Source organism: Chiroxiphia lanceolata, chromosome Z (assembly GCF_009829145.1).
Source record: "Chiroxiphia lanceolata isolate bChiLan1 chromosome Z, bChiLan1.pri, whole genome shotgun sequence".
NCBI classification, from domain to species: domain Eukaryota; kingdom Metazoa; phylum Chordata; class Aves; order Passeriformes; family Pipridae; genus Chiroxiphia; species Chiroxiphia lanceolata.
This window is the reverse complement of record NC_045671.1, coordinates 61,569,807-61,713,985: the sequence shown is the minus strand read 5'-3', so window position 1 is coordinate 61,713,985 and position 144,179 is coordinate 61,569,807. Positions and strand designations below refer to the sequence as shown.

Here is a 144,179-nt window from a genome sequence, read left to right as displayed (position 1 = left end):
TGGCATTTATTTTTAAACCTAGAAATGATCATGAGAGATGGAAGTGCTTGGGGAGGAATTAGTCATGGTTCACAATGATAATCTTTGTTAATGAAGGTCCAAGCAGACTTCTATCCAGAAGCAGCAAATAATGAGGTGCAGAAATGTTTACAAGTCCTTAGAGAATTCATTAACAAAGATCCTCTAGTAAAAGATCGGAAGGAGTCTGCAGGATTTGAAAGGTGATATTTATACAGGGAAAATGTTAAAATGCCTGGCTGGCTGTACACACGTGGGCAGGAGCCCAACTCATTAGCGGATTGCTGCCTATCCTTGTAAAAGTCTTTCAATCAGGTGTCTTCCTTTTCTGCCTGTTGAGGGAGCAGAAGGAAGACAGTCAAGCTTGTGTTTAAAGTTAACTGTGATTCGGAAATCTCTGCACTTTCCTCAATGGCAATATTGCAGTTGCATACTCATAGTGTGAAGTTTCTCCATAAGAGCTGCCTCCTCCCACCCTCATTTCTCAGTGATGCAGAAATCAAGCCCCCTGTGACACCTCAGTAGCTGGTTATGGAAAAGGACCATTGACAATTGGATCATCACTTGTACATGCATGAGTAGTCATTTCTGAACAGCAGATGGGTGCTTGCCTTACATAGACATCAGGGAAACTAAGTTGATGTTCACACCTGGAAGGCTAAAGCTATGAAAAGTTACTTGATAGATGGGAGACCTTCCTGGGGAGGTCATGGCATGTGAGGGACAGCATCTGGCTAGGCTTCGTGAATGAAGATTTGGGGAAAGGGACAACATATTGCAGAAGAAAAACATCCAAGACCTTGGACACATAGCTACTGACTCCTAAGCCTGCCACAATTGTGAAGGATCGTGAAGACAGAGAGGCCTAGATATTGCCACTGTTTGAGACTTTGAGGGAACCTCGAACGCCATGTGAGTTGCAAGGGAATGTGTGAATTTCCGTACTTCCTGCTACTCAAAAATTGGAGTTACTGAGCCTCATTTGGCTGACACAGACATACAGCAGTAACAAATGCCATGTGCTATCTTCCTTCCCCAGGAGCAAACCCTTTCTGAAGTCTAAAGAGGTTTTGTCCAAGGGCTGACTGTACAACTAAACCTCATCTTCCAGTAATTTCAAAGTGCCATAGTCAGTTCCCAAACCCGCTTCATCAGGAACACAGATTTAAGAAGGCAGGCACAACTCTGCGGTATTGGATCCTGGTTTGTATCTCTGCAGATGTTGGATCCTGGGCAGGAGCGGCAGGGGAGGCAGTGACAAACTGGATCCTCTGCAGCTCCTGGCCAAGGCAATGCCTTGCAAGCAATATATTTCTCTCCTCTCTCATCATTGCAAAGGAGCTACCAGCACATGAGTGGAGATGGGAATGCCAAGGATTTGAGCTTTTTCCTTCCCATTCTCTGTGAAGCTCTCCCATTTTCTGGGCAGGAATGATTGCTGTACACCTGTGACTGCTTGGTCTTGCAGCACAGTTACAGGGCAAGCAGTGATGCACCCTGCTGTGCCCAGGCTCCCAGATCTCCCAGTTCACAGGGCTGCTTGCTCTGGATCAAGGAGGTGTGATGTGTCCTTACTCACAGCAAGGAACAGCATTGCTTCAACATATGGGCACTTGATCCCTCTGAAGGTAGGGTGCTAAACAGGAGCGTAGATAGGTACTTCTAGCCAAGGTTGCATGTTGCTATCTAGACTTTGAGCTTTTTCCCTTGAATATCTTCAAGTTTTATGGTTGCATGAGGGCTGTACAGGCAGGAATAGAGCCAGAGGATCAGGGGCAGTGACTACCATCTTCTCTGCTAAGCCTAAAGGAGCATTATCAAGAAGACAGAACCATACAGTTTTCAGCAGTGTACAGCAAAAACAACTGTAAAAAGTTGCAGTGATGCAAATTTTGGCTACACACAAAGGCAAAATAATTTGCCTTGAAGATGGTGAAGCAGTGGAGCACAGTGCTGAAAGAGGAAGTGGAATTTCCCTTAGGAGCTTTCAAAACTAGCCTGAATAAAGCCCTGATCAACGTGACCTGGTGCTGAAGGCAACACAGCCTTGTGCAGGAAACTGGATGTGGGGTTTCTAGTGATCCCTTTCTGCCCATACCTCTCTATGTGTCTGCCTTTTTACCCTCCTGAAATTCTGAATAGTTGCTATAATTCTTCTCATGAGATCTCTCAGACTGGAAGACAGGTTTGCTAAGAATGTTGTTTTTAAACTAGAAACACCACCTTCCAGGAGATTTGCTTGTTCAGGAGAAGGAAGAAAATTTTCAAAATTTCACAGTTTTTGTGGCCATTTCTGCAGCATGTGAAAATTCAACATGGCTCAGCTGTCTTTAGTTTATATGTGTGAATTTACATGATAGAGATCTGGCCCCTGGGTTTTTCTGGCAAGATTGCTTGCCTAGATTCTGTTCAAAACACACAAGGTTTCAGATGTCTACTACGACAGCTGGCAATAGGCAATTGGTTATGAATGACATATTTAAGGAAGTGATTTGCTTTTGCCTTCGTATCTCTTATTTATTTATTTCTTTTCTTTCGTTTCCTTTCAGGTTTCCGAAGAAGTTTCTTAAGATTGATTTGACATACTTAAAAAAAAGAAAATCACTCATTGCAAATATTGGTTAACTGCAGATAACCCCAAATGGAAACAGACCAGTCAATATGCAACAGGGCAGGGCTGCCCTATGGAGAGGCTGGGACAGAGTGAGAAAGGGGCCAATTCGCCCCCGAGCAGAGGGCAGCCCTTCCTCAGGCAGGCAGAGTAGACAGTGATGCCACTGGGATCAGGGGCAGTTCTGTGCTCTGGAACACAGTTAGCCAAGCCAGGCCAGAGCCTGGAGGTAAGCAAAAGCTTTTTTCCACAGCATGGACAGCACAGGGAGGTGAAACCAAGGGAGATATTCAAACCTTGCCTGGATAAAGCCCCGAGCAACCACATCTGATCTCATGCATGACCCTGCTCAGAGCAGGAGGATGATCTTACAGGCCTCTCAAGGTCTCTTTCCCTCCTGTTTTATTTTGTTTTGTTTCCTTGCAAGTCTCTGAAGAGGATCATTACAGAGGACATGTAAGCCTTATCTTCAGGATGGGATGGATGTTTATTTTTCAAAGACCTTGTCCTTCCTGTGCTTTGCCAGATGCTCACAAAGAACATAAAATTGAGGAGAGAAAAAAAAAAAAGCACCTTCAAACTTTGGTGTCCTTTCCCATTCCAGAAGAATCAGCTGGGAATTAGCTGAGTTAGCCAACATTACGCAACATAATACTAAGAAAGGAAGGTTAAACAGCAGGTCTGCTGACTCTCCCCATTAGCCAGTTCAGTGAAATAGGAAACCAGGATGTTTTTCAGCTATTTACAGAGCTGAAAGCTCACAGACTTTATTAGTGCTCCACAAGGTAAATTAGATACTTCACATATTTTATGCTAATGCTTGGTCTGCTGACAGCTATCAGGTGATAATTTGTTAGCCTTTTAATATAAACAATGCTGAAAAGCCATCACAAGGAGCGTTGCAGCTGACTCAGTGATATTTGTGCTTTAAACCTCCATTATTTCTGTGGAGGAGGAATATTTTGTTTTACTCTGATTCTCAGTGGATACCTTAATTTTGCCTGATTTCCTTATTAATCCCAGTTCTTAGGATAGTGGATGTAGATTTTTGTTTCTAAATCAAATATAAGGAGAGAGCAGCTCTGAAGGTTGGAACAGACTTTGATTTTTGTTGGGGGTTTTGATTCTCTGCATCAGACAACATGTGCATTTGGCCACTAACGCACTGGTTTAAGGTGAAAATTTTTATGGGACTTTTAACAGCATAACATAAGGAGTTACATTCTGCTTAGAAGCTGCAAGCTGACCTGAACGTGAGCAACTTTCTCTTTTTTTCAGTGTACTTCTCTTTTATCCTCACAAGACATGTGATTGGATCACTTGACTGTTGATTCATGAAAGGCAGGAAAGGCTGTCCAAAATGCAGTGTGTTGAATTGTAGGGATGTCTTTTTTGGCAGCAAACTGCTGATCCTTAGACTATTCTATGCTGGATGTTTTTTGGGAACCTGTTAGCAAAGGCAGGCTACTTTTGGAGCAGGGGCTGCTGCCTCCTACATGACCAGTGGATTGTATAGTTCATAAAATTATAAGCACTGCTGTGCCCAGCTTGAGCCTGAGCTCAAGCTAGTCTGTGAGCCAGAGCTGCCTGGAATCTGCTGGGTTTTGACTGGGGCTGCTCTGTAGACTGACATTGAATAAATTTTGCCCAATGTTTTCTAAATTAACCACCACAGAGAGTGTAAATCAAGTAATTAATTTGTTTAGTGTTGATTATTGTTAAATTATTTAGCAAAGGGTTGGATATGAAATAGAGAAAAAATTTTCTTGGACTACTATTTGTATTCCTAAAGTATTGAGATTTGCTATTTCATTAATATCTCCTTGTTGATGCTTTTCAATTTTACATGATAAGACATTCTCGAGCTGCACCACCAGCAAGAATTCCAGTTCTGCATTGGGCTGTTCCCAGTGTGCTCTTCACTTGTATTTCATTTCTGCATTTTCTGTCAAAAGACAGTATTTGAGCAACCTAGGGACTGAAAGAAACAAATCCACCTTGACATCCTTACAGTAAGTAAAAACAGCCATGATCTAGTGAATATGAATTTAGAATCATAGAAAAATTTTAACTCTATCTGTTAAAACACTAGAAAAAAAAAAGGAGTGAAATTCAAAGCTGGTTGGTTTGTTTGTTTATTGTAAACATTTATTTGTAGGCTTAGGTGCCATATGCCTTCATTTGGAAAATTTTGTGTATAACTCAAGGCCTTGATACAGATTTTAAGAAGTGGAAATGGGATTTGCTGCAGGTTTCATATCTCTCTCCACTTAGTAATCAAAAGTTAAAATTGTAAGTAAACACTATCTAATGTATGACAGATTTTTTTTTTTTGCATAATTGTCTGGTTTTTGCATAATTATCTGGTTTTTTTCCATGAATTCTGTATCTTTCTGTTCACAGAATAACAGAGGCAGTGTTTGGTACTTTGTAACATAACATTTTAATAACTAATATGTAGTTTAAGTTAGAAGCAATGCAAAATAATGTTTTCTATTACAATTCCAGGAACTAGTCAAGGCTGTGCTTGGCCTACATGTATTTCCTTATGGTCAAGACTTTTTCACTTTTAGTAGGAATATGTTTAGCAAAAAATATAGGCACATTACAAGGCTGATCTTCCAAGAAACAGTAATTCACAGTTACTATTTGCCTGGTGGATACAGTAAAATTATTTCTCTTTTAAAATCTATAGTAAACATCCCTTATAAATCTATCTGGAAAGTGTAGTAGCCATAGCATCAGATCAGCAAATAATTGATATTCCACCTATAGACTTTCTACCCTTCTGCTAAAATTAGTCCATCATAAGGTTGATGTACTTTTGGAATACTTATTCCTACTCATGAAAAATATTCTAAGTGAGCTTTTAACTTCAATGTTTTTGGAATCTTCACCAGAATGTAGAATACTTGACTAGTGAAATCGCACTCAGTACAGGTTTGGACTTCATAAATTGTCTCATGTTGGATGAGAAAATCTAAAAGATGATTTCCACAGGACCAAAATTCCTTTAGATATTCTTCTCATTTCTCATTAGTAAAGGCAGCAGTTACAACATTCTGTTAAATAGAAGCATTCTTCCAGGTATCGCTGTGAACAATTTGTGCAATAAACTTAATTTTTTTTCTTCAAATGGGCATATCAATTTTATTGTCAACATTACACAGTTTAACCATAGTATTATAGAGGAAGGTAGCCCAGACTGGAAAGTGGCTTTATCAAGTAAACAGTTTCCCAAGTCTTGTCCCTTTCAATACTTTTCAATAAAGATTTAGCTTTTTGAATGCCTTTCTTTGGTCTTTCAGACTTTTTAGAGGTGAATAATCACCACAGAAAGATTTTGACTATTTCCAGATTGCTGCTGCTTGAAATACTCCAGATCTGAATAAACAACACAGTCCAGAAACAGCAGCTGAGGTCCAGGAAGGATCTCAAAAGTAATCTACCCTGGAACTCAGCCTGCAAACAGGATATCCCAGTTTTTGCCACTGTTTCTTAAAATCTTTTTTAAGGATGCAATTTGTTCTTTTTTTACTGTAACAGACACTTAAAGTCAGTGAAGAATGACTTTTCTTTGGTGTTCAGCAACTGTATGTGAGCTGCACAGGCTTCTTTGGCAGAACTTCTTTCACAGAACTAATTTTAAGGTAAAGAGCCCCTTCACTATAGGATAACCCTAGCAATGACTTCTGCAGAAACACTTTTTGTGAGTAAAAGCTTCAGTCAATTTTCAAAACTTATGTGGAAACGACTACTGCTGTAACGAGAACTACTGCTTCCCTCAGCTGTTTTTGGAAGTGGCTGCAGAGGTTTGGTCAGGTTCAGGTGTTGCATGAACCCCGTGTGGGGCAGTTCTGGTGTGAGTGAATGTCAGTGACACGGGGGTATGTTTAAGGTTTCCTTGGCAGAGTCATCCTCTTTAATCTCTCAGTGACTGTTTACATTCCTTTGTGTGAGACACAAACCATTGATTTCTTTAGGCTTTTAACAAGCATGGCAGGAGTATTGGAATTCCTAAGAGACACTAAAAATGTATTCCACAAACATCTATATCTGTTCGCTCCCTCCTGACTCTGACACAAGCCCATGCATCCTATTGTGTGTTTATTTATAAACTCACCCAGGACAGATTAAAATAAGAGTTTGCTGTTTGTCTAGAAGTAAGATTGAAAATATTGCTGTTATTTTTTGCAAGAACAAAACATTTTTGTACAGTTTATTGCAATTTTTTTTTTTATCAGCCAGGCAGAGAGGGACCTGGGAGTTTGGATTGACAGGAAGCTGAACATGAGCCAGCAGTGTGCCCAGGTGGCCAAGAAGGCCAATGGCATCCTGGCCTGATCAGGAACAATGTGGCCAGCAGGTCCAGGGAAGTGATTCTTCCCCTGTACTCAGCACTGGTGAGGCCACACCTTGAGTACTGTGTCCAGTTCTGGGCTCCTCAGTTCAGGAAGGACATTGAGATCCTGGAGCAGGTCCAGAGAAGAGCAACAAGGCTGGTGAAGGGACTCGAGCACAAGTCCTATGAGGAGAGGCTGAGGGAGCTGGGGTTGTTCAGCCTGGAGAAGAGGAGGCTCAGGGGAGACCTCATCACTCTCTACAACTCCTTGACATGGTCTTAAGCTCTGCCAGGGGAGGTTTAGGTTGGATGTTAGGAAGAAATTCTTCAGAGAGAGGGTAATCAGGCGTTGGAATGGGCTACCCAGAGAAGTGGTGGATTCTCCGTCTCTGGAGGTTTTTAAGATGAGATTGGATGTGGCATCAGTGCCATGGTCTGGTAACCGCAGCGGTGTTGGATCAAGGGTTGGACTTGATGATCTTGGAGGTCCCTTCCAACCTGGCTGATTCTATGATTCTATGATTCTATGATCAGGACTTCACCATGAAAGTGGAAATGCTTGAAGTTTCAAAGTGGCATTACATGAGGTTACTGCAGCATTATTTTATACACAGATCACTGATGACACCATTTTACATTTAATTTTGTAATAAGTAACTATCCTGCTATTTTCAGTAACATTTAAATTTGGGATTCACACTGTTGGTATATTCCTGCTGTTTATTGCTTATTAGAGGTTTTTCTATGACCTTTCTGCTTTTTTTCATCTAAGTTCTGCTTCAGTGTCTCCTTTTCCCTAGGCATTTTCAAGACTTTTGGTATAACAAGCTCTCAGTTCTGTAGTTTAATGAGAGTGACAAGAAGCAGGTTAAATTTTGGTATGGTTTGATTGTGATCTGTATAAAAACTCTCTGGTTTTTATATGAATATGAAAGACCATATTTTGTCCAGTGGTTTACCAGTTCATCTGAAGTTCAGTAGGATTTTTTTCCTCACTTAGAATTAAAAATTAATCTAATTTACTGTTATCTTCTCTCATTTTTTAAAAAGAACTTAAGACAATTTTTAGTCAGCCATGGTATTTGCACGTTATCATTATAAAACTAGAAAAGGTGAAGCCCATATATTACTGCTTAGGCAGAAATGCAGTGAGTGCTTTGCAAAGCAAATTAAAATGTGAAAGTGATACTTCTGTGACTACACTGTTATGGTATCTGTGGATCAACTCAACATATGGACATGACTGCACCTTAAATAATTTAAAACAGCAGTGGGTGCTCAGCTACCTAATTATCTAACTATATTTAATGTGCATACAATCCCTTAAATATTTCATTTCAGCACTGTAAAAACTCACAGAAAACATTTTATCATGGGTGAAGATTTGCAAGTGTGGGTGAGATAAAAATAGCGATTTTATTTTGGTAGATTAATAGAACCAGTGCCATGCTGGAGACTGATACCACTGTATAAAAGTGCCCTTGGTAGCAAAGATGGTTTGTTTTAGGCTGACTTCATTTGTCTGTATGTTAAAGATTTCATCCAGGAACACAACATTCTGTTGGACACCAATCTATCTTTAACGTTGTTCGAAAGTACTGATTTGATCGGACAACATTGAGTGTACATGTTAAATTAAACTTAAAGACATTAGAGAAAACTATTGTGAATGACCCATGAAAAAAAGCAACCGTAATACCATTGCATGTTACCTATGCACCAAATCAGAGCTGGAGGGTTAAGATATCTCTGAAGGATCTTTCTATTTCCATAGCACAGCAGGCAGGAGACCAAATCCTGGAGTCCAGGAGCACTGAGTAAATTTATAATTAGATTGCTACTTCTGAAAGCATTTTCTAGACCTAAGGTGCTGCACAAACTTTGGACTCTAATGACTTATAGAAATTTGGAATGGCAGCTGCAGTCCAATCAAGGACCTCATCACTGGGACAAGTGACACCAACATGATTATTCCAGATAAGAAAAGAAAAGGCAGCCTTCACTCTGCTAGCAATATCCATGGTACAGGTTTCCTAGCACCAAGGAAAATCTTATTAGCAGAAAGAGGCTTCCTGACTCTACAGGTGACCATGTACTGGAACAGGCTGCCCAGAGACGTTGTGCAGTCTCATCACTGGAGATATTCTAGAACTGCCTGGATGCAATCCTGTGCCATGTGCTCTAGGCTGATCCTGTTTGAGCAAGGAGGTTGGACCAGATGATTTCACCAGTGATGCCTTCCAATCTGACCTATTCTGTGATTCTGTGAAGAAAATTGCTATCAGAGTTCTAAGACTTTGAATTTTAGTTGGAACTTCCTGCTTTCAGAAATATTCTATTATCTCCATATATTCAAAATCTGATTTCAGTGCATACTAGGTCTTTTTATTTCAGAAGACATAAGGGTCTTCTAGAACTGTTTAAATGGGAATTCAATTTGTCTATAACTACTTCTAAACTTTTGCTGTACTTTCTGTGCACAGCTTAAAGTTTCTGTACACAGCTCACCTGGAAAATAACACAGCAACACTTCTGTATTGTTTTATAGCAAGGATATGATGTCACAGCTTTCCAATTTAATGCATTTTTTCTAATGCATACAGGTGCTTGCATAAAATTGCAATGGTTACAAAACTTAGCATTTAGTATGAGCCACAAGGACCCAATAAGAAATTTTTCTTCTGTCTGTGCTGGGTTGGGTACTGAGCTACATGCTGGTGAATGCTGTTAGATGAAATCCATGAAAACTGACATGTCCATCTCATCTCTTAATTCTGATTTCTGATAAAATTTCAGTTGTCATAGAATCATGGAATGTTTGTATTGGAAGGAATCTTTAAAGGTATCTAGTTCAATCCCTTTCTGCAATTAGTAGGGATATCTTCAACTGGATCAGGTTGCTCAGAGCCTGGTACAACCTCACTGTGAATGTTTCCAGGTATAGGTCATTGACCACCTGGCTGAGCAATCTGTGCTAGTGTTTAACCACCCTACATGTAAAAAAATGTCTTCCTTTGTGTTTACACTCTGCCCTGCTTTAAAATCTGATATTCACTCAGGAAGCTTTGAATTTCGTTGTTTCTAAGAACAGAGGAGCAGAGCCAGATTTTGAATCCTCAGTAGGGAAGGAATAGCTGGGCAATTGTTGCACTTCCCACATCACTAGATTTTACCAGCACGTTTGCCTTTGTGTCCAGCTTACTGCCAGGTGTACCCCTTGCTCCTCGTCCCCGCGTCGCTGTGCTAGGAGCTCCAGGTCTTGTGGCTTTTGCTGCATGAAAGTGCTGGTGCTGGTGAGTGCCCCTCCATCAGGAAAGCTGCACCCTCTTCCACAACCTGGCATTACAAGGAATTAAGTTGATTTCCATATTGATTGCTTTGGGTGGATGGCTCGCAGAAGAGAAAAAAAAAAATGAAAAATGTGGTGTTCTCCCTCTGGCCTCTTAGCCAAAAAAGCACCTTGCTGAGTTTTCCTTGACCTAATTTTCCTCCTCTCCTATGCCAGTGCTTTCATCCTGGTTCATATGAGCAGCTGCTAGTGCCTTGTACCATACATCCCATCATGGCAGCTCCAGGTCGTGCAAAGGGCTCCTGTGCTCGGCCCAGGTCAGGGTGGGAGGCAGTGCTGCAGAGCGCTGAACACAGGCAGGGGATGTGGGGAGGGACTGCCGTTGCAAGTCTGGGTGCTCACCTTGCGACTCCAGCATCCAGCATGGTGCTGCACCCCTGTGCATACCCAGGCCAGGTACTCACATCACAATAGCTTAGGAAGTGGGGTGAGAGCAGTGGGAGCTGTTTGTGGGATCCCAGCACAGACCTCTCTCGCTGAGGTGAGGAGGTTGTCACACCAGATCCACATGTGGAAGCTCCAAGCATACCCCTAACACAAACATCCTGAGCCAACAGTACACAGCTCCTACTCTGCAGCCACAGCCTCCCCCTGGGTCTGCAGAACTATTCCAGGAGGGAACACTCAAGTGTTTCCTACACTGTGTTTTCTATGTTAGAGTTTTGCTCCTAGAAATCACAAGGGAAAGGTGCCACAGGAAGAACCAGAGCAGATGACAGCAGATGACGAGCCATAAGAAATATTCAGGTAGAGATGAGCCAGGAGATACGGGACAGACTGGGTCAGCTGCACACATGGAGCAAAGGCAGATGACTGTAATGCAACCTGGAAGTGGTCTGTACAAGTAACAGTGAGATGTAGGTGAATTTACCTACAGAGCACCTGGTCCAGGGGTGCTCTGCAGCCCAAAGCAGGGCCCCTTCAGGCCCTTGGCTCTAACACAGAAACACCTGAGGAGGCACAAGCTGGTTCCTTGTCTGTTGTGTGGCTGTGAATTACACTCAGTTGTGGGTGTGGGGGCAGGTCATTTGCTGATATGTTCAAGACTGAGAGGTACCAGCCAGGGTCCCCTAAACCACGTCTCCTTGCTTTTTCATCTTTCCTTCCTTGCCTAGGATCGTTTTACTTCAGAGACATCCTGTCCCCTTGGCAGTATTTTGCCTAAGAGGAAGGACTATTTGTGCAGCAGAGCTCAGGCTCTCCCAGTGCAGGAGCCAAACTCACAGGAGGCCAAGCACAGCACTGCAAGCAGAGCTGGCCTGGCTGGTGACGCGTCACTGGGCACTAGTTCCTTTTTTACTGTCTGCCTCATTGAACTCATACCTTTCTGATGATGAACAGGATGGTGTGACATTCAGTCACAGATCAGGAAAACAAAGGCCTCAGTCAGTAAAGGGAATCACATGAGCAGGATTTCCAGAAATGACCAGTTCTGTTGCCAGATAGAACTGAATGTGGGCTGAGTTGTAAAGAAATTAAACAAAAAGGCCCCAAAAAATGAAATCCATACTGCATTTTCTTTTCAGATTACTGGAAAACAGTCAAGAGCTTTATGTGATACCAGATGAACTGATGAAGATACAGTAAATGTGCTCTCAGCTTCAATGCTGTAGGAAGATTGGCAGCAGTTTAAAGAGGACCAAGCTTTTCCTTTCCTGACGGTTTTAGCTGAAACAGGGTTAAGCAGCCTGTCACTCTGTGGATTTGCTGGATATGTTCACTTGGTGGTATTTCAAATTAGAATTATCATATATATATATATATATATATATACACACACATATATATACACACATATATATATATACACACACACACATATATATACACACATATATATATATACATATGTACATACATATATATATATGAAAGCAGATTAAGGATCTCAAAGATAAAGATTTATAAGTTAATAAATTTATGGAATATTTGAGGGTGCTGTGGTGCTGGAATAAAGGTAATATAACCCTAAGGTAGAATGGGAATTCAGCTAAATATGGATTCAAATCAGTTTGGAACATGTGTGCACCTTTGTCAGAAAAAGGTGCCTCTGTCAGAAAAATCATAAAGATATTCTTGGTCCCTGAGAGTTCTGGAGGAGCAGATGGAAGCGGAAGGAAGACCTAGTTTGAAGTGTGAGAGTGGTGTGGAAGAACTGACCTTCTTAAGCAGAACTGCTTTGCAGCAAAATTGTTGGAGGTGATCAGGCTCTACTGGCCTTCACAATTATTTCCAGGCATTCTTACCACTGAGGCTGCAGGGATGCATTTTTTACATCTGAGCTTTCACCAAGGCAGTGCCTCTCAAGAGAAAATATATCATTCCTGGCCAAAGGGCCTAGACAAGGGTCTATGTTAAAAGAAATGCTTCAAAATTATTAATATCTGCACATGACAGCTTGTGGCTAAAAATGGGGTTTTCCTAAAAAATGTTCTCTTTTCCGGTTGAAGAAAATCAATAATCTCTTTGTGTTTCTAAATGGCAGAACAAATATGTGCCTGTGTGATGAGCCCACATATCTTAAACCAGAGAGTTTGCAGTGCTGCTTTTGACATTTTCATGCCACACACCCTACCTCAAGTCTGCTTTCTGTTTGAGTTTGTCTGTTGCAGCCAGTGGGCTCATCAGTCTGCTTATTGTTGCCAGACTTGCAACACTGAAACAATAAAGATGATGCTAGTGTCCCCATCATCATCATGGCTAGGCTTTGCAAACAAAGATTTGGGAAGGACTCTACCCACATTTGCTACAAGCACTCTGATTGCTAAAAAGGCCAATGCAAGACATACAAGTCCGGTTGCAAAAGGCACAGCAGAAGGGCTCCTTAAGTGGTATCTGCAAGATGCAATTCTTTCTGCATTGTCTTTTCTAAAAAGTCTGCTTGGTCATTCAGGATGCTGCTGAAAAAGACTGTCATCTCCGGGGTCAGTCTCAGGCAATCAATGTCCTGAACCGCCTGCATGCAGCGTTGGGTCTGCAGCTTCCAGTGCACCTTTTACCTGCTGTTTCGACACTCACCTGTCGCCACAGGGCTTTACAAATGTGAATAGTGTCCCCAAAGTGCATGATAAATACTGGAATATGATTTGCTGGGTGGATGTGGATGTGCTTTCTACTGTTACCGTAGAATTGTCTACGATTATGGTATTCAGGGCCTTCTGCAAGAGGAGAAATTCAAATTGAAGCTCCTGCTCTCAATGACAAAGACAAGATCGCCCTTTTGATATATGCCTGAATGACCAGGTTAGAAGCGCCTGCTTCCTCCTAAGCTTTACAAAATTTAAGTCAGATGGAAAATTTCTGTATTTCAGGAAGAGAAAAGAATCTCCCAATGTTTACAGGGGAAACTATGATTTCAGCTTTAACCTCAGCTGCTTCAGCTGTTCCCACTCTTTCCACTGCACCATTTTTTCTCTGTCAGTAAGCATTTTTTCCTGCTGCCCCCACCAGCACACCAGAGTGACCAGGATGTTACAATCATTATGCCCATGCTACTGACTTGCAAATAATCTGTCGGGCCAGCCCCTCAAATTGACAACTAAACATGGCTGGCTATGATGAACTAGAACGAAGATGGACATTGAAAAGAAAAAAGCACAAAAAGTAGAAGTAGTGCATTCATCTCTTCGCAAATTCTGTCTGCTTTCTTTTCCTTATCTCTTGCTCAAGTCATTTCCCTCCTTAATCATGTTCTTGTGATAGAGTTTCTTTTCAGTGACCTCTCTCTAAAGCTTCTCTCAGTGATAATTGTACTTTCCCTAGAAAATGTCTGTATTTTCCACCAGTGACTTCTCTGTGGACCAAAAATATGACTGTCAGCCACAGCTTAGCACAGTTTTTCAGTTTCAGAGAGGTGTTTTTCACAAATCAGGAAGAAGGAAAAATTATAATTTCACTAAATTTGGCTGCTTTTTATTTTTCTTACTGCTCCTCAGGCCCAAAGGATTTTCAGCTATTTGTTACGCAGTAGCCACAATATTCAGATCGCAACCCTATACTTGAGGCCTAAGACCCCACAAGTCAATGATTCTGATATTTCTAAACTCTCAATCTGTTACCTTATACCACCCACTAACAGACAAAGAGTATGAGAGTGACCAGATGACTCCACTGAAATCCCATAGGGAGTACTGTCCTCTTCTGCCTCTCAATACTGTTTTGGAGCTGTGGAAAACAGGGTATTGTGCGTTTAGCTGGTGGCCATTTTAAAGCAACAGAAACTGCAAAGCTCACACCAAGGCTGAGGGGATCTGCACAGGTAATGCTGCCTGCTGTTGACACTACATTTGCAGAATGCAGACAGGTTGCTCTACTCCTAGTTTCCTTTCCTTACATAGGCAAGCTCATAGGTCTAGTTGAGACCTATGATCTGCTCTTGCTGAGAACCACTATCAGACACACAGCTACAGAGTACACAGTATTTTAGTATTTTTTTTCATAGATATAATACCCTTCAGTATAACATTCACACAGACAATTCTCACCAAAGAGTTAAAAAGTAAATAACACGTGAATTCGTACAGAATGGAATATTGCTATTTTCCACCTACTCTCAAAATACATCACTCTAATCACAAGCACAAAAGGGGCTAAAAATCCATGAGAAATACCCCTATTCTAGCAAGCACCTTATGTAGCCTTCTCATTCCCCAAAGTAATATAAAATCAATCTGTAACGTGCTACTGAAAACCAGGTCTTGATCACAGACAGGTACCTGTGGCAGAACCAGCTTTTAAACCATAAAAAGATGGTTATCAGAAAAGAAAGGAATAGTATTCTCTAAACCAGTCCTCACAATACAAAACTGACAGTCAAACCATAGCACTTCTAGTTGTATGTTCTCACCAATTCACTCTGTGGCAGTCAGTACAACACCTAACCTCTCTGTTCCTCACGCTTTCTTACGGTAAAGTGCTATGGGTTTATTGGGAAAAAACACTGGATAAAGCACATGTAATGATTGACAGGAGTGGGAGTAAGATGATCATCTATATTCAGAGCCAGAGGCAAGGTTCTCCATTCAGTGAGGTGCATTTGAAGATAATTAACCCTAGTTAAGCAGCAGAGGAAATATCATAAAAGTTTTGTTGCACAAAGGGAAGAAAGAGTGTTGAGTACTAATACATCTTTTCCCCAGCACAAAGGAGAAGCAGAAGCTGAAAACAAACAAGGAATTGAATACAGCAATGCCTAAAAATGCAGATTGCCCTTAACATCTACATATCTTTTTCTGAAAAGTAAAATTGGGTGGTTTCATACTTTTTTTAAAAATCAAACCTCCATATTTATTTTTGAGAACCTCTGACAATACATGTTTTTTATCTGTATTTTTCAAAAGGATGAATTCATAAATGATTTAAAGGGGTACCAGTGCCTCAGTGGCACAGAGTAGCATAAGCAAGTACACATACCCTGACCACAGACATGCATCCAAGTCCCACATGAAAAACACTAGGGCTCCTTTCACTAAAGGTACATGCCCCAGAATTACCTTCCAAGCAAAACTTACCAGCACTGCCTTGGTGCAAACCCTAATTTATTTCTACAGCATTTTGGGATCTTGTCTACCTTATTCTTTTCTGTCTTATTCGAATTTTCTATGTTTTTTTAAAGAGAAGTGTACAGTCTCCTAAAAAGACATCCAAAGAAGTTAGGAGGCACTGTCTCTCTCTGTGCCTGATACAGCACTTTTAGGAACTGCAGCTTCAAAACAACAGCATGCCTTCAGTCTTCTTTCAGAAGGAGACCTATTTGGACAGTCTTGACATGAATACTACTTTTTTAAAAAACAAAAACCTTAACAATTACACAAATGGATGCTTCTAATGGGTGTCAGGCCAGCTCCTCATTATTTAGTTGGATCTCTAATTGTAACTGTGGTAATGCTTCCCTCACTTTCTGAGCCCTGTCTAATAACCAATGGTGTGAAAGAAGGCTACGTTCTTGCACCAACCCTATTCACAATCTTCTTCAGCATGATGCTCCTAAGGGCCACAGCAGACCTTGATGAAGAAGATGGTATCTACATTTGATACTGTACTGACGGAAGCCTTTTCAACCTAAGGCAACTGAAGGCCCGTACTAAACCCTTAAATTATCTTGTCCGGGAGCTGCTTTATGCTGACCACGACGTCCTCGTTGCACACACAGAAGTAGCTCTGCAGCGTTTAACATCCTGCTTTGCTGAAGCTGCTGAGCTTTTTGGGCTGGAAGTCAGCTTGAAGAAGACAGAAGTCTTCTATCAGCCTGCACCTCAGGAAGTCTTCCATCATCCCCATATCACCATTGGCAAATCAGAGCTCAAATCAGTCCAGCAGTTTAATTACCTAGGTAGCCTCATCTCCTTGGATGGTAAGATTGACGGGGAGGTAGACAACAGGTTAGCAAAGGCATACAGTGCTTTCAGAAAACTCCATAAAAGATTTTGGCGAAATAAACACCTGAAGAAAAGTACAAAGATCAGTGTTTACAGAGCCCTTGTGCTGTCCACTCTTTTATATGGGTCCGAATCATGGGTCATCTACTGCCACCACCTGCGTCTCCTAGAATGCTTCCATCAACGCTGTCTCTGTACAATCCTAAACATTCGCTGGTCAGATTGGTGGGGAAAGGGATCCAGACAGATTATGTGACCAAGACATCTGTTCTAGAACAAGCAGCAGTCACAAGTATTGAGAACACAGCTGCACTGGGCAGGACACATCTCAAGGATGAAGGACCAACCACCATCTCCCTAAGATCTTGCTTTACGGTGAACTTACCACTGGCTGCCGCATGAGAGGAGCCCCGAAGAGCAGATACAAGGACTCCCTGAAACAACATCTCAACCTTGGCCATGTTGATCAACATAACTGGTCTACTCTGGCCTCCAATTGGGAGGTCTGGAGACACACCATCTATAATGCTGCTGCTTCCTTTGAGAAAGCACACAGGATCGCTCTCAAGGAGAAAAGACAATGCAAAAAGAATTGTGTCTTGTCGATACCATCTAAGGAGTCTTCCTGCTGTGCCTTTTGCAACTGGACATGCCTATCTCGCATTGGCCTTTTTAGCCACCAGCGCGCTTGCAGCAAATGTGGGTAAAGTCCTTCCCAAATCTCTGTTCATGAAGCCTAGCCATGAATGCTTCCCTACTGAGAAATATAAAAGTTGCTGTCTGCAATGCAGCCTTTGATAGCCTGATATTGCAGTGGTCCTGTCACTTGCTTTCATTTGCTGATCCCTTGATTAAAAATCTATTGGCAAAGACTGTCACACAAGCAAGTATCTGACAACTCTTCCTGCCAAACACACTAGAAAGATTAACCATGAATCCTGGTCTTGAGTCACAGATGGTTTGTTAAGAGTGCCATGGAGAAATGTAAAGGCTACAAAAGCAGTGGATTCTGTAATTCTGAAAAATACATTCTTAAATGTGATGGCAAGTGTCCTAAGAGCCTGTAGGGAACTCTGACAAAGACAGATTGAACAACTGGCAGCAGAGGAAGATGTTTCTGCACAAAATTCCAACAGCAAAACAGATAATCCCAATTGGGATGCTGTTCTGAAGCATTTTGGGACAGTTTGCCTCTTCACTGCAATTTTTTAAATATGAACTCTCACTATAATCTTTTCTTAGATCCATCATTTATTGTGAAGAATCAACAAGGTTTTGTTCATGTCAGATTACAAGATAAGGATTGAATTATATTAACAGGCACTTCTTTATCTCTCCCTGGTTTTCCTGCTCCTGGACAGAAAGTTCCAAATTTAAAATACATTCATGCACCTTTTCTGCCTTGATTTGAAGTAAGAGAGGAATAGTGCAAAACAGCAAGTGTCACAGCAAACCATTTGGAATCCTCAGGCTGGAAAATCTTTTAATTAGAATATATTTCCTAGAAGTTTAAATAATTTTACTTTTTTCACCCCACAGAAAAGAGCCATTCCTCCCCCTCTGCCTACAAAGAGGAAAAAAAAATGCAATCATATATTTCCATGCTGACTCCATTGGGAAAAAGACAAAGGGAAATAAATGTAATTTATAATATAGGAGAAAATTAGCACAAGATAAAAAAGGTAATAAAGTGAAAGTCAAAGAATGGTATCTTTGCTCAGGGATGTCAAAGGCAGAAAGGAGAATAATTCATATTAGTTTTGAAAGCTGCTTTTTTAGTTTTAAAAACAAGAACTGATTAGACAAACTGATCCTAAGCTTACAAATGAGGGCAGTGGGGTCAGTACAGGGGGAAGTACTGGTCTCCTCTCTCTGATGGCCAGCAGTAGGACATAAGGAAGTGAAATGAAGCTCCATCAGGGGAAGTTCAGAGTGGACATTAGGCAAACAGTCCTTCATCGAGAGGGTGGTCTATCCAGGAACAGACTCCTAGGAAAGCAGTCACAATACCAAGCCTGTTCAAGTTCAAGAAGCATTTGAACAATGCTCTTAGTCATATGGTTTAGTTTTAGGTGAGGAGGAACTCCTGTGATGGGCAGGGAGTTGGACTTGATGAGAGATATTCTATGATTCTAAATCTTGACTCACATACCACTCACAGTAAAGCATCCCTTAACAATGGAAAGGCATATAGAAGTGAAGTTCAGGGTAAGTGCTTCAGGTTCTTAATGATTGCTAAGATTTTCAAAAGGGACTGGAAGTCTTAAAAAAACAAAATAATAAAAAAAAGCAACTGATATCCAGAGTGGAGAGCCAGTGTTGAGAAATAGTGTCTCTTTTAAGCATTGCAGTTTCCACACACTGCACCAAAGCACTTCAGGTGATTTTCACCATGCCTTTATTCCTATAATGAAGCATGTCCTGACTACAGCCACTTTACCCACAAAGACAGAGCATTTTAGGATATGACACAGGAAGCAATTACTCAATACCCAAAGCATACTTATACTTGCCAAGAAAATATCTGGGAAGGGAAATTCCAAGTAAGCCAGATAAAACACCTGGAGGCAAAAGTATTTCACTATCATCCTGCTTACTATTGTCTGCTGGGATACGTTTGTACAAAATCAAGTGACATCTAAATGGCATTAAACTGGATTGCTTCCCATATTAACTTATTCTTGCTTGCTGATACTCTACCAAATGTTTGGGGTTCATCACTCCTGTGATTACAAACTCATTGTCATTTAACTCTTACTTTGTCACACTAAATGCAATCCCCTTTCCATGCACCAACTCTGCCTTTTGCTTTGGAGGGTAAACCTGGGCGAACCTAGAAATGATGTTTGCATTAAATCATATAATTAGATAAAGAAATGCTTGCGACCCCTTATCAAAGATGTCATGGCTCTTCATTGCAAAATGCCCAAAGCCCAAAGCCAATACATGAAACCAGCCTGGATTCTTTGAAAAATATTAATCAGTCCTACTGTGGTAGTTATCAGGTTGTGCAATGGAAAAATACAAACTCCCAGGAGTCCCAGCAGAAAGCAGAAGAGATCAACAGGATCCTAAACTAACTCCAACAATCCTATTTAACCTCAAATGCTATTAGACACATTAAAAGAAAAATCTTTCAAGAAGGAATAATAAAAAAAAATGGAATCACACAAAGGCAATATGCAGCTGGAAATTCCCATCTACCTTTCTTCACACTGACCTCCTGCGTAGACAAACATAAGATAAATAATAGTAGTGCTGAAGAGTCTTTGGTTTGGATACTGTTGTGGCCATTCCAGGAAACATTCTTACCACTACTGTTTCAATCTTCTTGCAAAAATGCAAAATGTATTCTTCTCCTCTTTCTGTCTTGAGTTAAAACATAATAGCAGGTTGTAGGCTAATGTGAGTATAGGCATCATTGTACAAAATTTAGAAATAACAATGTTAAATGGCACAAAGTGGGAACCTGGAAGATTCCATACTTTCAAGGAAATTTCGTGAAAATCTGGGGCAGAAAGTTGAAATTCTCAGAATATCTGGACCTAGGCCCAATGTTGAGCCTGTTTTATTTTAATAAAAATGAACATCTGGCAGATTAAAGCCATGAAGAGTAACATGATTAAGGTAGTATTTAGAAGAACCGGAAAAAGCCAGATTTCATTAAGCCACAAAACACTCAAATCACCATTCTGAAACATGCCTCATAATCACATAATAATAATAATATTATTCACTTGCCAGTAAGAGACTGTATGAAATATATACTGTATACTGTATAAAATATATACTGTATACTGTATAAATATATACAGTATGCTGTAAAAATGCAGAACTGCTGTTGAAGCATTATTTCCCCACCTCTCAGCAGATATTTACAATTGCAACTAATTTGTCATTCCACATTCACCTGACTCTGTTCTTCTGTGCCTGAGTGATTACTCCAGGTTAGAGGAAAGGAATGGCCAGTTGTAGACATAAAAATAAAATAGCCAGAACAAGTCAGAATTCACAGAAGTGCAAAACAAAATGGAACTTCCTAACATCTTCCTTAGCCAAGAGAGAAACTGAGAAGGTCCTTTAAAGCACTTAAAAGGGGAACCTGAGAACTGGCTTTTACCAAACCTACACTCTTGTTATGTTAGTCTTTATCCAATGTATCAGCACAGCTGATTTGTGACCATTAGCTTGAAACATCTTCACCAGACTGCTCTCATTTTGCTTCTCCTCGGATGCCTACAGTCTCCTCAGTGTGTGATCCAAGGGCACCAGCTCCTTCCTTGAAAGCATTGCAACAGTTAGATTTTTCAGTGACTTTCATAACCTCCTAGCAATTCTGTCACTAGGAACATAAATAAATTCATCTGAGCTGGAGGCCTGAGAGCTCACATGGGACTCCGGCCAAACTGTGCTGAATATGAAATGGCCCTTCAAAATAATGCAAGACCTCTTGCACTAACAGGAATGGTGACTGAGAATAGTCAAATCTGAGAACATACATAGACACATGGAGCATACTGGCTTGCCTATGCATGTACAATTGATCGATAATATAAATACTGAAACAAACAAGTCTGGCTGGCATCTGGCTGTCTTTATCATAACTAAATGAAAGAAATCTCTCCAGAAGAGTGACGTGTAGTAAAAAGAATATTTTACAATAAAGTTGTCATTTCACATATCATCACTATTACATGCATAAATACCCACATCAAGACCTCCTCTGTTAAAAGGAAAAGAAAGTTAGTTGTAATAGGAGACACTTTTCTAAGGGTAACAGAGGGCCTGCTACACAGGCTGGACCCAACTCACCAGGAAGTCTGCTGTCTTCCAGGGGCTCGAATAAAGGACATCACTGGAAAACTCTCCAGTCTAATAAGGCCCCCTGATTACCATCCACTATTGGTTTTTCAAAGTGGCAGTGACAAAATAACAAAGAGAATACCAAGGGCAGTCAAAAGAGACTTTAGGGCCCTGAGATGATTGGCAGGGGGATCAGGAGCATCAAGGTAGTGATTTCCTTGATTCTTCTGGTAATGACGAATAGTACTGACAGGAATAGGTAGATCTATCAGGTCAATGCATGGTTCTGAGGCTGGTGTACTGGGAAAAATTCTGGATTTTTTGACCATGGGATGATCTATTCAACACCTGACCTACTGACACCTGATGGGATGCACCTATCTCAGAGGGGAAAAAGAGGAAACCCAAGAGTTCTTGCACAGGAGCTAGTGGGGCTCATTGATAGAGGTTTAAACTAGCTGGGAAGGGGGAAACACCAGACTTGCCAGTGATGAGCAATGGGATGGTGTGCCAGACTTCAGGAAATGGGCATTAATGGGATCTGTCAATCTGCTTCATGAGCTGTTGGCTACAATATTCCACACCTGAAATGTTTCTACACCAATGCATGCAGCATGAGGAACGAACCAGAGGAGCTCGAAGCTTTGGCCCAATCCCAGAGATTTGACATCACTGACGTAAGAGAAACCTGGTGGGATGAGACCTGTGACTGGAATGCCCTGTAGGACGTTTGCAGGCTCTTCAGGAGGGATAGGCAGAGCAGAAGAGGCAGAGGGGTGGCACTGTGTGTAACAGAAGGGTTAGGATGTGTGGAGTTCACAGCTGGCAATGGCACAGTGAAGAGTCTCTGGGTAAGAATCCAGGGACAAACAAATAATGCAGATGTCACTGTGAGAATCTGCTATAGACCTCCCAGCACATCGGTGAATTATTCTTTGAGGAACTAAGGAACACTTCCAAGTCAACTGCCCTTGTTCCTACAGGGGACTTCAGCTTGCCAGAAACAACTGGAAGCATCACACAGCTGGTGCAGTCTGGGCCAGAAGGTTCCTGAAAAACCTGGATGACAACTTTATGGAACAGGTTCTGAGGGACCCACCTTGGGAAGATGCCCTCCTTGATCTGCTGCTTGTCCACAGAGCGGATCTCGTGAACAAAGTGGAGACTGGGGCCGTCTTGGCCACAGCGACCATGAAGTGATTGAGCTTAAAAGATCTGCTGACAGGAGGAGAAGTGCCAGCAAAACCTCAACTGTGGACATGAGGAGAGCAGACTTCAGGCTGCTCAGGAAATTACAGAGTAAAGTCTCCTGGGAAAATGTTTTTTGCAGGTGCTGGGGTTCATCAGTGCTGGTCTCTTTTTAAACATCCCTCCTTAAGAGCACAGGAGCAGCAATTCCCAAATGTCAATTCCCAAATGTCAGAAGTCAAGCAGGTGAGGCAGAAGGCCAGCTTGGCTGAGACAGGATCTTCTCTCAGAAATAAGGCAAAAAAAGAAGGTGTATGTCCAGTGGAAGCAAGGTCAGGGGACATTGGAAGAATGCAGAGGTGCTGTTTGCCACTGTAGGTAGAAAATTCATGCAGCCAAAGCTAAACTGGAGTTGAAGCCGCCAGAAATGTGGGAGACAATAGAAAGAGATTTTTCCAAGTATGTTAATTGCAAAAGGGAGTATAGAAATATCATCACTGTTACAGGATGAGGATGGTCCCCCCACAAACAGGGACAGAGACAAGGTAGAGGTGTTTAATACTTTCTTTGCCTCTGTCTTCAGATTGGATGATGGACCAAGAGGGTCTCAGTGCCCTGAGCTGGAGGACCATGATTGCGATGATGATCAACTCCTTGAAATTGTGTGGGATCTGCTGCTCCAGCTGGATCCCTACAAATCTATAGGGCCTGATAGGGCCTCAAAGACCTGTTGATGTCATCACAAACCTCTCTCAGTGATTTTTGAGCTGTCTTGGCAATCTGGAGAGGTCTTAGATGACTAGAAGCTGGTGAACATTTTCCTGATTTTCAAGAAGGGCAAGAAGGAGGACCTGTCAGTCTCACTTCAGTGCCTGGTAAAGTTATGGAGAAGATTATCCTAGAAGCTCAGAATCTAGAGGACAACACAGTCATTGGTCACAGCCAGCACGGTTTCATGAGAGGAAAGTCCTGCTTGTCAAACCTGATTTCCTTTTATGACACGGAAACCCACCCAGTTGATCAAGGGAAGCCAGTTGATATAATCTTTTTGGATTTCAGTAAAGCTTTTGGTATTGTCTCTCATAGGATCCTTCTGGACAAACTGTCCAGCCCACAGCTGGATAAACACAACATGGGCTGGGTGAGTAATTGGCTCACGGGTCGAGCACAGAGGGTGATAGTAAATGGGCTAACATCAGACTGGTGACCTGTCACTACTGGGGTTCCACAGGGCTCCATGTGGGGCCCTGTGCTCTTCAACATCTTCATAAATGACTTGGACTGGAGGGAATACTAAGCAAGTTTGCAGACAACATGAAACTATGAGGAGCTGTTGACTCCCTCGAAGGCAGGGAGGCCCTGCAGAGAGACAAATTGGAGGACTGGGCAATCACCAACCATATGAAGTTCAAAAAAGGCAAATGCCAGATTTGGCACCTGGGATGGGCCAACCTCAGATATACAGTCAGTGTGGGGAATGAGATGCTGGAAAGCAGTGCCATGGAAGGGATTTATGGGTCCTGGCTGATGGCAAGTTGAATCTGAGTCAGCAGTGCCCTGGTAACTAGGAGGGCTAACTGTGTCCTGGGGGGCATCAGGCAAAGCATCCCCAGCTGGTCAAGGGAGGAGATTGTCCTGCTCTGCTCTGCACTAGGGCAGCCTCACCTTGAATACCGTGTGCAGTTTTGGGTGCCATAATATAAGAAAGACACTAAGCTGTTGGAGAGTGTCCAAAGGAGGGCAATGAAGATGGTGAAGGGCCTTGAGGGGAAGTCATGTGAGAAGCGGCTGAGGGCACTTGGTCTGTTCAGCCTGGAGGAGACTGAGGGGAGACCTCACTGCAGTCTAAAACTTCCTCATGAGGGTAAGAGGAGGTGCAGGCACTGATCTCTTCTCTGTGGTGACCAGTGACAGGACCCAAAGGAATGGCCTGAAGTTGCATTAGGGGAGGTTTAGGTCAGATATTAGAAAGAGGTTCTTCCCCCAGAGGGTGGTTGGGCACTGGAACAGGCTCCCCACAGAAGTGGTCACAGCACCAAGACTGGTAGAGTTCAAGGAGTGTTTGGACAATAATCACAGACACCTGGTATGACTCCTGAGGATGGTCCTCTGCATGGTTAAGAGTTGGACTCAACGATTCTTGTGGGTGCCTTCCAACTCAGGATATTCTGTGATTCTGTGAAAATAGGCTCACAGCCAGAGGTAGGTCTGCAAAGAGTGATACAGGAGGCAGAGAGAACAAGGGAAACTTGCAGTGCTGTAGCTGTATTGGAGAACTTAAGACAGCAGAGAATCCTGCCTTGTATCTTCTCCCTTACCAGATCATTCCTGAGCTACACTGCGTGATGTCCAAATGAGTCATTAAATACATTGTCTAAGTCCCAGCAGAAGTATAGATGTTTCTGTATATACAAGAGAAAACCCTGCTCTGAAAACTTTACATTACGAAAAAACAAGGTAGGTAAAGAAGAGGCACACAGAAAACAAATTACTTATTGAAAGTTACAGGAAGACCTCCAATTTTCCAACTATACCCACTGACAAGATGCATATTCCTGATTCTGCTTAACATACTGGCATACTGTGGATCTTAGTAAAGTGTAAAAGAAGTTTGGGTTTTTTCACAGAGGATGGAACATCTGTACCTTTAAATAGTTTCCTGCCTCTCTAGCTCTCCCTTATACAGGAATACCTGCTCATGAACTCTCTCACAGGACCAGAGCTGCAGGAGATTGAATTAGAACAAAGTCGTGCAGTTTGTACTGCTATACCAAACCCTGCAATCTATTCAACTGAGAAAGGAAATTGGGTGCGGAATTTGTGTGAATGAATTCCACAGGAAAAACTGAAAAATTAAGACATGGTTGTCCACTACGAACAGTTAAATCGTCCTTTCTCAATTAGCAACAGAAAATGCCATCAGCTCTTAATCCGTAATCCAAATCAAGGTGTGCTTACTCATGTACTAACTAACTTGAAGGGCAGATTTAGTAAGCAGTGGAAATACTGGATAACAGAAATGTGCCCAGATCTGAAAAAGCACTCACAGTCAGATGCTGCAATTGAAAACTCTTTGGCTATCATTCGTCTCTGCTACTAAGTATGAAATCTGCCGTTACACTTTCAATACCAAAAAATTGATTACAAAGCCTAGAGAGACACGACATCTAAAATTATAAAACCAGTAGGAATCTGAATAACCTACAATTCCAAAAATGGGTAGCATATATTTGAAGTGGTAAAACACAAAACATAACTTGAAAAAAATCACAAAACTGAGTAAAAAGCAAAACTCTTCCTTCTTTATTTCATCAGTTAACAGAACTATTTTGCTAAAATATATCAAAGCAACTTCTGAACAGTAGTGGAGATAATCAACGCCACTTGATTCTTTCTTACAGGAGAAAAAAATATATCAACTGGGAGTATGACATAGGAAATTGGTTAATTGTCTTTATTGATTCTAACCAGATGTTACACACCAGCCCATTAACCAGACAACAATTTAATGGCTTTACTCAGCAGTAATTATAGAACAGAGACTAACAAACTGCACTTAACGCAGGTAGGTCCTTCCTTTAATTAGTTTCACATGCCATTAAAGCTACTCAGCTTTTTGGCAAACTGCAGTTTTATAGATTGGTATATTATTTGCAATTATTGTTAATTGCTATGAGCAATGATTGCAATATGTCTGAAACACATCTGTTGGTGACACTATTTGAATGTGACAATTTCATGGCTAGCAAGTGTACATGTTACTGATGTACCACTACTCCTAAGTGACTGATAAAAGTGTTCTACCCTTATACTTCGAAATACAACAGGTACTTTATCTCATATAAAGGTAGAGCTGTATTTTCTCTCATAATGGGTTAGTTTATGTGTCCAAAGGTATCTAAAGTATCAGTTAATCCTCAGACAGTCTCAACTGGATCAGAGGATTATTCATGTAATCGAGTACAATACAAGCACTCATTATTAGGCACTCATGCAGCTGGCATAGCTGAAAGCCTGTGGCCAACACACAGAATGCATGATAATGTCTCAGACACAAATCTGTTTGTGAGGGAAGGTTCTCCTTTACACACCACACCATCTGGAATAAGGGAAGACAACAAACATCTCAATTCCCATGACAGATAAATTTCAACTGCTATAGTACATATGTGACATGCAGATATGTCCATACTTGACAGACGCTGGCAGTGATAAGAGTACATTTTCTCTATGCTGACTTCAGGGGATAACCCATCAGAGAAGAGAGACATTTTCAGTCTCTAGGAATGATGATGTAATCCTTGCTTGTGCCACATCTATTGTAGCAGATAAATGTACAGCCTCACAGGCTACAGCAGCAGGTGGGGGATGCGCTGTGCTGTGGAGATAAGAGCTGGAGAAAGAGAAAAAATTCCAGTTAGAAAAAATACTTACAAATCATTCAACATGCAAGCATGGACTTGACAAAGAACTTGTGTCTCTCATATTGATGGGATACATGACAATGTTTCTAAAGTTTTTTGAGGACCCATGGTGCTGATATAAATTCTGAACATAACAGCCAGTGTGAGACAGGTCGGAAGCATTCCCATAGGTTACCTGATGATCACCTGGCCAAGGTTAACCTTGCCATCAACAGCATTCATGCCCAGTGCAGATCCACAGAAATCTAAAGTTCTGGCACTGTTCTTATGCATATGAATGGGTATCACATATAAAAGAAAGCAAAGAACTGAGAGGAATGGAGCAAGCTGTGTAAGTAACTAGCCACTTTAATAACAATAACTATACACTAACATATTTTTTAAATGAAAAAAAATAAATATCTAAGGACATCAGTCAGACTTCACTGTGTGAATCCAGTTTCAGACTTTTACTCACTGAGGAACAGCTGAAACTGTTGTCAGCAACCACACTGGTAGGAATTCACAATCTAACCCACTGCAGTAATATAATCCCTGAGGCTGCAGACATGTGGCAAGCTGGTGAGCACTTGAATATAGCAGCTCTTTGTGACAGAAGCTTACAGGGACCCCAAGAAATAATCTGAGACCATTCACCTGACACCATGGCAGGATCAACTGTAGCTGTGTCATTACTGACAAGTTTGTTTAACACGCCTTTGCAGACCACCCAGAAGCTGCATTCACAGCACTGTGTTCCCATGCCTCCCTCTCCTACAGTTCAGAAGCACATGGGTACACTGTCCATGGATGGTACATGTACCACTGGCACTACAAACAGGAGGAAGTAGGCCTTTCTGTAATGGCATTTTGTGTATTTGTATATCACGCTTCTTGGCAGCATCTTCTCTGCCAGGTTAAGCATCCTGCCATTAGATTGCCCTGCTTGAAGTTGGATCAAACAGATCTCAGGTCTCTCCTGTCAAATTCCTCTCTCTCTTTCTCCTACTAGGCCACATCTGTCTTGGAGTACAGTGCATAAAACAGGAGCATGATTCTGCAACTGAACAGAGCAGAAGGCTGACTTCACATGCTTTTTTTTTTTCCAAGTCATATTCTTACTCAGAAATGCATTAAACTGATGTCTAATTACAACTAAAGAGTATCTGTTATATATAGATATTACAGATACTTCTTGTGAGCACTCTGAAGAGTCTTATCACAACTGTCATCTGGGTTTTCCCTTCTCTGCCTCCTACTGAGATGGGGCAGTTTTAATTTCTGCCAAGGACTCTCTTCTCTCTGCATGATGTTCCCTAGAACAGGAGAATGGATTCAAGAATTTCTCTGTACGTGGGATCAAGGACCTAAAAGATACTTGTTGAATTGTTAAATTCTCTTCCGCAAAAATACACCATGCTACGGCCTGACCCCTGACAAATGTACTCAATATACTCAGTTCCCTAAGGATTTCATCTGCTCTCACTCCTTTTAAAAGGAGACTGAAATGTGTCTATCTTCTTTACACTCACTCACAAGTGGTCCATACTCATCCATGATTTTTCCCATGCTGTCTGTGTTCTTAAATTGCTATCCTATCACTATGATCCTAATTGATATGACATAGTTTTTAAAGGTACTAATATCCCTCTGTCATGTTTTCACCAGAGAAAGTGAAATAACTGAGAAGCTTTTCGCATCATGACAGGCTAGGGGAGCCCTTCCTCCTGCAATAAGTCCCCTGCTAGGAAGACTAGTTTAGAAACCAAGACAGTTATAGCCTCTTCTTCCTCAAATATCAAACCTGACTCTGGCATTGTTTTCAAAACCCCCCAAAAAATCAAGACTACAAGCTCAAGTTTACCACTGCATGCTACTTCCAAGGGAAGTACTTAAAGAAAAAAAAGGACACCAGAGAACATTTAATTTGGAACTCTGATTGCAAGAACTGATTTTAAATTTAGACAACCACAAACAATCAGAATAATCCTACTTTCTCCAGCCCTGTATAAGACTTAACTCCTTCTGTTTCCGAATGCAAAATAAGCAGCTTAATCAATCAATGCTGTACTTCACAGCCCCCAAGCTGGAGCCTCCTGACCTTTCAAGGGACATAAGTAAGAAGACTATTCTTAGAGATAAGCACATTAAAACAACAACAAAGACGTATTTTTTAGTTAAGAGATTTTACATGTACACAGACATCCACAATCACATAACTCGCATATTTGTTTTACCTATGAAAGAAAGACCGTTATAAAGTTACCAACCCAGCTTAAAGGATCATGAAACATAAATAAATTTCTTAAAAATTTCTAACATGCTTTTATCGTGGCCTTTAGCTAAAGACCAATTGCTCCTGAAAAACAATACTTTTAGGCCTTTTGAATAAAGCTGGGAGGACTAAAAATTGGTTTTGTACATAAGCAAAGTACATCAACATTTCAACAGCACATAAACATCATTTATTTAGTTCCTATTAAATCAAGTAGTTCAGTAGTTCTGAACTACTGTCCTGGTGCTACTCACTGCCTTGAATTTTTCCTTTATTAAGACAAGCCCCATGATTTTCAGATGTTTTGCCAGTGATTGCAAAGATACAGACGACATCAGTTCAAGCAATGGAATAAATTATTGGCCACCAAAACTACTCCTGAAAACAATTTCTAACAACCCAAGATGCCTAAACCAAGCAGGCTGGCAAGAAAAATCATCTGAAAAGAAAAACACGTCAGCCTTGCAGAGGAGGATCACAGAACTGGAATTAGTAACAATACGTACCGTGCTGCTGAGAATGACAGGAACAGTATAAGGCAGATGGCAGCCACTGACCCTAATCCAACAGCAATCATGTACTGAGGAGGGGGTGACAAACCTGAAAGAAAATATCAAGCCATTCAAACAAACAAACAAAATACCAAAGCTTGACCGCTAGCGGATTTCGAACTCCTCTGAGGTACACTCATTAATTGGAAACATTTTATAATTAAAAGTAAATTGGAATAAAACCATGCTAAGAAATTCACTTTTTGGGGTGTTTTTTAAAGTCATACCACTATATATTTAAGAAACTGTCCTTACAAGCACAAAAATTAGCCATATTTTTCATTTTTGCATGGAATCTTTTATTTTTTTAAGATGATAAAAAGACTTAATTCTCTGAGGGCCACCTGAACATTACAAAATAAATAAAGTGGCCTCCAAAAGCTAGAATGTTGTGGGGTTTTTGGCTGGTTGGTTAGTTGGTTTTGCTTTGGTTTTTTTTTTTTTTATTGTTGTTGCTTGGTTTTGGGGATTTTTTTGGGGGGGTTTGTTTTTGTGTGTGTGGTTTTGCTGTTGTTGCTTTTTGGTTTGGTTTTTTTTTTTCACTCTTTAAGCCAATATAGAGCTATCTAAAAATAGACTTCTAAAATTCGCATTTTCTCTGCTTCAAATCCTTTGTGCACAAAAATTGCTGTAAAGATTTGGATGTGATGTACAGAAATAGCAACATTGAAAACTATGGACAAATAAGAGAATCCATTTTTGAAATGGATTGCTGAATCCATTAGAAGGGAATATTGAAGAGGAAGGCAAATTTTCCGTCTCTAACCTTTTCAATCCTCATAATCAACAGATCATTAATAGCAAATGAAGAAACAGCCACAACAATTATTAGTTTATGCCACCAAGCAAAGCTATGACAAATTATACTTCCTTACTGAAGGAAAAATTGACTTACTTTTAATTTGCGCCCAAACAGCACAGGACTGTGTTCTTACCTGAAAGTGAAAACATAAAAATCGCTGTACCTCATGAGAGAGATTTATTATTACTAACACCCTCTGAAAGATCAGCCATTCACAACATACTGTATTTTACTACTATTGGGAACACAGTTTGTTATTCCCCTAACAGCAACCTCTAGCTTGTCTTAAAAGATTATAAATTATAAAGATAAGATTAGAGATAGAATTTTGATGAAAGGCTCACTGTTGTCTTTTAGCTCATTACTCTTCCTTTCTTTCTACAACCTAGGCACGTTAGTAACATGGAAGGATCTTTGAAGTTTCTTCGATAGGGATTCAGAATTCATGAAATGCAAAGATAAGGTTGAATACGCTGTATTAACTCTGTCCCCATGCAGAACATATATGTTAAAATACAGTACCTAATGATGTGCTTTACAGATACTGGATATAGCATTTTCTTCAGTTAAGACAACTTGTTTGGTAATTTCTAACAATTTGTATAGAATACTTATAATGGTTCATGTTCACACTAGTTAAATAAATGTAACCAGGGGTCTGCTTTTGTAGACTTGTTAAACAATTTTGGTTTTTTTACAGTAAGCTTTGGTCCATTTAAAGCTTTTTCCCCCAGCACTTCACAGTCATAAATACAAAAGAAGTTCTGTTCTAAGTTCTTGTCTATTGTGTAAGTACTGTGAAGTCTATTTTTGTAGTGCTTCTACACACACGCTTTCCTGTTAAATTACTTTCACAGACTTTCCCATAATGCATACAGAATTCGTATATTTTTCATGTAGCAAAATGTCTATTTAGGTACAGAATCACAGTACATTTCTAAGAAATAGAAGGCTACATTTTTAAGTATTTGCATAAAAGGATGAAGACACTTCTGTATGTTTAATCTCGTGTATTTGCATTCTTTATCTCATGTGTCTGAATGCTGAACTGTGGAATCTCAGTGATTCTTCAAGCCATTTTTTATAAGGAATTTTCTGGTCAATTAAAAAGACAAAAGACTGACAAAGAAAATCCTCTTAGAAGAGGAAGAATAAAGAACAAGTTGTGGGTTTAAAAGCTTACCCAAATGTCAGATTTTGGAGGCACTGGCATGAGTGCCACCATTTTGAAATAGCTACAGTTATGACACCCTGTAGCATGCAGAAAATTAGTTACCTCCTGCCTATCAGGGAAGTTACAGAGGTCCCATGAATCACAGCAGAAAAGCTCACATTTCTGCACTTTATACTAAATCAAACTATAAATCACTTTCTCTGATACAACTAACACCTTTCCTGAAAAGTTAAATTACTCCTCTACATACTTGAGTATCCATTGATCTCAATGTCCATATTACAACTTGGATGAACACAGGTAGCTAAACTGCAGACAGAAACCACTTCCACAGCTGCAGACTTGAAAGAGTTCTGGAGGAAAAGCATTCTGTCATGCATATACACTTTCCTCAGATAATTCATATTAGGCTAATTTTAACAATTTTTTCTCACAGTAGGGATTGTTTTGATTCCAATTAAAAAAAAAGAAAAAACAAACAAACCCACAGCTTTATTCTTGAAAAGACTATGTCACCTTCACCTTTCACAGTCGTGCTCTTACTTCTGTTGGATGCACAAACCATTTGATTCAAAAAAAGCTGATGCTCACACAGAACAAAAGCTATGCTAAAGACATTACTCTCAAATGAGTTTAAATTCCAAACACTTTTTTTTAGTTCTTGCCCTTCACTGTGAGCCTTGGCTTTCTGCACAGCATGGAATTCATAAAATAATCACAGGGGATTAAAATAGGTACCAGGTGCATTTGAGCTATTTAATTAGGATCATCCCTCCTGGAGATGGACCTTTCCAACACTGGACAATTTTTTCCACTTAAGTAAGGTTAACTTCCTGACTGCTTTCCATGTGTATCCCCAATGATCTCCTTGGATCATTTGACCAGCCTTTTAACACATCTGGATATCCTGCATGAAATGCATAAACGAAATACGCATTTTAAATAGTCCACGTTGAAAAATAAATGGAAAGTAAAAACCTCACAGCAGACACCCTTCTCAAGGCCTCCAAATCTGAACAATGGATAAATTAACATGATAATATGTCAGGTACATTAGGAATAATGACAATGAAGTTTACAATCAAGTCATGATTGTGCAGCGTGATGACACAAATTGTACCATTCTCAGTATGAGGGGCTCTGGAGACAGAGGGGACCCTGAAGCATGCCAGAACATAAAAGTCAATAATGAGAACATTAGTTAGAAGTCTATGGCATCTATTTCTAGTTTGTCTGTATTCAAATGGAAATGTGTTAACAAATTAAAGACACTATAGAAATGCTGATTTCACAGGTACTAATAATTGAGGGCCAAGCAAATAAAAAAAACCCCAACAAGCAACTTTTAAATATTAACTCCTGAATCCAGTTAGTTAAGTAATCAGATTTTCAGAAATTCTCAAAACTGAACAACCCTCAATTCATAATTTTGATTTTTTTTAACCTTTTAATACCAATAATTGCACAGAATACAAGGGCATGAGAACTGAAGATAAGCCAGTACTTTTGCAACATTGGTCTAAGTCCCATTTCAAAGAAGCAGAGCTGAGAAACAAAGCTGTTTAGTATTTGTGATCCTAAAAATGATTCAAAAGTGTTGTATGTAACTTCATGTACTTCATCAACTAACAAAAGCCATACAGTATGCTAGATGTATACTAAGAAGCTGGTGTATTCTAAATGGAAGGAAGCAAGAGTGACTTTGACAAATGACAGCAATAATAATCCATTAAATCAGCACCCTAGAAAATACATCTGCAAATGTTAGCAATTAAAGATCAGGAAATAATCTATAAGAAAGAGAAAGAATAATGTAGCTTACAAGCCACTTAATAAACAAGCTGGCAGAGATGTACAAGCAATCAGCTCTGTTCTGTGCAAGAAAGGCCTCCACACAAGTAACAAAAGGAAAAATACCCCACTATCAGAAAATACTGAAGGGAAAGAGCGAGGAAAACCAAAGCATAAAACCCAAGGATAAATGAACTAAGTTCAAGGATGTATTTAGCAGTGCTTATAGAGGCCAAACTTTTATACATTTGACTGATAAACAGTTCTGCTCCACAGAGTAAATTTCTCTAAAAAATACAGTTCATTGTCCAAATTCCAGGATATTTTGGGCTAACTTATTTGTGAACTGAAATGCCTTCTTTTGTCATTTCCCTACTTTTTCCTCTCACACAATCAATTAAAAGTTTATGACAAACAGACTTATATCATGATCAGAAACCACTTCACCTGTGCTATAAGAAAACTTCTCAGTCTATTCTTAAAGTAGATACTATACAAAACATGTGCTGCACAGGTCAGCAGATACCAGAAACATCTTACTACATGCTCTTGTTTTATTTCACTCAGTTTGGACTGAGGCCATTACATCTCTTAACAAAAGCTGTCTTAACTTACTGAGATTCATGTGTAGGCTTCCAAATAAGTGACTCACAGATCAATTTTTGCACACTTCCTTGCTTTTTGCTGTATAAACAAAGCCCTAAAAACTCAATTTTAATTTTCTTCAGATAGCAAGGTGAGGCAGTGTTTAGGTGGTTTTTTTCTTTATTAGGGATTGGTTAGTTCAGTTTTCATATTTGACATTCAGGAACTGTATTGCTCATAAAGAGTTATCACCTGTGCCACATGAGAAGAACTTCCTACTGTTGGAATTTATATTATAAAAGAATTAAAAACTGCTGACCCCTGAGACAGATACAACTAGAAAACTAGATCAGGTGTACATGTTAGAAACTTTTTGTTTCTAATTGAAAATGCATATTTACTTTAAAATTATAAAAATTTTAATGCTAGTAATATACTTTTTTTCCACAAAGCTTTCCCAGTGGAGCTGGAGTTTGTCCGCATCTGGAATATTTTGTTATAAAACACTGGATTAAAAATTAAAATGGGTGAAGGAGTAGTTTTTAAATTCTCATACTAATCTGTTTCACTAAATTCTGGCCCAGTAAAGACACCCTCAATTACTGAGGGCAGTGATGGCCCTTCATTTTTACTAATTTTCTGTTGTTTGTCTTTTGACATCCAGAGTTGCTTCAGATTTAATCTAATTAAGTCAACTAACAGATCCTTGGAGCATCATAAAAAATCGAACATATTAAAATTTTCCTCTTTTTCCCCAGCAACATTTCATTCAACAGGTGTAAAGAAGAGGTTTTAAAATATCCATTACCTTATTCCACTCACTTATTATTCTCAAAAAAACACAATACTCTTCTCCCAGCTTTAAAGGAGCATTATAAAACTTCCCGTAGTAATGTCTGTCTCCAAGGGCAATTGACATGTTATCAGCAACATCTTTCGCCCGAAATTCAGCTGCCACATATCCTTTAACATCAGTGGTGTTACTAAAGAAAGTTGCAGTAGCAAAGGAGTCGCAAATAAAAGTGCTTTGCAAACCCAGAGGAAGCACAATCACTTGATACAGACTAGAGTGAAAAAAAAAAAAAGTAAATATTAGCCCCTACTTCAATGAACAAAGCATCAGACATTCATTAATTCATATTGTCTTTTCTATTTGTAGCCTCTTAACTGTTCTTTATTATCAACATCCAATATGAACACTTCTTATACTAAAATATTTCTCTGTGTGTTCCACAGCATTTTAAACCAAAAGCACTGACTGCACAGCTTAGAGCTCCTCATGACGTGCACATCAATGTTACATGTTTATTCATGTTCAGAAGAACATCAGACTGAGATATTTCAGGCTATCTCCCCCTCCTCCTCTCATCAAAGTCCACTATAAGACACAGTTTGCCTCTGAAAATGATTTGTAAGTTCCCAGAAACAAGACTTTTTCTATTGAGAGGACAGATACCATTTGTAAAAAAATAAATAAAATGTCTTCAGACCTCTCAGAACAATGTTTAGTCTGTGGTATCCAATGACAGCAGGGCTATTTATTAGGGTTTTTAAACTAGACATTTCCTGAAACTTTATTAACTTTCAAACATCTTCTAATTCATTGTAATATTGCATTATGATTACCATTCCCTTCTATCACCAACAGCACTTAGTAACGTGTCATAGTTTGAAATTGGCCCCCCTTGAGAGTTTGGGGGCTCAGAAGTGATTGGGTGCCAGGACAGTGTTCCCTGGAGAGCCAGTCACCACCCATGTTGTTCTCTTCTGCTAAAAATCATATATCACAGCACCGGAAGCTGTCGGCAGTTCTGTCTTGGTTGTTGTGCTGTTGGTGTCTGCTGTGTGTAGGTGGACAAGGCCAGGGGGTGGCTGGGCTCCCTCTCTTCCCCCCCGGGGAGGAGAGGGGAGCCCTGCGGCCCCCCAACTCAGCCTTTGGCTAGAGTTAGAGTCAGCATTTGGAGTGTGTGCTGTGAAAGAAGAATTTCACAGCACCTGAGGTAAGAGGAGAGAGGCAGGCTTTGCAGCCAGGCCCTCTTCCCCCTCCTTTTTCTGCAGTGAAGCTGTAGAGGGGGGTTTTTTCTTTCCCTCCACTGCAAGTGGAGGAGACGATCAACATTGAGCCAAGAGATGGGCCATGGAAGTAGGCCCGGCGCTCGGGAGAAGAATCCCAGGCGAAATTGGAGGTGAGCCAGGAGCTCGGGAGCTGCCTGCCGAAGCTGACCGGGGGCAGCTGAGAACTAACGTGGAAGAATGGAGATTCCAGAACACAGACACTTGATAAGCTGCACTACAGCACCCTACAAACCGAGGTGAGACACCGAGAGGGAGAAATCAGCAGCAGCAGAAGAGCAAGGACTCAAAGCTATCTTCTGGGACTTCGTGAGGAGACAAACTGCAACAAACAACTAGAACTTGGTGAAGGGGGAGCATTCAGGAGCCCAGAACACTCCCACAGCAAACGACTGTGTTACATATCAGCCTTAAAGGCTGCTCCTGGACTCAAAGGAGGGGCTTGAAAGGACTGACTGAGAGAAATGTAATATATATATATAGTTGCCTTTAGTTTGTATAGTATTTATTTGTGTAAATAAATGTATATACTTCCCCCTTCCCCTACAGAAGCCTCTGGCCTGAAAGTTTCTCTCCGGAGTCAGGATAAATTGTGGGAAGGGGTGGGGGGAAGCCTAAAAATTGGATTTTAGATTTCTACTGTGGCTCAAACTGCCACATAAGGGGTAAATCCTTTTTCTCTAGAAATATATTTTGCTTGTAATAAACTAACATGAAAACACTACTTCAGAATATGCATAAATTCTGAAATTGTTATTCACTATTTACTCTGGCTCTTAGGGAAAAAAAAGGGAATCGGCTGAATGAGTTTGTTAGAAAAGGAAAATCACATGAGTAGAGGTGTGTTTGGTGCCATCAATAAAGGTTTACTGCAACCTCACTGTGGATAAAGGGAAAAGAAAAACAAAACAGAACAAAACCACAAAGCCAACTGTGGAAACTCACAATTATCACAAGCAGATTTTGTTCCAGAAAACAGAGAGGAGTCTAAAGCAAATACTACTTTGCTAAGAGAGGAGAAACTGTGAGTTACAGCGTAAATTTTCTCCCATTGCTAACAAAAATAATCCAGCCCTCAGAAACAGTTCCAATCTGTTAGTAATATAAATCTGCAGAATGTTTTTTGAAAGGGTGAAGAGCACACAGACAAACCTGATCGGTCCATTCTGATCTTCTGCTTTCCGGAGTCTAAGCAAAGGTGCAGAACCTTTTACTGCAACAAATTCTACATCTGGGAAAGGGGGATCTAAAAAAGTAAACAAATACCAGTACTTCAGAGAGGTTTTAGAAATATTTCGGGCATCAGGGTTCTCAGCTATTCTTTCCCGCAGAAGTTCCTTGTTCATTGAGTCTTAAACCCCTGACAGACAAAGCCTGCAGGCAAATTAAAACTGGTCAAGTAAAATACAGTGCAAATACGAGCATGACGGTCTGGCAGCCCCAGCTCAGAACCCTGCACTGAAGTATATCTGCTGCTATCTAGGGAAAACAGAGGTGCCCAAAAATGACGGTAGACTTGGAAGAAGCAGTATTATTTATTAGACTATCTGAAACGGCCAAGGAGAAGAAAAATACGAAACTCTGGGCACAGAACCCACTGCAAGAAATAAAATGGTATGAAAAAAGGAGAATTTAGTAGCACCGAAAGCACTGGCTAGAAGGCAACTTCCTTAGTAACTTCCTCACAGTCAGCTAGCAATATCCAGCCCCCTAAATTGGAATTCAATATTGGTACAGATCTCTAATCTGTTTCAGTGGGAATTTGAATCAAGGCCAACACTGAAAAAACTATTTCTCCCTCTAATTTCAATGGCAATGATGACAGCTGCACACTGATATGGAAATTACCACTACTAGCCTGAAAGCAAAAAAGAAAACCAGCTTCAGTGTGCACAACCAAGGGCGCAGAGTGTGAAGCATGGATATTATCGACCCCAGAAGTCTGAAAGAACTTGTACAGATATCTACAGATATGGCTAGGCTTTCTGAACACCAGCATATCAGGCTGCTGATGTGATATCTAACTAAAGAGTAACAAATGCAGTGTTTATGCACAGAAAACCAGGATTTTAGAGCTAGAGAGAATAATCAATGTCATGGAGAGAATCAAAAGAAAAGCAATGCAGATCTGCCAGAGTTACATCAGGCAAAATCTCTCTGAAATGCATGGATTTTTCAAACAGCTGGAATACAGATAGGTGCACGTATGTTTGAAGCATAGAAAATCATTCGTTTTGCAGGAGAAAATGGTTTGTTAAAAGAACCGCCAAGAGGGCAAATAACTGCTAAATAGGGAGCTAGAAACAAACATCATGTTGAAAGCGGCAGTACTGGGGTGCAGAAAGGTTATTAAAGGAGTTCTTTCAAGGCTAAAAGGAAGTGCTAAGTCTGGCATTTTGTTAACAATCACCGTGCAAAATCCCAGTGCATATAGATTAATTTTGCTGCTCAATGCTAGAAATAGAGAGACATTACATAAGAAGAATTGCATCACCTTCACAACTATTGTTTTGCAAAAATAGGATTAAATTTTTGAGTAGTAGGAAGGGCATATTATTACATCTCAGAATGAGTGTTAGTCACCAAAATGACAACAGAAAGAAAAGAAAGGCTGCTCTAAAAAGCATAAGAAACAGGTTTATGTAACACTAGAATAGTGCCACGAAATGTACTCAAGGCTCAGGTGTGACCACTTTAGTGTCTGAAGTTCCAATCATTAGTGCTACAGAGCTCTGAGAAACCAGTGCACAGGATACAAGGAAGACATGGACAAAGAAGAAGTTGTCTTACATGAGGTAACCAAAATCTCAGGTTCATACATTTTGCAACCTATGAAGAGGAAATTTGAAAGCTTATGTGATGTCTGCTTTATTCAGAAATGAATGAAACAGGGGAAGGGATACAACTCAAGCACAGTATGCCCAAAATAAAGTTAACAGGCCAGAAAAGCATCCCTAGCTAGAAAAAGACCTACCTTACCCTTGACAAAAATCACCCCCAAGAGAACCTTCTGAAAGCTTACCTAGCCAAACAGACTGCTTCAGTAATTCTCTTTACCATTTTCTTTTCAAAACCAGGCTACAGGTGAACTACCAGTGAAGAAACCAGCTACAAATGTTTAGGATTGAAATGAGAATAAGATTTATATAGTGGTCTACAGCTTCCTCATGAGAGAAAGCAGAGAGGCAGGCACTGAAATCTTCTCTCCAGCGACCAGCAACAGGATCAGAGGGAATGGCATGAAGATGTGTCAGGGGAGGTTTAGGTTGGATATTAGGAAGATGTTCTTCACCAGAGGGTGGCTGGGCACTGGAACAGGCTCCCCGGGGAAGTGGTCACAGCACCAAGCCTGACAGAGTTCACAAAATGTTTGGACAATGCTCTCAGGCACATGGTGTGATTCTAAGGGCTGTTCTGTGCAGGGCCAGGAGTTGGACTTTGATGACCCTTATGGGTCCGTTCCAACTCTGTGATTCTACGAAAACTGAGAGTTTTCTGAGTTAATGAGGTGTACTGCATGGCTGCTTGCAGGAACAGGAAATGGTCTTTGCTTCAGGTCTTTTCAATACATCTGCAACTGCAGATATTGCAATATGTACAGAGAGAATTTCTATCTGAACAAAATAAATGAACAAGTGACATTTGACAGCCAATCTTTTTGTCCTTTGTCCATTGCAAACTTAAGAAAACATAATTTAAGAGCCATAAATTCTCTGTTAATTTCAGTGGTTCCTCAGCACAGACATTGTCAACAGACAGAGTGACAGGAAGTTATATATGTCAGGGTAGATTCATCTGGTATATTTCTCGTATCTTCCTTTCCTTTGGCATTCAGGATCACCAGGAGACACTATTATTAATTTCTCTGAAGAATTTTTCAATTTCCAAGAAAAACTTGGGAATTTCTTATTTAATGCCAGATAGAATGTGCATTGCATGCAGCAGTTTTGCATCATTTTTCCAGATAAGCAGTACAAGGGGAAACGGGACAAAAAGATGCTGACTAAGGTCACAACAATTACTTTTTAAATTTTCTATAATTTGACAGGAAAATGCAAATCATGAAAATAAACAGTCATCCAGCACTGACAGTCCTAGCAAGTGGGTAAAAGAGAGCAAAATCTGGAAAAACACATAGTGCTTTTAAAGGTTGGAGTCTTTTGCCATATTTAGTTTCTAGTAAGAAATACTAATTATTACATATACAGAAGACAAAGTGCCTGTTTTAATAAGAAAAGTCAGCATGCAACAATGTAAAGGAGTAATAATAATAATAATAATAATAATAATAATAATAATAATTGAAAGCAATAGATTTCATTTTTGCTTCACTGACCAGAAAGTAAACTCTGAAGGAGTTATTCCATCTTCAGTATTTGTCCGGTATGACTTTTTTAATAAAAAAAGAACCTTTCCAAAAATTTAACATTTAGAAATAAAATTAAAAAAAAAAAAAAAGTCTGCTGGGAGGTCATCATAACAACAGGTTTAAAAATCCACACAGAAAAAATACTGACTTAACACCACCTAGGGTGGGTAAGGGAAGGGGTGAGCACTACAGAGGTGAGGATTTGCAGTAGGTGGGCTGAGAGAAGAAAGCAAGACCCTCCAGTCTGTTCAGGTGCTGTTAGCACCTTGCCTTTCTTGAAGTTGTTTTTTTTTTAACTCTTTACCAGCAAAACAGACTAAAATATCTCTAGCAGCACCAGGAAAAGAGAGAAGAACATAGCAAAAAATGCAAGTTTATCCAGAGATAGTCCCACTCTAAGCACTTCCTTGTCATAGCAGTGCTATGCTGATAACACTTGCACATTCCATATACAGGCTAATTTTCTATAATAAGAATCCATCCGGCAATACTCCCTCTGAACCTGAAGGCAAGCTACAGGAAAGAAGGCATAGGACAGGAAGTGCCTACGAGTGCAGCAGCACAGAGAAACACTGCAGGCCTGGACCAAAAGCCTACTTGGTGTTATACTGTAATCATGCTTTTCAGAAAAAGCACGTTGGAAGCAGTTCACTATTAGTTATGATGAAACCACTTCACATTAGAAGAGCTAAATTTTTTCTTTAATCCTAGAAATGAGCTGTTTACTTCTTGTTTAATGCCTATACTGCTTACTGCCGAGGACTGCACAAGCAAACCACTGCAACAAAAGGAATATGTGAACTTTCGGGACATTCTCCAGGAGTGGTAACAGGAACATTTAATGCCTTTCCTGTCACATGATCTTTTGTACAGCTCTGAAGCAGTAACTCTGGGACAACACTGTGCTACTAACCTTTGGATATATAATACAGTCAAGAAAGGCTGTAAGTTGCCCATACAGTCACATAAAAAATCCATTTCTATCCCACACTATATATGGATATGCATAATACCAGTTAAACTGAATATAACTTGCTGAAAGACCTTTTCTTGGTGCCAGTATAGCCCTCTTTACAGCTTCCCTGTATCATTTTACGGTATTGACAAAGCTTTAAAAATAATAATGGAATTGAACCACAAAGTCCAAAACCACATGGCAACTCTTCACTGAAACTGACAGTCCAGAGAAGTCAAATCAAAGACTCCTCTTAAAGCCAGGTTTTAACTAAAACAACCCTTTGCTGAAATAAGACCATTTTCATGACTCTAATTTCTTGTAAACAAGGGATTTTTTTCATGGTTATTTGAGGGCTTTACGTCCAAAAGGTTTTTACTGAATTTTAAAACAAGGAAGTAAAAAACACGGCTATTAAAATAAAATAAAAAAATATGGTTGAGATATTGGTACAATAGAAAAAGTTGTTTATCATTTGTATAAGTGTCTGAAGAGTAAATAAGTTTAATGTACATATTGAATATCATTTTTTAAATAGAGAGTGAAAAGAGATTTTTGACTTAAGAGAAAAACATTATTTGAAGAAGGGAAGGAAAGAACGTGGATGAATAAATCCAGACCACATCTACAGAAAAAGATCATTTAAATCTTCCTTAAGGACTGGTCACTTCTGGAAATCCTGCTCATGTGATTCCCTTTAATGACTGAGGCCTTTGTTTTCCTGATCTGTGACTGAATGTCACACCATCCTGTTCATCACCAGAAAGGTATGAGTTCAATGAGGCAGATAGTAAAAAAGGAACTAGTGCCCAGTGACGCGTCACCAGCCAGGCCAGCTCTGCTTGCAGTGCTGTGCTTGGCCTCCTGTGAGTTTGGCTCCTGCACTGGGAGAGCCTGAGCTCTGCTGTACAAATAGTCCTTTCTCTTAGGCAAAATACTGCCAAGGGGACAGGATGTCTCTGAAGTAAAATGGTCCTAGGCAAGGAAGGAAAGACGAAAGCAAGGAGACGTGGTTTAGGGGACCCTGGCTGGTACCTCTCAGTCTTGAACATATCAGCAAGTGACCTGCCCCCACACCCACAACTGAGTGTAATTCGCAGCCACACAACAGACAAGGAACCAGCTTGTGCCTCCTCAGGTGTTTCTGTGTCAGAGACCTGAGGCCCCCCTGAAGGGGCCCTGCTTTGGGCTGCAGAGCACCCCTGGACCAGGTGCTCTGTAGGTAAATTCACCTACATCTCACTGTTATTTGTACAGACCACTTCCAGGTTGCATTACAGTCATCTGCCTTTGCTCCATGTGTGCAGCTGATCCAGTCTGTCCCATATCTCCTGGCTCATCTCTACCTGAATATTTCTTATGGCTCGTCATCTGCTGTCATCTGCTCTGGTTCTTCCTGTGGCACCTTTCCCTTGTGATTTCTAGGAGCAAAACTCTAACAGAGAAAACACAGTGTAGGAAACACTTGAGTGTTCCCTCCTGGAATAGTTCTGCAGACCCAGGGGGAGGTGTTCAGGCTGTGGCTGCAGAATGGGGGACAAGCAGCAAGGGGTACACCTGGCAGTAAGCTAGACACAAAGGCAAATGTGCTGGCAAGATCTAGAGACATGGGAAGTGCAACAATTGTCCAGCTATTCCTTTCCTGCTGAGGATTCAAAACCTAGATCTGATCCTCTGTCCTGAGAAACAACAAAGTTCAAAGCTTCCTGTGTGAATATCAGATTTTAGAATGAGGCAAAGTGTAAACAGAAAGTGTTTCCTTGCTTCCTCACAAAAGAGGAGAGGTGTATGTTTTATAGATGTATTATTATTCTTAACTGCTTCAACTAGCCTTGTTGTATTCCACATTTAATGTTTAAAACAACACAAGGCAGCACTATCAGCAGCCTAGCCAAACAGAAAGTGTAACTTCAAGTAGCTTAGCTTTAGTAAACTAGTGGAATACATACAGCTGGATGGAGTAGTTGACATGCCTGAGAGATGGGATACCATCCAGAGAGACCTGGACAAGCTCAAGAAATGGGCCCATGGGAACTTCGTGAGGTTTAACAAGACCAAGTGCAAGTTGCTGCACCTGGGCAGGGATACAGGCTGGGTAGAGGACAGACTGAGAGGAGCCCTGAGGAGAAGGACTTCGGAGTGCTGGTAGATGAGAACTACAACATGACCTGCACTCACAGTCCAGAAAGCCAGCTGTGTCCTGTGCTACCTCCAACAAAGTGGGGCCAACAGGATAAGGGGATTTTTTCCTTCTATTCTGCTCTTGTGAGACTTCACCTGAACTGCTGCATCCAGTTCTGGGCTCCTCAGCACAGGAAAGAAGTGGACCTGTTGGAGGAGGTTCAGAGAAGGGCCACAAAAATGATCAGAGAGACAAACATCTCTCCTTTGAGGAAAGGCTGAAACAGCTGGGATTGTGCAGCCTGGAGAAGAGAAGGCTCCAGATGGACCTTACTGTGGCCTTTCAGTACTTGAGGCAGCTGCCTAGAAAGACAGGGACAGACTTTTTAGGGTCTCTATTGAAAACACAAGGCGTAATAGTTTTAATTTAAGAGGGTAGATTCAGACTAGATAGTAAGGGAGAAATTTTTTACACTGAGGGTGGTAAAATACTGGAAGAGGTGTCCCAGAGGGGTAGTCAATGTGCCACGCCTTGAACCATTTAAGATTAGGTTGGACAGGGCTCTGAAGAACCTGATCTGATTGTAAGGGGGTTGGAGTAGATGACCTTTATAGGTCCCTTCCAACCCAACCTGTCCTATGATTCTGTGATTATATCTTAAAATGGAAATACTAACAGTGTGTATGTATGACCTTTTCTCATATAAATTCATAGCTGAACAGGATTTACAATCTATATTCCTCCCACACACAGCCTATTCTTGTATTGGTTTGTTTCCATTTTGCATTTCATTCATTTCATTTTCACTATAAATTTGTAATGTACCAGGCCTTTACTAAAGAGGCCCCAGTTCATACAGATGGAAAAGACTAAAAAGGCAGAGTTTGATTCCACTTGTAAAGCACTGGCTTTAAAGCACAGGCCATATCACTGATATCAATTGCTTTGTAAATGGAATGAGTGAACTGTTCAGAATTATTATGACTTCACAGATACTTATGAAAAATTCTTGATATGAAGGAATTCAGAAAAATGGTAGAGAAGTGTAGTTCATATGAACTTAAATACCATGCATTTGAATAGTCTGTGCATAAAAATACAAAGTGCATACATATGTATAAAAGTGTTTACATGATTGGCATCTCCTCCCTACTTTAAAAACAGAAGAAATCACGCTCAGGTTTTCATCACTCCCCTTTCCCCATTACATAAATCAGAAACTCCCTTTGCAATTCTTGTGCTCTGAAGGTGCACATTTTAATTCTTCCAGATTCTCCAGATCTCCAGATTTTTCTCTCTGGAGGACATGACGGGCTATCACAGTAAGAGCTGTCAGATTACCACAGCTCCAACAGTCTTTCACTTCCTCACTGGAAAGTAGGTTTTGGGTTTTCCCTCCTTTTCCAGACCTTGAAGAATTTCCCTTATGAAAGAATAAGTTTGTCTTTTCCATCATACAGTAGAGCAGAACAATAGTCTATCTTTTGTGTGTGCGTGGGTAGGTGAACAAATCACATCACAATCTGATTGCTAATGCAATATATTTTCCATATACAAACACAAAAGTGCAGAGCTCTAGAAGATTATACTTCATTTCTGATGAAATACCTTCTTCTAATTCAAGTCACTTTCTAGGCTCTCTGCTTGTGTGTCTACATTCTGACTGAAGTTTTCATAGACAGGGATGATACACAAGCAAGAGTATGTGGCCTGCAGGAATATTCTGGGCTTAAACAAAAAGAATATCAGCTGAGAAACACAGGAAGTACTAAAACCGCCTGAGGAATAGACTCAAGGTCAAGCCTACTCAAACACACTGAAAAGAGCACATACAAACATGCAAGAAATTGTGTGAATAGTATGCACTGAACAAACTCAAAATACACCTTGATTCTAAGCAGAAAACTGAGAGGAGGAAGAGCAAACTCAACTTTGTGTTCAGTACAGAACTATTTTTTTAGAGGTTGCTACTTGCCAGGGAGAAAAGCGGGATTTTAAGTCCTGAGTTCTTGCTTTTTTTTTATTTAGAAATACTATGGACATAATATATCCTCATTCATGAGGTACACATATATAGATATTCAGGACACAGAAGCAACTTTCGTAACATGCATTTACAAATCTTATTTTTTTGAAAAAACACCCAAACTTATTGCTAGCATACATAATACTTACTGTATTCTGCAACAGTCTAAAAGTTTACAGAGATTACTATCCTTGTCAGGAAATCTAGTCTGTAAGGCAGTGATCATCCAGTTATCTGGGACATGTCTCTTCATACCAGTTGGAACACCACAGTTAAGATTTCCCAAACTCTCAAAATGTAGGAGGTGTGTGAAAGTCAAGGAGACACAACATCTGGATTTGCCCCTAGCTGTGGAAACAGGCCAACTAACCATGCACTTGCTAAAGGATGGCATATGAAACCTTAAACAACTAATGAGGCCATAAACAGTAAAATACTTCTGTAAATTTCTGTTTCCTTAGAGCCTCTGCGCTTAAGACGTATCTTGCATTTTCATGGTACCATCTGGTCTTACTGCATACAGGACTACAAAATAACTGGACAAATGAAGAAGAAAATTATACACCTACCTCTAAAATTATAAATAGCTTTTATACAAATTAAGTTGCTTTTATAGACAATGCAATTCCAAAGGTCAAAGGTACACTGCCAGAAGAATAACTTAAAATGCATCTTTTTCATCTCAGATGAGACAGCAACACATTTAACATCTTATTTAAATTCTCATTATTCGGTGGGGTTTGCAGCATGATTGCTGTTTGCTTTTTAATTTTCACTCAATTTCAACTGCAAAAAAGACATACCTTTACTTTTTGGTTTCTGCTGAAAAAAAGCATAATAAGTGTTTGCATGGCATGTTTTAGGTAAAGACTCCTAATGTGACAGAGCAACACTACTTTTTACTGCTTACTGAAAAAAGTAACTACCAGATATAAAAAGACTTGTGTAGTGGAATCTTCTTTCAAAATGGGAATGACCTAAATTTCATGCAAGGACCTTTCCTGGGGCTATGCATGTGCATTTGTGAAGCACTAACTCAGCAGAGAAGAAAATATGCCAGCTGCCAAGACACAAATACCACTTCACACAGCACCTGCTGCAAAGTGTTCTCCAGAGCACTGCTGAGTAAGCGACCTGATGCAATCTGCAGAATTTAAGAAATATCACAGGATGAAAGAGTAAAGAGCTAACGACCGAGCTCATACTCTGAGCATGCATTCAAAAATTACCTAAGTCAACAAAATTCTGAAACAACATACTAGTTTTCTTACAAAGATGCATGAACTCACAGGCACTACTCATGGCCACAACAGGAAACTTGTGAAAATTAATTATCCGATCATTAGTGTAAATTCATTAAAAAAAAAAAAATCCAGGTCACTGTGTATCTAAACAGTAGCTTTAGAAAGCAAGAGATGTTTTACCTTTCATGAAGCTTAAAATCGTCAGATTTATTATTAAAAATACAGTAACACTATCAATTTCAAAAATCCCCACAAATCCCCAGCTCTTCCTAAGCAATCAGAAGAGAATTGCTTCCATCTAGTGGCTGAACAAAGTTACAGACACCAGGGAGCTCCCATGCTTCTTTCTTCCAACTCATGTTCCTGATGGGAAAGGTGATACCATCATCAAACGCTGCACTTCACACTGCAGCAGTAATAGCCTATCGGAGAGAGTCTGGCAGTACAAGGAGGGTGCAAAATCATCCTAAACAAAAAAATTAGCTATGTTTGTTATTGCAGCATTTAGTGTCATACATCTCGCTGAATTGTGAAGCCGAGGCTCTCCCCACAGAACCATATTTGCTCAAATGGCTTTTATGTTTTGTACTCTGCCAATCAGAGGCAAAGGTGTCTGTCTGAGGTACTGGCAGGGCTCTCCACGCCTTAAAATCCTTGCATATTTAAGTGTTATCTGTTGTCACAAATACCCATACAAAGTGCAGTTGTGCTATTAACTCTTACTGAAAATGTTACTTAGGCTCCAACAGGGAAGGAGATTTAACCCAACTCTCCTAGATACCAATCTTGTGTCTAACTCACCAAACTATCTTTTCCCTGCTGTGCCAAAATGATATTTCAACACTCTGAACCCTCATTTCTCTCCCCCTTCTGCCACTAGACTGTAAGACCCTATGAAACCTGTGAAAACAAAGAATGAACAATTTTGAGCATGGAAAGAGTATTTTGGCAACCCACCATGTAACACTGAGATCAACAATGCTGAGCTTCTTGCACCCGCTAGGTGTTACTGGAAATATATAAAATAAATGACAGGACCTACCTGTAATTTGTGTTGTCATGGAAACGAGCAGTGAAAAATTCAAAGCTACCATGGAAATATTAACAGAGTAATTGGTGCCTGGTTGTAAATCAAAACAAACTTCAGGAGCTTTCTTGTGTGTGGTAAGTTCAAAGGTCATTTCATGAATGAAATCCTTCTGATACCAACGCTGGCCTCGCACACGAAACTGCAACGAAACAGTCACAGCGTGGAAATTGCAGTATTTTAATATATTACTTGCATTCAGTAACCTCATGCTCTTAATAAGAAGAAATAGCAGAACACATCAACAGAGAGTACCAAACCTTTTTGCACTGATAGTTACTCAAATTCCAAAGCTTCCCAAATTTGACAGGAATTGCATTCCCTCTTGATCGGATCTGACATTGTCCTCGTTCTTACACTTCACCTCCAGTCTATCACCTTTTTTATTAATACTGTAACTTCTCCCAATCTGTATTTCCTGCTAACATACAGGTTTCCAGGAAGAGTTCACTTTCATTGCAGTATACTCTCACAGTGAGTTATAAAAGTAATCTCACATAACCACCTCTCAGGTTGCAACCTGAGGATCAAGACAAAATCAAGCTATTTTGACCCATGCCAAAATGCCAGCTACATCTCAGGATCTGTCTCAGACACCTATGTTTCCAGGCAAATTTACAGACCTATGGGGTCGTTTTTGTTTCAGTAGTTTGTTTTGTTTGTTTGTTTTGTTGTTGATTAATTAAATGATCATGAAATCATTAACTTTAGACCTCTGCTGATCAAATGATTTCTCTGTTAATGAAAACTAAAATGCTTGCTGTACTTTAATCAAGTGATAATTTTCCTTTAAATAGATTCCGTGCCTTTAGATAATTTCTTAGTGCCTCCCAGCACAAGGAGACTTGAGACAACAGCAGGTGGCCAAGAGTCCTGGCAGAGATAGTTCATTTAGAAATTCCATGCTGGGATAAGAGGAGACTAAAGGCATATCACAAGGCAGAGGGAACTGGCTCAGTGGAACTGGAATAGAGCTGTCTGAGGCCTGAACATGATAAACTTGAAAGTACAGATAAGGAATGCAAAATAAGAGTATAACATGGGAAAAATTAAGCAAGAATCAGGGGACTACAACAGAACATGGCGGTTTCTTTCTTTTTTGAAGACTGCCATGCAAGCTTACTCTCTGGGTTTTCACAAGACACGTTATTATAATGAGGAACACTGCCAGCAATGACTGTTTGAAAAATTAGGTTTTTTCACATAGGTGATTGATAAAAATTGTTTTCTAGATTCAAAACATAGAATGTCACTTACTGAGTATCTGTCTTCCACATCAGTTTCCCTGACATTTCTCCGCCATTTCAAGCAGGTATCATTAAAAATTAATACATTATTGAAAGCTTCTTTTACTGCAGAGACAATTAAAAAAGAAATCAACTTATTATGAAAATGTTACCTTCTTCAACTTAATTGAATGTGAGTAGCTGAAAACAAATTTTTTTAGAAAAGGTTTTTAATTTCATTATCTTCTGAGAAAAAGGTACAATCTCATTTCTATGTGAATGAACAAACACAGTAAATAAAGCATGATTTCCAGAGAAAATGGCTTTTGGAAAAACCCAAGCACGCTATTCAGGAAATTTGTCCAGGCCTAGGAGGTTATAATTACAGAAAGATCCAAGGGTTCAGACCTTCTGACGTAAATAAAATTATCGTAGTGTTGCCCTTTAGGAAACAGGAAGTGAGAAAAAGCATATTTTTGGATTCTAAAGGCAATTATTTCTCAAGGTCTGTCACACCAGAATTAGCATGTCAGAAAGCAAGCTTAAAGTTTCCATGACCAAAACACTACAGAAACCCTCTCAAGAACATTCCTTGCCTGAAAACTGTTAATCACTGGTAAACATAGGAGCATTGTCTATAATGCTGATATCACTTAGATTAGCATCACACAGCTAAACAACACGGAATTCTCCCACAGGCAGAGAATAATTTTTCAAGGCAAGAAATGGAAACCAGTAGGCAGTGTTCCATGGATTAAATTCTGGCATGTAGCCAGAAATGCCACAGAACCAATCCTGCCTCAGCCAGAAGGCAAATCCTGAAAAAGCAGGTTTGCCAAATCTTTCCGAAGGGCACTTATACTGCCACTGCTCTGTTTGTAATGGCAGAAAGTGAGCAGAAAGAAAAACGTTTTGCAGAAAAAGAGCATGCTGACAGTGGCTACATGTTTGTAGTCAGCATAAAGAATTACAAAGTCTAGGAAACAGTCCATTTTCCTGTCTGCTAGACTCAAATCAGTGAACTCTGCAGCACAGTAAGTTCTTTTACAAGCACAGAGAATACAAAACACAACCTACCCTTTGTCTGAACTGATACTGTAACTGAGACAGTGATGTTTTTGGAAGAGATGGTAGTAATATTCACCATGTAGTTACGGCCAGAGTTCAGCTCTAAACACACCTGTGGATTATCTTCACTTGTACTGATGTTAAACATCACATCTTCTGAGAACATCATCTCATCCCATCTTTGGCCTAGTATATGAAACTATTGGAACAAAAATGATAGTGCAATTGGTTGTGGTTATCCGAAATTCAAAATACTAGTTCACTTAATCCTACTAGTTCTTAAAGAGAATGTGGGGTTACATCTGTTTTAGAAGATCATTTCAAGCAAAAAAATAGGCTTCTGACTAAATGTTTTGGTGCTACAAGATGGATCTTTAGTGTCTTCTGGCTGTTAGAATTATCCCTATTTTTCCCTATATTTCTGCAACAAATAGAAGAATCTATTATGGAATCTAATCCAATCTATTAGCAATCTTTGGTGGACCCTGCAAATAACTCCGACACAAATAATAAGATGTAAACAATACTGTTTCTTATTTATAGCACACAGATAGAAAGTACATCTATTTGTTACTTTCTTTCTTTTTTTCCAGTTTTCCCTCTTGCCCTACAGAAGCAGTAGAAAGACTGAATGCCAAACATGGATAAAAGACATTGTTTGTCAAGATTGTCCCAGTGCAGTGGAAAATAAATCTGTTGTTTGTATGACATGAAGGGACAGAAAAAACTTACCTACTTTGACTATTCTGAAGTGTCTTGCAGACAGCTGATTTCAGGTAAGAGCATGTGCATAGAGCACATTACATCAGAGATTGACAGCTTGCCCATTACCACTGGGTACATAAAAACCAGTTTTGAACTGTTAGGGGAACTGGGAAGCTGTTTTTTCCATCTCAGCAGTCCTCAATAAAAGTATAGAAACTAAAAATATTTTGGTTTATAACACAGGAGGAGAGAGATGGGTTGTTTTCCAAAATTATTACCCAGTCTTTAAATGTATTTTCCACATTAAAGTACCTACCCTGGAGACCCTAAAAAATCCCCTTTTTATTTTTTTCCTTATTTGTACATACTTAAAAAAACCCCTCAAACCCCCAAACCTTTCTTGGGATGTTATTGTCAAAACATGGAAATTCTTATTACTTTTTTATTCTTATGCTTATAGCTGTGTGTGGGGGGGGGAAAGTTGAACCTTTTGAGCAAGGTACATTATTTCAATATACTCTGCATTTCTAAAACAAGTTACATCCAATATCTCTAAGTGATACACTTTTCACTTGAAATGCTTGGGTCACAGGTAGGGACAGAGCCCAAGTTTTACAATGTTTTCTGTGGCAATTTGAGCTTAAGCTCTGCAACAGAATTCACTGAAACTTCTTACAGATTCAAGCAAGTGTTTAGGTGACTTACTGGAATGGGACTCCCAAGATTTTGAGTTTTGCACCTAACTTTAAGATCTAATTTTTTTTCTTTCCTAACCCAGCCATCTGGGTTAGGTTTTTAGGTGCTTCACTGGGAAGATCCAGACAAATTACCATACAAACAAAACCCACAAAACAAATCTCCACTGCTAGTTTAGCAGAATTAACCAGAACAAAGTTACTTCCAATCTCAAATACTTCAAATACTGCCCTACTTACTGTGTACATTTTCTGCATTCCCAGTCTTCCAGTTTTCCTTTGCCACTTCACACATGTTTCATTGAATATGGACAAATTACTGAATAATTCCTCTTCTGTGAGCAAAAACATGAACACAGAAGGAAAATCATTATTTCTCATGCAAATCTTAAGTTTGGAACAACTTTATTTTTCATTTTTTCTATGGTTTTTGTTTGTTTGTTTTTTTCCTAAACAGAAAAAACCAAACAAGGTAGGCACATGTCAGGAAGAAAATCTTCTCTTAATTGTGTTGGCTCCTAAACTTAAAGTGACAGGCTAAAGGAAGAAGCATGTTGTAAAATAATGACTGTGAAGTCTTTAAACACACAGCAAGGAGTACATAAACTGAACCACGACTTTTAAGAAAGCTTCTGTGGTAGATTGGAAAAGATCCTACTTGCAGCTGAATCAATGTTTTGGTTCATTATTTATTTTGGTTGCTTTTTAAAAGCTATTGAATTTTTTTCTTGTTTTTTAATAAATAAAATTAAATCACACCATCACAATAAAACACTTCTCAAAACAAACACTAGATTAAAAGAATGAAGCCCACAGAATAAAGCATGTAGGAAGTACAGTTGCAGCAAGCAGAGATACATCCCTCAGAATACCTGTGTTAACTCATACACTTTTAAGAGTAGGCTTATGCCTCAGAGAAAGAGCACAGCCAGGAAGCTCAACTCATCCACTCTTTTTTAAGGCAGTTCTCTCACTGCTGTCTTCAGACACAGCGCAGTTGCTCTCACATGACAAGCATCCTCACAGAGCCAAGGACAAAGCTCCTTCTGATCACAGCTCAGATTGACAGTGAATGTATTTGCTCCTCTTCTTTCACTCACCAGCCTTCAAATAGTCATTCCTTTGTCCTACTACCACATTTTATTATTGCATTTAATACACGACCAAGGTCTCACAAATCCAACCTCATCTAGATTCTAAGCTGAAAAGCCCTTACAGGCTGCTGAAAAATTGAAGGGAATTTATAGGACAGCAGTGGTAGATATTTTGAAATACTCATAAACCAGTTTGCGTAATGTCCGGCTGCGAAGGCAAGCACAGACCAAGGCACTCTTCCTCTGTATGTAAACTTCATTACCATCTCACAAGACCCCCTTGTAGCACATGGGAATCAAGTTGTCATAAAATAAATTAATACATCAATAGTTTCTAACATACCTATTTGTAGGCAGTTATTTAGAACTAAAGTGCAACTGTTTATGTACTTTGTAGCACTTTTTCTTTCCTTTTTTTGATTATTAATACTGCCATAAAACTGTTTTCTAATATTATATCCCTCTCTATATATTCAAAAAATAGATGCCTCACTAACTAGACCCCACTAACTATCTCCCAACTAATTTTAACTCCTCTATTCCACACTCATTAAATATGAAAACGCTGTTGAAAGCTTCCATGTCTCCAGAAGAGAAATGATTAATCTGCGTGTCCTCTAAAACAAATTTCCTTACAAAAGGTTCTGTGATTAATTGCATCTAAGTGCTGCTTATAACTATTGTTATCTGTTTCACAGTACTGTCCAAAAACTGTAGTATAAGACTTCTGTACCAACACAGAGCAAAAGATTATGTTCTGTTGTTGTACCCTTTAAATGAGACATGTTTTTTAGAAGACTGGATGACAAAAATCACTCACAGACAGAGGGAAAACATTTGCACATCCATGAGATCTGAATTAAAATGCATAACGGAGGGGTTGGAGGGGGGGCAGGGAGCAAGGAGGAATAATTTCCAAGACCATTGAACAAGAGAATCTGGAACTTGACTAATGAGTTTATAAAGCAAAATAAAGCAGCAAACAACAAAAGTGATCATGCTGGGTATTCAAGCAAGGAAAGAAATCTTATGTTGCCTCCTTGGAAGGAAGAAAGCAGAACTAGTAGGGTTTTTTTTTCCTGTAACTACATCAATTTTTTGTCATGCTTTCTGAATTTTCAGGAGGACAAGAAGAAGGACAAGACCACCACATAATTACCATATGTTTACCATGCCTTCACAGAATAGCTGGCAAACTTTTTTTCAAAAGTTTTCATTTCACATAGGTGTGAGTGAAAGAGCATGAAAAGCTGTACAGACCAAATACAACAAAATCCTGGGCTCCTGAAGAGACCAGTTTTCCTCCTTTATTCCTACAGATCACATACTCTTTGTTCAGATAACCAAATACACAGAAAATACTTGGTTTAATATTAATCCCAATAATATAAACATGGTATCCAATAACAGCAGAAAGGTATCTCTGAAAAAACTATTCTTGCTACTAAAGGGAGACAGGTTTCTTGACACACTAGTGTTCCTGTGAAATCTAACAGAGCCAGTGACTTCTAGAGCTTGGGAATTCCGTTTGTGAAACACACTATATGTGTGACATCATCAGTGTGACATCTTAGCAGATAGTAACATCCAGGTCTTAAATGCATCTGATTTTGGTCAACAGCTTACACTCAGCCTCACAAATGAGACAGCATAAGCAAACACCTTCAATTTTCCCATACCTCAGCACTATAAGTTTCAACTTGTGATTAACCAAGGCCAGTGGATGTCTCTGCTACTCCACCGACCTTCAGGTTGCCTTCACAATCTCCTTCCCATCCCAAGGGAAAGAGTCCTAGAAACAATATGCAAATAAATATCTAGGGACCAGAGCACAAGCGTGGAAAGAGATCCCGGAAGAATCAAACACTGAAAGGCAAATTTGGGATAGGATAGAGAGATACAAATAACACCTGGCTGTTGGCAGCCAGGAAAGACAGGTGCTGCTGAACAGAACAGAAATTGTAGAATGCAAAAAAACAAGCAAAGTGATTCAACAGCACCAGCGACTGTCAAAAAGGGAGAAATAATGTTAAGAAAACCAAATATATCAATTCTAAGAAGGAAAACAAGGAGTGAAGCTCTCAGTCTTGCTTACTCTGCTTTTAAAGCTCTAGTAGGAATGAGGGCCTCTCTCTGTGCTTGAGTGTCTGGGAAAAACTTCACAGCACTTACAGCCAGAGCATAAATGCCTGTCCTATCATGTTCTTCTGTCTTAACACTGTGCCGTGAGGACCAACCTTAACAATTTGCTTAGCACTCTCTGTGAGTTCAGGACCCAGTACTCAATGCTATTATTAGCTGATTCACAAAAAAATAAAAAAAGTCACACACATACCACTGTGTCTGAATAGCCATTAAAAACACATGACTTCTTTCACATACACAATTGACTTGTCTTCAGCTGAAAGAACATTTCACTACCACTAACGTCAGCTCAAGACACATCTTATCAGTGAAGTATTTTTGAACCTGCGTGAAAAACCAGAATTTACCAGAAAGCAGATAATACCAGCTCCACTTTGACATTTATCTTCAGCAAGTAGCTAAAAGGGCATCCACACATGGAAGTTCACTCACAGAGTTCTTCCCACCAATCCCCATACATACATGAAAATTTGAGGAGAGAAAAAATCCAGGTATTAGATTTTTTTTGTGCATTTTGCCTGTTCAATTCTGTGAAAGCAGTGAATGACAGGGCAAACATCATCTGCTACTAATACGGACCACACAGTCTTCAGACAGAGAAATTAAATGAGAGCAAACAACATCTCTAGAGAACTTCTGCTCAGGCTGCTTCAGTGCATAAGGACAAACTCCTGCACAGTAGTCTTTGAAAATACATATGGAATTTACTTTACAAAGATGTATCTTCATTATTTATAACTTTCAGGTAGGTTTTTATGAGTTTTTGACGTTTTGAGTAACATACTTGCTTTCATTTTAACTAGGATTGCCAAATTTCATCAGGTTTTCACTTTCAGCCCTAAACTTTACATAGAGGAAACCTAAAAAGAAACAGCAAAGCTGCAGGCAGATATGATCATTCAAGAAGAAGCAGACAGGTAGCTAATGATTCAGTACTTCCGTTGGTTTAAAAATATTACCCAGAGACAATCAGGAGCAGAGTAATTTGTGTGTTGAACCAGACTGACAAAAATGTAGCAGATACAATTGTGAGCATACTTACAGAGGAAAGATGGGCCAATCAAGGGTGTCAGACTAGATGGAAATAGATAGGCTGCAATTAGAAATGCATGCGATCTACTCCCAAGCTGAAAGAGCTTCCTAAGACTGGCACTTGTCATCACAAACGGGGTAATTATTAATTGAGTTTCAAACATAAATAGTCCCGCAAAAAGCTATACTTTCGTTTGCTTTAACTGGATTGCATCACTCTGATCTGAGAAGTAGCATCTTCCATTCCACCTGTGTTTTCTCAGGCAATTAAAGAAATTATCAGATTACCAGATGTCTGTATGTATCACATTAGGCATTTACAAGATCTCAGGACAATCAGATCCTTTCCATTGATGACTGTATTATCCTAATGGTTTGACCATGTTCTTATTCCTACAGAACCATGGGTTTCGAATCAATGCCCACAGATGTGACAACTTTTCTACTAAGCTCATAACTGTTGACATGAATTATTTATACATGGCTGTGAAAAACAGCAGTACGCTGCAAGTACAGATTCAGGAAGAAACTTGAATAGACAGCCAAAGCACAAATCAGCTGTTTTCTACCCTTTTTAAAGCCATGATAAATTTTAAAAATTTATCAAATTTATCAAAATTTATACAAAATTTTAAAAATTTATCAAGTGCTTCATAGGGCTTTGTGGAATCCACTCAAAAAGAAAAACTAGTGGCAAGGTTTTATTTTATATTTTCCTCTTTCATAAAAATAAAAGCAACTGTAAGTCTTACATTACCTAATGTCTTATTCTGAGCTACACTCAGAACAACCTCACTTGATGAGAGAAGTATTAAGGCTGACAATTTCTGCTCTGAAATTCACAATGGGAAAAGCCAGCTTTTTGCTTCCAACTATCTTGTATTACACCACTGCATGCTATAGTGCTTTATAGGCAAAGCCCTTCCCTGAAACAAACCGAAATATCATTCCCACATGCGAATCTCATTTTCACTCTGAGAAAAAGGTCCCAGTTTTACCATAAAATCCCACCAGAGCTCAATACAATGTGTGCCTGGAGTCAACAGCACACTGGTTTTGCAATTAAATAAATGAAAATAAACATCTCAAAGGCACAGGCCAAGAGGAAGCTGCCAGACTCTTTTCGGTGGTGCCCAGTGACAGAACAAGGAGCAACAGCCACAAACTAAAACACAAGAAGTTCCACCTCCACATGCGGAAGAGCTTCCTTACACTGAGGGTGGCAAAGCACAGGAACAGGCTGTCCAGGGAGGTTGTGGAGTCTCCCTCTCTGGAAACATTCAAAACCCACCTGGACACGCTCCTGTGTCACCTGCTCTAGGTGTCCCAGCCTTGGTAGGGGGATTGGACTAGATGACCTCCACAGGTCCCTTCCCATCTAATGATTCTATGATTCTGTGGAACCAAGCACTCCCACTCCACATGCGAAGAAGTTCTGCAAGGACAACCTATACAGGATGTCCAGGCTCACACACTGAGCATAATGGACAGCAGGTATTTAATATTAATGTTCTCTGCACTTCAGTCTCCTGATTTATGTATACAAATCAAGGGTTGGGAAAGAAAGACTGTAATCCAGCTGACTATTGCCACATTTTACTGATGGTTTAATCCAATCCTCATCACAGGTAAAACTAATTTTTTTAAGCAAATTTTTATTATTTAAAAATAATGGTACTCACACACATACACACATTTATCAGATATCCAAACAGGCAATGCAAATAAAGTGCATTCCATAGCAATTGCTTTCTAAGAAATGAAGAAATTATTTGTCAAAGACAGTTTCCTGAGGATGTTCTATTAACTTCCCTATTTCTAATGCAGTTTTTCAGGCAGCAGGAAAAGACAAGAGGTTTTCCAACTTCTATTATAAGTTATTTAGGAAACCGTACATGACTTCCTCTAATTTTAATGGGAATTACTGATTAATTATACACACTCTTAAGAGCAGGTATATCTCAAAGGCATCAATACCAAAACAGAAAGTTTATTTCATGTTGAAGTATTTTGTTACATTTGTTACCTCTAGTAGATGCGAAAAATGCAGAAGTCAAGAAGATACAAGACCTTTGTACTAATTTCCTGTCCATGATTAAGTTTTTTTTAAAGGAGACTGGACTATTTAGGCTACTTTCACAAGTACTTTTTTGCTATTCTACTTGACCATGTCTGACTTTTTTGGTCTCTGATGCAACAGCTAAAGCTGGAGTCTACACTTTGCCTCTGGCAAAGCTCTTGCTGAAACCCATGATAAGCCTGAGTGAGTGCAGTCTGCAGGTTCAGGCCCTCCAAAGCTTCAGAGTGCTCAAGACAGAACTCTTGTTGATGCCAAGACTGACAGACCTGATTTAACTTAGCTACTCTACACAATGTTGTCTTCAAAACCAATTCACAAAGTACAGTCATGCAAATTGCCTAAATGAAATATGAATCATGACTTCTAACGACGTCAGTTCATTTTTATTTGGGCACTATAAATGCTGAGAGAACTGCTTTTCTGAATGCTCATTTTGTTTTATGTCACATGTTTTATATTCGCAGTGAATGCTCAAGACGTCAAGTGCGGCAAGAGAGGCATCACGCAGTAATTCTGTGTAAAGTGAAGTGGTAGCAGTCAAGGACACACTTCTAGACCCTTTGAGGAACATGAGGATGTTACAAAGCTAAATGAACGTTATTGTCTGCAAAAGACAGCATTGCTACTTAAGAACAAGTAAGGACAGCTGTAGAACTATCACGTGACACCTCTTTCTTAGGATGCAGAAGAACACTAAGAAGCACAACAGTCATAGTCCAAACCATCTGTTGTTTTTTGCTATTATTGAAATGTCTGTTTCCAAGCCCACAGCATGGCAACAACTTCATTACGGGTCCCCCTTCTCAGGACTCATTCTTAATTAAGAAAATCATTCTGTACTGAAATTCAGACAACTAGATCTAGGCTGTAAAGGCAATCATGAACAAATATTGCTTTGGTCATTATGAGAAAAGAAGAAAAAAAGAAGGAGAAAAAAGGTTTGAATTCCATTTCCACTACTTTCATTGCAGTGCACTTTGCAATATTAGATCCACAAGAAAATATCATTAAATGCCTGCTGCCTCTCCGGTGACGCTCCATGGGCTTTTAAAGCTGAAGGTTCTCAGTGCAGCAATGAACACCCAGTTGCATTAGTTCCTTTCTGTTCGAGGCAAAAAGCTAAGCAGTTACAGAAAGATCTGTGGCATCCACCAGAGGCTGCTGTTATGGTTAATACTCTTTTCCACAACTGTTTCATCCAAAAGTACCACCATGTTCCCTACATCATATATTAAAAGGGTACTTCTTGCCTTCATCCTTCCTCTTCTTTCTACCTTCAAAACAGGAACGACAAACTATTTAAATTGCACAGCAATTCACAGCAACTTCCTACAGTAATTTTTACCTTTGCATGTGTATGTAATATTCTCCCATGACTGATCTATTGTGCATTCTGAAAAATTCTTGTCTCCATTGAAATAATATCCTTCTTTACACTGATAGTACACTCTGCTCCACAGAGCGGTAGAGTTATCCCAGGTCACTGTTGTGTGTGGAATCAGCAAAGGTTTGCCACAGTCTATTTCTGGAAGAGAGGAAAACAGGAAAACAAACCTGTAAAGGAAAGCAGGCAAGGTATATCAAAGTGTTTAAGATGGAGGGATCAACTGTCCCAGCAAGTAATTAACAGTTCACTTTTCCTCACTTCTTAGTGACTTCTAGAAGCCAGGCCAGTTCACCAGAACCCAAAATTTTGACTGGAGACCTTCTAGCAGGGTGGGGCATTTATCCTACAGGATGAACCATAAAATAAAATAAAGTGTCCTGATTAGAAATGGAGAGCAAGGATCTCTAAGCAAATTTCTTATAAATAGATCTATCTTCCCATAATGCTCTCTTATCCCCCACATGCTATTTATTCCTTTATTTTACCTATTTGTAACAGTAGATATGAAAAAAGACACATGGTCCAAGGAGTGACATTAAAGAATAGCATCAAGAAGGTCATGTTCCTTCGTCAGCGGATTTAATTCAAGCTTTGAAAAAAAGAAGCTGCTACACACAAGCAGGAGGAACACTTCTGAGGGAAAATCTGATGGACTATTCAAACCACCTTACAGATAATTAGAAATTTGGGATAATGAACTTGGGATAATGAACTGAGAAAATTAATTCATTTGCTCAGTTTTCAGGGGCTTCATAAAAAAATTAGGGAATAAAAAAAAATAAAAGTGAAGACAAAATAAATGGAACAATATTATTTAGTTTAGGATTAAAATGCGCTTTTAAATCCACAGCGGACATTAAACCCCGAAAAAGGATTCTACATCACTTCAGTTACAAGAAGCAAACACTCTAAGAATTAAAATCTTACCTTCCCTAAAGCTTACATGCAGAAAACAAGTGCTTTTAAAACCATTTAATAATCTTAAGTGATTCTGAAATTCTACTCAAAAAAAAAAAGAGCAAAGAAGTAAGAACCAAAGTTTATAGAACTGTGATCTGTACAACCTTTAAAGAAAAAATTAAACATTATGTATTGCAATGGGCAATACGCCCACATCCAATCCACCATGACTACCTTCCTCTTCATACCCCAATGTGTATTAATGTATGTATCTATTATAAGTCATCAGAACAAGCTTTAGAATAACTAACACACACGTAAAGCATATGTTTAACTTACAGAACACTGTGTGATGAGATACAAAAATTCCTGCTGCTTAGTTCCAGCTTCCCACCCAAAGACATTCTGTAAGTAGACTGAAGTGCAGCACATTTCTGTGTAACACTGCAAACCTTCTATTTAGACTCATAATCTAGAACAAGAATATTAAAGAAGACTCTAAAAGTACAGAGTCTTTGTAACTTATATTTTACTGCAATAAGCAGAAAACTTTATCCTACTGGATCAAGCTGAAGAGATATTAATCATGCAACAAAAGTGAAGCTGTGCCCGTATGAAAACTGACTAAAGAATGTAATTACTCTGAGGTTTCTTATTAATAATATGAGCTCAGATTAAAACAACACTTCAAATTTTACTGGGTAAAATGCTTTTTAAAAAAAAACGTACCTCTGTGATTCATCTTATCGAGGAACTCTTTAGGCTATCTCCCAAATTATAGTAATATAAGGGATTTGACTCATCTGAAATACCAATAGCATGCTTGAGCAATCACAGTTTGCAGCTTGAAACTTTCTGAAGATAAGAATTTTGAGAGGATGCTAATGACAAACCAGCAGTTCAATTTCTGTGTAGTGGCTTCAATCACAGAGTAGATATTGAACTAGAAAAATGTTAGCAATCAAGGCTGAATTTTCATGTCTTGGTAATTGCAATGCCCAACATGCATTGGGATTATGGTCTTAGAATGTTTACTATTAACAATTTATTGCAACTTCATTAGCAACACAGAATAAAAAAACCCCTTGTAATATATGTTTTTTGTTTTGGGACTGAACTTCCTATGCCAGAAGACTGCATAAACCTAATGCACACAGAAGATAACGGTTATTAATAACAGTGGCTGAAACAGTATCTATGCTAAACAAATCTAAAGGCAGATTTTATTTACCTTTGCACACCAAATCAGGACCATCCCACTGTCCTTTGGCATTACAGACCGCAGTCCAATTCCCACTTGCAATCAAGTAACCAGGAAGACAATTGTAAGTAACTTCACTTCTGTATGTGGTCCCACTGACAAATGCTGGACGTGCATTCAAAACAGAAGGTGGAACCCCACAATCCACACCTAGGGATACAAAAGAAGAGGAAAATAACTTTGTTAGTCAACCAGCAGGAGTAATGACAGCTGCACTCCCGCAAGGGAGTTTACCCTTATCCTTACCTTTACCAGCTAACCCTCTTCTCCTGCAGTAATCCAACACTCCCTGATGTCCTCTGCAACATTTCCATTATGACTGACAGTGCTGTAGCTATTCCAGATCTGCTTCCAAATAAAATGACATCACCTTTCTGCCTTTCCTTCCAAATGGTATGCTAATTCTGTGACTCCTTCCTTAGTCTAGCTGCCAGTATACGGAAAACTTCTGGTTTTCTTTTGTATCTTTAAAGATTCCCCTGCTTTTACAAACTTGATTACATGTGGTAAGCTGGTTCTATACAATTTGCAGTGAGCAACAATTCAGAGGGAGGCAGATGAGCAGAAACTGCCTTTAGAAAGCAAAATCTGAAAAAAGTATACTAAGATCATAAAAATGCAAAACCATAGTAAAGGTTACAACATACCAATAGTAAAACTTCCTGCTAAGGCAGGAGTCTATGTGATGTTCAAAATGCACTGTAATAGTTGCTGTATTCACTAACATGCCGAGTTGTCACTGGCAAATACAAAAAACAAAGTCAAGCAGCACTCGGAAAAAACAAATTATTTAAAAGTACCTTTACTACTATTAAAAAAAAAAAATCAGGTTTGCTGGTTTTACAAAAAGAGAAGTCCTAATTGAAATCCAGGAAAAGAGCTTGCAATACAAAGGGGAAATAAGTTTGTTATTTTAGACTTATGGGTTGTTTCTTGCTGTATCACGTATTTTATTTCAATTAAATATAAGAGATGTGCTCAGAAAATCTGAACTGACCTACTGTCTGATTGGAGAATTAAAAAATTACATGAAAAAGCAAGTTATGAAAAACATTAACAAAAAAAATAAACATACCAACAACTTAGAAGGATTGTATTCTACAATCTTTATTTAGGGACCACTTTAAACTTTGGTCACTCCCTTTTTGTTTTAAAAGTCATTGTTCCTTTATTTATTTATTGGAGAAAATGTTGTTTCAATTGTTTTATTTCTGATGCCAGTAATTAATATTAAATTATTTTATCTTTTCTTTCTTATGAATTTTCTGGTGATATTTAATACTTTAGCTTTCCCAGCCACACTGGTTCAGCATCTTTATTTTAATTTATTCACTTCCCATAGACACACAGAGAAACATTACATTTCTATCCACTCTCAAAGGAAAAAAAAAAAGAAAAAGGGAAAGAATTAGAAACCAAGAGGGCATTTGTAGTTTGAAAGAAACAAACTCTCCTCACTAAGTGACAATTTTCAGGATGACAATTCTCCCCTGCAGAATTGCTGTAGACAATACAGCTTCTATTAGCTAGCGCTTCAAGTGCATTTAACCAATGTACAGATTTTCTAACTATTCACAGGAACACAAAGTCAATCCTGCACTTTTAAGCAGTAATATTTCAACAGAATGGGCAATTAGAACACCAAAGCAAATGGAAGTTTTAAAGACGGTCACAGGAAACTTAATGCTTCAGAGATGTGAAAGTGTTTGCTTATGCACAAATGCTCTTAAATTCATGAAGGTCACCCAGAGATGAAGAGGGCTGTGATGCCTCTCTTTTGCATCTACAGCCAACCTTCAGAAAAAACTTCACAAGGTGCCAGAAAAATTGGTCTTTCCATGAGAGGTCACTGATGATTTCCAAGTTAGTGGCCTATCCCGTGAAATGTTACAGAAATCTAGTTGTTTTCTAGGCCTCAGTTCACAAGCAGGACACATTGATAAAAATGTATGGACTAGCATTAAAAATATCACTACAGTAACAAGAAGAGACAGACAATAACCTCTCCTATCCTTCTTTTCTTCTTTTGCAAATAGTCAGATCTTGACAAAACTGAGAGATCTCAAACTGAGAAAACAGACCACTGTCTCCACAAACATACTTCCCATGCTTAAACCCCTTTAAATGAAGAATTTTAAAAATACTTCAGACTCTCTTCACCTTCACAGCTTAAAGTGGCAGGCTCCCAAGTTTCATTTGCAGTGCAGTATGAGAATTTTCCCTCGTTGCTGTAAAACCCTTCTTGACACTCGTAATGAACCACACTTCCTGGTAGCAAGCTGTAGTTCCCCACAATGTATCCGTGCTTCATTTCAGGGGGGGAACCACATCCAATTTCTGCAAAGAGACTGGGTTAAAAGATCTCACAGTACAAAGATCTCAACAACTTGACCGCTTCAAAATGAGTTGAACTAGATGGCCACAAAATATACCTGACTTGATGAATCTGAGGAGTTGCCAAAAGGGCAGATGATTAGTCCCGCACACATTTGGAAGAACACAGAGAACAAGTTATTGAGCTACATCCTTACTAACATACAGCTGGAGCCACTCACAACACCAAAAGAGCGACACCACAATGTGATGGTGCTTGGCATGTCCCACTCTCATTACAGCAACGGCTGAATGATACTTTAACACCAGAGGAAAATTTCAGGCTCCAGTGCACAGCTTAATTTCGCTATGCACAGAGAAAGTGAGGCACTGTGGATAAGCAGCAATTAAATGGTCTGCCCCTCAATTCCTTCATCTCACTGAACCAGCTTGCATATGAAAGCTACATTCCTTTGGCACATCTGCTTGACAGGGTTCCCTTGTCCGAGTCTGCAGCACCGTCAGTACAGATACACTACCACAGAATATGGAGAGGAAAGTCAATGAGATAAGCAGGGTTATCAGCAATTTTGGCAAACAAAGCAGAGCACTCCAGTCAGGAACACTAGGAAATTACAGGCAGTGAGCTTTATTGACAGTTCTGGCAATAATTCAGAAATAAAGGCTGGATATAATCTAGGCAGCTCCTTCAACCTGGAATGCCTGGGTTCATTACATACTCTGACATCTACAGCTTACACTGCTAGCAATTTTCATCTGGGAAAACCTACACTAAAGAGGAATTTTCAAATTGCAAACTTGGGTTTGGTTGGGCATTTTTTTGTTATGGTAAGAAAAACAGAACAGTTTATTCATGCAGGGGACACAGTATGTAGTAAATAGTTTAATTTATTTTTTTATTCCTCTCCCCTAGGCTTGTTTCATTCAGCTAACCTCTTACCAGCTACTTAGTCTCCCCTTTCCCTTCATGCAGTGTGATTATATAAAAAAGTGGATTACACCACACTTCCTTTCTATTCAGAAACTAACTACATCACCTTCATGGCATTATCAAGCTTCTCTGACCAAGTGCACCTGAAACACTGATGAGAACATGTAGGAATCGTATCTGGTGTTGACTCTACAATCCAGACATCACTGAAACAAACTGAACCCAAGAAGAAAAAAAATATATAGGAAGCAAAGCCCAGAGATGAAGCTTCTGCCTTTCAGACTTACAAGCACAGTCCAGAGTAGCTACTACTGTGTCACGTAACAACTGATTTTGTCTGCTAGCAAAAACAGCATCCAAAGACTCTCACCTTTGCATGAAACTCTGTTTCCATCTGGATGGAAAGAACGCTCTCCATTTTCTAATTTATAACCATCATTGCAGTAACACTTGTAGCTTCCCTCAGTATTCACACATCTTGCATTGTGACCACACAGCCCAGACTCCTCACATTCATCTATATCTAAAAATACAGAAAAAATACATGCAATTCATAATAGGGTTTTTTTAAAGCAATTAATTAATATAGGGCTCAAGCTTTACTCTTCCATGAAGAGTTCTACATGGCTTCTGATGGCTTTTCTGCTAAAACAAAGGAGCTTATAATTGTGTGGCCTTTAAGCATCTGGAAAGAGGATTCTTTCAGTTTTGTAGCTATCTATCTTTTGAATTATCTCTGTTTTACTTAACAAAGAGTTTCCAATGTTCTCTGCTGTTACAACAACCCCAGAAAAATCCTGTGTCTGCACATATCTTGATTAGTTGTAACAGTTCATTACTATAACAAGGAACTGGCTAATATTCTACACTAAACACAAATATGACATTCTGGGGAATTTCAAGTCTGATTTTCTTTAATCTGGCTCCTTCTTATTCTGGAAAGATCATTGTTTGAATGTGACTCTGAAGCAATGATTTGTAACGTAACAGAGAATGCAAAATAGAACCAATTCACAGCTGTTAGGAACCTTGATGTCAAGTAAGTGTTTGCATTCACAATAGGAAGTGCTCTGATATGGTGTTAGAAAGTAAGTTCTACAGTGATGGGAAAGGCTGGTGTGGTAAAAAATTAAGTTCTGGATTCATCATGCTCAAGATTCTTTGTGATGTCTACCTGTACAGTTTGTGCCATCGTTGGGAATAAATGTCTTGTTGTTGTTGGAGGCTCGGTATCCATGAAGGCAAACACAGTAAAAACTTCCATGTGTATTATGACACAGCGTATGATTTCCACAGATCTTGCTGGCTCCAATCTGGCATTCATCTTTATCTGTCAATATATTTAAAACGCATCAGAGAGAGATTAAGAAAAGTGGAGTATCCTCCCTTTCTCACTCTGTTTCGTATAACCAGTCTTCTTATTGTTTTCCTCTGTAAATTATTTGGGAAGTAAACACTGCTAGTAAGCTGAAGTATTCAGACCCAGAGAGGCTGTCATGTCTGGATGAACAGTTTCATGACACAGCTCAAGCTGATGAGTCTAAGAGCTGCTGAAACCAGAGGACCCTGCTCTCTGCTTCTGCTCTTCCTTACAGCATGCACTGATTGCAGCACTTAATGGAACACCCGAGTGGGGGCAATCCCAAGCACAAGTACAGGCTGGGTAGACAATGGGTCAAGAGCAGCCAAGAAGGACTTTGGGGTGTTGGTGGATGAGAGGCTGGACATGACCTAGCAATGTGCATTTGCAGTCCAGAAAGCCAAGTGTGTTCTGGGTTGCACCAAAAGCAGAGTGGCCAGCAGGTTGAGGGAGATGATTCTACCCCTCTACTCCACTCTGGTGAGACCCCACCTGGAGTGCTGTGTCTAGTTCTGAGTTCCCCAACATATGAAGGACATCAACCTGATGGAGTGAGTCCATAGGAGGCCATGAAGATGATTAGTGGACTGGAGCACCTCTCCTACAAGGAAAGACCAAAAGTGTTGGGGTTGTTCAGCCTGGAGAAGAGAAGGCTCCAAGGACTCCTTATGATGGCCTTCGAGTACCTAAAGGGGACCTACAGGAAAGCTGGTAAGGGACTTTTGACAAGGTCCTGTAGTGATAGGACAAGGCTTTAAACAGAGAGAAGGTGGGTTTAGATTGGATATTAGGAAGGAATTCTTTTCTGTGAGGGTGGTGAGGTAGTGGCACAGGATGCCCAGAGAAGCAACCTGGTCTAGTGGAAGATATCCCTGCCCATGGCAGGGGGGTTGGAACTGGGTGACTCTTAAGGTCCCTTCCAACTTTAACCATTCTAAGATTCTATGTTTCTCCTACAATAAGGAGATAACTCTGTGCAGGGTCCAGCAGCCACCAGTTCTTTGTGAAGGAAGGGTAAGAGACGGAGTGAAAGATCAGTGGTGGAGAACCATCCCCTTTAAGCAGTGGTAAGCTATTACACACACTCAGACACAGCATTTGACAGCGTTCTTTGATTCACATATTGATTTGTCATGTATGAGATAGTCGTAGAAGAACACTATCAGCCACACTAACAAAACAAAGCTGAACAACACTTCTTGTGTAGTAATCTTTTGGTAATGAGAAACAATCCACACATATCCTATGTTTGGAAAGATCTATCTGGAAATGACAAAGCTTTTAGCACATTTTGAAGAATTCATTAATAGAAGAATTCATCAATAATACTTGAGAAAGAGCATTTTAGAAATGTACTGAGTTTCTTGTCACTTTATTCACAGGCAGCCTACCTTGACAATGGGTTCTTCCATTGCCTACAAATCCATAGTTGCAGATGCAAACACTTTTTCCTTCAATTTGATGACATGTTGCATGAATGTGGCAAGTTGAACAGACATCTGGAACTGATCTGTTCACAATCGCTTTAAGAACAAAAAAAACACAATTACTTTTTTTTTTTTAGATGACCTTAAGGGTGACCTGGTATGGGTAACAGGCACGAAATGTAAAGTGGACTCCTATCTTCTCCCACCTCATTTTCAAAGTTGCTGGAAAACAAGTCATAGTATTCAAAGACTAAAGATGAAAAATAAACAGAAAGGATTAAACAAAATAACTACACTGAACATTTTTGTCCATCCATCTATTCTCTGACAACAAGCTAAAGAGCTTCCCAACAGTCAGTAAGACTTACAAGGCATATAATAAATAGGTCTATCCAATATTATTAACATCTTCTTCATAATAATTTGTTTCCCTTTTGTCTTGATTTCTGTTTCCTCTGGGGTTTTTGTGTTTGGGTTTTTTTCCTTATTATTTACACATTTGGGCTGCTTATCAATCTGCTTGAATCATGTGTCATCAACATGTATATGGTATAAACGTTATTCATAAAAACAAGGTTGAGAATGCTGCCAGGTGTAAAATGACTTAAAGTCATTTTAGAAACTAATTTATATTAAAAGTGGTTTAGCAGCATACAACACACAACCTAATCTACTGTAATTTAACAGGGCTGCAAGTATACATGAAATCAGAATAAAATATAAACTTACTCTCTTCTTTGTATTCATGTATTCATGGCATTATGTTCAATTTGTCCATGTTTTGTAAGTTCTTTTTGTTATCTTCACATATGCACTCACTTTCCTAATGATAAACCTCAGAATGGATGGCTTTAATGTAGACAAAGCATGCATATGCTTACATACTTTTACATTTTAAAAGAAATAACTAACACTGCACAAGCAGATGTCTCACGATGCTTGACACAGAAATGCGAAATTTTTTACTCTTCTAAGACAGCTCAAATTGGTACGAATACAAACCTCACTGCATATATAGCAGTGTCAAAATTTTGACTACCTTACAAGGTGTCTGAATACATAATCATAACTGGAGGGAGAAGGCATCAGAACACTTTTAGCTTCTAGCTTATCACTGTGATAAAACTGTCCCTCCACATGCACATGGTTTGTTTTACTCACAGTGCATTTCTGAGCACCTTAAGACTTGTGGGAAGCATCATAGATTCCTGCTCCTAATTATCCATGCTTTTATATACTTATATGTGCTTCTGATAAGAAAAGAAAACAAAAACTGTCAGTATGCAATGGCAGCCAACATAGATCAGAAAATTAGATTTATAGCCACGGTAAGAACTTTCTCATGATACCTCTATCTTCTGATAAGACTTGGGAATATCCTCCTCAGATTGCTGCTCCAGGAGACAAAAAAAATGTGTCGACTCTCAGTGCCCCTTTACTACTTTATGACTTTATTTCTCCATCACAACACACAATTTATCACCCCAGCACTACAGTCACCTCACGGTTTCGGTCCTACCCATGTGTTCCCTCAGGCACAGCTCCTGACTTGGCCAGGCCCTCTCAGTTGGGCAGGCTACGAGGCCACTGCCACCACAGCCCTCACCGAGCGGCGAGGAGATCCGCCAGCCACTGCAAAGCACGACGCCCACCACGGGCTGCTCCACCACTAGCACGGGCTGCCTTTGCCATCATCACCGAGGGATGCTCTGCCACCACCACGGGCTGCCTCCAACACCACTACCAAGAGAGACTCCACCACCACCGCCGGGCCCTGGACGTCTCGGTGGGGCTGCGCCCACCTCCCGCCCACAGTCCCCCCGTCCCCCCCGCGGCCCCGGGACGAGGGAGCGGAGCCGGCTCGGGTGACCCCGGCCGCACTTACCCCGCCGCCGCCCCGCGCACGGCGGCAGCAGCAGCAGCAGCAGCGGCAGCAGCAAGACCGGCCCCTGGGCCCGGACGCCCCCCGAGCTCATGTCCCCGCCGCCGCTGCGCCCCTCGGTGCTGCAGCGCCCCGGTGCTTCTGCATCGTCCCGCGGGCGGAGGGAGGGAGCGCAGCCCGAGGGCAGGGCAGAGCCCGCGGCCGGGGCGGAGGGCGCCTGGCGCTGCCCCCCGCGGGCGGGGCACCCTTATCTCCGCCGCCGAGCCCTGGGCCCCCCGGGCTTTTACCCGCGGAGAGGCCCTTTTCCTCCCCCTGCCCCCATTGCCCGCAAAACTCTCTTTTTTCTTCCCTTTTTTTTTTTTTTTTTTTTCTGTGGTGGTGGCGTGTTTTTCTCTCTTCCCTGGCACAACCCCTTTCCTTCCCCGAGACACCGCCTCAGTCCCGGCCGGGCAGGTGGCCGGGCTGATAAGGGCAGATGCTGTCCATAGTCAGGGGGCGGGGGGAGAAGCGGAGGACGGGGTTATTTATGATTCCCAGGAAGGGCGGCTGGAAAGATACACCTGTTTGTACGTGAGAAAGGAAAACACGAGTGTGCCGCTCTGCGGCCGCCGGTGGCAAACGTGACCGAGCAGCACCTCGGATGGTGTCGGTCCGTCGAACAGAGGCGGCCCACGGCAGGTCCGGGGGCTGGGAGGGCTCGGCGCGTCCCCCCTGCCGTCGGGAGGGAGTCGCATCTGATTCCCTGCCCGGCACCGCCTGCGCGAGGCACCAAGAGCTGGTGCATCAGCCCTACGGGTATACGAAAATGGTGCAGGCATCCACAGCCAGCTCTTGATGCTTTGTCACTGCAGGCCTTCGCCGCGGTACAGGTGAATCCTAAAACCTCGTTTTCAGGCAGCACCACTAGCTCTGGTAGCAGTAGCGCTGCCTGAAGAGCTTTCTACTGTAGAAGAGCAGTAATACTCCTAACGCTCACAGCCCTCATTCGTGTCTGTGAGCCTGAATATTAGAAAGAGGAATGCCAAGGCAATGAATGGGAGAAGCCTAGCACAAAGGTAGAATTAGGCATATTTGGTAGCTCTAATGAGATTCTTGAAGAAGTTTTGCTCATATGCTATGTTGTCTTTACATTAACATCCCTACACAGCCAAGTCCTCCATCACGACTGCATTTGAGTGACATAACCTGATGTTTTACTGCTGTGTTATAACAACAAAGACCAAACAATCTCTGTCTGATTTCAATGGATGCAAACCCAGTTTCGTGAAACTATCAGTTTTATCTATTTATTTAGGTAAGTTGGTCTCTTCCAGTCTTTTTTTAATTACTATTTTGCCCACTAAAGTAGGTATGCATTTTTAACCAGCTTCTGCTACCCTTATCCATCCCAACCAGATTCTTCAGCAGCAGTCAGTTACCTTGCAAGTCACCCTGTTTTTGGAAAACAGACTACAGATGTCAATACTGCATATTTCTGCCTTAAATTACTGAAACTGGAGACATGTATGTTCATTGGTGGCAAGTAGCTTATCATTATAAGGAATAGTTCAGAGGGGAATTGTTCTGCACAACATATTAAAATTATTTGGAAATTATATTTTTCCTCTTCCTTGGCAGCCCATGAATAGCAGACCCACTAATCACTGCAATTTCTACCGTTCCTTTCATAAAAAGTAGTGGAAGCAACTTTTTATAATTATAAACACCTCATGCAACAAACAGGAAAATATTTTTGGCAGCAAGCTTGAATAAATACATCATATTTATAAACAGAACAAGTCAAAAATTGTAACAAATATTCTTTAAAGAAAGTAACAAGGATGTGTATCAGTTGAAAATGACCGGAACAAACCTCCTTGCTTTACTCAGTCTGTTACGTCTCAAGCAGAAAATTAATTGCTGTTTAAGACATAGTTCAGAATCTAATTGAACTACACACAAAGGCTAATTTAAATTTAATATATATTGTTTGCATATCTAAATTCAGTGCAGAGTCATAAGTGTCAAAAGATGTTGCAAGGTCATCTGTTCTGTTTTTTGGCTCTTGAAGAAGATAAACTCTATGATTCTTGACATATTTGTCTAACTTGCTCTTTATAGACACAGTGATGTAGAACTCACAGCATTCCCAAACAATCTCTTCCAGTACTTCACTGAATCACAGATCATTTCTTCCCTGAGGTCACCTACCCAAGTCCTGACCTAATTTATTTGGAAAGGTAATTAAACATTTGTGAGAGTAAGACAGATTAGTGTCCACACACGCTGATCTGTAATTGCTTAGGCAATCCTGCTTGTTGCATGTAAAAATCTCCCTAATGAAAACACAGAATAATATCCACCTATATTTTCTGTTCTCGACAGTAGAACAGAAATTCTTTCACTGTTAAACCTAAAGGAAGTTTAGTTTGTAACTACAGTGTTTCCTTTCTCTCTAACGTTAAATTGCCCAGAGGGCATCTGTACCAGTGTTTGCTTCCACTTCTCTTTTTTTGATAGGAAAATAATTCTGTTGGTCAAAGTAGTTGAATTCATCCAGAGATGTTTGGAAGTTTCCTGTGCATTTTTTTCCTTGCAATCGTCTAAATGGAGATAATTGAAAATCAGAAAGCCAAGCTGGATTAAACATCTCCTCAGCCACCTGTATTCATTCATTCTCCTTTGCAGACAGTTGAATGTCACTGTGTCATCTAAATCCCATTTTTTTTCTAAAGGATATTTGGCAGAGATTACACTACTTATTTTGACATATGAAGACAAAATATTTGATACTAATGGCTTCACAAACAGATTTTTAAAAACACAGCAAACATCTTCACCTGGAGTAAATAAATGTATTTCATCCTTGTTAACAGATCACTCAGCTATTCATAATGCAGTTGCATTTTCAAACAGCTTGCTATCAAGCACTTCTTTCCAGCTGGCAAGGAAAAGTGTAACTGCAGCTTGATGGAAGATTCCTTCTATCTCAATTCTGCCTCTGTTGCCTATTTAAAATGAATCAGATTAATAACTGGTTTCTGATTATCCACTTAATTCCCAGAAAGAGAAACAGCAATTGTTGAAGCAAAAATAACTGGAAAAAATTGGCTGACCCTCTTCAGTTTCTTCTGAAAATGCTTCAGTAAATATTGTGCAGAAAAAAAGCAGTCTCTTGTACAAATTTTTCTACAAAGGAAATATTACCACTCAAGTTGTTCTCAGCATTTCTGTCTGTGCTCTCAAGTGTGCCTGTGCTACTGTCTCAACTCCAGGCAAATGAAGTCAAGACGAAAAACTAAATGAGATTTCTGCAAAAGCAGAATTTGAACCTTAAATATTGAATGCTTCTATACAATTACCCTGGAGGACAGGCCTTGGATGAAACATACCTCAGGGCATGCCATATACATCTCACAGCAAGACCACGAGATAAAGTCTGCTGACAGTTGCTGCTAATCAGAAAAGCAGTTCTACAGAGCACAAAGAGCTGCTATCTGTGGGTTTTGGCATAGGAGTAGGAGACCAAACTGAGCTTTGCCACAAACCCACTGTGAGCTTTGATAAGATAACCCCTTCCTGACTCTCTTCACTTCTCCCTCCCACCTAGTTTTGAAACTGGGACAGTATTCCTATGTGTGTTGAGGCTTAATATCATCTGAGATGATGCAACATAAACTCTGATAGAAGCTAGAAGCTTTGATGCCACTACACTTTGCCCCAGTTTTTAAAGCACTAGGATTTAGTGTCAACTAGTTTATGGGACAACATCCTAATGTTGCCAGATCTTGGAATATTGTTCAAGAAGACTGCTGACTAGCCATTGCTTCTGATTGTTTCATGCTGTGTCACTGAGGGCTGGGCTGACTAAAGGCAATAGTTACGAGAGGCACAAAGGAAAAGTACAGAAAAAAGGAATAACAGCACCCCCTTCATATATTATAAAAATAATAAATAAATAATAAAGTACTTTTGTGGTTTTCTTAACTTCAAGTAGATGAACAGATATCTTTTCCTTTTTGATCCTAGAATATCTACTAAAATCTGAAGAGAAAGAACTGGGCAACAAGCTTAATCCTTCCTTCTCTGCCAGGCTCCCCAAGCTCACCCACAGGGGGGTTGGCCTTACTACTGCAGCTGCACAAAACTTAGTAGAAACTTACAGATCAGGCAAAAATGAATGATAATTTATTTGATAAGTACAGGAAGAAAACTAAATCACACTGACTACAGTATTGTTCTTGTATTATACTCTTCTCACCATAAGCTTTGCCTATTTTTATGGGCAAGGTGAGTCTGAAAGTGCTACAACCATTAAATGGAAAATATGGCAACTTGTCAAGTTATATTATCTATGAAGATGAAAAATTTCATACATATGTCTTATGAGAAGAGAAACCCAAATATTGTTTCCTGGACATGTTTCCTGAACACATTCCTGTGCAACTTCCTCTCGGTGATCCTGCTTTAGCAGGGAGGTTCAACCAGATGATCTGCAGAGGCCCATTTCAACCCCAACCATTCTGTGGTTCTGTGACTAGAAATTATGAACCAAACCCTTCTCCTCAAGCTGTTCAATCAGGTGGGGATTCTTTTGCTATGGCTTCCTTCTTTACAGACCAACTGTATTTTGTCAGCTGGCAATCTCATACTTGAATCAACATTTTGTAGTGGGAAAGAGGGGAATAATCTAACAATCAAACCTTTCATAGTAAATACCTTGACCTTCACTCCCTGAGTTGTTCTGTAAGCAATTAAGCTTTCACATGCTGTTTATCCAGTTTAAAGTAACTGTTTTTATGTCAGTTAGAAAGCACCTCAAATTACTGTGGAACACAATTCCAGCAGAGTGAGTTGGATTTTGGATTCATAACATAATGCATTCATTTTTGGCATATAAAATGAGAGTGCTTTTGTTTGGTTACAAAACCAGCACAAGCTCTGTTCTTTCATGTAGCAACATTAAATTAGGTGTAACTCTATTATTTCTACATTTACTGGCAATCAAAGAGAAAGACACCCTGAGTGATGGCATTCTTATGCTGTCATAAATTGTAATAAAGGTTTAGATTTATATTTCTAGTTAAATAAAAGGTCACCTAGTCTTTTTTTTTTTTTCATTCTAATTGCAAAGTTGATAGTCTTGTTTTACTTCAAATAATTTCTGCAAGAAATCAAGTTTGTCTTACAATCACAGAATGATGGAATGGGTAAGGGTGGAAGGGACCACTGGAGGACATCTGGTCCAACCTCCCTGCTCCAGCAGGGTCATCCTAGAGCACATGGCACAGGAGTGCATCCAGACCATTCTTGGGTATCTCCAGTGAGGGAGAGTCCACAACCTCTCTGGGCAGCCTGCTCCAGTATAGCACAGTCACTTGCACAGTGAAGAACTTCCTTTGCATTCTGGTGGAACTTAGGAAGTTACTGCATCATTTCTGCCCATTGCCTTGTCCTATCACTAGGCACCACTGAGAAGAGCCTGGCTCCATCCTCTTCACACCCTCCCTGCAGATACTTACAGACATTAAGAGGTCCCCTCTTAGTCATCTCTTTTGAGGCTGAACAGGCCCAGTTCCCTCAGCCTTTCCTCATAAGAGAGATAGATACTCCAGTCCCTTAATCATCTTAGTTGCCATCCACTGGACCCACTCCAGGAGCTTTGCGTCCCTCGTGTCCTGAGTAGCTGTCCTAGTTAGAACAGCTGGGACCAATTCATCACTGGATGGGTATAGCCCAAAACTGTGTATTCTATAGCCCTCCATGCCATTTCCCAGAAACTGTTGTCAGTAGAGGCCTGTGAGGTGGGGGGATGTTCCTGTCCTCATGCCCTTTTGTGGAATTCCCTGACTGAGCACCCTCACACCCTTTTATGGAATTCCCTACTCTGAGGGAAGAACTGAGCATCCTTTTATGGAATTCCCCACTCTGAGGGAGGGACTAAGCATTCCTGCCTGAGCTGGAGAATATATAAACCTGGAGTTTCAGAACCTTACCACCACTCGTGGGATCCAGAGGAGGACTGCAGCTCACCACCACCCTCGGCTGGACTGCAATCACCACTTTTGGCCGGACTGCAGCAGCTCTCCCACCAGCAGGTTTTTCCCCTCTCCCTTTGCTTTGGACTCAAGGGGGGGCCCAGGGAGCACCGCTTTGTTTGTGCCCCGGGGTGCTGGGTTGTACATTTGGGCTTTGTGGGTTAGGGCCGGTTGCTTGTCTGTGTGGTCGTACTTATTGTATTATTTTATTAAATTGTTATTCTGACTTGTAATCTCTCTTTTGAGTTGGGTTGGTTTCCCCTGCTGGTTAACTTTTAAACCAGCACAGTAGCCCAGAATGGGACATAGCACTGCAGGTGCTCACCACAGCTGAGCAGAGGAGCAGGATCACCTGCCTCAACCTGCTGGCAATGCTCTTCCCAATGCATCCCAGGATGCCATTGGCCTGCTTGGCCACATGGATACACTGCTGCCTCGTGAACTTTCTATACACCAGAATAACCTGAGATTCAAATAATGTAAGCCTGTGAGAACTAAATGATGACTGATCATTTAGGCCTGCACTAGGGTGAGGATGTTTTTCTTAATATGTACTACATCAACCCACTGTCTAATTACAATTACAGATTTTTTTATTTCAGACCCATTTGATGTACAACGAGATGTACACCAGAAGGTGTTTTAAAGTTTGGCTGAATGTACAATCCCATCATTTGGAGAGTAAGTGAGAAGATACGTTAATGTCAGTTTAGCAGTGTGGCCGTTTAGATTGGCTCCTAGACTTTGAAACGGACAAAATCAAGATTAGTCAGCAGGATTTCTCAACTTAAATTCAGCATCTTAATCAAACCCATTGTTTCTAGGCAATTGATCTGCAAAGTTATCAGCAATTTTCCTGTTAGATTTCATGAGACAGTAAGGAGTAAGATATCCCAGGCAAGACAGGATACATAACATCTTATGGTCAGACCCTTCAAAAATAATCTCTTCCTTATCTATTTTCCTGCTGATGATTGGCAACAATGACTGTGAAAATATTTGTGAAGGGTCTTGATTAAAATCATATGCATTAAAATAAAAACTAAGTGTAAAATAAGAGGTGTAATCTTCCCATAATATGAAATTGGGAGAATCTAAGTCCCACAAAATAAGCATAAAGGTACACAGTGATTGAACACCTTTCTCAGAGAAAAACCATTTACACAAGCAACATAGTTCTGCATTGAGTGCTGAATAAGAGCTCTGTAAAGCATTCCAGGAAGTTCTTTGGGAATCTTACAAGCATATATAGTATGCCTTGAAGGAGAAATTAACCCAGGTCATCTTGTGTCAAGCAGGCTGTAACCAACAGTGCCAAATCAGAGCAGAAAGAGAGAAAAAGACATTTATGCTATAACAAGTCTCAGCATCACAAAGCATGGTATTGTGTATTGACTTTCATTAGCCCTGTGGTTGAATTAACATTGAAAGATCTTATGCCTAAACTGAAGAACTCAAATAGCATAATACATTGCCATTTAGTGTTGACAAGATAATTAAAGCGTCAGCAAGAGAGAATTTTAGGCTGTTCAATCGTTCTCAGGACATACACACAAAAAGGAAAAGAGTATGTCGCACAACCAGACATCACATATGAAGGAAGGTGTGGAAAACACTTTCATTTAATAGATGTAATAGAAGAGAATACTTAGGTAGCAAATCCTTTTCAAAAACTTACTGTGCCCTTAAACAGAAAAACTATTTTCACAGCTTTCAAAAATGAGGAACATTAATTACACAATTCAGAAGATACTTCCAAGTCTGATGAGCAGATGAGTCAAATTCAGCATATACGGGAATGACATTTTGCTGAATACACAGTATGGCTGATATTAAATCTCATATTGCTTTTGGACAATTTGGCCATAGGTGAGAATTGGAAATAAAAGAGAAGGAAAGAACAGGTTAGTAGTGCTGAAAAATCAACTAGTGACATTGCCATGTTCTTTGGTAAGAAGTAAACCTGACTTCAATGTTTTGTCAATTCTTAACTGAAAGTTTTTAACTAGAAAGGAACCCACAACCCTCCCTCCCAGCACCCACCCATGTTGCGTTGACTAAAATAGTTCATAGAGATACAGACAGTTTTTCCCAGATCATCAATAGAATTCATAGCACCGAATAGCAGTTATCTTAATTTCTTTAGCCTTGTGTCATTTTTTTGTGTTAAGATCAAATTTTTTAAAAAAGGTTCATTTTTATTTTCACAGGCAGTGATACTCATTGAACAGTGTTTGCAAGTATATTCTCTAGGTGTGTGCTGGGTAGCACCATAGCAGGGTAGAAATAGAACCCATATCCAACCACAGAGCTGCAAGCCTGCAGCATTAAGCAATATCCTTTAGTCTGCCTGCTTTTAAAAAAAGTTTCCAAGCATTGAGTAATGTGGCTGTTCAGACAAAGATGGGCCCTAGAGGGAAAAAACTCACACACAAAACATCCAATAAAAACTATTACAGACCCTTCATCATACAAATAATACGCACACGTAAGAGAAACTATTCATAGAATGGCGGTGGTTGGAAGGGACCTTAAAGATCATGTACTTCAGTCTGCCTGCTGTGGGCAGGGACACCTTCCACTAGACAAGGTTAGTCAGAGCCCCATCCAGCCTGGTTTTGAACACCTCCAGGGATGGGGAGTCCACAGCTTCTCTGGGCAACCTGTTCTAGTGCCTCACCACCCTCACAGAAAAGAATTTCTTCCTTTTATCTAATCTAAACCTACTCTCCTTCAGTTTAAGGCCATTTGCCCTTGTCATATTGCTACAAGCCCTCATGAGAAGTCCCTCTCCTGCCTTCTTGTACTTACGTACTGGAAGGCCCAGTTAAACCACAGCTAGAAAAACACTTTACGCGGTAGATTTAATGGAGGTACTACAGAAGGTATGCCTTTGCTTGCATTAAAAGCTCTGATTCTCTCAAATGTACGCTGACCAGCTGCACTTGAAGCAGAAAAACAGGGCCTAAAAGCGTTACTCTGATGAACTGGCTTAGACTAAGCAGCAAATATAACTTGAGACTAAAGAATTACTCTCCTTAGAAGAGCTCTTCAGGAGTCAGGCAACTCATATTGCTACCTTAACACTACTCTAAAGAGTTCTCCTTGTCAGTGGACTGTTTCTCTCGGGATTTTGCAGCATCTGTGATGAGTTTATGTTTGACAGCAAAAGCATTGGTCTGGAAACGGTCTCTGTGAGGATTCACTACTCTGAAGTCTCTTCCCCTCAGCTGCTACAGGTCCCATGTCTTCTTTTACCTACATATTCTACAATATGATTTCCACTTTCATATCTTTTGTTTACATGTCCTTGTACTCACCTGCTACATGCTGAATAACTCAAATACAAATATCTCAGTACACTTAAGAAAATGCAAGTGGAAATCTTTATTTTTAAAGCACATATTATCTTCTTTCCAGCTCTGTAAATGGATGAGGCCTAGGGCTGGAGAGAAATCATTTAGGACTGATTCAAACCATATGAGACCTTACGTGTTGGCAAATTCACCAATTACTGCCCTTTCTGTTTCAGCTTACAGATATCAAAAAATTTATATCTATGCTAATTACAAGCGGTTTTTCATTTCCCAAGAAGAACACTTATATTAACTGCTTAGGGAAACAAAATTACTTGTGATTACATTACAGGGTTACAACAGCTGACAAGAATTCAAGATGGGATTTATTTTTTTGTTAGGGAGGAGGGGGAGAAGACAACAGGCAGGAATTCTACTTTCCTATCACACTTTCTCAGGCAGACTTGGTCAAAAAATACAAAGCCAGATTTTGGCCACCAAAAGCTAGCATTTTCCCCAGAATGCTCATCAAATATTTAAGTATCAAGGACAAAATCAAGAATTACACATGGGGACTTCATATCTAGTCTTTAGAGAATAAGTATTTTGCTGAAAGCTGCTAATTCAGTCTAAACTGAATTAGATTTTTCTCCCTACAATCTCTCTAAATTCAGAGATTGGTAATAGCATAATTTACACTAAATTTGCTGAGTGCTCTAGTCCTAGTCTTGAGGTACATACAGTCATGAAGTATATACACGAGACTTCAGATTCTTCAAGATGTGCTAGGCTTGGACTGGGAGGCAGACAATTAAATGCCTGCCAGATTGTCTGAGAATTTTAGATCAGAAAGAGGGGCTGCAATCCCCACATCACCCACATATTTGTATCTATTGCTTTAGACTAATGTCTGTTTACCAGCAACCCTGAATTTTGGATGCCAGAATAAAAGGGTCTAAACTAGTGCTGTGTAACACAGAGAAGGACAAGCAAAGGAGTCTGAAAGAAATGCAACCTAGAAGTTGAGAAACAGGAAGCTGAAAGCAGACCATCTTTTTCAGCTGCTATTTAAATTTTTTAAATCTTTGTGCAAATAATATGAATTTAGATCCTAATGCTCAAAGAGTACAGCATGGTAAAAGAGAAAACAAAAGAATTCTCACAGATGAGGCCCCAAGTCTGTCATCACTGATGTCTTACATCCCTGCCTCAAAGAACGCAGCAGTCACGAGATGCTGTATTGGCTCTGAGTTGCAGAATAGATCTCCATCCCACTGAAAATAAGAACTTCTGCCCTACACAGGGGAAGGGTGCACTTGTTTTTGAAGATACGCGCTAACCTTCTTAAAATACTTTTGATATGAAAATAAGACATTATTAGCTGCACAATTATAAGACAAGAAAAAACCCAAAGCAGCAGACAAGAACACAGGAGAATTTAAGAGAGTACAGCTGTAATGACATTTATTAAAAGACATGCTATAACAACTAGTTAGGGAAAGAGCGAGGTATAGGTACTAAATAATCAGAAAACACACTAACCTAAACAAACAGAATATATTACAGCATAACCAAATTCACCATGCACTACACAGTCCCAAAATAGGTTTCTTTAATACATCTTATATCTTCTTTCAGTTTTAAGTCATCTCAACAGACATGGAATACTTTTCAAGCAATGCCATAAGATACTTTACAAATGAAAGCTGTTGCTTATTAAAATATACAGACAATCTTTTTTATATAAAAACAGTTTACATTCCCATTTGTTCCCCCAAACACGTTTTTGCCAGGTTAAAAAAAAAAACAAAACAAAACATGATGTTACAAATATTTACAGTATTTTCTTGTGATAGATGAACACTTTTATAAACTGAAAGGGAACACGTATGAACAGATCATGTAAAATGAGGGAATGACAGCAATTCTTAGACATGTTTCTGTGTCTTGAATACAGTACTAAAAGTAGTCCATTAACCTTTTGCCTTATCTCACACCATTTGGTTCACATTACAGTCTCATTTTCCATTGTTTCAATCACCAATAGAAGTCTCAAACAAAGTCCACTTGGCATTGGGTCTTCCCATCAGAAAGGAGTGTGAGAGAAAAAAGGTTTTTCACATGTCTCAGTAAAACCAGAACAGTCTTTGGTCAGAGAGTGAAATGACATTCTGATTGATGCAAGAATCTGCTTGGTTAACAACCTTGGTCTTGTGTTGCTGCAGTTCTAGGGTAAACTTTTGCAGTAAGTGTAAAACATATTCAAAATTAATTGGAAAGTGCTTAGAATGAAGTTTATGCATGGTAGTTCCCCACTCATAAATATTGTAGTTTCTGAGACCCAAGAAACTGCTTACAGTGAAGACATTAGTCTGCCAAAGTAAAAGCTTTCTTCATTTAGACCTTCAACTATTTCTTTTCTTTGGGACTGCTCCAGGTACCTGTTATTATTACCTAAAGTTGGAAATAAATGGGTTATGCTTGGGTTCCTGCATATTGCAGTACAAAAGAAAAAACTGCAATGGAAAAGGCAGGGGGATAATTAAATCTGTATTGAAACAGCTGTAATTCACTTCATACATGTAATTCACTTCATATATAGTCAGTGGACAACAATAATTTCTAACAATATAAATATACAATTTCCAGAGGGGAAAATATATTTATTATAATTAAGACAGCAACAGATATGAAAAACCCTACATATAAAACTTCTGAAGGCACAAAAACTTTGGTACAATTTTGTTTCTGTATCACATCCCCTGGTAATAAAACCCTGAAGTTAAGTACCTCAGAAATTTTCCACTCTAACTGTTAGGATTTGCTTTAAAAAGAGCAGGCAAACAGTCTTGTATATAGCAAACAAAACCTCAGAAGATAAAGTTAATTTAAAGAAAAAAATTCTGTGCAATTTGACCAGCATCCTTTTAGCACAACAGCAACAATACTAAGTCTGGTACTTCTGATCTAATTAACAACATACCACAGCCAAAGGTTAAGGCAAAACAATGCTTTTTGTAAGCAGCTGACCTTTCATTTGAAAAACAGAAGTATAAGCTATAGCAGCATAAAATGACAAGTAGTAGGTCTACATCCCTTATAAAAGAAGAACTTATCACTTTCCTACTGACATGAATCAGAGGAGAGCAAGATAACTGATCACACAAACCTCACTGGCAGTATTATCAACAAACACTAATAGATTTTCTGGCATATAAACACAAGTTTGCTATCTGTAATCAGAAAATGTCACCTATAGGCAAATCTCCATAGATAAATGGAATATCTTCAGCATAAAAAGGATCTCAATCTATCAGTACACAACAACAGAGCAACTGAGAACCAGCAGACAAGGCAACTGAGTTAAATTATCAAAGTTTAGGAAATTTGTTCAGATATTTACAGACTTCTGAAGAAATTCAAAGAAGCAGAAGTTTTACCATTATACAACAAACCAAGGATCATTTGAAAAGGCACTTAGCTGCTCCTGGGTTGCTAAAAAGGCCTTATTACACTTTGAACCAAGTGTGCATCCATCCAAAAAAATGGAATCAGAGGTAACCCAGAGTTTATTCGTGACCATGACATAAACAAAGGCACAGTCATAGAATCACAGAATATGCTGAGCTGGAAGGGACCCACAAGGATCATCAAGTCCAACTCTTGGCTCTTCACAGGACACCCCAAGAGTCACACCATGTGCCTGAAAGCACTGTCCAAATGCTTCTCGAACTCTGTCAGGTTTGGTGCTGTGATCACTTCCCTGGGGAGTAAGAAATCTACAATTTCCAGTACCTGCATCAGCAATTTCCAGTACCTAGTAGTGTTTTAGAGTACAAATTCCAGGTTACACTGTGCACATTATCAGGTACTTCACAAATGATTTAAACAGAAATTAATAATACATGTTAAAGAAATTATAAACCTATCTTTAACAATTCAAGGCTACAGTATAGAGAAGATGAAGCCAGAATCTTCTTGGAAGTTACACAGTTAACAGGTTAAATGGCAACAGACCTATATAGGATGCAGTATGTTTGAAGTCTAACTACATATTAGGGAAGCAAATTCACAGTAAGGACTGCCAAACACAGGAACAAAGAATTTGTGAAAATTTCATTTTTGGAAACACTGAAAATTTACACGGACAATTCTCTGAGCAACTGCTCAAAGTTGTCCGTAATCTGAGTAAGAGGAAGGATTAAGGCCTCTAGAGGTTCCTTTCCATCCCACATCACTGTAAGAACCTGTAGAATAATATCATTCTTTCCCAAATCCTGCTCTTTCCACAGATATCAAGGGATTTGCTAAAATATGCTTTAGAGAACCAAGAACTGAGATGCAACTATGCTTTTACAGCCAGGCACTAATGAGTCAAGCACAAAATATAAGAATTATTCCTTTTGCCACAATCCTTCAGTAACAGTGCATTTTGATAAAGAAGGGGTTATGTTTGTGCTTTTAATTATTCAAGGCAGAATATCCCATGAGAAAAACTAGCCTTAACTAATGCCTTCATTCTGCTAAGCAAACATTAAGATGTATAGTTAGCTTTGAAGCTTGTCTGCACATCCTGTAAAAGCAGATCTCCCTAACAGTCAGCATCTTTAAGACATACACAAATCTGAAAGTAAGTTGACAAGAATTATTCAGTTGCAGAAAAAGAAAAATCAAAAAAGATACACAACAGTTGTGCCACAAAACCAAAAAGGAAACATCATAAATATCCCCACTCAGATTTTTCTTAAATTAAAATAAAATGTAAGTCTCTGCAAGTAGTTTTTTCATCAATCCTCACAGTCAAAGGAGAGCTGTTTGAAAGGGCCAGCTGAATCTAGTCAATCTACAAATGGTTCTGGGACTGGTGCCCAGTTTGACTTGGATCATGGGACTTGCTTTGAGAAACTGGGTCTACTGGGGGCTGATGGATCCACCTGTCAGAGAAAGGGAAGAGCAACTTCAGTCACAGGCTTACCAAGCTAGTGAGGAGAGCTTTAAACTAAAGGTGCCAGAGGGAGGGGAACCTCAGTCCATCCCAGTCCTACCAGTTGGATGCCAGCAATAGATGCCCAGAGCATCACAGGTCAGCAGGAAAGCACCTGAAGAGCAACAAAAAGGAATTCTAGCCAATAAGTCGGCTTCATTGGGGTCCCAACTTCAAGGCAATAGCACATAAGACAGGGAATAAAGAAGAGAAGTTAGAGATATGTGCATGGATGCAGGGCTATGATCTCATTGGCATGTCATGGAGACATGGTGGGACGGCTCCAAAGAGTGGAGTGTTGGAATGGAAGGACACAGGCTCTTTAGGAAGGACAGGAAGGGTGGACAAGGAGGTGGTGTTGCCCTCTATGTCAATGACCAGCTGGAGCACATGCATCTTCACCTGGGGATGTATGAGGAGCTAAGTGAAAGCTTATAGCTCAGGATTAAAGACAGGACAGGAACAGGTGACTTTGTAGTGGGGGTCTGCTACAGGTCACCCAGCCAGGAAGACCAAGCAAATAAGGTCCTTTACAGACAGATTGGAGTGGCCATTCAAAAGCCCTGGTCCTCATGACTTCAACCATCCCAGTATCTGTCAACACTGCAGGGCATAAGCAATCCAGGAGGTTGTGTTGATGGTAACTTCCTTCTCCAAGTGATAGAGGAGCCAAGGAGGAGAGGTGCTATGCTGGATCTTGTTCTCCCAACAAGGAGGGAAGTGTGAAAGTCAAGGGCAGCCTGGACTACAAGGTTCATGAAATGGTGGGGTTCAAGATCCTTAGGACAGCAAGGAGGGTGAGCAGACTCCTGAAGGCCTCTTCAGGATCTGGTTGGTAGAGTGCCATGGGATAAAGCACATGGAGGGAAGAGAGGCCCAAGAAAGCTGGTTGATATTCAAAGGTCACCTCCACAGAGCCCTGGAGTGATGCATCCGAACAAAGAGGAAGCCAGGCAAAAACATGAGGATGGTGTTAGGTGAACAAGGAGCTCCCAGACAAATTCAAATGCAAAAAGGAAGCCTACAGAGGATGGAAGAAATTACATGGAGCCTGGAAGGAAAACAGAGTGATTGTCCAATGAGCCAAATTCTATGAAAGCTAAAGCTTCCCTGGAAAAGGGGAAATATAGCCCACATTTTTAAAAAGGAAAATAAGGAAGACCCAGGAAACTACAGGTCGGTGAGTCTCACCTCAGCTTCCAGCAAGATTATGAAGTAGATCCTCCTGGAAACTTTGCTAAGGCACATGGAAAAAAAGGAAGCGCTGGTGAAGTGAACATAGCTTCACTAAAGGTAAATCATGCCTGACAGGTTTTGTGGCCTTCTACAACAGGGTTACAGCAGTGGTGGGTAAGGAAAGAGCAACAGATGTCATTTACTTGGACTTGTGCAAAGCATCTGACACTGTCCCACACAACATCCTTGTCTCTAAGCCACAGAGACATGGATTTGATGGGTGGACCATTAGGTGCATAAGGAATTGATTGGATGGTCACACTCAAAGAGTTGTGGTCAATGGCTCAATGTCCAGGTGGAGACCAGAGATAAGCAGTGTTCCACCAAGGTCAGTATTGGTACTGGACCTGTTTAGCACATTTTTTGGTGACAAAGACAGTGGGATTGAATGCACCCTCAGCAAGTTTGCTGACACCACCAAGCTGTGTAGTACAGTCAACACACTGGAAGGAAGGGATATTATCCAGAGGGACCTGGACAGATGGAGAGGTGGACGTATAAGAACCTGATAAGAATCAACCAAACCACTCCATGATTATATGAAACCCAAAAGATAACATGTATATTATTCCTAAGCCAACTGAACTTTCCAGTACATAGTACCTTCTGCGTATTTACATAGTTGCATTGTACAGCACTTCTAATTACATATGTATAGTCATCATTGTATCTACTGTTAATAACACACTTCTGTTGCAGTATAGAGGTCTTGTACCATCTTTATAAGATTGGCTGCTAGTTGAAGAATCCATTCAGTGCAGGTAGCTCAGGGGTGCAGTGGAGCTATAGCTTGAGCTCTGAGTGGTGGGAGCCTGAGGCAAGAGGCCATGAACTGCCAACGCTTTGAACAACAAAGGGCCCAGGGAGCTGCGGCCCAGCCAGGGGACCAGACACTCAAGGACACAGAGACACAGAAGAAGCCAAGGACCCTCAGACTTTTGTGCCCTTAGACTGAGGGTATAAAAGCCCAGGGTTCCTCTGTTCAAGGTCCCTCCTCGGAGACACCAGCTCAAGATGTTATTATGTTATTGCACCAATATTAAATTATTTTAAGGATCAAGATATCAGACTCTGCCATGGGAAATATGGGGTTAAGTCAGTCAGAAAACCTGGTCTGCCTGTGTGAGTACGGGGTGTATAGCTGGGAAGGGTCCTCAATCCCAGCTCAGGTAGATCAAGTGTGACTACCTGAGTGGCTCCTGGATGGTCAGACAGGAAAGTTCCTTTAACACTACATCTCTAACCAACATGCATTAAAGGAAAGCAAGCTAAAGTATCTGGCTGATTTTGCAAAACTAATTCAGAGAAAAAGTTTGAAAAAGTTTACTACAGAATACTCACATCATGGTAGAAACATAGCCTTTCTTCTAAATAGATAAAGTCATACAATTCATACAAGTTAATGAAAAAAACAACAAGAATGGCAAAACATTACATCCAAAACAAATTCTGCAATAGTTAAAAGTACATAAATGCTATGTGTAGTGGGTTTCTGTGGTTGGGTTTTGGTAGCAGGGGAGGGGCTACAGGTGTGGCTTCTGTTGGAAACTGCTAGAAGCTTCCCCTGTCTGGTGGAGCCAGTGCCAGCTGGCTCCAGGACAGACTTCTTGCTGCTGGCCAAGGCTGAGCCAATCAGGAGTAATAGTAATGCCTCTGTGATAACATATTTAAGAACAGAAGGTATTGCACAGAAAGAATTCCAGCCAGGGAAGAGCGGAGTGAGAACATGGGAACGAGGTAGACACCAAGGTCAGTGCAGAAGAAGGGGTGGGAGGTGCTCCAGGCACCAGGGCTGAGGCCCTGCAGCCCGTGGTGCAGACCACGGTGGAGCAGCTGTGCCCCTGCAGCCCACAGAGGAGCCCATGGTGGAGCAGGTGGATATCCCAAGGAGGCTGTGACCCCGAGGGAGGCCCAAGATGGAGCAGGGTCCTGCCAGAGTGGAAGGTCCTGTAGCCTGTGGAGAGGGAAGCCCATGCCAGAGCAGGTTTTTCCCTGGTAGCACTTGTGGCCCCTGTGGGGGACCCACGCCAGTACAGTTCATTCATGAAGGACTGCACCTTATGGAGGGGTGACCCACGAGACAGCAGTTTGGGAAGAACTGCTGCCTGAGGGATGGACTCACCTTGGAGAGGTCCATCAAGGACTGTCTCCCGTGGGAGGGACCCCACAGGAGCAGGGGAAGGACTCCTCTCTCTGGTCAGTGGCAGAAACAACAACTGACCGTAACCCCCATTCCCATCCCCCTGCACCGCTGGGGGAAAACATAGAAGGCAGGAGGGGTGGGGGGAAGGTGTTTTTAAGATTGTTTTATTTCTCACTCTTTGGCTCTGATCCTGTTAGTAATACATTTAAGTACTATCCCCACTTTGAGTCTGTTTTGCCAGTGAAGGTAATCAGTAACTGACCTCTCCCAGCTGTTATCTCAGCTCATGAATCCTTAGCTCATTTTTTAGCTCTCTCTCCTCTGTCCAGTTGCAGAGGGAGAGAGTGGCTTTAGTGGGTACCTGGCATCTGATTAGGGTCAACCCATTACACTATGTTTGAAAGAAATACCTCTTTAAAATGTGGTACAGTAAAATTAAATTTACTTAAAATTAATTTATTTAAAAGGAAATTCTAGAACGAAAAATATCTTAAAGTGAAAGTTAACTTTCCAAAATATGATCAGAAATCAGTAACATTCATCTGTACATTCAAGACCAAACCTAACTGCATCTCAGCTTGTTCCCCAAAGAGAAATTAACATTCAGTATCAAATATTTTTTCATACTTACAAAGGAAAGAATGATAGCATTCTATTACTTTAAGTTCAATACTGAGATGAAGATGGTGATGAATTATTCTACAAGCAGCTGGTGGAGGTTTCAAAATCACCAGCCCTTATTCTTGTGGGTGACATTAGCCTGCTGGATGTCTGCTGGGAACTGGGCACAGCAGAAGAGTGGCAGTCTAGGAGATTCCTAGAGTGTATGGAGGATAACTTCCTGTTGCAGCTGATAAATGAACCTACCAGGGTGGGCCCTGCTAGACCTGCTGTTTACAAACAGAGAAGGGCTCGTGGGAGATGTGGTGGTCAGAGGCTGTCTGGGGCACAGTGACCACATAACGATAGAGTTTTCAATACTTGGTGAAGTAAGGAAGGATGTCAACAAAACCTCAGCCCTGGACTTCCGGAGGGTAGACTTTGGCCCATTCAGGAGGTTGGTTCAGAGGGTACCTTGGGAAACAGCCCTTAAAAACAAAAGGGGTCCAGGAAGGCTGGACATACTTCAAGAAAGAAATCTTGAAGGCACAGGAGCAGGCTGTCCCTATGTGCCCAAAGGTGAACCAGTGGGAAAGATGACCATCCTGGCTGAACAGAGAGATTTTGCAGGGAAAAAAAGAGAGTCTATCACCTATGGAAAAAAGGGCAGGCAACTCATGAAGTGTTTAGGAATGTAGTTAAGTCATACAGAAAGAAAATTAGAGAGACGAAGGCACAATTTGAATGTAATCTGGCCACTTCTGTTAAGGACAACAAAAAGTGTTTTTATAAATGCATCAACAGCAAAAGGAGGGGCAAGGAGAACCTCCATTCTTTGTTGGACAAGGAGGGAAACATAGTTACCAAAGATTAGTTAGGCTTGAGTACTGTGTCCAGTTCTGGGCCCCTCAGTTCAGGAAGGATATTGAAGCGCTGGAGAGTGTCCAAAGAAGGGCAACAAGGCTGGTGAAGGGACTGGAGCACAGGCCCTATGAGGAGAGGCTGAGGGAGCTGGGGATGTTCAGCCTGGAGAAGTGGAGGCTCAAGGGAGACCTCATCACTCTCTACAACTAGCTAAAAGGAGGCTGGAGCAAGGTGAGGCTCGATCTCTTCTCCCAGGCAACCAGCAGCTGAACAAGAGAGCACAGTCTTAATCTGTGCCAGGGGAGGTTTAGGTTAGACATTAGAAAGAAATTCTTTACAGAAAGAGCAATCAGACTCTGGAATGGGCTGCCCAGGGAGGTGGTGGAGTCACTGTCCCTGAAGGTGTTTAAGAAGAGACTAGATGTAGCACTAGTGCCATGGTATAGTTGACAGGGTGGTGTTGGGTCAAAGGTTGGACTCTATGGTCTCAGAAGTCTTTTCCAACCTGGTTGATCCTGTGATTCTGCGAAAAAAGATGCAGACACCCAAAAGAGAATATTGTAATACAGCCAATGCCCCTCAAAAAATAAGATAAAGTCCAGAAACTGAAGTGAATTTCCTGTTTGGCCCTTCTATATGGGTTTGTTCGGGTTTTTTAGTGTATTTTTTCTGGATGTGAATTTTTTTTCAGCAAAGAACTGTCATCAGACAACTGCAACTAGGTAAATTCAAAGAATCACCTATGTGATTACATAGTGAGTTAAACCTTATTCCCACCTATATCCAATCTCTATAAAAAAGCACAAGAAACTAGAATTCAGAGAATTACCTAAAGAAAAAAAAAAATATATCTTTAAGTATCAAGGAAAACATTTTTAAAAAGACCAAGAAGAGAACTGTCACAAAGCTCACAATATTTTTTCAAGATACTTCAGATAACATTCTAAGCTATTGTATAATACACACATATAAGGCACATAATAAGAAATAAGGTAAATACACAGTTATTTAAGTATTAGACATTAGTGGTAAAAAAATCTCTTAAAGGTGGGTTTTTTTCTGCCCCCAAAGATGACCTTAACAAAAATAACTTCTTTAAAACCTATCAAACCATCACAGACCTGAATAGTTTCCATAAGATTGTAAACAATTATTTAGAGAAATGCAAAAATTTATTTTAAATCACGACTATCTTCTTGTTTTATATTCTCCAAAGTACTATTACACATCACTTCATAGTAAAAATAGGACATCAAACTTCCAACCCACGGTTAAATCAACCTAAATGTCTGATCCTACATCTTGAAGAAACTTGTGAAATATCTTTTATTCCACAAAGAAAAGGCACTGCCTTTCCTCTAATAATTTAATCTGTAGGAACAGCACAGACTTTTTATTTTTATAAACAAGTTATCGTAGTAGTCCGGTTTCAGGAAGGATGCTGGATGAGGCATCCTGGGAAATGAAGTCCAAATGTACTCCCGTGAACATGGATAATGAGGTACCCCGGTGATTGGTCAGGGGAGTTACGTGTTACTTTGAACTCCCATACATAAGGTGTTGATTCATTTGAATAAAGAGGATTTGGCTCTGAACCCCCAAAGAGTTAGCTGGGCTAGTGTAATTTATTTACGTATTATATTAATATGCCACAAGTTATTTGTAAAGAATTGCCAAAGTATAAATCCACACCCTGGTAACATAAATACTATTTAGAGGATACTCAGAGTCACTGCTTGCTTTTCTTCAAGAAATCCGAGCACTACTTCACATTCAAATTAGTGTTTAATCTTTGTAGAGTATATTTACCATTTTCTTAATAATACTCTTTGTTTGATGTATTGTGAAAGTACTCTAAAATGTTTTCTAAGGCTAATTTAGAATAAAAACCTAAAGGATGTTCTCAAAATATAATTTTAAGTAGGAAATCTGATAAATATTGTTGCTAAAGCTATTTCACAGAACAATCTTTCTATGGATCACATACTTGCAGATAGAACCAGAAAATTCAGAATCATCACCTAATTCTTTGTGTATGAATGAGCTTCTTCTTTTAAGAGACAGAGCTGGTCTCAGCTTTCTCAGTCTCTGAAGATTTTACTATATTAAAAGGAAAGTGCACAGAGAATTCATATTGTAGATTTTGAGAAGGAAACTCGGAGATGCTGGTTTTCTCCAAAGTCATGATTGTGAAGCTCAATGAGAGCGTGAACTGCTTCTTCCACAGAGCCCAGTTGGATAAGACCCATTTTGCAATCTTTCCTGAAGTACAATAAAAACCATTATTAATCTTCACCACATTTTCACTAACCAACATAGAAGAGTCACATACGTGGTTGTTTTCAGCCATATCACACACACTGAACACTTGTACAGCAAAAGAGTCAGAACTAGTTATGCAGCTGCTAAAATGCAAAGATAACAAAACTATATAAATGTTGCAAAAATGGTCTAAAGCCATGCCAGTCTTTCATAACACCGGACTTCAAAAAACTGGGTCAAAATAAGGCTTGAAGGCCTCTAGGAAACACTTGTATTGTCCATATAGATGGGATTATTCTAGCAGGTATGATTGTGCTAAAATAATGTTGCCAAGTAACCTTGATCAATGTTAGAGCAGAGACATTATCATCTTTTATATGACATTTCATATATATTCAGCTTGCATTTTTTAAAGAAGCGAGCATTTACATTTCTTAAATTTACTTTACTTTGAACATACATTTGTCCAAAGGCTGCATATTTTTGATTTAATTATGATAACATAGCATCTCATTTAAAATTTTAAGATTAAAATTTTCATTAAAATTGTCATAGGTGTACTGCTTTTGCCTATAGGTATATGTACATGGAATTCTGCCTATAGTTATAAATACATGGAACGTCACAAAAAAGCAGTAGCCATCTTCCAGGATGAAAGCTTGCTCAGCAATTTTACAAGAGAACTTACTGGAAAAATTTGAAGGCTTTCACAGTAGATCCTTTACTTGCAAAAAGGTTCTTCAAATCATCAACAGTAACAGAAGGCCTAATTGAAAAAAACAAAAACAAAAACAAAAAACGAACAAAACCAAAACAAGCCCCCCTCAACTTGTAGAAGAGCACAGAGTTCTATAATAATATCGAGATCTCAATCTTGGCTTCTAAATTAAATTTGAACAGCAAAAACTATCTCCACCAACTCAAACCTTGTCAACACTTCAGCCCAAACAACTTGGCTTTGTGCTACGAAATTATTTCAGCTACACTCTACTGCTTTTCATCCAACCCCATTTCTTTCTCAGTTAAATTCAGATTGCATAAAATTCTCCTAAGATCTTAATTAGTACCTTCATGAATACATTTCATCTTGAAATTTGAGTGATTGTGCTTCATTATTTTTCAGTTCTGAAGCTTTTTATTTTATTCAAAAAGCCATTTTCTAAGTGTCTTATAATTTCCTTTGACTTGGACATAATTCCAGTTTCCTCCTTTCCCTCCCTGCACAGCTGCCAAACAAAAGAAGCCTGTAAAAACTTATGTTTGGCTGTTACTCCACACATTGTTGACAACATCCTAGATTTTAAAAAAAGATTGTTTCAGTCTTAAAGAACACCATTCTTAACATCTTTTTTTTACAACTTCCGCTCTATGTAAGAGGTCTGAATTCTGTAGAAATTACTCTTTTAGAAGTGTAAGAATTATTCAAAACCGTATCTATATCAAGTAACAATGTCAATGACAAATTTGTTGTCATGTAATTCCAGTACATAATCTCAAAACACGTCTTAATCAAGAAAATGTAAACTGATTAAAACTCATAAAGAAGATCATTCAAACAGTTATCCTCATTGCTAATGATAAAAAAAGGCACAGTTAAAGGAATCACTTACTGTTAGTTATAGAGGAGAATGACCAAGAGCAGAATGAAGGCCAAGGGAATGTAAAGCTTATGTCAGACTTTGTAACTTAAGAACACAACCTAAGAAACATCTTTTCAAGAAAATCATACATGTAGATACTCACGGGATGTTGGAGAGATGCAGGGTGGCAGATGGAGGAAAAATATTTTGGCAGTTCTTAGAGCCAGGATTCTTAAAGCGATGCAAAGGGCTATTGCTATAGTCCTTTGTCAGACCTTTGTCCTCTTGCCCTTCACGAGGAAGTTGAATTGTCTGATATTTTGAAAGAGTAGTATGCATGACCCTTCCATAAAGCCTCTGTCCATTCAAGTGGTTGATAGCTAACCAGTGGAAATTTAATTTGAACAGGAATAAATGGAGGGGAAGAAAAGACGATTCTTTAAATACTAATATTGTTTTCTACTCAGTGCCAGATTTCACATTCTAAATTTAAACTGCAACTTGCATGTCTATCAGGTGGGCTATGCCACACCATTATATTTAAAATACAAAGATGTAATACAATCTCCAGTCTAAATGCAACAAAAATGCAAAACATCATTTCAATAAAGAACAGTTGATTATTATTAAATAGCTAGATATAAGATGAACTACAGGAAAATCATATGATGTATTATTAAGACAAACTATGGGAAAATTGTATGATATTTTAATTCTAACATTTACTAGATTGAGAATCACAGGAACTTAGTTTTTAAACCACTAAGAGTATTATCAACATAAGTAAGGAAAAGTTTGTATGTAGTAATGCAGCACAATGATGGATTGAATTTGTTTATGCTTGTCACTGACAGAGGGCAAATTCTTCCTTTATATTATGCTCATGCTAATTTGAAGCATAACTGTGCCTTAAAAATCAATACCTAATTGAGCCTGGGTTGCATCTGCCATCTGAACCAAAGCAATTCCTCTTTTCTTAAACATAATCTTCACACGATGCACATTACCATATACACCTGTGGAAATACAGAAAGGAAATCTTTTCATAGCAGCAGAAGGGCAAGTCTGTTTCTTTTGATTAACATTAGATTTACAAAGAATAATCATCTCATTCAACAGCTTGGTTAGAATATTAGTATGAAGGACAGTTTTGAAGTTTGTGTATTATTTTCTGAGGCTCCAAAATGGAGGAAAACCCCCAGGATCTTAGTCATAAAACTGCATGTTTATGTTCAGCTTTTAATCAGTGCAATGGTCGTCAAAGTCCCCTTAACAGAGGTTTATTAAAATACTACTATGCCAAACATTGTCCCCTGCAATTAATGTATGATCCAATTCTATACAGCATTTCCTCTGATGCAATATTTGTTTTTTCCTCTTACTTTGTCTTCCCATTTTTGTAGTAAACAAACTGGACCACACACTGAAATTCATCTGACACTGTAAATCTTTTGCCTTTTTTGGTATCTGTGGCCTATAACTCCTGACTCAAATTACTGTAATTTTAAAATCAGTGTATTCTCTTGTGCATTTTTTGGATATGGACAAAACAATGAAGCTTGAATTAACCATCAGGTGTCAGATAAATAAAAAGAATGCTAGCCCTGTGGTTTCTCAAGGGATATTTGACATATCTTACCAAATAGGATGAAAAGTCCATATGGTGTGATGGCCTGTTTAAATGATAAAATGAGTATATTATTTCTAAAGCCATGCAAATAAAGACATCTATTCCATAAGTGTATGGTAAACAAAAAGAATGGAAGAAATACTGCATACCAATACATAAACCTGTCTCTCCAAAAGCCATTCCCTGCAATAACTACAGTGTACGGCACTCTTGTTAGTATATATTTGCAATGCACATGTGAAATACTTAAACAAGCTAATACTTCAGCTCATGCATATCCGTCACTCAAGACTCAGTCTGTCATGCTGCAGAAGTTATTAATATTTTAAGTAGCTTCATTATTTGAACTTATTCTAAGCTAGCAGCTCATTCCCTGAAAAAATGAAAGACATTTGCTAAACTAAAAATAGAAAAGAACATTCAAGAACTCCTTTGTATTTTGTAAACAGCAGACAACCCCTATGAAACCAAACCTAGCTGCTTCAAAATGTGCTTGCTTTGTCTTCAATTTTGTCCCCGTTCCTTTACGTGAGGACTGTGACATTCTAAAGTGATATACATACAATTTAACTGTTTATATATGAAGCGTATAGAAAGTGGTATTTAAATTGTGTTTGAACAGAAGCTGTTCAATTAAATTCTTGAATGCCAAGCACCAAAGAAGATCATTTACATCCTACTGCAACCAAAATTTATTCAATTGAGCAAAGGTTTTGCCAGTATTAAAAATACCTGGGTATCAGAAGCACTACTTACACCCTCTAGCCCTATTCCTTCTCATCTCACAACATTTGAAATGTGTAACAAAATATCTGAATTTTTCAAAAAAGGAAGATACTGCAGCCTAAGTGCAAGCCCATACTCATTTATCGTTAGCATTTAGTAATAGAGAACAATTACTATCAATGTGAAATTTAAATTCATCATGAGTTTATCTTTCTGGCCTAAATATTTTAATTCAACATGGAGGGGTGTTTTTAAGAAATTTCTTATCCAAATGAGACCTCAATATTTTTCTAAAAAAAAAAAAAAATAAAAAGGTGTTTGGAAGACAAAGCCATGTAATTTAAAAGTCGCAAGGAAATGTTCAAGTGCACACTAAAACTCTGCAATGGGGAGAAATACAAATTGAAATAAGCGCAATAAGATTTTCTATACATAGAAAAAGAAGTGACAGGGCTCAGACAACCACTACTGAAGGACAAGTGTTACGCAGTTGCCACAAAATATATTTCCAACAATTAATGTTGTTGTACATAGTTATTTCACACCTTTTAAGAAGTTGAGCATTATTTAATGCATTGATACTGTAACATGAATTGCATCACAAAGTTCTACATGACTCCTTAGATGTGGTTAGTATTACGTAAAGGAGCAATGTCCTAAAAATAGCTCTGACCTATCTTTGACATATGCTTATTCTTAAGAAACACACTCTTTTAAGATTCAGAGAATCATCTTGAATAATCAGCTGCAGAAAGCATATCCACAGCCATCACCAGAAACTCACTGATAGGATGTATTGACAAATCAAAGAAAAAGTGACTTGTCTTACAGTCCTATCTGCAGCTGTTTCTTTTGATGCTTACCGTGGAATTTGGCTGTTAGTACAAAAACAGAAACAAAACAATTACTTAAAGAAACTGGTTAACAGATTTTTGAACCTCAGAACATGAAGGTAACTTCCATTTTGCCATCACTTTTAATTTTAACAGTTTTATGGTTAAGTAAATGTACTGAGTGTGTAAAACAAGAATTTTACATTGCTGCAACAGGACTGCTTATCAACAATCAAGTATCAATTGTATTTTAAGTTATGGCCTTGGTAGAGTTTGATTTTATTTTTTTTTTAAAGATGTGCATGGCTTTTAATTAAGAACAGATCAGTCTGTAATATTTGACTAACAGGAGTAGATTATAGAATAGCCTATGTCACTTCCACTACAAAAATAACTTTCCAAGTTGTCCTTGGTAATTTTACTGCCAACATATGAAAAAAATCAAAATCCGTGTGGTACTTTGAAAAGTGAACATGTGTATATATTCACTTTTAAAAACAGATGTACAGTGATGTCAGTAGCAAAGCACACCTGTGTGCTTCCTCTCCAACCTGGGAAAAGTTGCAAAACTAGAAAGATTCTATCCATGTTTAGAAAGCTACTTGATTTGGCATGCTTTCACCTCCTTTTCTCTTCCCTCCTTTTTTTCTAACTCCTTATTTTTTAATAAATGAAAAATCCTTTGCCCTCTTTACAGATAAAGCAGCACATAGATGGCTGGAGTTTTTCAACCTCATCAATATTACAAACTACCTCAAACATGTATAGAGCTGTCCTGTTTTTTATATTAGCAGCATAGAGAATTTCTCTTATTCCTTCAGCTAACATCCATTTCCGAGAAGGATTCTGGCTGTTGGTACAAGGTGATACTTGCATCAGTTCCACCAATCAAACTTACTTCAGGGTTGAGGTTGCTGACTAGTAAAACAGAATTTCCTGGAATACCAGTAACACCAGGAATCTGTCCAGACACTGTTGACGGGGTGATTGTGAGAGAACCAAGTGCTCCAGGAGCAGCTGGAACTGAAATACCTGGAAGGGTATAAAGAGCATCACTTGACATCTCAAAGTGGAAGAGAAAGAAGACAAAACCAGGTTATGTTTGGCAAAAACATCAATATTCAATTTAAAAATGCTTTTAAGGAATTTAGTTATTAATAGTACCTGACCAATAAAGCAGGAAATGCTTCCCTTTCAGAGATGAAGAAATATTCAGCTACACAAACAGACCCAAACAAAAAGGGACACAAATTGCAGTTCAAGAAAGAAGAAAAATAATTCAGCACAAAAGTTTATCCTGTGTTAGAAAGGAAGAGATCACTCAGCTTAAAAAGCTATTTATTTCTCACTTTCTAGCCAGGAAAGGGGAGACTTCCTGTATTTGCATTGAATATCATTGAAGTCTGATGATTCTTAGAAAAACAGATGCTTAATTTCTTCTCTTGCAGGTAATATTTATCATGGCATTTAATTTCTTATTAAACTATAAACTACATCAGTAATGTTTTTTGTTACAGAAAGTAATTTTACTGAGTTATATGAGAAAGAGAATCAGAATTACTCAAAGGGATACTGTGTTCTGATTGCTATATCTGAAAACAGTTTGCTTTAAACAGGTGTGTTCAAGTAGCCCACTAGCCATAACTACAAATATCTCATTTTTAGAAAATACAAACTTACCAGCACCTTGAGGAAAGCCCATGGGTTGGGCAAATCCAGCAGCCCCTGGATATGATGGAAATATTGTATTTTGAGTGGCTAGAGAGAGAAGACACATCTAATTAAAAGAGATTTTAAAAGTTTTGGAAAACAGAAGAGGTTTCAAGATTCAGAATCAGCTGCCAGTGTTGCTATTCTGACTTTTTCTGTCGTTACACATCTTATAAAACGTTTGCGTTAAAATCTCTCATTGAAATCCAAGATTCTATGTTTTGCAAAGACAATTTTCAGCCACTTTTGAAGGCAAATATTCTGATCAGCCTCAACGTCCCTCTCTAAAATGAAGTTAGGGCAAAACATAAGGTAGACAAGTCTGAATAGGAAAGCACAGCATAGACTAGTATCCTATAAAGTTAATATGTCTGTGGTGTTCCACAGTATTTATTCACATGATGGACATGCATTCTAGAAATTGATGGAAGTAAATATAGTCAAAGATGTTTTGCAATGATAAGATAAAACTATTTCCTTGATATTTCTAAAATGAGTGTAAGCTAAACAAGACCAACAACAACTGATCTGAGATCTGAATTTTACTAGCTGCTGAGATGCATAAAGTATATGTATTTTGCTTTCTAAAGAGGTGTACTTTCCCAGTTTGCATAACTTCATAAATAACCAGTGGTTTTTATGGTTCCTCTGGAAATCACAAGTATGAAACAGATTTGGAATAGCAACATACAGACAGTCACAGCCTCACAGATGGCTCAGTGATTTCCACATTAGTATGTGCAGTTAAGCGCTACCCAAGGCAGCAGAAAAACTTGTGTTCTAAGAGGCAATTAGGTACAATCCTGAGTTGTGGATTCTGTTAGCAAACACCACATTTTTTCTCTAAAATGGGACATGTATAATCAAGAAATACATCCTACAAGCTTGGTAATATGTCTGTTTTACTACTCAAACCTCCACCATTGCCTAAAATACAGCCACATTCACTAGTGAATGGTCCTTGATACAATGTATGATACAATACCATAAGTATCCATTATGAATTACAAAAGCAACAAATGGTACAAACACCAAAGATCAAGTATTCATGAATATTGCATCACATTACACCTACTCTTATCTGTGGCAACAAAGTGTCTTTCATACAAACAACCGAATACATTTATCACACCAAAGCAAGTAATTGTGTTCTTGAAATACATGTACTGGTGCATTATCCTGACAAGCTCTGGCAACACAGTTATTAATCACTTATTCACAATCTAAAAATGGTAATGGAACATTAACAAAGAAATAGATAAACAGCTTTTATTCTGCCAAATAAGACTCGCATGTTGCACACTGATACCAAAATCAGGCATGTAAAAATTGTCAAACGGAACTAGTGCTGAAAGATCTGGAATTCCTTGTGGCCTTTTTTTTTTCTTTAATGTGTAAAACCATTTGCTTCATGGCTAGTAGCTAGTTTTCAAAGCAAGCTAATTCATATATTTGTGCTTATGCTCACTAGGTGAAAGAACTCTTTAAGTGCAAAATATTCACAAAATCTGCGTCTTTACAGTATCTTTTCCACCAAAACCAAAACTTAATAGAAAAAAAGAGAGAAACAAGTTTCAAGAGCAGTTCAGTTTTGCTATTAAGATGACTTCAAGTCTAGGAAAAAAAAGTACTATTCTGATAGTAACCTGCTTTATCTTATAAATCTCCATCAAAAATACATCCACTAGTAATAACTCAGGAAGTGCAAGTGCTGACATGACTCACAACATCTTTTTCTCATGTTCTGTAACTAAGTCTATCAGAACATGCCAATGACAACATATACATGTTGTCACCACTGACAGAAAGGTTAGGAAGCATGCTTTTCCCCATCTACAGCTATTTTCTTAAAAGAAAAATATCTATGCAGCTGCTTCACTGCGATTTCACTACAAACAAATTTTGGTACAGACATCAGACTATTCTTCATACCAGCACCTCTGCTGTTCTTACTATAATAGCAAATGAAAACTGTAATATGAAAAATGAGAAGCTTGGAAAAGTGAAGGAGAGGAAATGGAGCAGCTTTCATGTGTTATCCTACAAAAGCATACAGTTATCTTTGCAAGTTCATCTTTAATCTATTCTAATTGTACTTTGCCCTTCCAATGACATTTCAAATAGTGCAAGTCTAATTAATCAGAATATATTAGACCTGTAACAGCATTATTCTATAATGCTGTATGGCAAATTCTGCCCCCCTCGCTCCACCCCACAGTATAAAGACAGTTGTACATAAAGTAAAGATCCAAAGCCTGTCTTTAAGGGGAGCAGTAAAAACAACCAAGAAAGTAGTAAGTGCACCTCACATTCTTATTCTAATCTAAGATAACTAACTCAACTATCCAGAAAAATCAAACAAAACCCAGTATCTGCCCTAGCCATCACAGAAAACTAAAGGAAAAAAGGGGAATTATTCCCCTACCCTTTCTACTGTGCTAATCAATTGGACAGCACTTAGATACCTATTCAACAGTTAAGGCAGCTCATACCTATGTATTATTGCTAATCATTATCATTAGAGAGAAAGAAAAATAGCTAAAATAGCTCAAATTGCACTGTGAGCACTTCAGGTCATCAGATCAATGTGTTTGGTGATTTGCATTATTCCTAAAGCTAATTAAATGAGCATAGTAGAGCCATTTAAGCCAAAAGGGCTTCTCCAGTGTCACTTCAAGCAGACACTGTCTCCCTATATGCCATAGAAGACTTCTAAAATTTTATCTTTCAGAAGGTGACTACAAACATTTATAAATGTGGCATTTTGAATTTTCTTATAGTTTGTTTTTTGTTACAGCAGGCAGTTATCCTAAAATATGCTCAAATAAGAGCTAACACCCTTAAAACATTTATTTTCAAGCAGCCTTAGGCAACCAATGTTAATTGGTGATGACTCTCACTGACCACACTGATATGCAACATTTATTATATTACCTGTACTAATAATCATTTTACAAAAGTAGCTTTTTGACAACACCTTGAGTTTGCCCATGAGCATTCCTCATGTTATAGTTACAGATATTGTTATCTTGAGTTGGACTTTCTGCTTTCCATACAAATCTTACTGGACCTAACACACAGAAATGTATGCAAAATGTACCCTTCTATGAACTTGATATGAAACTAGAGCATAAATGTGACATAAAAATTATGATTTAGTGTGCATTTATCACTAGAAGTGAAGGTTTCTTACCAAAGGTAGTAGCTAAGGATGCATCCAGGGTTCGTTGGCCATCACCAAAAGGAAGATCAATGCGAGTGAAATCTCTGCTTTTGTCATTGTTGTACTTTACTTTTAGGGTAGTTAACTTGGAGAAATCAATACGCAGAGTGCAGCACCCAGCATAGATACTGTGGCCATCCAGAGACTGAAGAAAAATAATTACATTTGCAGATTCAAAACACATTGCAGCAGCCACTGTTATAAGTTTATTATTGCAGCCTTTCAGTACTTAAGTGGCCTATAAGAAAGATGGGGACAGACCTATTATCAGGGCCTGTTGCGACAGAACAAGTGGGAATGGTTTTAAACAGAAGGGTCAATTTGGATTGGATATGAGAAAGAGGTTTTTTACAATGAAGCTGGTGAAACATGCCATAGGTTGCCCAGAGAGGCCACCAATACTTATTGGACTGGGCTCTGAGAAACCTGATCTAGTTGAAGATGTCCCAGCTTATTGCAGAGGGGTTGGACTAGGTGACCTTTAAAGGTCCCTTCCAATCTAAACCATTCCATGATTTTCACCTTGCAACTGTATCCAAATAGTAATTCATCCTCTGGTTTTAAAGTGGTGGTTTTAAACACCAAGTAGACAATTATGCTGCTACTATCCTTACCTAAACATCCTGTGTACAGTTCCAGTGTAGTCCACTAGTTAGTAAGTATTACATCACTTTGTGCCAATTGGACAAAACAGAGCTTTAAGCATGACATGACTTTCTGTGTTTCTGATCTCACTTGTCTCCCACTCAACACACAATATCAGGTGCTAGTAGTAATACTAATTTGGAAATTCTTACTGCATGGAACTGACCCTTACATAAGCTGGTGAAGGGTCTGGAGCAGCCTGTGAGGACCTGCTGAAGGAGCTGGGGTTGTTTAGCCTGGAGAGAAGGTGGCTCAGGGGGGACCTTATTGTTCTCTACAACTACTTGAAAGGAGACTGTAGTGAAGTGGGGGTTGCTCTCTTCTCCCATGTAACAAGTGACAGGACAGAAGAAATGATTTCAACTTTTGTGAGGTGAAGTTTAGATTGGATATTAGGAAAAATTTCTTCTGCAGAAGGGTTACCAAGCATCGGAACAGGCTGGAACAGGAAAGTGGTGGAGTCACCGCCCCTGGAGGTATTTAAAAGATGTGGAGATGTGGTGTTTAGGTACATGGTTTAGAGGTGAACTTGGGCAGTGTTAGGTTTATCATTGGACTCAATGACCTCAAGGTTCTTTTTCAATGTAAACCCCCGGAGCTGGGCTTGACTTCAAGTGAAGCAGCAGAGCAGATGGATCCTGTGCTGCAGATCACCCAAAAGAAGTGGTGGGTGATTGTTGTGGCTAAGTCCCTGCTGAAGAGGACAGAGGCACCCATCTGCTGACCTGACTGCTGATCTAAAAAGGTGTCGTCTGCCAGGAGCTTGAATCACAGATGTAATGCAAAGACTGCTAAGGCTTTTCCACATATCTGACTATTACCTCCTGCTGCCGTTTCACATGAGAACTAAAGATAGCAAGGGTAACTTGGGAATTATCAAGTGGGATTTCAAAGTTCCACCTGAATATGAGGAAGAACTTCTTTACTGTGTGGGTGACCAAGAACTGGAACAGATTGCCCAGAAAGGTTGCAGAGTTTCCTTTCCTGGAGATATTCTAAAGCCATCTGCACAGGAATCCTGCACAACGTGTTCTAGGGAACACTGCTTGAGAAGGGAGGTAGGACTAGATGACCTATAGTGGTCCCTTCCAACCTTACCCAACCTGTGAATCCATAAAATCCATTTTCTTATGAGTAGCTACGCTCAGAAAAAACACTGAAGTAGTATTTTCTGCCTATACCAGTCATAAAAGAATCATGATGGATGAAGGGGGAAGAAAACCACTCAAAAGATACTGGTTTGTCAAAATTATTTAAAATAATTTAGACTCAAATTTTAATTTCTGTGAAATCTTTAATTAGGTGTAATTTATTATAAATACTCTTCTTCAAGAAAAGATACCATTGCTAACAACCAGGCCATAAATCCAACTACATTTACTAATTTCCAATATATTCTTAACTTTTGAACACATAGTGAATTTACTTGCTGAACTAAAGTGCAAGTAGAAATACGTAAATATCCTGAACCTTTAATGTTGAAGCTGAGAATAAAGTCAAGTTAAATAACAAAAGTAAGGTAAAAGTTCCATTCTATCTCATCTTTCAGTAATTTTTTTTTAACTGAATCCTAATTACCACTTAATACTTAGAGGAATCTATTCTATATACTTCAGTGGGAATTTTCAGATTCTATTTCTCTTTAAAAATTCTATTTCTCTTTTATTTAAAATTTTAAATAAAATTAAAAAATTTTATTTATTAGTAAATAAATAAAATCAAAGTGTTTCAGGCGTAACTTCAGGTAAGTGAAGTGTTTTATTTTTGTCTTTATTTTTAACTTCACAGTTCAAGTATTATAATGCAATGATTTTAACAGTGCTTTCCCTTCTGCAAAAGTCCTGAAGTACTCAGCTTTCAACATTTAATTATAAAACTACTCATCACTGAGGAAACAGTAATAATAACAGCAATAATAACAGTAATAATTAACAGTATTTTTTAGAAATTAAAATATTTAGTCATTATAAGAAGACTTTAAGGATAAGTTGTTTACATAAAAAATATATTGAGTATTTTCAAAAAAAAGTATCTGCTGCTATACAAAGTGGAGGAGAATACTGGTGGCACCTCTGTGGCAACATGTTTAGGAAAGGCTAAAAAACCAGTGTGCGACAGCTGAGACATGAGAAGTGAGAGAACCATCCCTAGAGACACCACGGTCAGAGAAGGAGGGGGAGGAGGAGGAGCAGAGATTCCCCTGGAGACCATGGTGAGGCAGGCTGACCCCCTGCAGCCCATGGACACCCAGAGTGGAACAGATATCCATCCCACTTACAACCTGTGGGATGGTGTATCAGGCTGTTCTGCCTAAGTGAGGATAGCCAGCTTGAACTTTACCCTATTTGCAAAAGTTATCAGTGGTGGATGGAAAAGGAGGTCATGCTGCTTTTGGTGTTGAAGGATGCTGAGACCAGCCTGAGTCATCAATTCCAAAGTTAAACATTCTGAGGAAGAACAATGTTCCCTGACAGAAACTGGCACCAGTGAGGATGTGGTGTACAAAGTACCTGATAAAGGAACAAACAACTGATCCTACTGATAACCTATCTAAAGCTGCTGAGCTGACACAGCTGGCTTGGAGACATCTGACTGACAGTCAATGACTCTGCAGTATAAAAGCCCAGTCCCACTTTGTAACAGCAGGGTCTCCTAACACACCCCTTCTAGAAGTACGTGTGTAGATTCCTCTCTTGGGTGCGGATGCCCCTCAAGGTTACTCTCGGAGGCTAAGCAAGATATTTGCCCACAGCCATTGCTACTGAATAATTTTTTTGCTAGCTTTAATATCTTTGCTTCAATATTGTTTCAATAAATACTGCACTGTACTATTAGTTTTATCTATACTATGTGCTAAATAATTCTGATTAATGTTTTTTAGTCTAATTATTATCATTATCATCATCCAGTTAAATAAATAATTTATCTTATTAATATAAATATATTTGTTTTGACATCCTTAATCCAGTGGGACAGAGTTGTATAAAGGCTCAGTTACACCTATATAATTCCTTTAAACATAAACTGTTAACTAAGTCTGAGGCTAAGACTGGATCCAGCTGTACTTAGGCTCCTCTCTGAGGAGTTTAGAAAGTAAGTGGGTCCTTTCTGCACTTTGTGACACAACAGGAGGGTCTCCCTGGTAAACCTTGTCCAAAGCTTCCATTCTGCCCATGACAGAAGGGCCCACACTGGAGTAGTTGGGGAAGGACTGTATCCCAGCAGAACCACCCAAGCTGGCAAAAGGAACAGTGTGAGGAGGAAGGAGCAGCAGAGACAAAGTGTTGTGGAATGACCACAGTCCCCATTCCCTATCCCCTGCACTTCTCAGGGGAAGGAGGTAGCGGACTGGGAGGGAAGTGGAGCCTAGGAAGAAGGAATGAGGGAGTAGGAAAGGTGTTTTTACTTTTGTTTTGTTCCTTACTTATCCTAAGTCAAGTCTGTATGCCTATGACAGTAATTGTTGAGCAATCTCCCTGCACTATCTTGACTCACAAGCTTTTTCTTTTTTATTTTTCCCCCTCTCCTACTAAAGAAGGGGAGCGAGAGCAGCTTGGTGTGTTCCTGCAGCTAGCCAAAGTTAATCCACCACAGAAAATACACTCGAGTAGGTGAGCTTTCCTTCATCAGTGAGAACATGCATTTTAAAAGTCAGCAAACTGTTTGAAATTAAGAATTTCAAGATGAAAACACTATTGTAAATTTCTCACTGAAATTCAAGCAAGTAAAACATGTAATATTCATTTAATTTCTGGGCATTTAACTACACTCTCTTCATTGAACCTTACTGAAACTATTCCATTTTGTTTGAAAGGCAAACCTTTTCGGTCAACTACAGTTACTGTCACTCATCACTACTGACAGTTCTGAGTTTTGTTTTGGTAGACTGGAGAGATAGGCAGAGCAAAACCCTCTGAAATTCAGCAAAGGCAAATGCAGGATTCTGCATCTGGGGAGGAATAACCCCAGGCACCAGCATAGGATGGGGGCCGACCTGCTGTGAAGAAGCTCTGTGGAGGACATGGGGATACTGGTGGACAACAAAGTGTTCATGAGCCAGCAGTGTGTCCTTGTGGCCAAGCAGACCAGTGGTATCCTGGGGTGCATTAGGAAGAGCATTCCAGCAGGAAGAGGGAGATAATCTGGCTCCTCCGCTCAGCCCTGGTGAAGCCTCAACTGGAGTGCTGTGTCCAGTTCTGGACTCCTCAGGACAAGAGAGAAACTGAGCTCCTGGAGCAGGTCCACTGGAAGGCTACAAAGATGAGCGGACTGGAGCATCTCTCTTACATAGAAAAGCAGAGGGAGCTAGGCCTGTTCAGCCTTGAGAAGACTGAGAGGGGATTTTATCAATGATTTTTGTTTTGGTAGACTCATACACTTGGGTGCATGTTATATATTTGTTTGCAGTTTGATGATGGAGTGCTGTCCTCTTAACTAATGAGGGATGTCAAAAGTTATTTGTGTGCATCAAGATGATGAGAAATCATAAGGTAATGGTCAAGATATCCCCAATGTTCCCCCCTTACCAGAGGGGAGAGGAAACCCCTCCCACAAGCAAACAAACAAACAAACAAAAAAAATCAATTTGAATACAGTGTACTTACCATTTTGGCACAATATGCATTCATTGCATCAGCATATTGGAGCAACGCTTGGAATTGATTGTTCTTATGGAACATGACAATCTTCAAGACATATCCAAATTTAGAGAAAATCTGTTAAGGAAAAAGCATGGACTTTTAGACCCAATAAATAATTCATGCACTCTAAAAATTAGCATTTAATATTTAAAATAAATTTCTGAAAAGTATTTCTGTTCTGAGAGCTATACAAAAATTGAGTGAACTCAGAATTTTGTTCTGGGTAAAAAAAATATTTTTAAGAAAGGCTACAAGAGATGGGAAAGAAGGATAAAGTTTTCTAAAAGATTTAGCAATAACTGATCAACTAAGAGCAGGGAAGGAGAGCCCAAACAGGCATTTGTCCAGTGTCTGCAGAGAAACTGTGGATAATGAATCAGAGTTGAGGTTTGACAAATGAACTTCCCTAAGTCATAGAATATGCTGGAGTTGGAACGGACCCACAAGGATAATTGAGTCCAACTCATGTTTCTATGCAGGACTCCCCAACAATCACACCCTGTGCCTGACAACATTGCTCAAATGCTTCACCCATTGAGTAACATGGTTATCCAGCTGTGTGCTGGACATTTTGTTCCAGAAGTATCCTGTGAGAGACAGTACCAAAAACTTTGCAGAGGTCCAAAAAGATTACATCAGCTGGCTTTCCCTGATCAACCAGGTGGGTTACCTTGTTGTAGAAGGAAATCAGGTTTGATAAGCAGGACTTCCCTCTCACAAAGCCATGCTGGTTGTGACCAGTGACTGCGTTGTCCTCCTCAATACCTCCCACAATAATCTTTTCCATGACTTTACCAGGCACTGAAGTGAGACTGACAGGCCTGTCATTTCCAGGGTCTTCCTTTTTGCCCTTCTTGAAAAATTGAGACAACATTTGCCAGCTTCCAGTCAGCTGTGACCTCTCTGGATTCCCAAGACAGCTTAAAAATCACTGAGAGAGGTTTTGTGATGACATCAACCAGTTCTTTGAGGATTCTGGGATGAATCCCATCAGGCCCAATAGATTTGTAGGGATCCAGCTAGAGCAGCAGATCCCACACAATTTCGGGGTCAGTTGGGAGTTATTCTCACAGTCGTGGTCCTCCAGCTCAGGGCACTGAGACCCTCTTGGTCCATCATCCATGTCGAAGACAGAGGCAAACACCTCTGCCTTGTCTCTGTCCCTGTTTGTGTGGGGACCATCCTCATCCTGTAACAGTGATGATATTTCTATACTCCCTTTTGCAATTAACATACTTGGAAAAATCTCTTTCTATTGTCTCCCACATTTCTGGCAGCTTCAACTCCAGTTTAGCTTTGGCTGCATGAATTTTCTACCTACAGTGGCAAACAGCAAACAGCATCTCCATTCTTCCAGTGTCCCCTGACCTTGCTTCCACTGGACATACACCTTCTTTTTTTGCCTTATTTCTGAGAGAAGATCCTGTCTCAGCCAAGCTGGCCTTCTGCCTCACCTGCTTGACTTCTGACATTTGGGAATTGCTGCTCCTGTGCTCTTAGGGAGTGATGTTTAAAAAGTGACCAGCACTGATGGACCCCAGCACCTGCAAAAACATTTTCCCAGGAGACTTTACTCTGTAATTTCCTGAGCAGCCTGAAGTCTGCTCTCCTCATGTCCACAGTTGAGGTTTTGCTGGCACTTCTCCTCCTGTCAGCAGATCTTTTAAATTAACTCAATCACTTCATGGTCGCTGTGGCCAAGATGGCCCCAATCTCCACTTTGTTCATGAGATCCGCTCTGTGGACAAGCAGCAGATCAAGGAGGGCATCTTCCCAAGGCAGCTCCCTTAGAACCTGTCCCATAAAGTTGTCATCCAGGTTTTTCAGGAACCTTCTGGCCCAGGCTGCACCAGCTGTGTGATGCTTTGATGCTTCCAGTTGTTTCTGGCAAGCTGAAGTCCCCTGCAGGGACAAGGGCAGTTGACTTGGAAGTGTTCCTTAAAGAATAATTCACTGGTGTCATTGTCCTGGCTAAGAGGTCTATAGCAGACTCTCACAGTGACATCTGCATTATTTGTTTGTCCCTGGATTCTTACCCAGAGACTCTTCACTGTGCCATTGCCAGCTGTGAACTCCACACATCCTAACCCTTCTGTTACACGCAGTGCCACCCCTCTGCCTCTTCTGCTCTGCCTATCCCTCCTGAAGAGCCTGTAAACGTCCTACAGGGCATTCCAGTCACAGGTCTCATCCCACCAGGTTTCCCTTATGTCAGTGATGTCAAATCTCTGGGATTGGGCCAAAGCTTCGAGCTCCTCTGGTTCATTCCTCATGCTGTGTGCATTGGTGTAGAAACATTTCAGGTGTGGGATATTGTAGCCAACAGCTCATGAAGCAGATTGACAGATCCCATTAATGCCCATTTCCTGAAGTCTGGCACACCATCCCGTTGCTCATCACTGGCAAGTCTGGTGTTTCCCCCTTCCCAGCTAGTTTAAACCTCTATCAATGAGCCCCACTAGCTCCTGTGCAAGAACTCTTGGGTTTCCTCTTTTTCCCCTGAGATAGGTGCATCCCATCAGGTGTCAGTAGGACAGGTGTTGAATATAACATCCCATGGTCAAAAAATCTAGAATTTTTCAAATTACACCAGAGTGGGAGCCATGCATTGACCTGATAGATCTGCCTATTCCTATCAACATTATTCCTTGTTCCTGGAAGTCAGTTGAGATGGGAACGGCAAACTGCCTTTCAAGGTATCCACCTATACATTCTGTATTTCAAACAAATTCAGCAAATTTGTTAGACAAAAATACAACTTAAATAGGTGATGTGTTTACGAAGATCTGTTGTCCAAACTAGAAGACAAAGAGGAAAGGAGCAAGATAAAGACTTAGACTGGAACCAACTCACATACTTTACAATCAAATGGTACTTGATTTATTGCAAATGCAAACATTACAGAAATATTTTGAAAGGATGAAATTAAATATATATACATGCAAAATGAGAGTGTGCACTAGATGGAAGTGTCTATACAAAAGCAAAGCCATAAGGAGTGAGGACAAAATTAAAGCTAGGATATATCATTCAAATACAGAAAAACTATGTCTAAATTAACAGTCAAAGAGGAAAGGTGAGCTTGTGAAGTATTAACAGTTTTGTAACAAGCTGTTAGAATCAATGCATAGTCAGGAAAGCAGAAACCCCTGAGAAGTATTAAACCTGCAATGGAAAGAAAGGCCATACACAAATATCTTTTGCCAGCCTAGAATCATGGGTAGAAGACCAACGTCCCAACCCTTTGTGCCCAATCTTTCATCTCTCAGAAACAAGATTTTGAAGCTGCAGTCATCATTTTGTCATAGGAAATGGAACAGAAACCTTTTCACGGCTATTTAAAATTAGCCATTGATTTCCTGCTCATAAAGCACTTCCTCTTAAGAAAGGCCTAATTGCAACTTCTCAACATATGCTTTTCCATGTTTATCCAGAAGACTAAATAGATCTTTTTAAGGTAATGAAATTCAATGTAGTCCTGCTTGGTTTTAAACCTAAATACCCTGTATATATCAATTTTGTTTCTGCACAGATAAAACTGCATATTCTGTTGCTTATGATAAATATTTTAAGGTAAATTGAGGTTTAAAAAGTTAATTTCTTGACAAGCAGTTATAACTTACAAAATAAAATTGAAGCTTTGGATGACAGCTTGCCTACTAGTGTTCCATATGATGCTATACTTGATGCAAGTTTTCATTTGTATTAACCCTATCACACTTAAAGCAATGTTAGATTGTAGCTATGAGGCACAAAGTGCTGCTTTAATTAGAGGAGATTGCCCCCCGATAAGATCCCTTTTCAAATACTGCTAAATTTTACAGACCTATTGCAAAAGTAGTTCAGTGAGGGTCACTGGGCAATTCAGAGACTGAAAATATCATTCTACTTTGCTGAAGTAAACTTTAATCATATTAAACTAACATGAATTTCCTCTTTGCTGTTGCACTGTTAAAACTAGCACAGTTCCCATAACCACAGAAGCTTGTTCTCAGGTTATTCTGAGTGCACTAATAATCCCAAGCAGTTGACATACTATTTGTACAAGTTCAGTAATGAGTGAACAACACTCAAAAAAAGTTTAGATCAGGTAAATTGCTACATCAAAGTGAAAACTACTATACTAGTTAATGAGTATCATGGTGGGGAGAAACAGAGAAAGAGAAAATTCTAAGAGATAAGAAGAAAAATAAAGTGTTGCTAACAATCATCTATTGTTTGAGATCATAGCAGAGCAGGAAAAAAATCTTCCAGGACTGCAGATTCTTGTAAAATCATCCCAATTATTTTAAATCACATTTGTTTCAGAAACTCCTACTTGGGGCATGTCTTTTCCTGTATAAATTTACTAGTAATTACAAAAGCTTTTCAGTACCTGTAAAAACATCAACAAATCTTTTGGGCACAAAGAAGTGGTCTCAAAGTTATTGTTTTTAAACTTAGAGCTCTCAGCAGCATAACCCAAAAACCTAGCAGAAGTTACAGTAATGTCTTTCATAGCTGTAGTCTACCACTATTCAGGGCTTTCAGAGGTAGTTAAATGTCATTCTAGTAGTCGATGAACAACCAGAAACATTTGTAAAGCAACTTGCATTTTACATCACTTGCATTGAATTATAAAAGTGCATATAAGCCCCTAAAATATAATGCAAACTATTGACGTTACTTAGTACAAAGAGCACTAAAATATGGATCCACAAGTTCATAACAATCAGTATTTCACTAGTTCATCATGGGAGCATAAATCAGAAGTAACAGTTCAAGTTCATTGCTGCTTCCACAGAAAGGAAATGAGGTAAAAATGACAACGTGAAAAGCAGGGTATAGAAGCCTTGTTTACTGGAATTTCATCTGTGCAGAACTATTTCAAACCTAGATCTCTAAACTGCAAGAAATAATTTTAAAGAGGCAGTCCTCACTCAAAAGATTAAGGATCCATGGGTACTTAAAAAAATAAGTTCGTGGATTTACAATAGCAACATTGGAACAGACTGTAATTTATCTTTTTTTTAAGCAATCCTCATTACCTGATACAGCATTTCTAAAGTGATAGGGTAAAAAACATTTTCAACAACGATTCGAAGAACAGAACCTTGACTTGGAAGGTGTCCACCTTCACGATCAAGAGCACTTGTAATAGCCAGGCTTCCATGCTGCACAGCATTCACACCTTGCAATGCAGCCTGGGGTCTCTGAAATTACAACACAGCAGAAAGCATAATTAATTTACATGCAAATTATCATACTGAAACAAAGGTCTCTTAGAAGAAAAGCACATAAAATGCAACTACAAAAAAAAGGTAGTTCCTTCATATGATTGTTGATTCAGATCCCACATTAATAAAGGTAAATCATACCTCTTCCTTTCCATGCCCCTCCCTTACAACTGATCAGTGTAATTGACAAAATTACAACTATTTTTTTAGTTAAATTGTTACTACTTTATAATGTCATATAACCACAATTTTGCTTTAATTCAGTAAGGTTTTGACATTTATAGATTTTTCTAGCAATACTGTTGATGACAGTATTGATCACAATATTGTAATAGACTAACAACCAGTCAGTGCCCATAAAACTATTTGCTCTGCTTTTTGAGGATTTCATTCTCTTCAGGAACTGAGATTTGGTGGGGATAAGCTTAAAGGTGTATACCCTGCTCTTCTTTCAGAGTCAAGTTATCAACCACTCCTCCAACTGGAGTTTTGCCTCTACACTTGTTTTTCATGGCCTTCAAACCTCCTCTGAGTAGCAGAACTATGGAGACAGGTTTCTTTCCAAATGTAATGTTGTGACTTGAAATCCTCTCAGCTACACTGTTTTCTTGGAAGACAGTCTAAACAGGACACACCGTACAGACGTTCCCCAGTTTCAGAAAAAAATATAACCCTGCAAAATAATCTGTACTTCAGGCCTGAGCCTAGATACTAGGATAGTATAGCTGCTCTGCTAAGGTATGAGACTTAAATATAAGTGCCCCCCCCTCCAATTTTTAAAAGTAGACAATATTTTTTTAGAAGAAAGCAAGTTAAATACTCAGAAAGAGATTCAAGGAGTCTTATTTGCAAATATATGTATGGTTATATTTGGCTGTTACACAAACCACATCCTCAAAAAAAAAAGCTTACTGTTTATTTGTTTTCGCAGATTAAAAAAATCAATCCAACAATCTTGGATGAGGAAACAGCCAAATAACATTTACCAGACTGACAAGCTTACAAGACTTCAGTGCCTTTTGTGTGAGCACAAATTAAAAATGATTAATGATTTATGCCCCTATCACTACTTGCAACATTCTTACAGAAAACAAAATCATTATATACACATTGCAGTATATAACTCAGGTAACTAAATGGGAGGTCAATTGAAAATCATCCAGGAATCCAAAAATCCAAACAGACTTCAACCATAATATGATGGTTTGTGTGGTCTGATCTTATTGTGCAAAGAGTATTTCCTTGCTTAGAGATTAGGATATAAATCACTCATCTGCATTTTTCAATTCATATTCTTAAGAAATCAATTTTTAGTATTTCAGAACTACACGGAAGAAATTAATTCAGGTGCTTGGCATGTCTACCAGGCTTCTTTCCAGCTGGTTAGCCACCAGTGTAAAGTGGTACCTGAGGTTACTCTTCAGGTGCAGGAGTTGGCATTTCCCTTTCTTGAACTTAATGAGGTTCCTCCTGCCAGTTCATTTCTCCAGCTTTTCAAGATCCCTCTGAATGACAGCACAACCATTCCGTGTGTCAACTACTCCTCCTAGGTCTGTGTTGTCAGCAAACTTGCTTAGCATGTTCCCCATCCCATCAATCAAGGGATTAATGAAGATGCTAAACAGTACTGGACAAAGTATCAACCCCTAGGGTACTCTACTAGTGACTCAACCTCAGCTAAACTTCATGCTACTTCAGAACCATTTTAGCCTTTTAAATCACCTCACAATCTACTTAACAAGACTGCATTTAATCAGTTTATCTATTGGGATGTTATTGGAAACAACACTGAAAGTCAAGATAAACAATATCCACTGCCCTCCTCTCATCCACCAAACCTGTCATCTCACCATAGAAGACCATCACATTCGTCAGGCTTTACATTCTTTTGAAAAACCCATGCTGACTTTTCCTAACCCCTTTCTTCTCCTTAGAACATTTGGACATGGTTTGCAGGATGAGTTGCTTCATTCCCTTCCTAAGGACTGAAGTAAGGTTGATCAGCCAGCGGTTCCCTGGTTCTTTCTTGTTGTCCTTCGTTAAGATAGGAGAGATATTTTCTTTGTTTCCTAGTCCTCTGGAACCTCTTTCAACCTCCATGACATTACAAGACTGTAAGAGTGGCATTGCAATGACACTGACAAGCTCCCTCAGTATTCACAACTGTATCTCATTAGGACCAAAGACTTTTTGCTTATCCAATTCATTTAAATGTTCCCTAGTGAGATTCTTCTCTATTTCTTTCATCAAGACTTTCCTACTGTTCTCAGTTGCTTAGTACTCAGTGGCAAGTCTTAACCACTAAAGGCTGAAGTGATGGCATCCAGAACTTCAGACTTTTCCATGTCCTTTGTCACCAGAGTCCCTACCCCCATTCAGCAGCAGGCCCACATATCCAAAAAAAAAAAAAAAAAAATCTTATTTCTACTGCTGATACACTTTGAGGAGCCATACTTGCTGCTTTTCACACCACTCACCAGAGACAACTCCATGTGATCTTTGACTTTCCTAACCATAACCCTGCATGCTCAGATAATGCTCTATAATTCTCCTGGGGCACCTGTCTATGATTCTAACTTTTCTATACCTCTCTTTCATGTTTAAGTTCAATGAGGAGCATCTTGTTCATCCAGGCAGTCTTCCTGCCACCCTCACTTTGCTTCTTGCTCATCAGGAGCAAGCTTTGAGCTTGACCTTGAGCTCCTCCACAGTAATTTTACAGATATTGAGAAGTCTCTGTCTGAAAGAAGTTACTGCTTAAATAAAAAGACAGGTAGCATATATATCAGCACTTGACTACTGATGTGAAAAGCAGTCTATTCACTAATGTTGTGGTTCAACTCTGGTAGGCAGTGAAGTGCCACAGCTGCTCAGCCACTTTCCCCCAGCAGGATGGGGAAGAGAATTGGAAGAGTGAAAGGGAGAGAACCAATGGGCTGGGTTACAGACAGTTGAACAAGCAAAGCAAGAGTTGCACGTGTAAGCAAAGCAAAATAAGGAACTCCTTTACTATTTCCCATTGGCAGAAAGGTGTTCAGACATTTTCAGGAAAATACAGCTCCACTGAACGAAACAATTACTCAGAAAGAAAAAGGCCACAACTCAGAGCATCCTCCCTTCCTCATCTTTCCCCCAGCTTTCAATGCTGAGCACAACATCATATGGTGTGGGATATCCCTTGGGTCAGTTGGGATCAACTGTCCCAGCTGGGTCCTCTCCCAACTTCTTATGCACTCACACTGGCAATGTGAGAAGCCAAAAAGGCCTTGATACTTTCTGTCACAAGCTGCTACAAGGAAAATTAACTCTGTCCTAGCCAAAACCAATACACCATCCCGTTAAATGGAAATATTATACTTACAGCCTGATTATGTAGATTTTCAGTCTTAAGTTCTTTGTAATTGGAATACTGAATATAAACTGGCCGATTGTGGAGGTGAGGTGTAGCAGGAGTATAGTAGTTCACCATAGAAACAGCAGCTTCTGTAGAAGCCATTTCCAAAAATGCCTGTAACCAATACATAGCTCACTTCAGTGCTGTTTTTGTTTACAGGAGAGAATAAAGCATCAAAACATCATTTTTTCCCAATTCCCCTCTCACTAGAAAAAGATGATGTGAAAGTAAAGGACTGGTTTGCTCAGCATTAAAATGCACTTGCGTGTGCATGTTGATGGGGTTTTGTGAGTTTTCTCATGAAGCTTTACATTGTAAGTACATTAAGTCATTAAAGAAGAGGTGGAAAAAGTATGACATATGGGAAGCAACGCCACTAAAAATACCACACTGCTAATGAATTTATTAGATTTCTGAATCCAAGCATTATTACCTAGCTAGCAGATACACATACTGATTGAAAAAGTAGGAACAGGACACTAAACATCTAACAGTTTATACATCGTATTAACCCAGACCAGCTCTAGACAATTTTTTCAATGAATGCCTATTATTTTTATGATTTCAGTGTTTATTCATAGTGTGAACTATTCTGTCACATCTAATAGAATTAAAAAGATGTTAAAAAATTAACAGGCATGTTACTAACTTAGGCAGGCTATTTCAAGACATATGCCTACATCAATAGAGACAATATAGTTCTTTATCATCCATGTGTTCTTACCTAAAGTGGATATAATCTTTAGCAATATTATTAACAAGTTTCTAGATCATTATTTGATTCAAAGTATTAAGAATTTAAAATAAATTTCATAACATTCTTTCACATTTGAAAATATGAAAATCTTGAATTATCAATGAAATATTTAGACATTGTTGCAATCATTTCAGTCAAATGCAAGACCTAAACATGAACCACATCTTCAGCCTTGCCTTTGTAATTGGAACACTGAAAATTACATACCTGACCTTTTCCTTTTAGCATCAAGAAATTGGTTACTTTGCCAAAAGGGAGACCTAATGCAATGACTTCTGCTCCAGTAACATCACTTGGAATTTGACGAATATGAAGGACACGTGAAGGCAAACATTGCGACTTGCCTCCTTTGATTTTTTTCTTCTCATTGTCTAAAATATTTTAGGGAAGAAGACAGACAAGCAAACAAGATAAACTTATTGCACAGTATAGACACCAAAACCTAAAAAAAAAACAAAACAAACTGCTGTCTCAGCACTGACATTGACTTAGGTATAGCTCTTTGAATCTTAAGAAAAGACAGTTCATATATAACCACAGTACAGTGTAAGAAGACCTCATCACCTATTCCAAATATCAACTGTAATGGGAAGGTGTGTTGTGTTTGTTTGGCTTTGGTTTGGGCTTGTTTATTTTCTAGTGGTTTAGCTTTGTGTTTTGAGGGTTTTTTAAAATTCTTACAGACACAGAGGTCAATAACCTCTTTCCAAATGCCCACATAAGGTATTTACAAAGTGTTAGCTGCACAGTAGAGGGGTAAGTCAAAACTGAGATGTAATATATTAAATTTTTTTAATCACTAACTTATCTTCCTGTGGCTGAGGTGTAAACTCAAAGGGTCTTTATTTATTTATTTTATTAAAGAAAATGTGCTGTTCCATATGATTTTAAGTTTTGAAAAGTCTTTGGAAAGGATGCACAGCATGAATTCCATACAAACTCTAAAGTTTTCTACTTTGGCAAACTGCCTTTTTTTTTTTTTAAACATGTGCCTATTCGGATCCTGTAACAGCTAAGTGACCAATGATTGATTACATTTCAAGGAGATGACTCAGAGTTCTTGAGAGCACTTTTACACACAACATCACATCTGGAACAGGCATATTGTTCTAGAAGCAGTTGTAATGAAGGCAAGAGAGACAGTCTTAACACCTAGTGTCTTGCATTTAGCCTTCCAACGAGAACAACAAAAGATGAGGAAGAAATATTTGTATGAGCTTTACAAGAAACTTCAGATTTTGCTGTCCGTTTTGAGTACAGCCTAAGGCTCAAAAGTGGTTTAAACAAGTCATTCTGCATTACAGAGGGTTCTTTTATTAGTGGAAGACTCTAAAACTCCAAGTTAGATGATCTAAGCCCCAACCATGGCACACTCACAAGCCAAGTTAACAATTCCCCCACCTGCAAAACAGAAAAGTCGATTATGCATTGATTTTTCTATCAAGAAATTTTATATGGCTTCATGTGCTCTATATGCATTCTGAAAATTGTGAATATCTGGTACACTTGTTGGGGATGAGACTAAAACAAACATGAACATATTAAACACTTACCAGTACCAAGCCATGACAGGATATATTACTACTAAAGCCTAACAACCCATTCTATGTTTTACTTTTCAGGTTCAAAATGGACAAGATATACTTGACTTTACTAAGTTACTTGACTTAAAGTTAACTTATGCAGCCATTGGCCATTAATACTTCAAGACCACCTATGCTGGAATTACCACTAAAGGAAGCAGTTCCTAGCTTTCTCTCAGTTTCTTGTTTGATCTAAAACTATAGGTAGACATATACATTTGTCACATCTTTCTCAACACATGAAGAGGGCAGAGCATAAGTTTCTTCTCACGGTAGTATAGTTTAACATGTCTGAAGAAATATGTGGCTGTGGTTTCACAGTGAGCCATCACATAGCTTTAATGAACCCAGTTTCCTTACCCTGCATCTGCCTATCCAACTTCCCACCACTTTCCCAACAAAACCCCATTCTGTTGGTTTTGCACTACATATCTGAACAGTAATCTGTGCCAAATCTAGAAAACATCTGAACAGGAGAAAACAAGTAGTATTTTTTTACTGCTTTCCTTGCAAAAACATTACCATTCATCTCAACCCATGGAGAGATTGCCTGGGGACAAGAACTGGCAGAAAACATCTGAAATCAAATCACAGGACTGTCTGTGCTGCTCCTCAAAAAGTTCTAGAGGTAGTGTAGAAAGCAAGAACAAGAACACCAAGGGGAATCAGCTGAATTTTTTATCCAGAATCCACATAATGTGCCTTATGTTCCACCAAACTCAGATGGGTGTCTTTGTAATCCTGACAGCATTGAAATACTTCAAAACAAATTCCTTTCAAGCATTCAACTAAAGGAAAATTGAACAGGCATTTGACAGTCTGTATAGAAGGTATTTGATTGATCATGATTATAGAAAACAGATTTTTTTTTTTTTTGTCCATTTCAACTGATCATTTCTGGAGCTCCTCCTCAATACTGTCATGGAATTGGGTAGGCTCACATGCCAGTACTGTTGGGAGTCATATTACAGTTCAGCCTTGGTAAGGATGCTTATGGTGACAATAAAGAATACCAAAAAAAAAAAAAAAAAAGGCAGAGGAAACACACACTGTTGAAGAACTGTAATATTTTTTTTACGTATACCTGTAGCTGGAGTAGAATTGCTCATGGTAAACGGTCTGTTACTGACACGAGAAGAAGTTCGTCAGGACCACACTAAGAAATAAAAGACAAGATTACCAGTAAAAGCTGTTACAGAGAAACAGAGAAAACTTAATATAAAAGTTAAATTACTCCTGTAATATAACCTTCCCAAGAACACCCCCCTTCTATACACTGGGAACTTATTTTTCAGGAAAAAAAAAATGCCAAACACAACTTTCCCCCCATCTCAAGAAGTTCAGCTGTTACACTTCTTACTTACATTTATCCCACTACAGTTTATATTTTAAAATTTCAAGAATAATGCTTAAGAATGCTTATGAAAAAAAATGAGCTGGCTGCAGACTCCAGGTCTGCAATACAGCATTGCTTTCCACATATGAGCAAACAAATAGCCACACAGGTGAAGTAGGCATTTGTGACTGGACACAGGGCAAAACTAATTCAAGACATATTTAAATATACCTATGGCAGTTAAAAAAAAAAAAAAAACAAAACACCACAAACTAATCCTTGTCCTAAGAATTTGATGGTATGGTCATATGTATTTAGAAAAAATTGTACTGAAAAATCAAAGTATATACTTTGAGAACACTGGCAATTTGAGGTTCTAACTACTAACAGGGAGGATTTTGAGCACTACAGGTTCTCATTTAGCTGTCTGTAAAGCCTGTTTACTCATTAAGACTGCTGTAGAATTCCAGCTAAGCCTCAGCTTCAAAATGCCAACAAGAAACAAGATACCACAACACCTCTGAAAGGCAGTTAAGGTTCCTGAAATTTTCACCATACTCTTCTATAAAAGCATTTTAACTAAAAAGTTGAGACTAAGGGAGTGATTCTACAAGATGGAATAAGTTGATGCAAACAACTCCTTACCACTTTGGTGGAAAAAGAGGTTCCCATTGCCCTTGGTCCAGGAGCCCCACCTGCTCATGGGCATGACCTGTTTATCTTCAGCCCCGGTGCCCAAGAGTATTTCCATGAGATGAATCAATTCTCCAACCTGCCAGCACTCTATGCTGAGCTAGATTAGTTAATCAGCTGAAAGAGTGCCAAAATCCACTGCGAAGAAAGAGGAGATGGGACCAAGAACAGCAGCAGCAAGCCATCATGCTGGCTTGTATTGGCTGCAAAAGTACTGCTCAGGGTACTGGTTTATAAGCTGCCTGTGCTTAAAGGAGCAGTTTGGTTCTTTTCGTCCTTGTTAACCATGTGTTCCTGCTGCTTCCCCAGTGTGGGAAGGTCATTCACAACTGAAGGCTGAGAAACCTTTTCAGCCAAATTCAGCTCTGCAGGAAGAAGCACAGGTGTTGGTGTGGGATGGAGGAAAACATGAGTGTGTTCATTCCTCTCCAGCAGCAGTACAGACTTATTATTTTTAAACATGAAACTGCATCTTAACGGTATAGTTAAATGCAACATCTAACTGTTGCAAATAGCAAAATCATTTTTGCATTAAGAGAACTAAAAAATACAAATCCCTTATTTTAAGGAAATATCAACAAAATGGTTACTAGATGTCTAATAAGTATCACATGGTATTTGCACCGATACTGGGATGTAATTAACATGCAAGATCAGTACTAATTTTTCACTTATTAGCAGTACTTTGAGCATGCCAGCATCCAGGTATTGCACCAGAAGAGTATATTTTGATTGTAAAACGCATATCCTGCTAATTAAACAAATGCAGATACATCTGCAGATAGAAAGTACTAGAAAATATTAAGAATTATCTTTTATTACACCAGCCCTTCCTTTTACTTACTGGAGGGTAGGAAAAAAACCCCACTACTAATGTAAATCTAGTTGTTGTTTTTTAATTTAGCATTTATTCAACAGAAGAAATATCTGTATTTTTCAAGAAGGATGTGAAAAAATTTGGTGTTTTAACACATCCAACTCTGGCTGCAGGTGTCTTTTTTGAGCAATTTTTAACTGTTTTGTGATTTCATTATAAACCTTGGCCCCAAATACATCAATTATTATTATTTCAAAAAATAAGTTAACTTCAAGGATTTAACATGTATTCTTACAATTTTATATTTAATTTTATAAATAATGATATTAAAAAAACCCACAACAGATGTTTTCAGAAAGAAAAGTATTTTCCAACCTCTTACACATCTAACAAACACACAAAGAAGCGCAATTCAGACGGCTGCAGTGCTCCGTGTGACAACTCTCTGTACAACTGGCCTGTATCCATACAACTGAAGCTGTAGCTCATTGCAGCACACAAAGAACTGCTCCAGGATGGGGGACTAAACCAGCTTCAATAGCAGAAGGATGGCAGTACAAAATTACAACCTTCAATCATGACATGTGCCTGTACTTGCACTGATTCATCATTCAACCACTATTTCCTAAGACAGCTATCTAAATTTTGCCTTTATGCTGACAACCATTAACCTGTTAAAATAATAGCCAAAACACAATGAAACTCTCTTAAACCCTAAGCTTATTCCCTAGTCACCTGTTCTACTTGGTCTAATAAAAGATGGGCAAAGCTTTGGTCTTCTTACAACACATTTCAAATGTATAACTGTCTTCATATCTTTACCCTGATACAAGGAGTATTTTTAAGTGAACATACTTCTAACAATAAAACATTAAATCAATCAAGACACTGTAGAATAATTGGCTGGCACAGGCTTGCTAAATCTAGAACCCTGATTACAAAACTTAACTTTATTACAACCAGAAGATTTTTGTTAACTTTTTGTTATTGCTTGAATGCTCCATTGAAACACTATTCCAGTTTTTACCTTTTGATACAAATATTAAGTTACACACCTACCCATACAATTATAGCACATTTATTTACCATACCATGCCCCTTGGAAGGATGTAGTATAAGGGAACTGGTAGGAATGCCACTGCTTTTGCAGGTGGCCAACCAAACTATTTCTGAAGTACAAGAATATTATAAAGATGCTTTTCGTCATTTCCTTATTTAGCCAGTTGCTTCTTTTGAGAGAGCACACAGGAGGAGAAAAGACAACGCAGAAAGAATCGTGTCTTGCAGAATATTCCACCTAAGGAGCCCTTCTGCTGTGCCTTTTGCAACCAGACTTCTCCATCTCATATTGGCCTTTTTAGCCACCAGCGCGCCTGTAACAAATGTGGGTAGAGTCCTTCCCAAATCTTCGTTCACGAAGATGGTATTTAGCCAGCAGGATAACTGACAAGCCTTCTCAGTCACTGATTGAAAACAAAAACAAACCAAATGCAAAAACACTATAGAATGCAAAGATAAACTGACACCACAGCAGTTCTCCTGGAAGTTGACATACAAAATGCATGTTTGGGATATTCTGGATTAGTGAAAAAGATTACATATACTTCTTCAGTATCTTCACAACGCTTTTCATACAGAATCCACAAAGAAATAACAATTCAATTTCTTGAAGTCCGTTTGTTCAATCTCCTTCTTCCACAGTGAAAAATAAAAGTGTTATTTTTTAAATACTTTGTAACATTAAGCATTTAATGTGGTGACAAAGATCTGCTACTGGTAAAAGGGTTGGCAAGGCCTTAGGTGCTGAAAAAGTCCACACAGGAAGGTAGTGTGCCCTAGATGCTATTTTACAAAAATCTTTCTGCAGAGGCTAAAGAGCCCTACCATGCCCCTACTCTGTCTCTGCACACAAGTCTTCCACTGGCTACCTCCTAGTTATTCACTCTTAAGTCCAGTTCAGAAAACAGTCTACAAAGCCACCTTGACAAGCACTCCTTTCAGCAGGGATGTGAGTTTACACTGCCGTGGTGCCATCACTACCACTTTCCACAACACAGTAGTAGTTACTTAACCTCAGCGAGCCACTTGGACCAGTCCCCTGCAAGGCTGCACAGGCAAAAACAAAGATGCAGGCAGGACAAGTAAGCATGCTGCCTAACCCCTCCCTGACAATCACTTCTTCCAGCACAAAGCTACACTCACAGAAAGCAGCACAATCCTTCTGTTTCAATGTCAGAAGGACTGCACCAATCACACGGTAAATATTCCTGTGATATGTATCTGTGAGAAATGAAGTAAATGCAATTGTTCCACACGAGATGGCTACCAACCCAAGGCTGCAACATCCTCCTATATTTCTGCATTCATTCCATCATTCCAAACACATTAGCGATCTCTTAACAATAAGACTGCTTTTTCTGAAACCATCAGACTTTCCACCTCTCCTATTTCACAGCAACATTTTTGCCTTTGTTTGAGATTATTAAGTGGTAACAGGTAAGGTAAGAGCAATAAGGCACCTTACAGCTAGTTCAAGTTTTAATATTTAAAAAGGATGTATGTAAATAAAACCATCTTTTCACAACTCCACTCCCACCCCCAGCATTTAACTGCAGTATTTTCTTCCTCTCTTATTTTCTAGAAGTCATAAATTCTTCAGTACTGTTCAATTAATTCCAAATGGGATAGTCTCAGAGAAACTTATGTTTGCATAGATGGTTTTCCTACAATTTAGCTAGCCACCTTTCTAGACTATTATTTTTAAGTCAACAACAACGAAGAATATCATCACAGTTTTTACTATGAGATAGCTAGAACAACAAAAAAAAGGGCCAATTTTAAGGAAAAATAATTCTTTCAAAAGCACCAATTTATGCATATAAATTAAAGTTGTGTACATTATTCTACAAGATTCTATATGGCAGCAAAGTAATTACTGCTACAAGTAAACTTTGAAACATGACAATTTCAAGCTATACCAGTGAAAAATCACTGTTAAATTTAAATGAACTGCTCTAATGTATACCTTTTAATGCATACTTTTAATTTTTATAGAATCTGACTGTGAAAAAAAAAAGTTAAGGGTCATGAGAAGAGTAAAAATTTCCATTTCTTCTACTTCTGCAGTAAGGTCTCTAAATAATTGTTATATTTTTTACTCTTTCTTCCACAAACCATGTTTGCAAAGGAGTTGCAACTCCTACTTCCAAAATGTGGATTTAATGTGAAGTACAAAGTTGCTGATGTCAGAATAAAAAGATTTTGAAGAAAGTGGAGGCAAACTTCAGGGAAAGGGAAATTTCAGAATCATATATTTGCACTAAAAATAAACTGACCTTACAAAGATAAAGCCTGCCATTTCATTAAGTTGAAACAGAAGGAAATTATAGGCAAAGATCACAAATAAGCAAACCTCCTTTCCACCACCATAAAGACCCCTTCCAAACACTGGCTCAAGTTGCTGTTTGCCAGCCACCCTAGAAGCACACTGTTTTAGCCCTGATAGCTACTTTCCCATAGACTCAAATGCTTAGTGGCTCTGCTTACAACATAGCCTGCTCTGCTGCCTCTTTTGTCAACTACTGAAGTTCCCTCCTACACTGGTAACAAGATACTGTACACTTTCAAGGAGTCGTGCAACAGTAATTAAAAGGTTAAGAGAAAAACATTATGTACTTTGTGTTTATGCTGGATACAGGGCAAGAACATAAGGAAATAACATCTTCCTCTTGAAGTTGCAAAGTATGTAAAAGCAACCTTGAGCATGTGATTATCAAGAGCTGTCAAATTAGTGTGACAAGTTAAGTTTTTTAATGAACATAAAATGTGCCTTTTCACTTTTAAAGTGAGAAATACCTCCACCTAGTATGAGGGCTTTAAGCTCATCTGAAAGGACACTTTCAGTGTTCTAGAGACCAAGCAGGCATCATGACACAGAAGCAGAGCTTCCTCTCAAACTCTGCATCGAAAAGATGACTGCTTTTTTTCCATGGTATCATCATTCATTTACAATTTCCAACAATATTGTTTTCTGACAGTATAAATACAAAATTTAACAATAAAGACTGACGTCTACTCTTCCTAGTTAGTTTAACCCTTAAATACACAAATATTAAGTTTTCCTTACGAGTTCACACAGGTTTTTTGTTAAGTTACTTAAGAAAGTTACTTCAACGTATTCCTTTCAAATATATACCTTTTTCAAATAATCAACAGAACCCTCAACACAACCTTTACAAAAATTTTCATCCTTATTATTAATAAGCAATTGAATATGGGAACACATCTGTAAATAAACGCCATACAGAATGAAGTTCTGTACAGCAAGAAGATACTTGGCTTTAAACTCAACTTTTTTTGCTTTAAGTCACAAATGTATCTGTATGATGCTATATTGTGTATAGTTTTGCATCATTATATGCTCTACTATGCACAGGTCATGTCTCAAACGTCCAGTAACCTAAATGAAGCACCAGTAAGCTGTCTCGCTTGAATTTGGTCAGAAGAAAACTTACATAGCCCTATAATACAAAAGTACCATAACTGGACAATCTAGTTTATAATTTGTTATTATTAACAGTTAAAATTGAGAAAGAAATACACCTGAGAAAAACAGAACAATCAATATAGTGACAGCAAACCCAGGAAGGGATATAACAGAAGAACTAGTAAGTGTGTGTGAAAGGCTATAAAGAGATTCCTCCATTTAAACCAATTGCTAAGAGATCTGTAACAACACTGTATTAAAAAAAATGGAAAGATAAAATAATAATATTATGTATAATTTTGAAAAGGTAATGATAAATAGTTTAAAGGAAGAAAGAAAAACATTGTGATAAAAGTAAAAATGTGATATGGATTATTTTATTTCCTCTTGCAAAGGAAATAGTTTAATATGCACAGTACGGAGAAAAAGAAAAACAAAACAACAACTAGCTGGATCACAATCGCAATCAACAAAATTTCTGCAAAATTTCTTTAGGAAACATCCCTTTTACCATTCATTTTTAACCTTAATTCCTTCTGAAAAGAGAAAAAATCATAAACAGGATTCCAGGATACAGGGTTTATCAGCAGCTCTACCTTGTAGCATGGAAGAACATTTATATTTGTTACTTTAATTTCTGTTGCTCTGCAGAACTAAATATACATATCTTAGTTTAAGAACATAATATTTTTGGAGAAAATAAAAATCTCATATCCCATGTATCCAAAAAACATCATGGATTCATAGGAAGATACCAAAAAGACTTGACTCTCAACTGGTCAATCATTTAATTTAAAAGCATAAAACCACTTTTTCTAACTTACAAATTTTCAGAACCTTACAAATAGTCTAAAAAAAAAAAAAAATGTTCCTAGTCTCAACCATGACACTCTGAAGACACATGTTCTTGACTATTTGCTTTTTGACTATTTAATTTTCAGCTTCACATTTAAAACTTTCCTTTACTAGAGTAAAAACTAGAATTTTTATATTTTTTAAAAGGAGGACTCATACACACAATCAATCACGTAACTCTAGGACTAAGAACTCTAGGGATTGCATGCTTGAAGTCAAGAGGTTGGAAAGCAATAAAAGTCTGTTTGATGATGTTTATCACATAAATCAAGTATGACTTGAATAAGCTCTTGTCCTAACAGATGAAAGATTTGTACCAAGATAACAACAGAGTATAACATTTCTATTCACAACTTGAATTTTTAATTAATACTCAATGTTTTCTAGGAGAGCAGTGTTGTATGCAAGGAAAACATGGTCACAACCATGATTCCCACAGTTCTTGTCCTTTTGTCTTATCACTGTTTGGCTTCCTCCCTGCTTCACTAGCAGTGTTCCTTATCAGTTTCTCACTGTATGAGATTTTCTCATGCAGTGGATCTGTGTTCTTCATCCCAACTCTGTTTCATCTTTTGGAACAATTAGTAAATAAATTAGCCCCTGTAAAAATCATCCTTTAGATTAAAGCTTCAGTATTAATACACTGGTTATATAAATGAGTGCATAGTCATAATCTCAGACTGTCTAGAGACTCAAGAGACAGCACAGCATTAATATACCCTTATTTTTGTTTACATTCTCCCCTGTATCCAGAAAACCTCCATCTTCCGTTGAAATAAATGCTTCATCTTCTCAGTATTTACAGAAAACTTCTTCTCTTCTCTTATTCCTTCACATAAATATTACACCAGCCACACAACATGAACTTCTCCCTTCAGTTTTATTTCACAGTAATACATCCTCTAACAGCCTTCATTTCTTCCAGCTCTCAATGGAACACACAATTTATTGGTGAAATAATGATTTTCCCTGATCAAAGCATACTGTGAAGTGATTTAACAGTAACTCTAAAGTCCTTTTACTCTTAAGTTACTTAGTAAACAGAAATTATACAGAAATAGTCTTCTATGACAGACTTTCAAACTAATAACAATTAAGTCAACTCAGTTTCTGAAGCAGCAGCTGCTTTTAATCTTCAGTGATGACAGACACAATTTGTACTCATTTTCTGAAACTGACCGGTTTTATAAAGAGAGTAAGTTTTTCTAAACCTCTACCAGGTTTTATTACACAGAAAAAAAGTTTTCTAGCACTAACAGAAAACAAACTAAAACCAAGCAGATCACCTACTTGTGAGTCCACAAAGTTTCCTCCAAAGAAACTAAGTTCTGCAGCTTCCACTGCATCCAAGGTCTTACAATATGTACTGAATAACTTCACAGTAATGATTTTTTTTTTTCAACATCACTTTGAAATCATTACAGATTTCAAACTGACTATGTTTTGGGAAAGAACAGGTAACTGAGACGATGGGGAAGGAACAGATGTGAAGCTAGAGCAGTTTTCCTGGTAACACAAGATCAGAACAAACAACTTGTCTGTACGCACGGAGCAAGAAAGACAAATTAGAGACTAGAAAATAGAAAAAGATACACTGACAAATTAAAAAAGAGTAAGAAAATGAATACAGTAATAGAGGGTAGTAAAATGAGAAAATGAACCACCAAATAACCTACAGTAATGGAACCAGAAAGAAAATTAATTAAACTGCACAAAACCAGGAAGACAAAGAAGGCCTAACAAAACCAAGAGAGATTATGTGTAATTTATGAATTAAACTAAACCACCTGTTAATGTTACAAGTCAATAAATTACTTGGATGCTATATTAATTTAATTTGCAGTGGTCTTTGGTGTCCCCATGTCAACATGCATTTCATGCTGATTGCCAAACGGTATTGTTAGTGTTTCTAGCCTAGAAAACATTTTGGTGAAAGGATGAAGGCATATAGGATCATAGAATCATTGAAGTTGGAAAAGACCTTTAAGATATGAGAGTCTGTATCTCAAAAAGGGTTGAAGCATAATTTATACACCCAAATGAAGTCTTTGAAGTATGTTGCCACTCTGGACAACAAAGTATTGCAGACTGAGAACTACCAAGTAAGGAAGAATCAAAAGTTGGAGCAATACTCTAAACCAAATCCCTGCAAGGTACATCAGATTAGCAGTAGCCTGCTCTTCATTACACATGGAAATTTTGTCATATCCTTCTCACATGCCACTTCAGATGTAGCTACCATGCAACCTACAGACCAGGAAAGGGTTACCAGTCCCTAGGTTTGCCACATGGTCTGGTCCACCGGCTGCTGCATGAGAGGAGCCCCAAAGAGAAGATACAAGGACTCCCTGAAACAACATCTCAGCCTTGGCCATATTGATCATCATAACTGGTCTACTCTGGCCTCCAATCGGGAGGTCTGGAGACACACCATCTATAACGCTGCTGATGCTTTTGAGAAAGCACACAGGATCATTCTTGAGGAGAAAAGACAATGCAGAAAGAATTGTACCTTGCAGAATATACCACCTAAGGAGTCTTTCTGCTGTGCCTTTTGCAATCGGACATGCCTGTCTCATACTGGCCTTTTTAGCCATAAGCACATGGGTAGAGTCCTTTCCCAAATCTTCATCCACGAAGCCCAGCCATGATGATGATGATGGTTCCACCCAAAGTAGATGACATGGTAAGATTTGATTTCTGCCTATATCTGAACTGTCTTTTGGATCATCCTTATTCCTGTGATTAATGCAACCCACCTTCCAAGAAATAGTAATATTTCATTTCAATGGAAAGATTCTAATAGGGAGTACTGACCCCACCATACACTTTTGTTCTTGTGTGAAGCATGCACACTTTCACACAGTGTACATATGCAAATATTATTCTGGTTCCTTTGCTTCTGCTATTTACTGTGGAGAAAGAATGATCTGTCTTCTTGATTTAAATGCCACTGTAATACACCATGTCTTTTAACAAATAAGAATGGCAACAAGTTAAATTACTTGTAGTTCAGTGTGATTAATGAAGCTAACTGCAAGGATAAAGATAATGGTTAGATTATTGAATCATATGAGCATTCATTCCACTGGCTTTCACAGGAAATTTACGGTGCAGTTTCCTGGTGATTTTAAGCTGAGCTAAGGCTTCAGTGAGCAAAGGCAGTCCTGTTATTCCTCACCTTTGTGTTTTCACATGCTGCAGCTCCTGCTGCCGTGACTAACAACTGCGAGGCAGCACAGTACCAGAATAATTTGATTTACTGTGCAGTTCACACATGAGAGTTGCTACACTTACGAGGGAGGTGCAGAAATGTGCTGTCGAGGATGGTGCTGCTCTTTTGGCAACAGACTTGAGTTTGAATAACTTCAGTCAACAGGGAAGCAGCAAGAGCAGGGAAGAGTGGTATCAACAGGATCAACAGCCAAAATACTTGTTCACCTTACAACAGTGCCAAAAATGCTGTCTCTAACTCCAAGGTAAAACTCACGTCCACAGACCTGAAAAGACAAGTACAATTTTCAGAAGCTGAAATGAAAAAAGAAAAAGAAAAAAAAGTCTCAAATGTATCCTTCCATAAAAAAGATGCAGCACAAAATGAAACTAAAAATTATAAACAATGGTAAAAAGCAGGAAAATCAAAGCAAGAGTGCAATCACATGCAACAGTTAATGAGTGCAAAAGAAAATAATTAAGAACTGTGCCTTGAAACAGCAGCTGTAGGTATAATTTTATTACATAACTAACTCTCATCCTCACATTTTGATGCAATATTATGTTTAATCAGGATATCCTTTAAAAGAAAGTTGACACAGACACACACTTGTGCTTATCACTTACCACCTTCTGAGTGCTTCAGCTAGCACAGGATTAGTTCAGCAGAAAACCTGATAAATACCCCCTGATAGGACCCAGCATACTCAACTGCTTATCTCCCCTGACAGAGTACCCGAAGCAGATAAATTTTCTTGACTACACACCAAATCAAACAAACAATAATTTGACAACTGCTAGGGAACCTATGAGATTGATTTATATTTTGCTATTTTCACGTTTCTGATTGTGACATGATTCCCGTTTCTGATCATATGAGATGTCAGTAGTAAACAAGTTTGATAAGTGAACAGCAAGCTGATAAGGAGGGATAACTTCATTCACAGTAGGCCTATATTAGATATTTTACACAAGCACATAACTCAGAGTAGGTTAGAAACAGGTTTTTATGAAGCAACTACACAAAAAAGTATGCTATGTAATTCTACTCTACGTAGAACATAAATCTGAAAAAGGCTTCTGAGCCAGAAACTTGTGGATACTGATGTGGAACTGGTTCATGACTCCTTAAAAAAAGGTTGAGCATCATTTTCCACAATTCCAAAGCCTTGTTAAACTGTATGATTTAATCTGGTACTGCAATGACTGAATTTAACTCACAAATATTAATTCAGCTGCTGTGTTTACTGTTGTTGCTGATTTTCCCCTCTTTCTAACCCGGAAGGAAACCGCTAACCTCAGTTACAGAAAAACATACATCTATGTATATATGTGGTCTGGTTTTGATAGTAAAAAGAATACAGTTCATACCGTTACTGGTTTCACTGAATTTTATCAGTTTGACGTGACTTATTTTCCTTATTGCAAATGCAATAAGCTTAAATAAAAAGCCAATTTCTTTGCCATAAAACAGTGAAACTCTCCCAGATTTCTACAGAATCTTTCTGATCCAAATAAAAATGGTTTTTCTGTGTCTACCTGCGTGTATTCTTACCCTCACTAAATACAAGTTTTGGATCTAAATTAGCCTCAGCATTCCACAGAAAGAAATTAATCCCTCTATTTCATTTCTCTATTAGTGCCAAGGAAGTGTAATTTTCCTTCTTTTACTCTTTTTGCTTTTCATAAATGCCCTCGAAAATAAGAAATCGCAAGCTGGTTTATGAAAAATTGTAACTTGTTTTACTTTAATTTTACGAGGGCAGTTTTAACTAACCCCAGTCTTAACACCTCGAATTTTTAACTAACAGTTTCGAGATCACCCAACGAAATTCAATTCTCAGAGAGTATTTAGCATCTTCTAACAAAAAAGAACACTCCCAAAACACTCCAAAACCCCAGGTCTTCCTGAAGTGTCACAGGCAGCATTTAATATCTCAGAGTATACTCAAACTTGCAGTTATCCTCAACCACCTGTATCTTTACTGAAACACATAAAAGGTTCTACTTCAGAAAATTTCTTAAAATGCACTCAACTGATTCATCTTTAAGTGCCCATAGTCATCTTCTTACTCCCTGAGTTGTAAGTTTATTAGAAAGGTCCTACTTTGTGATATTAGATTTGTACAGTTTAAGAACTACATATATTTTACCTGTATCATTCCTACTCAAAACAGAATGAATGTCGACATTAAGTTATCTTTATCAGTATCTCAGGGCAGTACATCAACCAACAGATACCTCCTTTTCCCTCCCTTCTCAACTGAAACAATAAAACCTTTATGAAAATTAAAAAAAAAAAAAAAACCAAACACCTTTGGAAAAGAAATTCATCATACTAGTTGTATGAGACCACAGTAAGAACCATACACCCACATTAGATAGCAATTTCACAATCTAAGAGAAAAAAAAAATTGTATTCTCAAAAAAATAAAAGAAAAACAAAATTACATGTTCCTCATAAACACATTTGACAGAATAATAAAAAAAAATTCTCACTCCAGTCAGAATTTTCTTTTGAAATTTTCTTTTGAAATATTCCAAAAAGCAGCTTCAAAGCAAATGTGAAGAAATGTTGATCGCAGCAAAATTACTATATTTTTTAAATGAAGTTCTCCAAAAAGATACTTCTTAGGAGTATTTGCTTTTTGACTAATCAGCATTTTTACAAGACTGTTCTTGTCAACCTGTCTCCCTACAAAGGCCTCCAGTATAACAGTGTTAAAAATGTCAGAAAGGTTTTTTTCTGAAACTTCTGTTTCAGAATTCCTAGATTTCAAGAACAGCTAAGATTTTACATGTCACTGATGTACAAGATGAAGTTAAGTTAGTGAAACAGCTACATCTTCATATGAAGTCTTTAGTGAACATTTCCATTTTCACATATGCATACTGTTATCATGAGAAAAATAAAAGAAACAGTAAAGTACTTTACTGACATTAGGCTTGGTTAGTTTCCTGGAACAGCTGAATTTCCCACCACGGTCAAGCTTCCTAGGCCTTGGATTTTGAAATACCAATAGGCAAAGGAAAAAATACCAGCAATCACATTTTCACTTAAAAAGTAGTGAGGGAAATTGGCAGTATACATAATGAACCTGGGTTTATTACTTAGTTTCAAGTTATGAAACTTTATCAAAACACATGACAGATAGTCAGCGTACATCACGCTACCTCAGAAAAGGGAGCACAATACTTCAGACTTGCTAAAAATATTTTTATCTTTTGAGGATGACATGCTGTATAAACTTCATCCCTGTAACAAGTGGCTGTGTGCTTAAAGCCCTCAGTGCGGTCTACCAAAACGCATTTAGGACTACCTGAATAACCATTCTGATTATTGACTAACCCTGCAGAATAGATGTCAATCAGTTCGCTTCCACATATGCACTTCCACCAGGCACCAGCGACAAGGCAGAGAGCAGCACTCCCACGTTTTCCCTGCCACACACACCACCCTCAGACTTGAGGCACAAAACTTCAGTTACCACGCGAAACCGCAAATATCCGAGAACTCATCGCGACCCTCACCCACCGCTAGGAGAGCCGGGCGCCAAGGGGCTTTCTGCCACCTTAGCAGGGGTAACTCTGCGATACAGACCAGGACCTGGCCAGAACAGCCCCCGAGCGGCGGCCGCGGGGGGACGGGAGGGCGGCGCCGGCCCCGCCGAGGGGCGCATCCCGGCGCTTCCCGCCGCATCCCGGCCCGCAGCCAGGCGCGGCGGGGGGAAAGCCAGCCCCGAGCAAGGGGGAAACGCGGAGCCCGCCCGCGGTGGGAGGAAAAGAAAGGAAAAGAAAGAGGAAGGAAAAGGAAGCGAGACCCGCACGCCCCGAGTACCGCGAAGTTCCCCGCGGAAGCGCCCGGCCCCTCTGCCCCAGGTCGGCGACGGCTGCCGGCTTCCTCCTTCCTCCACAAGAACCTGGCGGAGCAGCCCTCGGGAATATCCCCACCCCAAGCCCGGCCCCTCCGAAACCCGTCCCCTCTCCGACACCCACCTTTCCACTCGCTCCGCTCTCTTCAACGGAGACGGAGGGGACCTCCCCCAGCCCCTCTCTCCACCCCCGGGGCTCCGAGGAAGAAGAAGCGGGGATGTGCCGGCCTCCCGCCCCGCCCCGGGCGGCACCAGGTGACGCTGCCGGGGGGCTCCGGGCCGGCGCCCTCAGCGCGGTCCGGCCCCGGGGCGGGGCAGCCCCTGCCCGGCGGGGGGGCGGGCACTGGGCGGGGGCTCTCAAGGGCGGGGCCGCCCCGCCCCGAGCAGGGCGCGCTCGGCGCAGGCGCACCGAGGGCCCGCGGGCTCCCTCCCGCCGCCTCCCGGCCCGTGGCGCCTGCGCGGGGCGCCGGTCTCGCGACTGTGGGGGGAGGTGGTGCTGGGCTGTGGTGTCGTTACACAGCTCAGAGCTCGGAATTGCAGCGTCGGGCCCGGGGTCAGTTTAGTTTGGAGAAGTCCAACCTGTGACCTAGCACCACCTTGTCAACTAGACCATGACACTAAGTGCCATGTCCAGTCTTTCCTTAACACTTCCAGGGACCTTGACTCCACCACCTCCCTGGGCAGCCCATTCATGTGTCTTATCACCCTTTTCTGTGAAGAAATTCCTCCTAATGTCCATCCTGAACCTCCGCTGGTACAGATTGAGGCTATGTCCTCCTGTCCTGTCACTAGTTGAGGGAGATGAGACGGAGCCACACCTGACTACAATCTGCTTTCATGTAGTTGTAAAGAGGAATAAGGTCCCCCTTGAGTCTCCTTTTCTCCAGGCTAAACAACCCCAGGCCCCTCAGCAGCCCTTCACAGGACTTGTGCTCCAGACCCTTCACCAGCTCCATTGTCCTTCTCTGGACACGCTCCAGCACCTCAATGTCTTTCCTGGAGTGAGGAGCCGGAACTGGACACAGTACTCAAGGTGCGACCTCACTAAGTACAGAGGGACAATCACTGCCCTGGTCCTGCTGGCCACACTATTTCTGATACAAGGCAGCATGACATTGGTCTTCTTGGTCACCAGGGTGCATGCCTAGCTCGTGTTCAGCCGGCTGTCAAACAGCATCCTGAGGTCCTTTCCCGCTGGAGCGCTTTCCAGCCCCTCGTCCACCAGCCTGTAGCACTGCAAAGTTTAGGGGGCAGCTGCAGTTCAGGGCGGCCCCAGTTCCTGCTTGTCCCTTGGAGGACCCAGTGTCCTCCTGTCCTGTTGGTCTCATTCCCACAGGGTGCCTGGGGCAGCCACAACAGAGGGTGAAAGCTGGCTGCTTGCGGGGGGGCCACCAGAGGGGATTCTGGTGTGCCAGCCCCGAACTGGGTGTTGGTTGGGCTTCCCTTCCTTGTGGCACAACCCCAGCTCTGGTTGTTGTGCTGTTCAAGGACAGTCAGCTCCTGCCCATGTTAGAGTTGTCTCTCTAGGTTGTAAACTCACTGAGCCATATGTTAGGAAAACTTCCCTGTCCAGCTATCCAGGAGCCACTCTGACAGTCAGTCTCGCACTGCCTGAGCTGGGACTGAGGTCCCTCCGCAGCTACACCCCCCACGCTCATACCATCAGACCAGGTTTCCTTAACAGCTTGGTCCCAGGTTTCCCATAGCAGAGTCACAGATGTCCAGATCCTTAAAATAATCTAATCTTGGTGCAATAACAAAATAACAGCTTGAGCTGGGTGCCCCCAAGACACATAGGTGGGACAATGGGCAGATGCCTGGAGAAATGTGTATGAGGACTGGGAAGCAGGGTGGGAAGCTGGTGAGTGATGCACGACCAAGTCTAGTGACATACACGTGGCTGCATGCGGGATCAAATGAGCTGCTTCTGCATCCTGCTCCCAAGAGCAAGAGGTAGCGTGGAAACACGAAGCGACTACCACATGAGTCATCTGCATGTCATGAGGCTGCAAGAAACTGTATTCCTCTGGTTATGTCCTGTGTAGGGTGGACTTTAAGGAATTACCTGAGTTAATGCCTTTCTGGGCTATGTCTTTAAAGAAATGTGTAGCCTCAATCAAATGGATGACAGTCATATGACAATTCTTGACATTGTCAATGTTTTGTGAGTCTGATAGACTTCAGTCCTAAGAATATAGAAGTATGTAGACATTTGCTTTTCTTTTCCCCCATGAACTAAACTACAGGAGCAAGACAAATCACCATGATCAAAGAAGTACTTCGGGGAGTAGTCATTAAAAAAAATGAAATTTAGTCATAACAGCAGCCTCAAATAATTGTATTTGAATCAGTTATTGTGAGAAAAGAAGGGGAGATTATATATGTGTCTATTATATTCTAATATAAGAGCATATACACATATATATGAGAATATACTAATATATTCAGTTTTTCTGATGTATTGGAATATATTTTATATATGTTAGTAATTCTATTTTTATATATATGAATATAAAAATTAAGGATTTTTGAATCCTTGGAAAGAACTTTTCTTTAGAGGTCAGATTGTGAAAAATGCCATGCAGTTTCATCCTTTGGCACACGTGTTTCTTGTTACAAGTTAAATATACAATGTAATTTAAAAATACTATAAGAGTTCTCCTGTAATTGTTCTGCATCCTATAAAAATAGAAATGTGTGTTTCAGCGATAATCTAGACTGCGCTGCCATTGAAGAATGCTTTTAAATTAACTTCCAACTGCAATTCACAAAGCCAATAGAAAGTTTGATAGATTGTTATAATAGAAAAAGAGTATAAATCCTTTGTGATAGGGCCTGTGAGCTGATTGTTAACACATGCAGGGAACAACAAAAAGGAAGAAAACTTTGATCATTCCCTTTCTGGGAGGGAAGGACTAAAGGGGAGAGACACAGAGAGAGATAAAAATAATGTGAGAGAAACACTTCCAGGAAGAAAACCTGGGCTCTGAGAGTTATATTCCTACTTTGCCTGTGTCGCTTTAGTGAGTTTGTTTGTTTGGGGTTTGCAGGAGTTTGTTTGTTTGTTTGTGGGTTAGTTTTTTGTTTTTCATGGGTCCACTTATTTAATTACTTCTTTTCTGCTTGCTTCCCTTTTTTGGTTATGTCTGTTACTTTTTCTCCTTTTTGCATTACTTTGAATTGTGTTCTTCCTGATTCATGTCAAATTCATGTTTTTTGCAACTTTAGGGAAGTCCATGGAGTTGTGCTGGCTATAAACTAGATGTGTTGTGTTTCAGCTGCCTCTTTTATAAGGACATATAAACTGAGTGATAGTCTTGTTTACTTTAAAGAGGTATATAGTTTAATTTAATTAAATAGAACTTTGAGAAAGAACAGAGGTCTGTATGCACTGATCAAATTATAGCATCAGGGCCTGGGTGCACGATATGCAGTCTACTCAGCATACAAATATGATTAGACAGACAACAGTCAATCTGATCTATTTTAAACAAACTATGTTTATCTATTTTTAGCAGCATAGCATTTTACTGAAAATGACTTGTCTTTGAGGTTATCATATCAAGTTTAAAGAAACTAACACCTACCGTATTTTTCTCGTCCATATCTTATTGATATTCCTGTTGTCTGTATTGCTAGCACTTGCTTACACTATGAAAACAAAACAAAAAAAATGACTTTTGGTTTTGCAATTGTGATTGTAATTTCAATACCATATGTTTTTAAGTTGGGATTTTCTGACATTAATTAGTAGTTGGCAGCTAAAAGGTCTTCTAAACCTCTTTTTATTCAGGGAGATACTGTTCTGTACTCCATTTTATTTAACTCCTATTTACTCAGAATAATTTGATACATTGTTGTTTTTCAGGTAATTCTCCTGTTAAAACTTCCCAGTTCTGTATAAAATATTATGTTTATGTAGTTAGATATGCTAGGTTTCTGAGAATATCATACAGCACAATTTCTAGTAAGAGCTCCTTTGTTTAGTTTCCTGGAAAAAAAAAGTAGGAGATTTCTTAGCAGGGTAGTTGTTGATTAGGTCATTCAGCTTTGCTTGAACTTGACAACAGAAGGCTTTCACTAGCAACTATAGCTCAAGAAATAACAGTCTTGAATAAACCTGACAATTCACTACAATTTGACCAGCTCCTCAGCTGTTCTGGCACAACTAAGGTCATTCCACAAACTTAAAAAAGGTAGCTTCCTCCACTTTTTTGTTGGGGTCAGTCCAATAGTGTATCAGAGCAGATATCTGGAGAGAGCAGCCGTGGACTTCCACGGGCTTCTCTGATTTACTGTGTACAGTACCAGCTGGTGGTAGGGTATGGCTTCTCCACCAGATTACCCACTACACTGAGAGTCAATAATACAAGACAAATCTTTGACGCTGCTGATCACTAAGCAAACTAGTTCCATTGAATGAACCAGTCAAAGTGACAATTAGATATTGTGATTTACCATTCTGTGTCTTGCACTAAGGGGCCTGATGCATTGCAGAAACTGGGTGCAGAATCTTAGCAGAGTTTTGCCAGCAGGAAAGAAAAGGGAGAAATTGCTTTGCTAAGCTACCAGAAGCTGTATTTATTAAAAACCTAAGTTTAGTTCAGACTGAAATTACTGTGTGGTCATGGTTTAATAGCAGCTGTTTTTTTGGGGGAGATTATTTGTTTTGTTTTGTTTTGTTTTTTCCTGAGATATAGAATTGAGACATTTCTGTTCAGCTGGTAAATATAAGAATGTGTTAAAATATATGTGCTATTGCTATAGTCATACGTTAAGTTACTGTTAAAGAATTTATTTATACTGCTTCACTATAGTCTGAAATACCCTCACATGGGGAAAAGGTTTTTATGCTTAAGACTCGGCTACCATTTGAGGTTATGGTTCTTCTCCTGGTTTCAAAGCGCAGTCATTCTAAGGCCACAGTAAACCTTAGCAGCATTTATTGGCTAATGGCAACAAATTAATATTTCTCTGTCTCATGGTATGTACTAACTAAATTACTCATGCTGGAAGAAACATAGCTAACCTGTTAATTATAGCCCAAAAAATTTAGTCTAGAGCTGCTAAGATCTTTGGATACTTTAAAGGGTGGCAAAAGATTAGGTGAGAACCATAATAGGCTTTGGCAAAGTTTGGATATAAAGAGCCTTAGGGAATGGTGTGTAATATTTAGGAATGGGAGAAATTGAAAGATATTTTAATTGTGCCTGGTGATATGAAATTTTAATTTTTTACCAGGCCTTAGGGTAAACACTAAAGCAAGATCTAGCAAATTTGGGATGTAAAAATTATGATCCAAAATCAGTATTTGTGCATAGGACTGACAGAATCTGTGAAGTTGTGAACATACATCCCCACCCACAATGAGGTATATAAATTTTGGTTTTAAGGTAAATATTTGGCGTTGGGCAGTTCAGAGGAAACTCAGAATGTCACCCCAAATCCTGGTTTAAGCTCAAAGGTAGCCATTTGAATCACAGAGCAGAGGACGAGGAACCAAAAGACAGGCACAGACTAGGAGCAGGACTTGCTGTTTCGTGTCTCAGGATAAACATTTTTCGATGCTGGTAAGACAGTACCAAACACTTCGTGTTGAGTGTACTGTTTCAGGACACTCTTTGTCCTTAAGAGAAAAAAAGATGGAAAAATTTGATAAGAGCCCAGTGAGTATGGCAGCAAAGAACTAATTCTTAATCCTTTTTATTACCCTTCTCAGAGGATCTAGTCTTGAGTGTGTATGTAATATGTTTCTAATCCGGTGGCTTTTTGGAGGTCCATCAAAAATTGGGGCATGTTCTCAGTCTATTTCATAATACTTGCCTGGCAATGAGCCGGGAATATTGTACTTTTTTCCCCATTGCATTTTTATTATGCTGAATTGAGTTACTCACTGCCACCATTTACAAACCTATTACATGTTACCGGGTGGGAGAAGCCGTTAAGGACTGTTATTAAGGAGAGCCTCCAGAGGCAGGAATTACTGTTCAAGTTATAAGGACAAGTGGAACTCATTTTTCCATGGGATGGTCAGGTAGCAGCAAGAGGAGCCTGTTTCTCAAAGAAGGTTTGAGATGAGCAGCCACAAGGCCAGGCGGTAACCTCAGCAACACGGCACTGTCCCATGGCACCAGAGGCAGGTGAGCAAACCAGAGTGGTGACTGCAGCAGGTCCTACTGACAGTCTGGTGAGCGTCAGGCAAAGAGGAGGTAACATGTTTGGTCCAAGGTGAACCCAGGAAATCCAAACAACAATTCAGGCACAGAAAGCTAGGGACAAGTGCACCTAAGATGTAGCTCAGGCAAAGACTGAAAGCCCAGGTGTGAGGTTAAATGGAGGCCCTAGGCAGAGGGTGTAGATGGAGGCTCTGGTAGAGGCTGGTCAGGGCAACCAAGGCCTATCTCTCACTGAGGTTCCTGACAGGGACTTACTGGATGTAGGTTTTCCTGATGACTTTGGGTAGTTCAGAGGCAGAAGAAAGGTAGGATATCAAGATGAAGAGAAGCCAACAGAAAGGTCTTCATCCACTGCTGTGCCTAATAATGGAGAAATGATCACATCTTTTCCATTGAGAAGCTTTTTTTCTTCAGTGTGAACAGCACCACATGGGTATAAGGTTTGTTACTTCCTTCAGGTGCCTTCCTGTTACAACTTGAAGTAACACTTGTGTAATAAATTAGTTAGCACCTCCAGATGCCTTTCTGTTACAGCTTGACATGACAATACCCTCCAGTGGTAAGCTTTGTTTATTTGTTTGGTTTTGTGTTTGTTTATAGCATATTTGGAAGTGCCAGGGAAACAGCAGAGCTTCAAACATGGCCAATTAGCTGATACTCCTATAGAGGAATATCGTTATCACGCAACACCTTCTTTTTCTCCCTTGAGAATGACATTCCATCTCTTGACATTCTTCCAGTGCTATAGATGAGTTTATGGTAGTAAGTTTCATCAGTGGACCAAATTTCCCATCAGTGCATGGCTCTAGTAAATTGAAGCACATCTTTATTTTACACCTCCAGCATACTTACTTATGTTATTTTTTTCTTTCCAAATATTTAAAGAATCTATTTTTGGTAACTGCCAATTTTAATTTTCTTAGTATTCATATTGTCCCCTTACAGACTTTGATTAATCTTGCATAGCATCATGTTTATGACTTGTTTCTTTTACACATTTCTTATTAGTAGTTGTCCTTTAGGATGCTTCAATGTGATTTTAGCACATTATACTTAGCAAATTACTATTCCCAGCCCCACAGGGTTAGTTTCACAAACAGATACAGAAGCACTATCTCACATGAACTTTGTAAGTAATTGAGTGTACCAACATATACATGACTGGCTGAGGAGTTTTAGCGAGGGAAAAAACTGCTATGTGTTTGATTTCTGGACATCTGGAATAACGATCATTGTTAACTGCACAGTGTTACTTGTTAATGCAGTATGTGTTGCTTGACTACAGTTAATAATTCTATTCCACAATTTTTTGGAATTACTTGGAACAAAAGAGTTCACAGAGTTGCAGAGTTGGCACTTCTGCTCAAGCATGTCGGTCATATGTGGTCACAAACAGCTCCCATTTGGCATATAGGCAATTTCTGAGATTGCTCTCATGAAGACTTATCTTTCTACTTGCACTTCTGTGAGTCTAACTAATATTTAGCTTCTAGACTAAGACATTTACAGCAAAACCTTTTAGGCTGGTGCACAGTGGGTGTTTATGTCTTTTATCAGGTCACAGTCTAAACGCTTAAAAATGTGCTGAAGTACTGAGACCACAACTGGAAGCTTTTTGCTTGGTCTTATGCCTCTTCCATTGGAAGAGGTTTTAATTGTTGCTGGTAACAGTTTGTACCCTGGAGTTAAACCTAGGCTTTCTTTCACACAGCAAACTGTTTACAGGCTCTCCTGAATGACCTTTTGATAAGTCCTGTCCCCTCTGCTCCAGAAGCCATCCATATTCCTGGCAGATTTACCAGGCAATATCTGCCTACGTGAAGATGTATTTCCATTAATAGTTCTCTTCTGCTTTTCCCTTAGTAACTGTCAGGTGAACAAGAAAACTGCAAAATGAACACAAGAAGTAGAATTCTTTTGTCTTCTAGGCCAAACTAGAAAATAATATTAGAAAGGGACCCTCATTTTTGTTTAAGAATATTGCTTCTACCAGCTCAAATGAAGTCCAGTCATACAGCTGACCTAGTAGAGTTAAAGAAAAGGTGATAATTTGGCAGAGGATGAAATGAGTGTAGGTAATAGGAACTAATCAATAGAGATTTGGCACAACTTTTAGGAGAATGCCTTTCTCTTTTTAGTTCCTTAATGACTCCTTTTTCCCCCATAGTTCTAAGGAACGAGAAATCGACTTTGTGTATGACTGTGCTTCCACAAGGGTGAGAGAAGAAGCTCATTGAGGTAAGTTAGGTATCTCTGCTAATACTACCAAAACGTGGTCAACATTTGTCAAAATCATAATTTATAAAACATTTACAACATCTCTGTTAATGACTGCATTGTTGGACTGCTTTTCCATGTACTCACTTTCTTGCTTGCCTTCTCTTTGGGATGCCCATTCTTCACGCAAGGCTAGTCATGCACTCTGTGTTTGCTCAGCAACTGGCCCAGCAGGACTCAGCCTTTAGTATATTACAGATAAGCAACAAGAGAGAATGGAATATAGCAGACCAGAGCAGAGCAGAATAGAATAGAATAGAATAGAATATTTCCTTTGGAAGGAACCTACAGTGATTATACTGTCCGTCTGCCTGGCCCTTTCAAGGCTAGCTGAAAGTTAAAGCATTTTGTTAAGGGCATTGTCTGAACACCTCTTAAACACTGACAGGCTTGGAGCATCAAGTTCTAGGAAGCCTGTTCGAGTATTTCACCATCCTCTTGATTAAGAAATGTTTCCTAATGTGTAGTCCTGTCACTGGATATCAACTAGTCATAAAACAGGCTAGTGAAACAATCTGCCATTCTCCTTGCAGATTTATATTTCTACCTCTTCCAGAGAACTGTATGACAACTAAGAAACTTTGTCAACCAATTGCAGTAAGCAGTCTCTTCATATGTTTCTTCTAGCATTTCTTGGTGTCCCTTCTTCCAGACAGCTTAGAGGAGGAATATCTGGTGAGTATTTATTGCCCATTGTTTTCAAGTACAGATACTTGATTGTGGTATGAAGACTTCAGATTAAGAGGGTGTGCCTCATTTCAGTTGTAATACATTGGGATATCAAGAGTCCTTTACAGCCTGAAGGAATAAAAAATGCAGTCTAAAAGAGTGGTCTACGGGATTCTGCTATAGATAGAGCTTGAATTTATATAACACATTTTAGTCTGAATTATTGTAAGGGCAGTGCTTTAAGCACCAGTGCCTAATTCTTCAAGGTTTTTGCATGGAGATACAAGGATTTAATTCAGACTCCATGAGATACTGGATCAAAGTTACAAAGAGTTAATTTCTGAACTGGGCACACTGGGCTATATCCCAAAGTTGTTTGTGTTCCTAATTCTGGTTTCAAACTGCGTTTTAGAACTTGTCTAAGTTAAGATATGATCAGTTGTAGCAGTGATGAATTTCCCTGTTTTTGAGATGGCTTTGAGGGACATTGTGTCAGAAACAAGTTAATTAACCGTAAGTTCTCCTTGTGTCATTGTTGAAAACTTGACATGTTGCGGGCAGTGGGCAGGGAAGGTGGCTAAAGCAAAGGTAGCATACAGTTGTAAACTAAGAGAGACAGGGACAAGTGGTTTACCTTAATTTCTCATGTTGAGGAGAGAACACCTGGCAGCCACACAGTATTATTTCAGCTGGTTACTTATGTCTTTGGTTCTTTGCTGTCAAGAACAGTGCCTCTGTGATTTATTAGATATGTTCTTGCTCTTAAATGGAAATGTATGTGCTGACAATGGAATTAGGCTGTGGATGCTACTACCAATCATTTTTAAAGCGTTTTGTCCATTTTACTCACTGTGGAAGTTCCTTCAAACACACTGTACAAAAGTGTCTTCAGAAATTGCATGGAAACATCTTCAAAATTCACCATTCCAGTTGTTGCACAGGGTTATAACATCTGTCTAAATCCAATCCTACTGGGGAAAAAAACCAGCTGATTAGTGACTGCACTAATTAATTCTAAATCTACACAGAAATTTCAGTTTTCAGGCAAAAAATGTAAGAGAAAATGCCTCTTGAGAAACTCCAATCAGAGGTCATAAGATAAAAGAAACTAGTTTAAAGCTTTTCTAACAGTAATACTATTTTGAAGAATATTAAATACTAATACATGGGGTTTTGAGAAAATCCTTACAGTTGTCATTCACTCAGCTCATACTTTTGAGTATTTTAAAATTTAAATCCAGTAAGTCCACATATTTGGACCTTTATGCATGCAAGAATAGTCACAGGTACATTCAGGTCAAATCCTATAAGCCTAGAGCAGATTCACTCTTCATCTGAAGTCAGTTATTTCTTGCTACTTGGCCCCAAAAGAGTGATGTGTACACATGCTCACAAAAAAACCCCAACTCTGTTAAAAAGTTAATATTGTCAAGCCATGCACTCTTAGGGTCAAATCCAGATTTCCAAATATTCAATCAGTATTATTGAACTCAGCAGGACCTCCAGCATGTGTTACATGAACAGAACTGAACATGTAGCTGGCCTGTTTCTTTCGCTGTGAAATTGGGTTCTTTCAAGAAGATAAGAGTGTCACAGTGGTCGATGCTTCACTGCTTCACCTCCATGCAGTAGACTTCTGAACTAAGACCTTATCTGTAGTAAGCACCCATGTTAATTCCTGTTATCGTAATCTGGAGTGGGAACAAAACCAGGAGTATGCTATCACAAACAGTTACTTGTTTTGTCTATCTCTTAATGGGTTCCCAGAAGGGAACTGAACCAGTCTCAGTGGTGCCTTGAGGCAGAGCACTCTATACAGGCTTGTGTGTCTTTGCTAGAGTCATGTACAAAGAAATTGTTCAGAGTATTTCCAACACTAGTCCAGTTTTGGATTTCTTTTACAGAAGTTATAAGAAGGGTGTGAATAAAACACTTGAAGGTCAATTATCTCTATGAAAAGTGATAAGACGTTAAAACCTCCTGCTGCTTTTGGCAGTGCTGCTCTGCATTGATCTCCAGTACGATGCTGAAGTCATGGTCAGACATTCTTACCCCTAAAAATGTCACACTGGGTGAAGGATGAAAGCGATGGAACTTCGGTTTCACAACTGCGCTCCAGCCATCACTTTTCCTTTCCATTCACTATAAAGTTGTGTGTCAGTATCTCATGGGCAAAAAGATGATAAGAAAAGAGAGAAACTGAGGTTTCATCTGTCTGGCTGATCTCCCTGTAGATTCAAAGCCTAAGCTGGACTCCAAAGCACAGGCTTTAAACATAGTAGCATTTGGGAGCAGAAACTGTAAAGAGTATCAAAGGAACTTTAGTTAACCACGACATGTTAAAGTACAACCTAAGCATTAGAAACCCCAATTTTTGTGAGGGCCTGAAATGTATTTCACCTACTCAAGCAACAGGTGTTCCATCTTTAAGGCCTGCAAAACAGTACACCATGGACTGATATGCTACATTACACTACCTCCTTCCTAGATGTCAGAATTACAAGATAAATGTTATAGACAGTAAGTTGTGAAATGGAAGAGTCTTGTCCTGGTTACAGCACAACACAGCAGGGTACACAGTTTTATGCTCTGAGTATTACTCAGGTGGTTGGAGACATATTCAACCTCTAGCTTGCTCTCTAAAGTGCACTGGATGTGGGCACTAATAACATACCAATGCATACTTTGCTGCAGCTAATTTCTGTAATCACTTACGCAAAGCATCAGATACAAGACAGCAGCAATAGCCTGATGACTATTATTAATTATTAAAC

General features: G+C 39.4%; 2 protein-coding genes and 2 long non-coding RNA genes across 10 annotated transcripts; 2 read left to right on the top strand and 2 right to left on the bottom strand.

Moving 5' to 3' along the window:
- Window positions 1-25,968: 25,968 nt before the first annotated feature.
- Window positions 25,969-70,490, bottom strand: SUSD1 (sushi domain containing 1). The gene is given in 18 exon segments (XM_032676706.1): window positions 25,969-27,081; window positions 29,873-29,966; window positions 30,813-30,852; window positions 35,078-35,333; window positions 37,495-37,588; window positions 48,101-48,287; window positions 49,403-49,497; window positions 50,449-50,638; window positions 52,080-52,174; window positions 59,536-59,715; window positions 61,709-61,888; window positions 63,899-64,075; window positions 65,374-65,526; window positions 66,178-66,333; window positions 67,755-67,886; window positions 69,310-69,448; window positions 69,450-69,515; window positions 70,233-70,490. Coding segments are annotated over 18 exon segments (2,631 nt in total). The 3' UTR covers window positions 25,969-26,942.
- Window positions 70,491-80,422: 9,932 nt separating this feature from the next.
- Window positions 80,423-132,565, bottom strand: PTBP3 (polypyrimidine tract binding protein 3). Of its 6 annotated transcripts, XR_004354518.1 has the most exons (16): window positions 132,408-132,565; window positions 128,496-128,726; window positions 118,096-118,167; window positions 115,636-115,799; window positions 114,639-114,785; window positions 111,089-111,253; window positions 106,026-106,136; window positions 100,747-100,921; window positions 97,524-97,601; window positions 96,742-96,875; window positions 94,294-94,327; window positions 93,578-93,670; window positions 92,818-93,034; window positions 91,763-91,840; window positions 90,834-91,074; window positions 80,423-81,439 (listed from the first exon to the last, which is right to left on the bottom strand). XR_004354518.1 is itself a non-coding variant. In XM_032675733.1 (15 exons), exons 3-15 carry the CDS (start codon window positions 118,118-118,120, stop codon window positions 81,436-81,438), a joined length of 1,425 nt encoding a protein of 474 aa, XP_032531624.1. In that variant the 5' UTR covers window positions 118,121-118,167; window positions 128,496-128,726; window positions 132,408-132,565; the 3' UTR covers window positions 80,423-81,435. The 6 variants fall into 6 exon arrangements, 5 of the variants coding, with proteins under 5 accessions (XP_032531624.1, XP_032531623.1, XP_032531621.1 ...); XM_032675733.1 differs by lacking the exon at window positions 90,834-91,074; XM_032675732.1 differs by lacking the exon at window positions 80,423-81,439 and having other exon boundaries at window positions 89,264-91,074; window positions 128,496-128,698.
- On the top strand, window positions 104,646-115,759 carry LOC116780564. Of its 2 annotated transcripts, none has more exons than XR_004354520.1 (3): window positions 104,646-104,761; window positions 104,957-105,032; window positions 115,654-115,759. It is a non-coding gene; the product is annotated as an uncharacterized LOC116780564 (long non-coding RNA). The 2 variants fall into 2 exon arrangements; XR_004354519.1 differs by having other exon boundaries at window positions 104,957-105,071.
- On the top strand, window positions 132,407-141,413 carry LOC116780566. The gene is made up of 3 exons (XR_004354521.1): window positions 132,407-132,538; window positions 140,627-140,697; window positions 141,364-141,413. It is a non-coding gene; the product is annotated as an uncharacterized LOC116780566 (long non-coding RNA).
- The last annotated feature ends 2,766 nt before the right edge of the window (window positions 141,414-144,179 follow it).

Coding starts and splice junctions, on each gene's coding strand:
- PTBP3 (XM_032675732.1), bottom strand. CDS start 118,120: ATGAGCAATTCTACTCCAGCTACAG. Junction 96,876..97,523: donor GGGCTTTCCTCAAGGTGCTG/GTAAGTTTGTAT, acceptor ATACCCTTCCAG/GTATTTCAGTTCCAGCTGCT. Junction 91,841..92,817: donor CTGCATCTCTCCAACATCCC/GTGAGTATCTAC, acceptor TTTTTCAATTAG/GCCTTCTGTTACTGTTGATG.